General features: G+C 42.6%; 1 protein-coding gene across 2 annotated transcripts; it reads right to left on the reverse strand.

Moving 5' to 3' along the window:
- Positions 1-19,414: 19,414 nt before the first annotated feature.
- GATA6 (GATA binding protein 6) lies at positions 19,415-51,240 on the reverse strand. 2 transcript variants are annotated; one of them, XM_006139059.5, is made up of 7 exons: positions 50,857-51,240; positions 48,817-49,724; positions 43,083-43,249; positions 39,355-39,480; positions 38,011-38,098; positions 37,816-37,922; positions 19,415-20,964 (listed from the first exon to the last, which is right to left on the reverse strand). In XM_006139059.5, exons 2-7 carry the CDS (start codon positions 49,703-49,705, stop codon positions 20,797-20,799), a joined length of 1,545 nt encoding a protein of 514 aa, XP_006139121.1. In that variant the 5' UTR covers positions 49,706-49,724; positions 50,857-51,240; the 3' UTR covers positions 19,415-20,796. The 2 variants fall into 2 exon arrangements, with proteins under 2 accessions (XP_006139121.1, XP_006139122.1); XM_006139060.5 differs by lacking the exon at positions 50,857-51,240 and adding an exon at positions 50,012-50,826.
- Positions 51,241-144,179: the final 92,939 nt, after the last annotated feature.

Consider the following 144,179-nt stretch of genomic DNA (forward strand, 5'->3'; position numbering starts at 1 on the left):
TTCCTTTTTGTGGTTATTTCCATCTCGAATGTGATATTCATTACATCTGGAATGAAAGAGACTAGACTTCATTAAAATACAAAACATTGGCCCTACCCAGCCATAATCACCCATACAAGGTTCTTCTGTGGGCATACAAGATTTAAAGCCACAGGAAATCCTGTCTCTCTGCTGCACTGAGCGGGAGGCTGAAGGAGACCGAGGAGAGTCTATATAGAGAAGATTTTCACACGCTCCAATGAGCCATCAGGAGTTGCTCTATGAGGGTTCACTATTTTGGAGCACAAAGAAATGCTGCAGGAAGATCAGGAAAAGGGTCAGCGGATCTACCCAGCATAGATCCACTGGTGAATGCTTCAAAAGTTGTATCTTCAAATCAAGAGGGAGGATTCTGTCACTCCTTCACCTACTTCATTTCCTCATGCAAAGTCCCTGCTATCCAGACCACATATAGGAGACCAAGCATAGCGAGGTTGACACAAGTACTTAGCAACACAGACACAAGTTTTCCCATCTTACTGTACTATGAAAAGCAATACAAGGCATTGTTTTATCCCCCAGGCTCAACATTCAGAACAAGCCTGCTGCTGTAATCTTTAGCAAATATGGGTTGTTGGTTTTTTTTGCTTGCACAACAATTCAGAAATCACACATTTCCCTTCAAACACACACATTAAGGAGTCACAGGTCAGGCTTCGCTCTCATTTGTGCTGACGCTTGCACAGACCAAGCACAATATGCATTCATGCAGAACTCCCAGATTTTAATATCAGATCTGTCTTATTAATCCACATTTTATGCAAGTTCCTTTTCATTTCTCCACTGACTACATGAGAACCATGCCATAATCTCACCCTTGCAGAGGTGGTTCATGGGAGTGTCATGGGACGCTCACAACAGACTCCCGGTTAGCTGAAGCAGCACCAGGTTGTTAATCCAAAACCAGAACCCCTAGCACAAGAAGAGGCAGGCACCCATTGCACTGAGCAGACCCTAACTGACACTTCCTGCATTCTTATGTTGCTAGTATGGGTGGTGGGCAATGACCAATGGGAGTTACGAATTCAGTTACAAGCCCTACACAAACTGCATGAATTCCTTACAAATGAGCTCAATTATCAGTACTCAATGCAGACAGCATGAGTTCCTTCTAAAGAAGGTTTATTATAAGCCAGGGACAGGTTGCATGAGTTCCTTACAGCCCGGGTTAAAGCACTAGAATAGGGGTCTGGGAAGCCAGCATTCAGTTCTCTGCTCCACCAGAGACTTTCTATGTGATCTTGGGCAAGTCACTTAGCCTATCTGCACTGCAGTCCCCCATCTGTAAAACAAGCCAATTGCACTTCCTTACCACACCTTAAATACAGTGAGGTGCTTAGATACTACAATGATGGATGCATGTAAGTACTATTGTCCACTGTCTTAACTGACTTGATCTTTTTTTTTAGTACAAAGTGAGAATTTGATTTCATTGGTCTACCTGCATAAATACTGGCTTTAGATCCAAAATAGAATAATAGACAAATAAAGCTTTAAATTATGAAGACAAAAGCAAGTAAACTATATTGGAAGTGGCCCTATTATAAAAATACAGGAAAATTCTATACAATTTGTGCCTGATTCTGGGCTGAAGTACAGTACTTTGCACGATCAGGCACTTTGTTCCTATTTACACAAATCTTTCTGTCTCCCCTTGCAATTCTTATTAATGAAGCGATGACCAGCCATTCTATTTTTATGTTCTATTTATTATTCTTATCTTAAATTATACCACTACCTGGATTCCAATAAAAAGAAGCTGCCATTTCCTTGTGACAGATGGAAGGGCAGAATGTCAGGAAATGGCTTTCCTCAGTGCTGTGGATTTACAAATTTACGTGACCCTTTAACCTTCAAGAAATTCATGAAAGAAAGTATCCCACACTTGGGGAGAAAAACAAAACAAAACAAAACAAAACAAAACAAAACAAAACAAAGAAAGAAAGAAAGAAAGAAAGAAAGAAAGAAAGAAAGAAAGAAAGATTTAACTTCTGCAACAAATGCCCTTCCGTTTTCTCAGATGCATATCTTTCTCAGTACAGTTTTGAAGGCTTCATCTTGTGATGTGCTCAGTATCTTCAATACCCTCTGGCTATGTCTACACTGGTGTGATCTTGTGCCAGAAATATGCAAATGAGGCTAAGCATGGAATATCGCCAAGCCTCATTTGCATATCTAATGAGCCGCCATTTTTACAGGAGAGGCTCTTGCGCAAGAAGGAGCGTCTACACTGCCCCAATTGCACAAGAAAAACCCTCTTGTGCAATGCCGTTAAGCTGATTATTTTCAGGAATAACGGCATTGCGCAAGAAAGTTTTTTTCTTGCGCAAGAAGGGGCAGTATAGATGCTCCTTCTTGTGCAAGAGCCTTTTCCGCAAAATGGCGGCTCATTACATATGCAAATGAGGCTCGGCGATATTCCACTCTTAGCCTCATTTGCATATTTCTGGCGCAAGATCGCGCCAGTGTAGACATAGCCTCTGAGTTTAGTACTAGTTAAAGGACCTCAACATGTTGCAGGATGAATATGCCTATGTGCCCCTCAACCAATATTAAAAAAAAATAACTACCACTAATCCATTGTAGCTGCCGCTTCCCACATACATACATCTTGAGATTCCCTACCTCTACTTATTAGAATCCTCTGGTTTCAAAGGATCCAGTGGAAAGTGAGAGGGAAGCATGTCAGTGGCCACCCATTCACAGCCAGATTTTTAAAAATACTCAGAACCTACAACCAGGACAGATTTTCAGTTAGGCTATTTGGGTGCAGGTTTCCTATAGAGCATCCTCTGTGTTAGGCATCTGATTGAAAGCCCCACACTTAATAACTTTGCTTTCAGTAATTGTGATTATGGTCCTCTACTTTATAATCATGCAAATGACATTCACACTGCATAAGACCCATGAACGTGGGAAACAATAAATATTATGGACCAGATCCTCAGCTGCTATAAGTTGACAAAGCTACACTTTGAAATCAATGGATCTGTACATCAAAATATCTAGCTTTCCACATGGAAGAGTTAACAGGAAAGACTGTTAAAAATAATATTCCATTACATCAGCGATTTTTGATATGCCCTTTAGTTACCCCTACCAGTATCAGTGTGTGCACTTTAGTACAACAAAATAGTGCACACATCAAAGCAAATAATGCTTTCATTAATTAGCCAATAAATGTGCTATCAGAGAACTCAAGCAGCCTTTTTTCTTACAGAATAGTAATAGAAATGTAGCCGTGTTAGTCTGGTGTAGCTGAAGCAAAATGCAGGACTATGTAGCACTTTAAAGACTAACGAGATGGTTTATTAGATGATGAGCTTTCGTGGGCCAGACCCACATCCTCAGATCAAATCGTGGAAGAAAATAGTCACAACCATATATACCAAAGGATACAATTAAAAAAAATGAACACATATGAAAAGGACAAATCACATTTCAGAACAGAAGGGGAATGCGGGGGGAGGGTAGGGGGAGGAAGGTAAGTGTCTGTGAGTTAATGATATTAGAGGTGGGGAAAGGTAGATGTCTGTGAACTAATGGCATTAGAGGTGATAATTGGGGAAGCTACCTTTGTAATGGGTAAGGTAGTTGGGGTCTTTGTTCAATCCCCCCTGGAGAGTGTCGAATTTTAGCATGAATGACAGTTCAGAGGATTCCCTTTCAAGTGCAGATGTAAAAGGTCTTTGTAGCAGAATGCAGGTAGTTAAGTCGTTGAGACAATGTCCTTTCTAGTTGAAATGGCAAGAAATTGTTTTTTCTTTGTGATCCTGTCTGATATCTGTTTTGTGGGCATTAATCCTTTGGCGAAGTGTCTGAGACGTTTGTCCAATGTACATAGCAGACGGACACTTTCGGCACATGATAGTATAAATTATATTTCTGGATGCGCAGGAATATGTGTTCTTGATCTTATAACTCACTTGGTTAGGTCCAATAATGGTATCAGCAGAATGAATATGTGGACAAAGCTGGCAACGGGGTTTGTTGTAAGGGAAGGTACCAGGGTTGGTATTAGTGTGTATTTTTTCTTACAGTTTTCTTACAGTTCATCATACATAACAAAATATGGTGTGCTGTCTTAGTGAATTTTTGGAACAATACATGTTCTTCCATGTGCATTCTTTTAATCATTTGTTAACTATTTATTAAGAGAAACATATTGTCCTGGCCCTCAGCCATTGTATTAATGAAGAGAATCAGACTATTTAGTGAATCTAAATCCAAACATATCATATCAAAAGTGGGAACCCCTCCCCACTTTCGTTTCATATGGAGAACTGAGAGAGGACTTCTCTACTTTTTTCTTAAGAAACTCCAAGACGACTGAGAAGCAATTGAGACATTCATCCAACAGTTGCTATTCAGGAGAAGGAGGAGGGTGCTGAGGAAGAAAAAAGATTTTGAGAGACGCCAGCCCAGATCCTCACCTACAGTGGAGTTCCATGGTGTCAAGCTGCTGGATGATGCTGGACTTACATTTGGTATAGTTGGCCACAGAAGGATGATCTCAATGTAATAACCAAACAAATGAATAAAATCCCCAGCTCCTAAGTTGTACTTTTCAACAGAAAATAGGACGATCCTCTGACACTGAGGCAGAAAGCTATTCCTACCAGGGCCGGCTTTAGGAAGTGCGGGGCCCAATTCGAACAATTTCGATGGGGCCCCATTTGAAAAAGCACACAAAAGTTTCAACGTGGCACCCCAGGAATTTTTTTTGAGAAAAAAAAAAAGAGACACAAAAAATCCCCCGCCAACACACACACACACACACACCCTTCTGCGGCACAGGAAAAGCCTACGCTAAACTCACACCTCCTGTGCCACAGGCAGCTGATGCACTCCTGCTCCAGGGCTGGCAGGGGCGGCAGATTTGTATAATTTTTGGTGGTGCCCCATTAGCTACACCCCCTGACCCCTATTAACTACGCCCCAACCCCCATTAACCACACCTCCTGACCCCCTGTTAACCAGGCCTCTGGAGGTAACACACTCGGGTCAAGATGGACACATGGCCAGAAGTAAAAGATGTCATGTGACCCCTCTCGAAGGACTTTTCCCACCATCCTCCTACCAACAGGGATTAGTTTGGCCCCCACCAAACCCCCCTCATGCAACTATCTTGCAATTGCATTAATCCAACGTGTGTGACATTAACTCGGGGGCAGAGAGACTGGGGGAAGTGTTCCCTCTAAGGGCACATCTAGACTACATGGCTCCATCGAAGGTACCATGTAGATTTGTTTACTCGGCAAAGGGAAATGAAGTGGCTATTTAAATAATCACAGCTTAATTTAAATTAAAATGGCTGCTGTGCTGTGCTGATCAGCTGTTTGGCGGCACAGCGCTGTAGTCTGGATGCTCCGCAGTCGACATCAAAGGTATTTGTCGACCTCCCTGGTAAACCTCATCCCACGAGGCATAACGGGGAGGTTGACAAATGCCTTTGATGTCAACCACGGAGCGTCCAGACTACAGCGCTGTGCCGCCAAACAGCTAATTGGCACAGAGTGGCAGCCATTTTAATTTAAATTAAGCGGCGATTATTTAAATCACCACTTCATTTCCCTTTGCCTACAACTCTAATCTACATGGCTCCGTCGACAGAGCCATGTAGTCTAGACGTGCCCTAGGGCTATGTCTACACTCGCGGCTTCTTGCGCAAGAATCCATAGAGCAGCCACACTGCCCGCCTGCTCTTGCACAAGGAAATTTACAGTACGGCGTGGTAAGAGAGGGTGTCTTACGCAAGAGCTGCGCTCTTTTCTAACAGATGTAAGCTCTCTTGCGCAAGAGGGCAGTGTAGATGCTCGGCAGCGATTTCTTGCGCAAGAAACCCCGATGGTTAAAATGGCCATTGGAGCTTTCTTGCGCAAGAAAGTGTCCACACTGCCATGGATGCTCTTGCGCAAAAGCACAGCTCGCACATGGCAGTGTGGTCATTTTCTTGCGCAAGACTTCTTGCACAAGAACCCTTGCGCAATATGTTCTTGCGCAACAAGCTGCTAGTGTAGACATAGCCTAAGAGTTTCCTCCCATGAGCAGAATGGATTTTGTGTTGTGCACCAGTACTGAGTTCATGTGGCTTGTTTGGATGTGCCACTGTGGCACCCAAGTTATTAATAAATATTTTATAAAGCTTTACCTTTTCTCTCTGCTGCCATGTCTCCTCCCCTTGCTCCATCAGCTCCCCTGGTGCCTGCTGCCCCCCAACCCATTACCTTCCTTTGCTGCCCTGACTCCTGCCCTGAGCCCTCCTGCGACCTGCCCCCCTCCACCAGCCCTTCTCTGCCCCCTGTGCCCACTCCTCCAGTAGCCCCACTCTGATCAAGTGAGCTACCCCTCCTCATCCCCTCTCCTAACACCTCCCTCTACACACCTGCCCTGCCTCTCTCCTCTGGTGCTGGCCCCTCCCATGCAGGTGTCTGCCCTTCTGCTTCACCGCAGAATCCCCTGGCACCTGCACCTTCCCTTAGCCCTGCACCCTGTTGGTGCCCCCCCCCTTCCCTTACTTCCTCTGCTCCCTTTGGCCTCTTTTTCCCTGATGCCCACCCCCTCACCACTATCTGCCCCGTTCCCCTCCTGCCCCTCTTTGCCCTCACACATGCCTTGCTCCATCCCCACCTTTCTCATGCCCAACCCTTCTTTCAAGCCTTCTCCCAGCACCTCCCCCTCCCCTCTATCTTCTAATGCCCTTCCCCTCTCCTCTCCCAGCATCACCCTGTCCCCCCTCCCACTGACACCTCCCCTCCTGCCCTTTTCCTCATTGTCTGCACTTGGCCCCCTGCCATTTGTCTCTCCTCCACCCTATCTCTTGGAGCCTTCCTCTCCCTTCCCCCTCCGCACGAGCCCCTTCCTCTCCGACCCCTCCCCCTCCGCACAAGCCCCTTCCTCTCCCACCCCTCCCCCTCCACACAAGCCCCTTCCTCTCCCACCCCTCCCCCTCTTCACAAGCCCCTTCCTCTCCCATCCCTCCCCCTCCACACAAGCCCCTTCCTCTCCCACCCCCTCCTCCTTGTTTTCCCCCTCCCGTACCTTCTGCCTTCCACTGTGCGGGGCCAGCATCTGCGCTCCGGCCCCGGACTCCGAACCTGGAGCTAGGCCGCATGACACAACGTGGCACCGAGGAGTTTTAAAGTCCCAGACTGTGACGTCATGTCATGCCCGGGCGTCCTTCCCCACTCACCTGCAAATGCCGCATATGGCAGCAGAGCGCACAGGTGAGGGGGAGCCGCACTGAAAGCCGCGCATGGTAGGGACGGTCTGGGGCCGGGGTGGGAGGATGCGTGGGGGGGCTGGTAGGTGGTGTCCACGGACTGCTCCAGGCAGGGCCAGGGGAGAGACTCAGCTCCAAATATTGCTGGAGCAAGGCCCCTGGCTCTGCATATTAACTTGCCGCCCATGGCACCTGGCAAACTTCCCGGTTCAGGGTGCAGGGCACCTTTAGGCGTGGGGCCCCATTTGGGGGAATTGGGCAAATCGGACTAAGGCCAGCCCTGGTTCCTACACACCTAGGGTACGTCTAAACTACATGGCTCCATTGACGGAACCATATAGATTAGTTTACTCAACAAAGGGAAATGAAGAGGCGATTTAAATAATTGCCTCTTCATTTAAATCAAAATGGCCACTGCGCTGTGCCGATCAGCTGTTTGTCGGCACAGCACAGAAGTCTACACGGGGATCTGCCAACCCCAGAACCCTTTGTCGGCAGATCCTGTAAGCTTCATTTCACGAGGCATAAAGGACCTGCCAACAAAGGGTTCTGGGGTTGGCAGATCCCTGTCTAGACTGCTGCACTGTGCTGACAAACAGCTGATGGCGCGGCAGCCATTTTGATTTAAATGAAGAGGCGATTATTTAAATCGCCGCTTCATTTCCCTTTGTCGTCCTGCCTCATCTACATGTCTCCATCGATGGAGCCATGTAGTCTAGACACACTCCTACTCACTTAAGAAGCATGTGGCTGGAGGAAAAGTGGCATGTTCAGGGATCCCTCTGGCAATCCCTGGCTCCATATTAGCCCCTTGGGGCTGTTGAAAGGCAGCACAAGTTAAAGCAGACCTCAGGCTGCCCTAACTTATGCCGGGGACATGATGTTGCACAGCGTCAGCTCAGGAGTGAGGAATCACAGTGGTGTATTTAAAGGACTTTTCTTTCTTCTCAGCTATAGCTGAGAACCTGGGCCATGAGGGCTGCAATTATTTCATACTTTTGAACCAATTCTATCAGTTATATCACAGGAATCTCCATTGAATTCAGCAGAGTTATACTTCTATGGGCCCAGCACAATAAGATTGGAATTAGGCCCATTCGACCTTTCTTGGATTGTTAAAAAAGTTCCAAGATTGCTCTTCCTAAAATCTGGCAAGATCTGCAGTTTGTTGTTCTCATTGTTCACCCTGAGCTAAATTGCACTGTTAGGCACAGCCCAATACTGGGGACAGGGTACTCAGTAGTATTGCCAACCCCAAGAATTCAAATATAATACTGTAAGTTAGCCCCCATCCTCTAGCTAGGGTTACCAAATGGTTTCAACAAAAATACCAGACACACTTGACATTACATCACAACCTACATTACATCTTATTTAGAAAATACCGGACATTTATATTTTCTCTATTTGTTTCCCAAACAGAAAGCTTAAATACCGGACCGTCCGGTTCAAAACTGGACACCTGGCAAGCCTATACCTTACCAAATCATAAGAGCAATTTAAAACATGTTTTAAATAATAAATGTTGGTGTCTGTTTATTTGTCCTCAAGTTTCTGAGCTTTTGAGTCACACTCAGGTTGCCTTTCCAAAGTTTTCCTCCTTAACTATGAGCATTAAAAACATTTTGGTTTTGTTTACAGCCTTCACTCCTGCCATGTCTGAAAGATCCTCTTCCCAGACCTACCTTAAAATGAAGCTACGCTAACCTGCTGCAGCAATGTGACACAGCTGCTCTGAAGTTGTTATCCACCTGCCTGTAATCTATCCCAGGCAGCAAGGTATAGACTAGGCAGGAGGGAGAACAATAAGGGGACAGAGGAGAAGACTTTTGTCTAAAACAAACTTTTTCAGCCCTAGATAATGTTAGAGAGCAATAAGATAAAGAAGGCCCTCTTACAGCTACATCAAAAACGGAGGAGAGAACAAAAGCCCAAAGCCCAAAGCCCAAAAGAGGCTGTAAAGACAGCTTGCCTGGTTATCTAGTGACTTCCATCACACAGGGAAATCCCAGAGTAGTACAGAGTTGGCATAGCCTGTCCACCACCACCTGTCAATTAGAATCTCAGTATAGGGGTCAGGGTAAAGGGGGTGTGGCCAGAATGCTGCTGCACTCCAGAGAGCCATGCTACCAGGAAAAGCAAGATTCAACTTAAAGCAGTGTTGTTAGAGGGAGGGGGTATAAGAACCTAAGAACAGCCATACTGGGTCAGACCAAAGGTCCATTTAGCCCAGTTTCCTGTCTGCCGACAGTAGCCAATACCAGATGCCCCAGAGGGAGAGAACACAACAGGTAATCCTCACATGATCCCTCCTCTGTCACCCATTTCCAGGGCACACAAAGTATAGCTCAGCCTGGCCTTCAAATCTGCCCCAAATGTCCTAGTACTTTTCCCTTGCCAGTTTTTTACCTTGCTTTTCTGAATTCCATAAGGTGTTCAGCTAACAGACAGAGAGAATGAGAGAGAGAGGTAAGAGAGAGAGATGTGCTATTTTAAAATATAATAGAAGACAACCAGATGCTAGCAAGGAGCCACATTTATGCATGTGTCTGAAGTTAGGCATATGCTTAGGAACTTTGCTGAATTGGAGTCTAATAGAGGTACATAGTACAGTGGGTTAAATACACACAAGGACCTCAGTTTTATCTCTAATCCAAAAGGCAGAATTTCTGCCACTTCCCAAAGATTCAGTGGTAACTCAGATAAAAGAGTGCCACCTACTGAATCACCGTAACTATTTCCTGAATCATCCAACTGCTGACAAGGCTAAAAGATGCTTAAGTCATGAGATCTGATGAACTCATAAGCCACGGTAGTATTGCTACATTCCACATATTCCTTTGCCTTATCTTCTCATAGAATGAAAATCCTTCAGCTGTACATAGCTAATGTGCTTGAGAGCTACATTTTGAGTAATTAACAATTATTTGCACTTCTGTACCATCTTTCATCTGTGACTTTCAAAGCAATTCACAAATAAGGCACAATCTATGTTGAGGGCAACCTGGAGCCATAATTCTCACAGGGGGCAGTCAAGTATGGATTGTCCCTTAAATTGTAGGGGGCTGTAGACAGAATGTTTGGTAAGTGCCACAACAATAAAGTGATGGGGAAAGTGTATTTTCCACAGTGGCAAACACTGTATCTTTTCTTTACAGCTGGTCAATTTTTTATGTCAGGTATGTATTTGATGAAAATATTCATCTCTGAAAATGAACATTTTTCTTTCTTTCCAAAATGGCTTTGTTCAGGAAAAACAAAAACTGAAAAGTAGAAAATTTCCACAATTTATTCATTTATTTTGTCATTTTTGATCAGACAAAAGCTGCTTGTCTGGCATTTTCTGACCTACATTTTTGACGCTTTACTAAAGCTGCTTTAGGTCTTCACAATATAGATATACCCACTGTTTGCACTCTGTTGATCCAATAATGTATTCTGTTGTCCAATATCCATCCTCTCTGGTTCTTCCTTCAATCTAGGAAGAAGCAAAATTAGAAGCCTCCAGAAGGTGCAGAGTATATAGGGTACACTTCCTTTTCCAGTAGAATTTGTGTTGGTTCTCCTAAATTGGCCATTTTTGTGACTGTCCAAAAATCCTGAGCATTTCATGAGGCTTAACCCAATGGAAACGTCTACACTGGCATGATTTTCCGGAAATGCTTTTAATGGAAAAGTTTTTCGTTAAAAGCATTTTCGGAAAAGCGCGTCTAGATTGGCAGGACACTTTTCCGGAAAAGCATTTTTTGCGGAAAAGCGTCTGTGGCCAATCTAGACGCGCTTTTCCGCAAAAAAGCCCCGATCGCCATTTTCGCGATCGGGGATTTTTTGCAGAAAACACTACTATGCTGTCTACACTGGCCCTTTTGCGCAAAAGTCTTTCGGAAAAAGACTTTTGCCCGAACGGGAGCAGCATAGTATTTCCGGAAAAGCACTGATAATTTTACAGTAGATCGTCAGTGCTTTTCCGGAAATTCAAGCGGCCAGTGTAGACAGCTGGCAAGTTTTTCCGGAAAAGCAGCTGATTTTCCGGGAAAACTTGCCAGTCTAGACACAGCCAATGAGTATGGTATGATCTAGGCAGCTACTTGAGGTGATCTCATTAATTCCAAAGATGTCAAATGCAATCTTTAAATGCAGTCCTATTTCTTCTGGTGAGTTAGGGTGTGTCTAGACTACATGCCTCCTTCGACGGAGGCATGTAGATTAGCCAGATCGGAAGAGGGAAATGAAGCCGCGATTAAAATAATCGCGGCTTCATTTCAATTTAAATGGCTGCCCCGATCTGCCGATCAGCTGTTTGTCGGCAGATCGGGGGAGTCTGGACGCGATGCCCCGACAAAGAAGCCTTTCTTCATCGACACAGGTAAGCCTGGTTTCACGAGGCTTACCTGTGTCGATGAAGAAAGGCTTCTTTGTCGGGGCATCGCGTCCAGACTCCCCCGATCTGCCGACAAACAGCTGATCGGCAGATCGGGGCAGCCATTTAAATTTAAATGAAGCCGCGATTATTTTAATCGCGGCTTCATTTCCCTCTTCCGATCTGGCTAATCTACATGCCTCCGTCGAAGGAGGCATGTAGTCTAGACACACCCTTAGTGACCACTACCCTAGCCTTCCATAATTTAGGGCTAGAGTTCATCTCCTTAAAAGTCTCTATATAAATCAGTTTATCTCTTTGGATAAATCAGTGGGAGTTTTGCTCTTGGCTGCAGTGGGAGCAGCAGCAGTTCCAATGACATTTGGATAATGAAAGACCCTGTTGTAAATTTATATAAATGGAAAAGACAAGGCAAAATTCCTCTCAATTTCCTAAACTTTGTGGGATTAAAATATCAGACTTAACATTGTGCCAACATAGTTCTGCCTGATAACAACAAGTAAATGATTTGTACATAGTGCTCTGTCTCTCATGTTAGTTGCTTTGAATAGGAAAAGCACTTTATAATTAAAAGTTCTCCTGTATTGTCTTGCACACAATGGGGCAAAATACAAATATCTTTCAGCTTCATTTTTTGAAATGTTTACATTGGTTTGTTCCAGAAATGCTAATCTTTTGTTAATACAAATGTGTGGCTTCTTAATATGATGTTTTGGACCCTGTCATGCAGCCTTCAGCTTGCAGTCTTGCTCTCAAGTGTATTTCCATTGAAATGAATGCAACTATGTGCATGAATAAGAACCATTTACCTGAGCAGGAACTGGAGGATCGAGACCAATTTATATTACCAGAACGGAGATATCAGCTACAGTAGAGCAGATGCATGCATCCGTGGACTTCCTTATTGCCTTATTCAACTACTCAGAAATAATAAAATAGTGGTGTCTTGTTTATAGTTTTGAGTTGGGTGGGAGTTGTGCTCAGAATTTCTTCTCTTTTGGCGAAAACTGATCACTAAGGGCTTAGAAAGACAAGCTGTTTTTCCTGAATTTCCTGCTTATACAAAGCTTTCATTTAGTCTTGTGAATTTATTGTGATGATTAATTTGAAACCATTAGTGCTTATCATTCTGAGGAGAGCACAGGGTTGAGTAATAGGGCTGAAGCTATAACTTGAAAGACACCCTTGGCCTGATTCCATCTAACACTTGGTTATGCTTAACTTTCCTTTACACGAAGCCACATTTTAAAGTTTCTTGGTCAGTTACCAAAAGTACAAGTTGTCCAAACCATTCTGTCTGTAGGTGGAGTGCGATCTGAAAACTTAAGGGACTCAGTGGATAATCAACCTGTAGAAAGTGACACTTTAAAGTTTCTAGGAGACAAAAGCAGAAACTTTATTTCCAGAACTCCATGACTGAGGTCCTCAACTTGTCCGCAAGCCCCACAACTTCAGCAAATCAAAGTGTATGGAAATTATAGGATGTAATTTCATTTCAAAGATGTAAAATGGCTCTCTAAGGGGCCGCATATCAGGTTACATGAAATGTTTCCTCGTTCTGTTAAAATAAAAAAATAAATTTGGTAAGAAAAACGGAGCGTAACTGTTTTCGTCCACAGTGTATAGAAGACACCAAGTCAGCACTATATAACTTTCTGACCTTGCAAACTATTCCTACATGAAGAATCCTTACTCAAGTGAGTAGCTTCAGTAATTTCATTAGTATTACTTGCATGTAAAGGGCTATAGAACTAGATCCTTGCTTTGTAATTCTACTACAATATTTACTTTACACAAACCCTTATTTTATGTAAAGTCAGATTTACAAGGTGGGTGCTACATTTACCATCTTAACCATGGTCATTAAAAATCTACAACTTAAAGTCCAAATTATGAAGCTTCCCCTCAAATGTTATCTCCATCATAATATATTTGTATGAAAACTGGAAATCTACCAGAGGTGCAGACGTGCTAAATTGAAATCTACCAAAGGTGCAGACATGAAACCAAAAGCCTGCGAACAGCACTAGGTATTAAATTGAATGTTTATATAACACATGCTCAGCTTTGTCAGAGAGTTCAGCAATTGCCTATCTCTAAACTTTTACAGAAAAGAAGCTGAAAATATCTGGGATGTGTGTTAGGAATGAAGCCAGAGCAGGCATGCCCATTAAGTAGTTAGAGGAACATGCAAAAGAGGTGGATCAAAATATTCAAGCTATCGGACTCGACTCAAACAACACAGGAGAATGTGCAAAAGGTTGCCAAGGACAGATAGGGATGGTGGAGTCTTGTGTGTACCCTAAGCAATGTTCAGTGGAGCTAAAAAGATCCAGATTCAGAAACCTTTATTTAAGGGATGAATCGTGCTCCCCATTAAGCAAAATGAAACGCTTACACACTGTGAAAATGGGGCAGAAAAGAGGGAAAGTGGAAAAGTTTAATTCAGTGATACTGGGATCTGAGTGGTTCAGGAGCCAAATGAAGAGTCAACATTACCCAGCACAGCCACAGTAGTGTGAATTCATTGTTTCATTTGGGCTATGTCTAGATTGCAGAGCTTTTCCGGGATCCCTCTGGGATCTAAGGAACATGTCCGCTTTTTGGGGACAATTTCCAAAAAAGTGGATGCGTTCTTTTGCCATTCTTGTAATGCTCATTGTATGAGGAAAGGAATGTGCCAAAAGAGGTGGTTTTTCCAAAATTTGGCCCCATATAGACCAAATTGTGGTTCACAATTTGCATATCTTTTTCCAACTTTTCTTTGCAGCCTAGACACAGCCTTACTCTCTGCCCAGCAGCACGGGGGAGGGCGGTAGGGTGAGGCAGAGCAAAGCAGGCTGCTGGGCCACTCTGGCTCTGGCAACCATGATGAGTGCGAGTGGAGGGCGACCCTTCTGCTGCCCCACACCAGACCCCTGATAATCCCCCAGCATACATTGAGTGGGAGGGGGCCAAGAGAGCTGAGCAATGAGTGGTGGGGGCTGTAGCAGCGGGGTGGGGGGTGCCCCAAGCCCCACACTTGGGGGTTGCTGGGGACAGGCTCTCCCTCCTAACATTGTGGAGCCAGGGAACAGAGAGAGCCACTTTTAGCTCCTCAACAACCCAGCCCCAATTCAAGAGGACACTGCACAGAAGCAACTTTTACACACACCAATAGCAGCATATGGTCAGGGAGACTGAGGTGTAGCAGAGTCTCTACTGCCAAGTCCCTTCCCTCCCTGCCCCCGGAACACTCCTAAGTCACCTCTTACCTCCCCTAACGCCAGAGCTGGTGCAGAAACCTTTATTTAAGGGATGAATCTAGTGCAGGGCACTAGAGGTAGTGCTAGAGAAGGCAGAGCCTCTGCTGTCAGATTGTGCCAATGGCCAGGTGCCCTCCACAGTGGGAATTCTCTTTGGCTGGTATAAAGTTGTTTTGTATGGCTAATGGACCAGAGAATAGGACAGTGTTTCTCAATCTCTTTTGATAAAGTACCCCTTTTAAAAAAAATTATAAGTGCCCCAGTACCTACAGTTTTCAGACACACACAAAATTTTTTCTACCATTGCAACTCATTTGTTTAAACAACTTAATCGTAGCCAGGCAGGCAATGAATTTTTTGGGTGTAAAAAGTACAAAAATAATAAAGTGCTGTAAAACTTAAAACAAAAATTCAGTTTTCTCCAAATTTCAGTTGTGTTGACGTACCCCCCCAGATGTCTCTTGAGTACCCGTAAGGGTACTTGTACCACTGGTTGAGAAACACTGGAATAGGACACCCTCTCCCATTGACATTAATGATACAAGGTTGAGCCCTGAGTGAGTAGGAAAGCAGTGGGTCAAATTTTGCAGGCTTTTGTGGAGCGTACCATTGACTATAAAAAGATTACACCTCTGCCACTGAGTTCTCACACCCTAGTACAGCCTACCAATTCTGAAGTTTTCTGCTTTCAGAATTCCCAGAGATCCCAGTTGCTCCATCTCTCTCTGGTCATTCTTCCCAGCTTCCACTTTTCATCCAGTAACGTCCACATGCCTAACAGGCATCAATTAACCCTCACAGCACTGCGCTGGGGCAGGAGAGAGATGCAGGTGTATTTGTGCACCCACTAGCATAATACATGCAACACAGGAGGTATTTAACAGCTTGCAACAACAGTTCACACCTGTGTTTGAGAGAAAGTGGGACATACTAGGTATCAAAATGTGAAGATGAGCTGTTGTTCATCCAGGGCACTAGGCTAACTAGTATTTTTAATAATCACAAGAGTTCAAGACTTCAGTCTTAGGTCCCATCTGAGACATTCATAAAAGTTTACAGCCACAAGCAACCCCTAGATCTAGTTAGACCCCCCTGGCTGTGTCTACACTGGCATGAATTTCCGGAAATGCTTTAAACGGAATACTATTCCGTTTTCAGTTTTTACGGAAAAAGAGCGTCTACATTGGCAGGCTGCTTTTCCGGAAAAGCCCTTTTTCCGGAAAAGCGTCTGTGGCCAATGTAGACGCGCTTTTCCAGAAAAGAGCCCCAATCGCCATTTTCGCGATCGGGGCTTTTTTCCGGAAAAGACTACTGGGCTGTCTACACTGGCCCTTTTCCAGAACAGTGTTCCAGAATAAGGACTTATGCCCGAGCAGGAGCAGAATAGTTTTTCCGGAATAGCGGCTGATTTTGTACAGTAGAGCATCGTTGCTTTTCCGGAAATTCAAGGGCCAATGTAGACAGCTCGCAGCTTATTCCGGAAAAGCGGCTGATTTTCTGGAATAAGTGGCCCAGTGTAGACACAGCCCCTGTGTATCACAGGCATTAAATGTCACCCAGTTACCACTGTATTGAGCCTAACAACTGGTGTCTGACCAAAGTATGATTTGTGTTTGACTAAAGTAAGTCTTAGAATCATAGAATCATAGAACTGGAAGAGACCTCAGAAGGTCATCAAGTCCAGCCCCCTGCTCTAGGCAGGACCAATTCCAACTAAATAAAAAATCTTCCAGAAAGGCATCTAGATTTGATATGAAGACATCAAAAGAGGAAGAATCCATGACTTCCCTTGGTAGTTTGTCCCAATGATTAATCACTCTCATTAATTTGTGCTTTATTTCTAATTTGAATGTGTCTGGCTTCAGCTTCCAACCATTTGTTCTTATTAAGCCTTTCCCTACCAGATGAAACAGGCCTTTAGTACCCAGTATTTTCTCTTATGCATTGTAATCAAGTCATCCTGAGTTTTCTTTCTGATAAACTAGGGAGACTGAGCTCTCTCTCACTGTAAGGCATTTTCCAGTCCTATACCCTCTCCAATTTTTAGCTGCCTTTTTCAAATCCATAACTGGATTCCAGGATTTGTCTGACCTATGTTGCACACGGAGATAAACCTACCTCCTTACTCCAACCACGTTTATACTGCCAAGAATTAATTAGCCCTTTTTGCCCTAACATCACACTTGCAGTTCATGCTTACTTGCTGGTCCATTATGATCACTACATCTTTTTCAGAGTTACTGATTCCCAGAATACAGGCCTCCATTCTGCATATCATCAGGGGCTTTCTAGGCTGCAGCCCAGGATCCTGGGCTATGGTGGGCCCCACAAAAATAAATGCAGCTGCTAAATGTCAGTGCTATAGCAGGGCTCAGAAAGGCTGCCGGCCGGCCGTGGCCCCACACCACTTCTAGAAGTGGCTGGCTGCTGGCACATCATGAGGCAGCAGGGCTGACAATGAATACACCTAGGGATCAGCTTCAGTGGGTAAGAAAGTGCCATTTTGCACAGGCACTTCTCTGAACAAAAGCATACTACAGTTAACACAAAATCTGATTTGTAGTTTCTCACCCTCAAGACATATCCTTTGGTATATATGGTCATGCCAATTTTCTTCCACTATTTGATCTGAGGAAGTGGGTCTGGCCCACGAAAGCTCATCACCTAATAAACCATCTTGTTAGTTTTTAAAGTACTACATACCGTATTTTCCGGCGTATAGGGCGACTGGGTGTATAAGACGACCCCCTATCTTTTTAATTAAAAGATAGGGTTTCATCTTATACCCCAGCGCCCCTCCGCCTCCTTTGCTCCCGGTGTCCCTGGTCTGCTGGAGATGGTCCCCAGCAGACCAGAGGCACCAGGAGCAAAGCCGCCAGGAGCGCCTGGGCTGCCCCCCCCCCCCCCCGCCGGAGCCCCTCCGTGGCTTTGAAAGCCTGGGGGAAGCCGGCGGGGGGGCATCCCAGGCGCGCATGGGCTGCCCCCCCACCGGAGCCCCTCCGCGCCGCTGCGGAGGGGCTCCGGAGGGGGGGCAGCCCATGCGCGCCTGGGATGCCCCGCCGCCGGCTTCCCCCGAGGCTTTCAAAGCCGTGGAGGGGCTCCGGCGGGGGGGCAGCCCATGCGCGCCTGGGATGCCCCCCCGCCGGCTTCCCCCGAGGCTTTCAAAGCCGCGGAGGGCTCCGGCGGGGGGGCAGCCCATGCGCGCCTGGGATGCCCCCCCGCCGGCTTCCCCCGAGGCTTTCAAAGCCGCGGAGGGGCTCTGGCGGGGGGGCAGCCCATGCGCGCCTGGGATGCCCCCCCGCCGGCTTCCCCCGAAGCTTTCAAAGCCGCGGAGGGGCTCCGGCGGCGGGGCATCCGGCGTACAAGACGACCCCCGATTTTTGGGGGATGTTTTTTAACTTCAGAGGTCGTCTTGTACGCCGGAATATACGGTAGTCCTGTTTTTTCTTTCAGCTACACCAGACTAACACGGCTCCATTTCTATCAGTATTCAGTAAAGCACATGGTACTCTGTTCTACTTAACGCAGCAGGAGAAAGGGATGAATCAATGCAGCTCTGGCTCCAGAGAATCCAAGTGTTTCATAAATGATCCTTTTTTTCACTAAGGAATAAAGGGAAACATCCTCCCATGCTGTAGCCCATTTCTGATGCTGTGACTGCGTTTCAACTAAGAGAAAGTATAGGTTAAAAATCCTCCACTCATAAGCAATTCCCTTTGCTTTCTCAAGCCTGGATCCTACTAGACTGCCTTTTCTGCTTACTCACAACGTGGATAGTGCTTTCATTATCAAGTCACTGTACCAACATTAATGAAGTCACTCATCCACCTTCAGAGCATCCCTCAGAGCTAGGAAGAGAAACTTTTATTTACCCCATTTCACATGGCATGGATAAACAGAGGCACAGATATTCAGCTGGTTCAAACTGGCAAGGCTTCATTAGAGTTATGCCCATTCATGTCTGAGCTAGAGGAGATCGAAGATCATACAGTATATTGATAACAGAGCTACGACTGGCATTCAGGAGCTCCTGCTTCCCCGTCCCACAATACCGCCAATAATCATATGAAATATTAGCTCCTCCTTTCACCAGCAATTTTTGGGCCCAGTCCTGTACTCCTCATCCCCCTGAAATTCCAGGTGACAGCAATTGCATTTTGAGGTGTCCAGGTGAAGGGAGAATCAAGATTACTTACAAAAAGAATGTCATCGCTAGGCTGAGATGCAATGTAAACAGGCGGGCAATATTAAAAATATTGGGGGGGGGAGTCATGGGTTCAATCTTACACATTTTTCACCAGGTATATCTCCCTATTTTATATGCCAGTAGATAATATGGGTATAGGAGCTAAACTCTATTGATTATTTACAAAAGACACATAGAATGATTAGACAGATAGGTTAGATAGCTAATATGAAGACATCCTTGTGTTATTCAAACACTGAAGCTGCATCATACATATTTCTATAGCTTTAAAACAGCTAAACATTCTATAATATACCAGAGTGAAAAAAGGAGAAGTCTCATTGTACAGAAAAAAACAATACCCTTTTATTTGTAAAGCTCTGATGAAAGAACAACTTTCCAAATGGCATCCCATTTAAAAAAAAAACAATGTAAACCAACCTAGCTATAGGTCAGTCATACTATACAGATTGCATCCTAAATCTTAAAGATGCCTCAATATCTTATGGAGTATTTACATATGTTTCAGTTAGGTAGTAACGTTTCATTGCAATTTGTATCTTTCCAGCACATACTTCTTCAATGGCAAAAATGGAGATGCGTTTGCTTTTCTGCACAAAACTTCTGAGCAAATGGATAGGGTGTTTTTCCTGAGAGAAGGTTTGTTCTTGAAAATTGTGTTTTAACAACCAGAAATACAGAAAATGGGATGTTTCTGCTGCAATTAAAAAAAAGCATAAGGATACCTAGTTAACTTTTTTTCTTTTAAATTATTTACGTACCATTAAGTTAAAATGTTTACATTCATTCATTCATATAAAAACTGTTGTTAAATCTTATGCAAATGATTTAACACTGATTGCTGCAACGCAAATTGCACTTCTTTTTTTAAAAAAATTATTTTATATATGGAAGAAAAATATCTGATTGCTACCCTGTTTACAAATTCTGACTGACTATATAGAGTCCAGTCACAAAAAATGAACTTTCATAAACCTCAGTCACAGTGTACATTAAAAGTTATAATGCAGTCTTGCAAAGTGAGTAAATATTTTAAAACAAAAGATCTCATTAACTAACTCAACCTTGAGAGACTTGTACCAAACATTGTGATTTCCTCCAGGGGTGTACTTGAACTCTGATGCAGGAAAATGACAGAGCAATGCAGGCATACTGGATACAGACAGTGCTAACAAGAGAAATGACCTGTGAGAGGGCATCAAAGGCTTAGTTCAAGATGTGTGCATTGGCACAAGCAACACGCACATTAACATTTCCTTACATATCTCACTATCCCTTATCAAACGCTTTCCCTATCTCCTCCCCAAAAAATGACGAGAGCAATCATAGTCTTTGGAGAGGTGAGGGTGTGAAAAACAAACATACAATCAAAAAGGCAGCATTGCTGGATTTCTTGCAGATGTATTTCTGGAACCTAACAAAAGCTCTAGGATGCTCTTTTTGGCTGTATTAGTTTTACCCTGATAGAGATTCATTTTCCCTTGTTTTTCTTGCATAGATGAGGAGCTGGATGCTATGGCAGAACCTCTTTGGAAAAAAACACCTCTATCATTAAGGCACAAAAACAACGTCAGAGGAATGTTCTAGCCAGCACTCTCACTGCTGCTCAGACTGCCTGATAAAACAAAACAAACAAACAAAAACAAGTGTGGATGTCGAAAGGCTGCAGCCCAGTGCAGGTATCCAACTTCATCTTCTCTGATCATGCTAAAGCTAGGGCACACCAGGAATCCTGTCTCACCGATGCTGTAACTTCAGTCGTGGAGGTCAGGCTGACTCCTGTATACAGCCCTTCTTGACCTGAATACTTGAGTGTGCTGCCTTGAGGGCTGGTGCTCTCTCCTTGGCCAGACATCACTGAAGAACCCGCCTAGAGAACAGGAAGGAAAATATAAATGTGCTTTTACTCAATCCTATTAATTAAACAAATCAGGAGTCTGGAGATCTGAAAAGAATTTGTCTTTGTGAAAAATGGAGCCAGCGTTCCATGAAATCAACTAGCAGTTAAGTGTTCTAGGAGCACTGCTTCTCTCTGCCTTCACAAAGCCAAAAGTTCTACAGAAAAATTATTGCCCACTGGGTGCATCACACTCCAAGCATCTGGATTTTGTATGGAGGATCAGGATTAGATCCCGTTCAACCACTACTGTACCTCAGAACCTCTGACTGAAAAAAGAAAACCATCAGAGTAGCCAGTTTCCCCTGTATATAATGGTCCCTTTTGTTGGCATCATCCCACCTTGAGAGCTATCAGTATTTGGAAAATATTACATGATTACTTTTCAAAAGATGGAAATCATCTACCAGAAAAAGGGAGAGCTGGACAAGCCAAAAGAAATGGAAATTAGTATGATTCAATTGTATTGGGCTAGAGCAGTGGTTCCCAACCTTTTTGATACCAGAGCCCGGCAAACCCATTCACTAACTTTTGGTGGACTGGTGACATTTGCATGTTTATCATTTGAATAATGAATATGCAAATTCAAATAAAAATGTTAGCAGTCCACCAAAAGCCATGGCCCTCCAGTCCCCCAGTGCCACCCTAACCACAAGAGCCCCCCCAACCCTCCAGTACCCCCCAGCACCAGCCACTGATCGCAGATTTCTCTGCACCAACCCCCCCCAGTACCAGCATTCTACCCTCAGAGCTCTCTAGTGCCAGTGCCCCGCCCTTAAGAGCCCCCTACCACCAGATCCCCTAGTGCCAGCCTCCTGTTTCCAGAGCCTCACTGCACCCAACCTCCTCAGAGCCTCCCTTCCAGTACCAGCTCCCAGTCCCCAATATTAGCCCCATCCACAAAGCTCCCCAGTGCCAACCCTTCCCGCATAGTCCCCCCAGTACTAGCCCCACCCCCAGGTCCCCCCTGCCACTTAAGAGCCCCCCACCCCCACCAGAGCCCCTCAGCACTAGGCCCACCCCCTCACCTAGCCCTGTGCTACCTCCCAGCCACCAGCTGAGCGCTTCTGCCCGGGTCATGGCTGCTCTAAGGCTGCCACACAGCAAACTGCTCTTCCCTGGCCAGGAAGAGACCACGCCCCTGGCCTGCCAGGCCTGGCAACAGTCAAGCCCCCCCAACACACACACAGGATCGGCGGTGTCGGCAGCACAGGTGACAGGGGTGGGCACATGCTTCTGGTGGTTTGAGAGTTCCTCCCCAGACCATTAACAGTTGGGGCATAGAGGCGCAGGGTCACTCAGCCCGTGCACTTCTCAGGCTTTTGGTGCCCACCTGACAGCCGAGCATTATTAGCCCCCCTGACACCTGCTGGTTTGAATCCAGGAGCCCGGCTTCTTTCCCCCTCCGCCCCGCACAATTCTGACAGACACGTGGTGCAAGCCGGACTTGGCAGGGAAGGCCACAGGGGGGAAGTTGGGTGGAAATCACGGACACCCAGCGCGGCTCCCCGGGCTTCTACCCTGATCCTCCTTGGGACGCTCCTGGCCATGAAGGCTCCATTTCCTGGTCCTGAACACGCTGCCCACAACAGAAAAGACATGGAGCAGCCAACCACCATGCAGTCCCATCAGCCAGACTGCGTGGCTGCTACCAGAGCTGGAACTGGGGCCGTGGCGAGGCTGCCTCAGTAGGGACAGCCTCACTGTGGGCCGACTCCAGCCATGGCACATGGGTAGCTCACAGCATCACTCACCATGGAAGAATTTTTAGTGCACGCGCAGGCACACACCTTATAGTGAATGGAACTCCCCAGCAAGCAGGGCTCATTCGCAGCTGGGGGTGTGGCCTGGCAAAGTGCCGTGGGCTAGCAGGCAGGGGTTCCCAGCCCACCACTGGTCCACGGTTTGGTGGTTGAGAACCGCTGGGCTAGTGAATGTGTGTGAGCAGCGGCGGATATAGGGCAGGGTGAGCGGGGCAGCTGCCCCGGGCCCCGCGCTTCAATAGGCCCCACTTTGAATGTCCTTGAGCGCTTTGATGCGGCTTTTGTTCCTCTGGACGTGGACCCCAGTTGAGGCCTGCTCCTCCTTGATGACCGCCAAGGAGAAGCCCTTGCAGTTCTTGGAGAAGTCCACGCTCCACTGTCTTCTGGGCGGCTTCTTTTTTCTCTTTTTCTTTTGGCTGCCTGGAGTTGCAGGAGCAGCAGCGCCCGGTTGCGCTGCATTCATCGCAGCGCAGAGGGGGCAGTTTCTCCAGCAGCCAGCACCACCCCGCCCTTCTTTAGAAGCCAGTTGGCTCTCCACTGCCAGGCGCTTTGATCGGAGCCGCTCTCGCCCCTTCACGCCACCACTGGAAGCCAGAGCTGCTGCAGGCTGCTAATATAGCCTGGACCCGGATGCAAATGAATCAACTTCCCAGCCCTCATGTCTCGGCCTCTCTGGCTCTTCTCGAAAAGTGTGTATCTGAAACCCCGAAATCCCAAGAGCCACTCGAGGCTTCCCGTTATTCCACACCAGCCAGGCATCTTGATCGGAGCCGGAGGGTGTTTCTTTCTCTAGCCTTGCTCCTAAGGAATGACCCATCACTTGCTTGGTATCAAGGTGAAGGGGAAAGAAGTGGGGGAGCGGTGGACAACACCACCAAAGCTTTGCACACACACACAGTTCTGCACTCAGACCGGACCAGTATTTGATTTTTTTCTCTCTCGACGAATGTTAAATTTCCCCGCCTTGTCTCTAAACTGAAAGAGGAACAAGAATGAATGAACAAATGAATCGACTTATGAAGGAATTTAACGTATGATTTGGTGCAGGTGGGGAGGAATGGTTTTTAAACGAAGCGGGTGAATTTATCAGACAAGATTATCAAGGATCCAACCCCATGCTCTAGAGGTCCCTAAACTCTGAATGCCAGATGCTGGGACTAGAGGACAAGCGATAGATCACCGAGCAAGTGCCCTGTTCTGTTCATGCCTTCGGAAAGATCGGGCACCGGCCACTTCAGCTGTTAGTGTTGACAGTTGAGGTGCACAGAGCAAAGGAAAGAAAAGAGGCTCTCTCATTGGTTTATTTAGGATCCTCATTCTCATTGGGTCAGCGGAGCTGTACTCCTATTAGCCAGTCAGGATGGAGGAATTGCTCAGCTCTCGGGTTATAGTAAAAACGCTTAAATATTCTATTTTGTTGAGACAAAAAAGAGATATTGAAGGTAGTTTATGGGTGCTGAGGAGGAAAGGAAATTGCATAGGTAAAGTCTTGTTCATTTTGGGTGGAGTGGAGCTATAGGTGTTCTGTGGTTAGGCTGTATAAGCTACTCCCTGAGGGGTTGCAGAAACTTTGCCTGTCGATAATTTGGTTTGTAGTAATATCTGAAAACTAAGAATGTTTTATGGGGAGAGGAGTCCTAGGAAGCCTACGAAGAGCCAAACTGTGTTGTGCCGTCTATAGCTCTAGAAAGACTGAAGACCTGAGCAAGCTATTGAGAGGTTTTCCTCTTATGAGGTCTTGCACTAAGTACTAAGGCAGTGTTTTATGTGAGAAAGCACCACCTAGCAACAGTAATTACTAATGCCAAATATAATATCAGAGGCTACTATTGGTAGAAGGAAGTAGGAACTCAGGTTGTGTCTGGTTTTGCCTTTACATCACTTTTAAAGGAACAGCTAAAGAAAAGTCTCCCAAACATAAATAGGAAGAAACTTCAGATAAAACATTATCCCCACTCTTCACTGTAGCCAGCTTAATAGCTAGGGGGCAGGGGTTCCCTTTACGTTTTACAGACTATTTCTTTCATTGAGCTACAGGTCTTCGTGACAGAAATCACTCCAGGATTTTCCAGGATATTACATTGCATATAATTATATTGTGTGTGCATATAACACATTAAAATGTTGTCTCACTTTGTAGCCAGCTAAGAAATAATATGTAGATAGCCAGCAGGGCTGAATCTGGGATATGTTCATTTGCATGTTTCTGAAAATGTGTTCCTTAAATGATAAATTGTTACATAGATATAGATGGGAGATTTTTCTCAAAAGTGTATCTGATAAAGTTGGACTTCCAGCTCTGAATTTTCATTAGAATTTTGCTATTTCAGTTGGGCCTAATTGCTATTTGTGATTTTGAAAACCTTTCTTTAACGGTCTAAAAGGATGCAGAATAATAGAGGAGTATTGCGAGTACAATCATGCAGGATTTCACTGCTGTAGGGGTTTAAAAATCATGTTGGCAGGTGAATGTACTGCTTCATGTGTGTAGTCCTCAGTCACACATATTTGTCATGTAGTTGCTGTTGCATTTGTTTGTGAAGAAGGATTTTTAAACTTTTTTGAAAATGATCTGTGTAAAGAAATGGGCTTTAATGACATAATTGAAGAATGTGCTGCCAAAAGAGCAAGACAGCTATAATAGACTTAAATAAAAATGAAATGTTGTAATTATTAATGCAGAATTTTGTTTATGAATGAATTACAATATAATTAAAATAAAAATTATCCAACTAAATAAAGTTTCTATCAAATTTACCCACTTCACATTTCATATGAAAACAGCCTTCAATTTGCGCATTTGATGCCTTCTTTTCTATTTTTTCTCCAAAGGGAAGCCCTGCAAAATTGTGCTGCCCTGGGCCCCGCAAAACTCTCATCCGCCCCTGTGTGTGAGTGTGCGTGTACCAGTGCCCCCTACTGGATGGCATCGGAGGTCAAGATTTTCAAAGCTGGCTAATGATTTTGGGTGCCTACATTTTTGAGTGCCCAACTTGAGACCACTGAAGTGGTGTGACTTTCACAAAGTGAGTTTTCAGAACTTCCTGAAACTCAGACTCATTTTAAATGCCTCAAAAGGTGAATACCCCAAAATAGCAGCATCCAAAATAATTAGTCACTTCTCAGGTCTTGTCTAAACCACTCAAATGTGTAACATCATCTCCATTCTGCTGACAACTAAGAAAGACTCACTTTTATCTCAAGTGGCAAGAGACCTATGCTTTCAAACCAAGAGGGATTTAGCGCTCCATCCCTGTTGTCACTATAAAGTTTGGATTGATTATGGTGAGACTGAACCATGAAGTTCTCAGTGGTTATGGATTTGTTACAACCCTCCCATTTGCTGCAGCCTGCAAAGATCTAAATCAGAAAGACAGGCCACAGGGAAGGTTTGGCAGACATGGCTCTGATAATGGCTATCTAATAATAATCACTCCATTTAATTTAACAGAGAACCATAGAGTTGCAAAGATAAAAACAATCCACTTTTTCCATACGGACTAAGAGATCTGCTGAAAAGAAAAACTTCAGTGCCAGACAGAGAAAGAGGCAACATTTCACCTAATAAAGAAAATATTTAAGATCTGACTTCATGAGAAATTAACTCTTGGGTAACTTTAAAATCTTAATTTACTGTAAATGGATATTCTTTAGACTAAATTCCTATAAAAGGGAATATCTGACAATGTGACTGCAGAAACAGCTTGCCTGTTACTTAAGTAGAAAGTACACATATTTAATCCAATCATTTCACACAAAAGGAAAACCTCCCTTGGGCCCATCTCTCAGTTCTTCATCTGGAGCTGTGCCAAACTAACCCTTCTCATATATAAAAAAGCAGAGAAATGTTTAGGAGAATTTGCACATTTGTTCAAGGGCCACTTCCCATCGGCTGTGTCTGCACTACACCCCTTTTCTGGAAAAGGGATGCAGATGAGACAAGTCAGAATTGCAAATGAAGCGGGGGATTTAAATATCCCCCGCTTCATTTGTATAAACATGGCTGCCGCTTTTTTCCGGCTCGGGGCTTTGCCGGAGAAAAGCGCCAGTCTAGACGGGATCTTTTGGAAAATAAAGCCTTTTCCGAAAGGTCCCTTATTCCTCTTAAAATCAGGAATAAGGGACCTTTCGGAAAAGGCTTTATTTTCCAAAAGATCCCGTCTAGACTGGCGCTTTTCTCCGGCAAAGCCCCGTGCCGGAAAAAAGCGGCAGCCATGTTTATACAAATGAAGCGGGGGAGATTTAAATCCCCCGCTTCATTTGCAATTCCGACTCGTCTCATCTGCATCCCTTTTCCGGAAAAGGGGTGCAGTGTAGACACAGCCATAACGTTTTGTGAGTCTTCATAGTGAAAGGTGGCAAGATCCACCACTAGACTCAAATTTGTCCCATGTTAAATTTCTTTTTCCACTGAAAGAGGTATTTGTGGTGAGCTGATATTTTCTACCTGTGGTAAAGTGAGGTCCAGTTTCCCCTCAGCTGAGCTCCTGAAAAAGTTAGTGAGGTTCCATCAGTGTAACTTGAGAAGGAATTGTCTCTGATAGTACGCTAACAAATGAATGAAAATGTTTTTAAAATACTTCGGAAAGTATCCATCTATGTTATGTTAATAAAAAATACAGGTTGAACTTTTCTAGTCCGGCACTCTCTGGTCTAGCAACATCCATGTTCTGACATGATTTTAATTAGCCATATGTCCACTTATGGATGTGACAAAGTTTCCTGCCATCCCATAAAGTTTGTTTACAGCCACCAATCCTGGCGCACCGTGTTCTGTGCTGTTATTTAGCTCTGATTTTCCCCTAAATGTCTTCTAAAGAGACCAGTAGCAGTGGAAGTACTGGTAATGCTGCTACACAATATTGACCTCCCGTGATCTGGCAAATTCTCTGGTTTGGCACCAGTCAGGTCCCGAGGGTGCTGGACTACAGAGGTTCAACCTGTAATTCAGAAAACGTGACTCTGGCCACCAAACAGCTGGATAGGTAACACAAAAAAGTACACTTTTTTCTCCTGCCATCTTTGTTTTATTTATTAGATATTATATTGCTATTCAGTAAAACAAAATTGTAATATTGTTATAAATATTTATAGGGCAATATAAATGTTATCTGATCAAAAACTGTGCACTTTATGGTACACATTTATTTCTGCTCCTGAAATTGACTCCAGTCTTAAAAGTCCATTTACCTTGGAATCATTCATATGTTTCACACTATTTTATTTACATTGGAATCCCATGCCCCTCTGAAATGATATTTTACAGATAATTTGCAGAGCTGATCAGAAACCAGAAATTCAGTTCAATGAAAATTCTTACATTTCAAAATCACAACAACCAAAAGCCCCAAATTTGAACTTTCTTGTGAACTGGGTTTTTTTTAAAGTTATTTCGAGCCAATCAAAGCATTTCATTTTGATTAAATCAAAATGTTTCATTTTTTAAAAAATGTAATACCAAATAAGATAATTTTTGGAGCAAAACATAATTTCAAAACAATAAAGCCAAACATTCCAGTTCAGATGTCAAAATAAAATGTTTGGTCATTTCCAACATGCTTCCTTTCAAATTTTTTTTAACTAGACTGACACTAAAATTGACACATTCCCAGGAAAAGTTTCAACTTCAGAGAAAGAGCATTTCCAGATGAAAAAAAAAAGTTCAGTCATTAAATGTTCTGTCAGCTCTAATAACTTGTTTGAATAATGCACAGCTTTTTCACATAATAATAATTACACCGCATTACACATTGCACTGATTTCAACAGGCATTTTGGGTATGCAAGGAATGAATGACAGCAACCATGATTGCTGCTATCCTTACTTCAGTTATTATGCAGTGTTGGGGTAGCCATGTTGCTCCCAAAATAGAGAGAGACAAGGTGGCTGAGGGAATCTCTTTGATTGGATCAATTTCTGTTGGTGAAAGAAACAAGCTTTTGAGCTTACACAGCCACTTACCTGAAGAAGAGGTCTATGTAATCTTGTCTCTCTCACCAATAAAAGTTCTTCTAATAAAAGATATTACTTCACTCACTTATCATTGGTACTCCAATCTCTTCTGGTAGCAGATAGCTTATGTTATGGGTAATATTACTAATTTGACTGCACCCCCTCAAAATGAAACATGGAATGGCACTGACATTACAATAGGTCATCTCCCCTTCAGGTATTCACACCTTCTCATCGCTGTTGGAGGTGAGCCACATCCACTCTGATTTAATTAGCACTGATGTCACACTCCCACCTCTGTATTCCTTCCTTTTTTTCTTTTCCTTTCTCTTCAAGCATCTGAAGAAGTGAGTTGAACCTCACAAAAGCTTATGCCCTAATAAATGTGTTAAATCTTTAAAGTGCCACCAGAATCCTGGGGTTATTTTTTACAGAAACAGACTAACATGGCTGAACATTGTAATCTTTGGGAGTTTTGCTTAAGTAAAAAACTGGGTATATCTGGCAATACATGGATCACAGAGCCTTTTATCTGTAGGTTGGTGATTCAAATCCAGCTCTCATTAGTGATCAAAGTCTATTATCTGATGCCTGTTCAGTGGCCCATGTGGAAAGAATTTTGTGCTCGCATTCCAGTTTGAAGTGAAAAAGCATCCACATCTCAAAAAGTGATCAGTCTAACTACTTGCTTTATTGATAATCTCAACAGAATATTAAATGGTATGGAAATGTAGTTAGCACAGGATGGACACTGCCCTGATAAATAAAAGAAAAATAAATTCAATGTATAAAATTGGAAAAAAAATTTATTTTACTTTTGTTGGTACACTGTAAGATCCACGGGCATCTCCTCTCCTTCCCTAAGACTTTCCATTTATTTGTCCTGCTTCAATTGTCTTGGAGCAGCCATTTTGGGAAGAGGCTTTTAAATCTCCAATAAATAACATAGGTTCCCCCTTTAGCTAGAAAGACATTTTTAAAAATACATTGAATCTCCCTAGGAGCAAACAGTTTAAACTACAGGAAAACAGTATTTTCAAATTTCAACAAATACTATGGTACGGCAGAAATCAGTGTGAAAGGTTCCCATTCACCCACTTTCTTGCCAGAGCTCTCCAGTACCTGCTTTTTTCTTGTCTGGAAAGAGTAATTCACGCTTTCCTTGATTTAACTCTACAAGGGTGGAGCAGAGGGATCTGTTTTGTGTTCCCGTTTGTGGCTTATCTGCTAACTCTCCCAGATACCCGAGAATGTGGAGGCACTTCCGGTTCGAAGGCTGTCTGACTCAGACTGCCAGTCCTTCTCCTAAAATAAGCCAATATGAAGTGGGGGAGGAGAAAAGGAGTGGGATGGAGGGGTGGGCAGGGCAGCTCAGTTGGGAAACCACTGTGAGTTAGTAGAATGACACATTCAATTTGGGGAGTTCCCAAAGTGTCACATAGAAAATAATCTTTAACCTTTGAAATGGACATGGCTGAATCATTAGGTTACGCAGGTCTGTTCAAGATTAAACATCTCTGCTCTTAGTCCCCTAACTTCTGCAGACAAAGGAATTCATTACTGTGAATTAGCTGAACTCATTTCTCTGCTGGTATAAATGGGCATAGCAGTGCATTTGAAATCAGTGACAGGTTATTCCAATTCACACCAGCCAAGGAGCTGGCCCCTATTAATAAAACGTTAACAGCTTGAATGTGTATTGTAGAAATCTGAGGATAGTATTGATAATCTGCTGAACTGCAACTTGTGGAAGAAAACTGGATGAGGTTGGTAAGGAAGAACTGGGCAGCTTCTGAAAGCATGATTCCCTCTCTTGCAAATAGAAAATGACAACCAGATTGGCATCTCCAAGGCCCAATCCTATTTCCCTTCACATTGACAAGAGTTTGCCACTGAATTCAGGGCATCAGGATCAAACCACAAAACAGATTTTCTGCACCCAGGCCTGATTTTCAGAGAGAAGCCACAGGTATAGTTCATCAGGGGACTTAGGCATCGAACTAAATTCAAAGATTTAGACTCTCAAAATCTGTGCTCAGCTCCCACCTAATCCTATAGGTGCCTAAATTCCCCAGCTGCCTACACTTCCAATGGCAGAGTTCCCTAGAGCGGGGGAGCTGACAGCCTGTGTGAGCTCTTGGGCAAGGTGGGGGAGGTGGCAACTTCACGCTCCCAAAAGGGTAAGGGCCTCAGGCAGAAGGGGTGGGGCCAGTAGCTAGGGTTGCCAGGTGTCTGGTTTTGAACCGGACAGTCCAGTATTTGAGCTTCCTGTTTGGGAAACAAATTGAGAAATTATAAATGAGAAAATATAAATGTCCGGTATTTTCTAAATAAGATGTAATGTCAAGTGTGTCCAGTATTTTTATTGAAACCATCTGGCAACCCTACCAATAGCAGCCAGTCCCCACGCCACATGAAGTTCAGCACCCCCACCCCACCTCTCAGAGCACGTGGCACCGCGCTGTGTTGGGTGTTTTGAAGGGCCCGGAGCTCCAGCCGCTGGCAATGCCGCAGTAGCAGCAGTGGTGTCCGGGAGCCTCAGGCCCCTTTTAATCGCTGGGCTCCTGGGACAACTGCCCCCTTTGCTTCCCATTGGCAGGGCCTGCCATAGGGCCTACATTCCTGCAGAGGGGCATGCACACAGCCACCTCATTCCTGACCACACCAAGTAGCTCCATGCCTAACTCACGCCTGTGCTCCAGCAGCTGTCTGATTATCTCACTTCAGGGCTTGGTCGACATGCTCAGAGGCCATCTTAGAGCTCTTCTCTCAGATTGGGCCCCACACACCACAACCCCGCAGGTGCCACCAGGCTTATCCCCGAGGGTCCGGTGTCAGAGGCCTCATCCACAATGTGAGAGGCCTGGGTTCACATGCCCACACTGCCTGATGTAGACCAGAGACTTGAAACCATGTCTCCCATTTCCTAGATGAATGCCGTAAACACTGGGCTACTCCATTGAAACTGTTCCCTTGTGTATAAAATGCCTAAATGTTCTGTGGGGCAGCATGAAAGAGATTGCCTCTATAAATCGCAGGTCTTACAAAAACTTGCCCAGGTCAAGCACTGAGTTTATCTGCGGGACCAGAGTGCATTAGGGTGGGTGGCTGGAGAAAGGCGGGTCCCCAGGATTGTAGCCTCTTCCTGTGGGTTGGGCTGCAGGCAGCATCCCCCTCTCCCATGGCATCCTGAGTAGTCCCAGTTCTGACGCTGTGCACAGCCGAGCTCTGAGCGTGGAGGGAGGGGGGGGGGGGACTGGCAAGAGTTCTGCTGGGGAAGCAGGGGTCAGGGCTTGATGGATATGGGGTCTCTGCAGAGGGGTAACAGGCCAGCCAGGAGGAGCTGCTCTAGGGGTAGGGAGGTGGCAGTACTGCTAGGTGGAGATGGGAGGCTGGGAAGTCCTGCTGCTGGCAGTGGGGCCCACGCTCTGCCAGGAAGATGTGGGTTAGGCAGGGGGTTGGATCTGCTGCCCATTGAAGGGCCAGGCACTAGACCCTCCACATAAAGTCACCCACACCCTATGAGGCTGAAAAGATAGACTAAGAAGCCCTTGCCCAGAACTGACTCCTTGGGCTCTACCCTCCCCTTGGCCCTAGCAGTTGATCCCCCTCTGTAAGAGATGCCCCGAAGCTCACTAGTCATATAAAGATTTCCCCCTATCTCCCACCATCGGGGTGTCTCAGCACCATCCACAGCCCCACCTTTGGGCCTTTCCCTGGTACGGAGGCAGATGCTCATGGGGCATGAATCTCCAAAGGGCAGTTCAGCAAGGAAGTCTGGGAACCTTTGCCATAGACCAAGGAGGGGGGAGGCCAGGGGTCAAAACCTCGCTTCACATCAGAAAGGGATCTGAAAACCAGGTCTTCTGCATCTTGACTGTGCTCTAACCACTGGCTATTGGAAACAGGACTGACCTAGCTTGACTCCAGGAAAGGATCCACAGTGTGACTCCTAAGTGGCTCCTCACTTGCTCGGAGGGGTGGTGTCTAAGAAAACCTCTTGACTTGGCATATCCTACTAGCTAGCTTTGACAGCTCCCTGCCCAGAAAGCTGGCTTTTAGTAATCCTTTTAGGCACCTAAATCTCCCCATGTCCCATTTACGAAGCCCAGTCACCTAATTCAGGGTGAAGAATTCCACTAGGCAGCAGAGCATCTAAATGTTGGGCACTGCAATGCTCAGCCTAAATTACTCATGTGAATTCCTCCCCATGTGTCTGTCTTTGAGGACAAATCCAGGGCAGTCATGGTGCTGTGAGAGTTCAAGAGGCAGAAACTGAAGGAAGTCAGGCTGGAAGAGATGAAGGAGGAAGATAGAGGAATTTGAAGTGGCAGAGTGGGATCCCAAAGTTGTAGTGAACCCTCTGCCTAACAAACAGATTTATTGGAGCATAAGCTTTCGTGGGCAAAGACCCACTTCGTGACATGCACGTGACAAAGTGGGTCTTTGCCCACGAAAGTTTATGCTCCAATAAATCTGTTAGTCTATAAGGTGCCAAAGGAGATTCAGACTAACTAAATCTGTTAGTCTATAAGGTGCTTTTGCAGATTCAGACTAACACGGCTACCCCTCTGATACTCTGCCTAACTGGCATTGCGCTAATAGTTCTCCCCTATGATATAAGACGCAGACAAACAGAACTACACTTGGTGGCTGTGTCTAGACTGGCAAGTTTTTCCGCAAAATCATCTGCTTTTGCGGAAAAACTTGCCAGCTGTCTACACTGGCCGCTTGAATTTCCGCAAAAGCACTGACAATCTCATGTAAGATTGTTAGTACTTTTGCGGAAATACTATGCTACTCCCGTTCGGGCAAAAGTCTTTTTCCGAAAAACTTTTGCGCAAAAGGGCCAGTGTTTTCCGCAAAAAAGCCCCGATCACGAAAATGGCGATCGGGGCTTTTTTGTGGAAAAGCGCATCTAGATTGGCCACGGACGCTTTTCCGCAAAAAGTGCTTTAGCGGAAAAGCGTCCTGCCAATCTAGACGCGCTTTTCCGAAAATGCTTTTAACAGAAAACTTTTCCGTTAAAAGCATTTCCGGAAAATCGTGCCAGTGTAGACGTAGCCATTTTGTACAAAAAAGCCTAAGATCTGCTGCCAATTTTATCTAGTGAGAGAGTCAGCCTTGCCTAGGAAATATTAGACATGGAGCCTATTCTCTCCCACCATGATGGCAGTGGAGATGTAAAGAGGCTATGCAGGATATTTAGGGAAGGGAAGTAGGGATTAATGAAGAGTCATGAGCTGCTGCCCTGAGTTACTAATTTTACAGTGCTTTAAAGATCTAAAGTGCTATCCTGTTTGTTACCGTGGCTTTGCTCAGCTGCCGGGATAATCTTTATTTATTCAAAGCACACTTAGAAATGTTCTTTGTTACATAAAACCTATTTTGGTAAAGATGGGAGGGTTCCCTTAATTTTCCAATGTCCGTACCCCTCCTATGACCCCGCCTCCATTTTCCCAACCCCCAACCACACCACTTTCTCTGAACATTATTCTTCTAAATACTGTTGTTTTCTTTCCTGCTGTAATCTGCTTTTAATAATGATTGACTTTAAAGTAAGTATGAATAGAGCAAAAACAGAATTCTGTTGATTCCGTGACCATACACTATGTAAAAGTATATTTTAGTACTGTTGTAATTAATCCATTTGCCTATAATAAAAATGTATAAATTTAAATTTACTTTGATCTCTCCTTCATATTATGCCAACATAATGGCTAATATGTCATTAATTTCCAAGAGACAGACAACATTCCAGCATGGTAAGACTGCTGTTCATGCTATTGCTTCTCTAAGGACCCAACCCTAAAGTCCTTCTAAAAGCAAAATTCCAAGTGAAACCAATGGGAGTTTTTCCTTCATGAGGACTGCAGGATCAGGCCCTACATTAGAATATCACAATATTTATTTTTATGGCCCTTCTGAGAAAACTTTGTATTCTTTTCCACTCATTAAAAAACAAAACCAACCAAAAAAACAAAAATGTCACTAAGATTCTAAATTACAACACACTGACTCCAGTTTTTCCCTGAACAGACTCATAAAATTGCATTGGTATGCATTAATGGCCACATTTATCTGTATACACATTCATAAAACACACTCATTCAGTTACCATATCAACAGGAATGAAACAGTTCCAATACATTGATTGGGATGTATGGGGATAAGTGAGGGCAGTAACTGGCCTGTGATGCTTAAAATATATCATAACTAGGACAACAATAGACAAAAGGCCTGGTCAGTCCCATCATGCAGGGTGAAATTTGAAAGAGTGGAAGTGCTGTCCAGGAGCATAAGCTACAAAAATGTAGAGCACCATGATGGTTCCCCTAGAAGTAAGCCCAGGTGCTCCTCATGGACACCGGACACACAAAGTACTGGCATGTTGCACGGTGATAATGTCTGTTCCACAAGGGAGCATAATTAGGCAGAAGAGGCTACTCTGCATGGTGTCTCCTGGAAACAAGTGAAAAAACTTGCATGCTCGGGACATGCGGCTGCCCTGTGGTTCTTAAAGGAGCTGTGACCAAATTTTGCTCAAAAAAAGTTTTCCTTTTTTTTTTTTTTTTTCTGCTCAACAAGTTTGGCCCAGAGTACTGGCACCTTTTTTCTTACAAAAAAAGCACGGATAATGGGGCATCCCAAAATCTCAGATGGAAATGCTTCCAAATATTGGGATGATCTAAGTCTGGATCTGGATCCAAATATTATAATTCATGCCCATTTCTGTTCCTCTAGCTTATATTTTAATTTTTTTAAACTTCTTCAACTAGGCAGGGCATAGAATCAACATTTAAGCCAGTATCTTTTCTTCAGGCTAACATCGGGTAAAATTCCCTGCATGAAATGTACAGTTTCAAAGCTGCTAAATTGAGTAACTAACTGTCTTTTAGATTATAAATACCTTCTTTTCTCCTCCCCCGCCTTCTTCCATTATTTTACTTTTAAAGGAAATGGAAAAGGTAGGGCTTGAAAATGAATGTTACTGACACAAATTCTGCTGAATTTTATTTCCATTAGATTTCCACATTACTAGGAACTCTTTTGGCAGCCTCCTGCAAAAGCATAACAAATTACTTTTGTACCAGCAAAGGAATTTGTTTTTTTCTAAATGATTCATTTAGCAATAACATTTCTGTGAATTGTAGGCAATAGTTTCTAAAACATCATATATTTTCCCCCTAATGTATTTTTTTTTATCAATTTGGCATTTTCCTATTTCTCAAAGAATAAGAATTAAGGCACTCAAAAAGTGCAGTGAACTACCTGGAATGAGACTGCGGGACTAGCCTTGATGTGCAAAGTTAACACTATCTCTTATGGCTTGAAGAAAGATATGAACTGGATGGGCTGTTGTATTCAACACCCAAATGACATCAAAATCTAAGTATGGGACACTTACAGCCCACTCAATTAGCCTCATTAGCAATGGCTCTACAATTGACACGATTTTTTTCCCTTTCTCCCCCTCTCCCTTCTTTTTCTGTTATAAATTTGGGGGTATTTTTTGTTCAAAATGGAAAAATGGAAGATCATTTGCCATTTTTACTCATTTGCCCACTAAAGTTAGTGGAGAATATAGAACTAAATGTTTTCTCTTATTGACTGCTTAGGAGACGGGAGGGCAAAAGGGAAGCCTGAACCCCAATCATTTTCCATTCTAGACCAAAGTTGCCATTTCAAATTTCCCTTCTTTTAATGAATTTTATTTATTTTTTAACTCTGAATTTTTTTCGTGTCAAATACAACCTTTTAATAATCTTGATTGATGGCATCAGAACCAAAAGTCCAGCATCTCTGTGCAGTTTTGTTGTAAACAAGGCCACAAACTACAAAATTTGCTGAAAGGTTATGTTGACAGTGAAACTGCATATTTCAAGAAGAAATCAAGGAAAGGAATTTGGATCAGGTGCCAGACTTACTGAAAAATAATTATGATAAACGAGCTTCTTTTTACTCATAAAGGAACCATTAAAGCCATACTAAAGGTATATTTTAAAGTAAATTATATAGTAGATGAAAATACAGAAGATTGCAAGGGTGCACGGGGAGTGGGAATGTAAACAAATAAAAGATGTTTATATGAAACTACTTTGCAATTTGAATTATAGTATATTTTATCCCAAGTGCCGATCTGAGGATGGCAAGAAGATGTGGCATATATGAGACTTCTAGAACATAGATGAAAATAGAAAGTTATGGTTAAATAAATAAGCTTTGGTGCAGTGAACCTCACAGGCTCAATCCTGTCAAGTGCTGAATAGCATCCACTTCCATCTTTCCACTGATTTCCATGACTTTGGATCAGGCCCTAAGCGCACATCTCAATTCATCTTGCCTGCAGACAGTCCTCAAGCAGGCCCCCCAATGGGAGAAAGGAGGGAGAGGGGCAAAGGGAACAGTTGTCCGGGGCCCCTTTAAATTGTCACCGGAGCACGGCTGAACAGCTCTGAGGGCTGGGGGAGGGGTGTCCAGAGCTGCAGTTCAGGTGGTGCTGAGGTCTAGCTGCCCTGCTCCTGCCTGTTCTGCCCGAGGCCCCCCTCCCACCTTGCCTGGGATCCTGCAGAAGCTGTCAGCCCCCCAGACAGCAGGATTGAGTTTTAAGCTTTTACTGGAAGTTTAAATTTTGTGTGTGAGGGGTGCTATGCATGCTTATCCATGTGCACATTTTAAATAACTTTTGGAAAGGATGAGTTGGGTAGTGTCTGGAATTGTACATGCATGTTGGCCAGCATTCAAGGAATTTGTGTTATGTGCACTAATGTTACTGATACTGTCACTATGCCGTGCATTGCTGTTATGTCTAAAAAAAATGTTAAGATAAAACAATCTAGACTCTTCAAAACAAAATGTTTTTGTTTACACTTTGGTTGATTTAATCATAAAAATTATATAGATCTTAATTAAGAGGTTTGTAAATTACTTCAGCTTGTCCTTTTGTTTACATTTGCATGTAATTTCCTCAGAAAATCTTGCTCCAGTATCTGCTAACACAACTGAAGTTTGTTTAGATTATTGTACCGCTAGATAAGATAAAAGTGGAGATAACATACTGTACAGTGATCAGCTTGCTTACAAATAAAGATACTAGTTTATCACTTACCCCTGAGGCTGTAGATTGTGTGCTAGGGGAAGCATTTTTGCTACAATCATCTGAGTTAGTAGAAGACGTGGATGTTGGAGTCATAGGAACTGCATTATTATTGTTACCTGCAACAGCAGTAACTGTGATTAGTAACAAATATTATCAAGCATGACAAAATCCTTACATACAAATAGCCTTTCTTACTATATTTACCAGAACACGTCTTTGATTTATTTATGTTCTTTGGTTTTCGCTTTCTCGTTTGAATTCCTTCTTTTTTCATGGCAAGAGGCCGAGGAACCTAGAAGAGGAAAAAAGCAACACAGATCATTAAAATTTTGTATGTACAGCACTCAGCAGAAACCAAATTTTAACATAGGATCAAATGGTGCTACCAACCAAATCAATATAGAGTATTTTTATGGATTATATAGACTCCATTCTATAAAAAAATGACTATTCTTTCTTTGTTCTATAGCAGTGATTCCAAAAAGCCTAAAGTTTTTGCTTAGCCAAAACTCTGATTTACTTCAGCTGGAGATTTTCATAAGAACAACAGGACTGGATTCTTATGATTTAGAAGCTGATCCTGCAAAACAGATAAACACAAAGGGTAGGATCTTATTCCTACTGACTCCAACTGGGAACAAGCCTCAACCTAAGTGCTTCTAGGACAGGTCTTTAAAACATAATATATGTTCTTTTTAAGTATCTATCCATGTGAACTAATGCACTATATTCAAATTTATCTTTATACAAAGAAAATACACAAATAGCTACTTTGGAGTCTGGGTCATTAAAGTCTCAGGGGGTAGCTGTGTTAGTCTGTAACTTAAAAAAAACCAAGTAGCCCTGTAGCACCTTAGAGACTAGATAGATAGATAGATAGATAGATAGATAGATAGATAGATAGATAGATAGATAGATAGATAGATAGATAGATAGATAGATAGATAGATAGATAGATAGATAGATAGATAGATAGTCAGTATCATGAGCTTTCATGGGCACAAACCAGTGCAATTACAACACCTTTTAAACAAAACATATGTATTCAAAATGAATATCAGTTGCCTCATTTTAAAAAGTTTTGGAAAATATAATCAATTATTATAATGTTTATAACCATCTTTAAGTTCTTTTTTTTTTAAAAAAAAGGCTGGACAACATATTCCTAAATTCAAATACTCGTGTCCTTCAAACTCTTATACATGTGTATAACTTTACTCACAAGGTTTCCAAAATCTAGTGCTAAATGTATTCCATTTATATTTCACAGTACGGTTATTTTCATACATTATTTTTCTACATTTGCTGAAAAAGTATAACCAACCACTTACTAGCAAATGACATTCTGAATCATTTTTCTTAATCTTTACTTTAACTTGCATTTACAGAATTTTTAAGATAGCTTTATTTAGACTCTGATCCTGCCGCATAAAAGTCAAAGGGCACTTTGCTACTACTCACGTTAATGGATATTTCATAAGAGGTGTGCATGCAGGATCAGGCCCTTACTAAACAAGAATCAAACTTGGGATTGAAATAGCAGCTTACCCCATGAAGTTTCATGTAAAGGCCACAGGCATTGCATACTGGCTCGCCTTCTGCATTCCTACGCCACAAGGTTGTGGTTGTGGTGTGACAGTTGGCACAAGACAAACCAAGCCGTCTTGATGAAGGCTAGGGGGCAAGCACAAGTAAAGGAAAAAAATAACAAATATAAACATATGTACTTTGCCACTTAACAACTGGAGAGTGGAACAGATTGGTAAATGATGTATCAAAACTATGTTTAATACAAAGTAAGGGTAACAACATTTTACTCCTGTATGCTGCGTCACAACCTGATCGGATTAAGACCTGACTCCCTAACCCCAAAATGTGTGTGTCATTATCCTCATTTTTTCCATCAGGGAAACTTATGCAAAGAGATAATGAGGTTTTCCCAATTCTAGGGAGGCAAAATTAGAACTAAAGAGTTGCTGATCACCAGTTGTGTGTTCAGACAATGGGATCTCTTCACTTCCTTTGATAGCTTGGATATGAAAGGCAGCTGCAAAGTTTTTCACCAGATTTCCATCACAATGAAAACTGGGCAGTGAACATGTCTCTGCCATGTAGCTTTCAAAGCACGCTCTCTCTTTTCATAATGTACTACTATAAAGTAATGGTTTTCAAGGCACTTTTTTGTGTTGCCTTAAATTGCCTACTTTTAAGTATATTGCCTTAAATTGGTCTGAGAAGAAACTGAATCTTTTAATGACCCAGCCCAACAGTTGTGAAAAATGAACATTCCCGAATGGCAGGGACTCTGTTTAAAGCAAAAAGACAGCATGGTTCTCACAAACTAACTTCACCTGAAGGGCTGACAGCTGAAAACTTTTGTTTTGACATGGAAAAGGAACATGGAACAGATATCAAAAGGATTTAATATGTACAACAAACAGCGTAATTTTTGTAAACATGTATTTATCACAAAGTGAAAAACAACATGGAACATAGCTTGGAGAAGAGTGCTCTCTCACTCTCTCTGTGTGTGAATGTTCTACGAAGTCAATAAATTGGTGTATGACAGCAAGGTCCATATTATAAACAAGCCATTTATGACACTCTTCAGTGGAGTTTGGAGCCAAGATGAAGCAACCTTATATCAGAAATAACCATATAACAAAGAGCTTTATGACTGCAGACTATATATCATAAGTGAAGCCAGTCCTCATAAACATGTGAAATGAAGGTGAATGGGCTATAAAAGTTCCTGTAACAAGCGCTCTCTTTCACATTCATCACAAGCAAGGAATTTAAGCTACATAATAAATCTATTATTTTACAAAGTATTGCAATGTCAAAAAATCAGAGACTAGCCATGTTTGCAGGCTGTAACAATTTGCATAGAACAGACAGTTTCAGTGCATTGCATTCATCCCATCACAGCCATAAATAAAGAGTCCACAATAAGAGCTAATTTCTTAGGCACACGCCCTTTCCATTTGTGTCATTTACTGCTAGTTTGTGCAACATATCTGTTGACCTTTGGTACCACACCTGCCATACAGAAAACAAAAAATTGTTTTCAGAATGGTAAGTATTTTTCAGAGCTATAGTCAAGAATCTTGAATTTTATCTATTCATATCACTAAGTATTCAGCTATAATTTTACACTACACTTACAAAGAGAGAATAATAAAATCAATATAATTGCTTTGACTGGGTACTTTGGATCTAATTTGGATCTGGTTGAATACTGAAGGTAATATAATCGCCACGCTGTAGTACAGGCTGAAACACAGGCATTATATTATATACCAATTTAAGGCAATACTAAAAGTATTGTAGCAAACAATTAATACTGAAATAGAATTTGTCATATTAATAAAAGAAAAAGATACACGCTGCTTTCAAATTTTCCTTTCTTTCCTAAAGCAAAATTACTGTTGAAAGCAATAGCGCTGCATGTGTACAATGTAAATAGGATTTGGCCCCAATGTATATGCTGCGTTTTCCAATATGTACATAGTTGGATCTTATTACAATTTTTTCTTTTCTTTTTGTTTCCATGAAAATTGGTGTAAGTCTCAATATATTTTATAGTCTCTGTGTTCTATAATTGTCTGCATCATGGTTGTAAATAACATCTAATTTATCTAAAAAACTATTTAACTTTCAAAAAGTTTTGGCACTAAAATGAAATAAAAAATCTTGGCTTTCCTGTTGCAGGAGTTTTACCACTGACTTCAGTAACAGTAGGATAAGGGCCAAAATATGCTTATCATCTTAAAACCATTTTTATTATATACTTCCAGATGTATGAATATACAATCATACATAATATATAATTTGGGCATACTTATTTAGAATAGATTACTATATGTTTCATAGAAAACTGTAAAGCATTTATTTCATTGAGGTGTCAGATTGAAATTGCTGCAATTTATTATGTTCTATGCAAAAAAAAAAAAAAAAAAAATTAAACCAGAAATGCCATGGACCAGGCCCTTTAGCTCGGGTGTATCTGTTCCATGCCTTAAAAGTTAGGAATGCTATAATCATTTACAACAGCTGAGGATATGGCCTCATGTGTGCTGCATTTGTTTCTGTTAATTAGATTACACCATACTTAATAAAATTTGCTAAATAACCAGTTAAGAAATTATCCAAAAGTGATTAACTTTTGACTTAAGGAATTCTTTGGTTTAAGGGCACTCTGCAAGATGACTGTTGACATGATAAAGAAAATGTGGCTTTTAAAAGCTTGTTTAGTATGGTTTTCTTCCAGGTATTGGAGCTGATGATAAAATTTCTTTTTATACAGTAGAAATATGAAGGAACTTCAGCCGCTGATGTGACTGAAAGTGTTTTAAAGCGTGATCAATTTTGTTACACTGTCTTTTTTTTCACACTGGGGTCCAAACACCAGTTTGGATTATGTCAATGTTATTGATTATAACTTGCCCACTAATGGCAATTATCAAAAAGAGAATTCTCTTTCTTTTCTATCCTCAACTCTGATTTATTAGAGATGGTTCCTTCTTGTTCCATTTTCTCCTTCCCTCTTTAGTGCCAGTGCTGAATGGGGTTCTGGTTTGTAGTGTTTGTTCCTCCCTGGTTTTTAATGTGCATTTTTTTGACAAATTATGGTTCATTTTAGGAGCAAAACAAAACAAAAGCTTTTATCTGATTTAAACAATTGGTTTTCCTTGAATTTTATAAACAAAAATATTGGCAAAAAAATGAGCTCTTTGCAAATAAGGTAGCCCCCTGGACAAACAAGTTTCATCATTGCAAAAAAACTGGTATTTTCAGTGTATGTTGTTAGAAGTCTGTTTTGCTTCTTTGAAGGGGGGTTTATTCATTTAAAAAAAACATCCTCTCCCACATTAGCTTGCATCTTCACTCATGTTAAAGCAGCATTTCTGCAGGGTTAAACAAATTAATTTCTGCCCCTCAGGGCAGGATGGCCCTAAACCTGAGCCTTTAAGGTGCTGGTTCCACTGGAAGCTGTGGGCATTGAAGGCCAGAGATTGCTTAGTTGGGTCAATAGGATTTTTGCTCTTGAGTTCAGCGGGAGCAGGACTGAACCCTACCTACACTGCTGGCTGAATCCGGCAATGTGTGAGAGGGCAGAAGGAACTAAAAGGCACTTTGTGAGAACTAAAACGGCAGGGTCAATCCCTAGGGGGACATTTCAAGGCCTGTAATGTTGGCAGCGCTACTGTTCACACTGAAAAAGGTGTGACTCCAGTTTCTGAGGCTGGAATGAGGACAGGCGCTGGCTCACTCACCACTCGCTTCTGGGGTTTGATGAGGGGCCTGCTTAGGCCGTTCATTTTGGTGTACAGCCCGCAGGCGTTGCACAGATAGTTGCCGGTGCCGTCCCTTCTCCACAGGGGGGTCTGAATGGAGCCGCAGTTCACACATTCTCGGCTCTCGGACAGATCTTCCAGCAGGTCTGATGGGGGGGACACAGACAAAGGCAGGCGCGTTAGCAGCGAAAGCGCGGGAGGAGGGGGCAGAGGAGCAGAGCTGGCTTGCCCATGCCCCTTTGACTCATCCTCATGAGAGCCCTTTGCAAAGCCCCGCGCGTGGGAAAAAGTCCTGCGAATCCGGAGTGAACCGAGAGACCCCGCCGCGCACCCCCACCCCAACCTGCGTCCCTCTGTGCGCTCTGCTCCCGGCTCTCCGGGCGCAGCAAAACAGGCGAAAGAAAGCGGCCCATTTGCCATCTTTGTCCCGCAGGGGCTTTCCCGCGATCATTACAGCCCCAGGTTACGGCCCCTTAGCGCCAGTCACAACACCGCGCTGCGGAGAATTCGGATCTCTCGCCAGTTAGCTCAGCTGTTCGACACAGCGCCGGTGAGGAGTTTTTGAACCCAAATGGCCTTGATACCCGCGCTCCTCACGTGAGAACGCGGGACAAACCTTCTACCGACAGAGAGACACCGAAGAGGAGCATTTTAATTCTTAGCAAATATAAATAAACGGCCACCCAAAGAGGAAGGATTTTTCCCTCCTACGGGCCAGATCCTTCTCAGGCTGAACGAGAATTTTGCCGCAGTGAAAACGGCAGAGTCGGCTGCTCTGCTAGGTCAGTTAAAATGCAATCGCGTAAAAAGTGAGACTGAAAATCACACGGTGAGATACCAAGTTTCGTTTTAGTCGGACCGAATGTATGTGGATTTCATAGAACATTATTTTGCGTGCCTCCACTGAATAGAATAGTATTTGCAACCAGAACTCGTCCCCATGTTCTTTACATTGTGTATTGATTGTATTATATAGAATGAAGCGATACATTAAAAGGCATTTACACAGGACATAGGTATCGTTACTCAGAATCAATATGGGGGGATTTCAAAAACTGTTAAATGCGTGGCAAAAATGCCCACGTTTCAAAGTCTACTTGGAAATCGAGCTGTAATAATTGCAGATTGGAAGTGACATTATTTTTTGACAAATAATTCTCATTTATGACTAAGCAAAAGTGTTTGATCCTTTCAGATTCTTACTGAAAAAATACTTTACAACTTATTCAAAATTCAATACAAAGAAAGTGCGTGCTAACTGGATTTTACTAAGTCTGTGTAGTTCAGACAATAATTTGACTTGGTGAAGGGGGAAGAAACTTTAACACTTATACAAAGTGGGAAAATACTTAACATTTTATCACAGGGCCCTAATAGCTACTAAACAGTTAATAAAGATATACCAGTTAGGCAAAGAATAAATAAATTTCAACTATAACAAGCAAACACTTTGGCCTGGAAATACCTTTATATTCTTTTATCTGAATCATCTCTCCATACTCAAAAATAAAGATCAATTAAATATTTATATTCTCACATATATTGTACAGAGATCATTTCAAATATTTTACTTCTATATCACTTTTTTCCTGTAAGAGAAGATGAAGCCATTGGTACAAAGGGTAGCTTCATAATTGATTCTTGGCCCCTTCTAATGCCCTGTTCTACCTGCTTTTGTTAGTGGTGAGATTACTTTTTTATGTTTCATTTATTAGCTTTATGTTCCAAAGTGAAAGAGATCTTGTAAATGTCAAATAAGCATTTGATATAACTGTTTGAGGATGGTAAATGAACTTTGGCTAGAAAGAAATTGTATTCCCTTTCCTTCCCATTTTTTCCTCCTCCCCTCATTTACAAAAATTGCAAGTTAAAATGAAATCAGAATATTGCAGAGTCCAGAGACCACAGTTCAAATTACAGTCAGCTTGTAACTCTTAACACATCACTAAGATTTATTAATCTTTGCACTAAAACCCGCCTTTGAATACTGTAATCAGTAAAATGCTTAAGGCTTCAAGGACACTGGAGTTAAACAGTTATTTTTCCCAACTGTGTGTTTTAAACTGTTACCTTCATGCCTATGGAAAGAAATTCTACAGAGGTAGTATTTCTCCAGCCCATAGAATAGTTTGTCCTTCATTCATGGTAGATATATATTTATAACTATAATAAAAGACTATAGCTTTAATTATTCAGTAAAAAGTAGGAACTCTCTTACAAGATATGAGAATTCTGTCATTCTGTTGAGACTTCTGATTCCATTAAGTTATAAGAATTCTGTAATATTTATGCCTTACATTTAAAAAAGAGCTTGATTGCAGACATTCTATTTATGTGGCGAGAGTTGATATTATTTGAAAAAATATGTACACTGGGATTTGTTTTAAATATAGGAGTCTAACTGGCAGAAACAAAAAACTACATTTATCATTAGTCAGAAGTAATGTGTTAGAAACAGTAGAAAGATTTGTTTGTTTTATTTTTAAACTTTGTGTAAATCTCCCTAAACCCATTATTTTCCTCTCCAACAAACTAATTTCCCTCCTTTGAGTTTTCAACAAGAACAAAGGAGCATGTCTGGAATAATATTAGGAGACCAACAGAAATCTGTAGTAGACATTATAAGTTGTATTAGTGATACCCGTTTATAATGATTGTACTACAGTAAATTGACTGTCATAATTATTATAGTATATTTTATTATATGTCAATGGGGATATTAAAGCTGCAAACTGGAACTTTTAGGTATGCTTTATAGAGAACTCTTAAATAAACGAGCATTTGTACTAAAGGGATATTGTAGAGAACTTCAATTTAGGGAGGGCTCTACCTGGCATATTCGCCTCTACTTTAATGTTACATCAAGAATATACTAGATTTTTTTTAAAAAACCAGCAGTCCTGTGGAACCTTAGAGACTAACAAATATATGAGCTTTCCTGGGTAAACCCACTTAATCTGCCCATTTTCATCTGATGAAGTGGGTTTTACCCACGAAAGCTCATGATGTCTCATACATTTGTTAGTCCCTAAGGTGCCACAGAACTGCTCTTTGTTTTTATTAAATTTCCAACTAACAGGGCTATCCGTCTGAGACTTTATCCTAGAGCTTGACATCCTCTTAAAGTAATGGAAAGGGGGACACCATACAGAAGTTGTGCTGAGATAGTATTGTGCAATGTAGTTGTACCCGGTGGTCCCAGGATCTTAGCGAGACAAGGTCGGTGAGGTGATATATTTCATTGGCCCAACTGCTATTGGTTGAGAGAGACAAGCGTTGGAGCTATAAAGTCATCCTTAACTCAGATCCGAGGAAGAGCTCTGTCTCTCTCACCACAGAAGTGGTCCAGTGAAAATGATAGTCCCTCCTCACCCACAAACATTATAGATAGGTTGCATTCTACCCCGAATTTAGTCTAAGCCTGGTTAGTGGTGGGGGGGGGGGGGGAGAGATTTTGAAGTGTGGCGATTGACAGGACACCTGTGGTTTGTGGTTGGGATATACACGCTTTGCTTGGTCCTAAGCTGAATCGTTCCTGGGGCTCTTATTTCTTTCACAGTAAGACCTTAACCCAGCTTTGAAGTCTCTTTATCTTCAGCAGCCAATAACTCCCCCCACCACCTTGCGCATCCCCACACCTTTTCGGTCACATGGTCACCAACTCATCTCCAGAAAAGTGTGTGGCCAGGGGCACAGAGTTAGCAACATTCAATTGTACACCGTAAAAGACTTTCCCGGCACATGTCACGCTTAATATATTATCACGTTTCCCCAGAGACCGGGCTGAGAGATCGGGGCGGGATATACCACCAATTTACTCGTCTGAACACTGTGCAAAAGAAACAAAAAAATGCGTTCCTGGCGGAATACATGAGGAGAGTGTATCGGATATTTGCGAAGGAGAAGCAGTGATCCAGCAACAGATCCAAGCTCAGAAATGTGCCCGCTCGCCCTTCCTCGCAGCGCTAACCCTCCTTCCTTAATTTCTTGCTGTGTAGACTAGGGCTTCCCATTCCTTCCTTCCTCTTCAAATCTATTCATGAGCCTTTTCCCTTTCCGCCCCTTGCTAGTCTATGAGACTTTCGATTCCCATATCCCTCTTCTTAAGCAAATGAATGGCTCCTTCCTTGCAGATTTGATCCAGGACGGTTGTCTTTAACTTTGAAAGCTTTGCCATTCAGCGTCCGTGTTGCAAGCGAGAAGAGTTTTCTGCTTTGCTCTTTCGCTGCGACCTCTAAAAAATAACCATCTTCACTCTCTGTCTCATGTTCGTATACAAGAGAGTGGGACTTCAAATGCCTACATTACATATAAAAAAACCAATAGACTAGTAACACCTTAAAGACTTAACAAAACATAAGGTGCTACTAGTCTATTGTTGTTTTTAAAGTTTTCCCTGTTACAAACTAACTCGGCTACCCCTCTGAAGCTTTTGTACATTAAATATGTTGTATCGGAGTCCCGGAGAAGGACTGTTTATGGAACAATCAAAAGATTTTCAAATCGAACTCCTGTTTTTTAAAAATCTAAAGAACAGGAGATAGACCCAAGGGAAATCCTACTGAATCCACGTTCATGAAGTATTTATTATTAGTTTGATAGGCAAAAGCAAACGCAAAATTATATTCGGTCTGAAGAGAATGCCCTAACCAAAAAATCAGCCCTACGGTTAATTTCATAAAGTTTCTTTCTCTAAAAAGACGCTGACATCAGTCAATTTCTCTACCGGGGCCTGCTTGTGTCAGCGTTTTTTTAATACAAATGTCCATTGATTTTAATATAAAACTTGCGAACACTGCGTGTGTCTTTTGGAAACCACAAAAATCCATTGAACAAGTCTCTGTTAATTTGCCAGAATCGTTGGTTTCGAAGAGAAGACGCAATTTACACTGCATTTTTCACTCTCTCTTAATCGAATTATGTTAATATGGGGGAAGCACGGGTATAGACACACATTTGGAAGTGACATACATTAACCGATTCTTTTCTTTAAAAAATTAAATTAAATTTAAAAGACCAGGCTTACAAAATTGATTAAAATTCTTCTCACGAAGGCCATATTTTTTTAATTACAGAAAACAAGGCAGTGCTGTTTATTGCGTTTGCATTACCGGCCCCCTGCCAACCACATCACCAAAGCCACGCCATTCAAAATCACCCAAAGAATGGGGGTCTCACAATACTTCCAGTGGTACTTCAAAACCCCTGTTCCTGCTCACAACTCAGGAGAAAGAAACTTAAGAAACACCTGAAGATCAGAGATCTGGTAGGATCCCTATTTACCAAACTGCAGGCATATTCAGCCAAAGAATAGGTTTGTGCTAATAAAAAAAGGCTGCACACACGTCAGTATCTCTCACTCACTCACACACACACACACGCCAGGATCTTAACATTTACTCCACCGTCCTGCTCGAAGCCTCCCCCTCAACGGAGACAACACAACAACCAAGGCCTAATAATTAGACTGAAGTTGCCATCTGCTTCCCTCTCACTTCCTCCCCTGTCCACCCATCTCCACAACCACAGCGCCAGCATTGCAGCAGAAAAAACACAGGTCGGCCCCACATACAAATGCCGCCTCCTCTTGCAGGGAAATCTCCCCCCCCCCCCTCCGGTCTCCCCAGCCCGCGGTATCTGTCGGGAGCTTTGCCTGCCCCTCCGCCAGCCCAAGCCGGTGGCGAGGCCTGGCACCGGGGCGCTGCGCTCTTACCTGCGCTGGGAGCCCGCACGGGGATGGGGGTGGCCCGGCTCTGCAGACAGTGGAGCATGGAGTTCTCAAAGGGTCCCGTGGGCCAGGCCGGGGCGAGCTGGGGCCCCACGTAGGAGGGGTAGTGGCCGGGGTAAGATCCGTTCAGAGGCCGGCCCAGCGGGTTGTACTGGTCCCTGGCGTTGAGGCTGCTGCTGTAGCCCCCGGGCTCTCGGGAGGCCCCGTTGGCCATGGGCGGGCTGGGGGAGTAGGGGAAGCGGCCCGAGGGGTGCGAGCCGCTGCCGTTGCTGTACGAGGGGCTCTCCGAGGCCGGCTGGGGCCAGCCCGAGTGGCTGCTGCCCGGGTGGCTGGGCTGGGCGGCCCCGCTGCCTTGGAGGTAGGGGAGGCTGGGCAGCATGGAGCCCACGCGCGTGGTGGGCACGTAGACCGGGGAGCTGGTCGTGGAGTGCATGAAGCTGCCGGCGGAGCCATCGTAGGGGGCGGGCGGGCCTTGGCTGGCCGAGATGGCCAGGGTCTGGTACATCTCCTCGGGCTGCTCGGCGCCGTAGGGGCTCAGCTTGGAGCCGCGGCTGGACCAGAGCAGCTTGTTGGTCTGGTCTAAATCCGCGAAGAGCAGGATGTCCTCCCAGCTGGGCAGGCTGGAGGCGTGGGGGGCTCCGAAGTGCACGTAGGGGCCGAGCAGGGACCTGCCCTCGGCGGGAGGCGGCGGCCGGGTCGCTTCGGGCTCCTGCTGCGGCGTCTTGGAGGAGCCGCGCTCGGCCGGGGAGCAGCAGGAGGACGACGGCGAAGGAGGAGAGGGGCCCGGCTCCCTGGCGGGGAAGGGGCAGGGGGAGTCGCCAGCGTCCGCGCCGCACCGCTTCACCACGCACCAGCCGCCCTCAGTCAGGGCCATCCAGGTCCCCGGCTATGCTCTGGGGGGGGGGGGGCACAAAGGAGAAGAGACAAAACACAGCAAGTTAACAACCAGGCCCCAGCGCGTCCCTCTGGGCTGCGCCCCGCTGGGGGGCTGGGGGCCGCTCTAAGCGCTGTCGCCTGGACGGCTCCCGGCGGGAGGCGGCTCAGACAGCAAAGGTCATTAACACCCCGCAACCCTCCCCCCCCCGCCGCCCCGCCCGGCAGCCTCCGAGCAGGGCGCGCTAGCAGGGGGCCAACCCCCAGCAGCGGGTAGGGACCCTGGCTCCAGGCTGGACTTTCCCACCTTATCTCGGGCCGCAGATGGCAAATGAAGAGCCGCAGGGGGGAGCGAGGCGTTTCTTGTGGGCTACCCACGCGCCCCTTCCTCCTGTGCCGCTGCGTGAGTCACCGGAATTCCTTCCACGGGGAACACAATTAGCAATGGCCCGGGCACGGCTCGTTCTAGCCCGGGGGAAACACACACGCGGCGCGGCATCAAGACGCGCCTTCCCCTGCGCTTCAGACAAAAGGTCACCCAAGAGGAGGAGGGAGCCCAAGCCCACCCAGGAGGGGCGATCTCAGCAGGGCACCGGGAAGCTGGTGCCAGCCCGCGCCGGTTACTCGGGGCCTCTGGAGTTGCAAGTCCAAGCCCAGCAGGAGCGCACCTTGGGAAGGGCACCGATCCACAGGCAGCGAACGCCCACTGAGCTCTGGGGACCAGGCAGAGATCACACTGCGGTCGGGAGCCCCCCACACCCCTTCCTCCCCCTCCCCCAGCCCGGTGCCAAGTCCTTGGAGTAGAAGGAGAGAAAGCGAAAGAGTCTGGAGAAGGGGGAAGTGTCAGCCGCTCCAGCAATAACAGTGGGGCGCGCAAGTCTCCTTCTCCGAGCGTCCCAAACCTCCTCGGGGCTCTTAAGATAACCACAATGACCAGCAATCCCAGCACACAAACCCCCTTGCAGATAGGCGCAAAATGCGTCTCTCTCTTTGCAAGATAACTGGGAGATAAGGGGCGGACAGATAAGGCTTCCAGGAAAGGGAGCAGAAGTTTGTCCAGAGCGACTCCTCCTGCCCCGCCAGAGCCCTCCGCGAGCCCGGGTGGTGCCTTAAATCAAGAGGTACGAGAGGGAGCAAAATCAGTCAGCAAACCTCTGGCGATCGCTTGGCATTGGCTTCCTCACTCGGGGCTCAGCGGGCTGTAATCCAGTGAGCGGAGAGCGGCAAACTCGAGTCCTGCGGCTCCTGCGAGCGGCTCATGTTATAAAAAGGAGAGAGGAGGCGCCTCTCGCAGCCCTGCCGGAAAACTGCAGCCAGCACGTCCTGATTGGATTCAGTGAGCCCTAAACAAACAGTGCGCTCCGGAGGGGTGCCAGTCCCTGCGCGAGTCCCAGGGCAGACGCGCCGCTCCTGCCAGCGCTGGCGTGAGAGGCAGACGAGGCGAAAGGGGCTGCGCGCTGCATGCGGGGGGAGACAGAGGTCAGGAAGCGATCTCCCGAGACAGCAGTGCTAGGCAGTGCTCAGCCAGGGGGGTCAGTGACTAATCCCGAAGTGGCACGCTCGCAACAACGCACTGCCAGCACACCCCTTTGCCCTTTGTCCGAGGCGTTTTCTACCTAAGCAGCCAGCGCGCTCTGCTCCCCGGCCAGAAACAGACAATGCAGGTGGAGTTTTTTCACTAAAAGCCTATTTCATCGGTGATTTTCATTTCCCACAGTCCCCCTCCCCCTGCGAGACCCCAGATTGTAGGGAATCCCCTTTAAAGTGTGAAGGGCGCTGCAGTTGTTTCTTTTTTACAGACTGAGGCTTCATCTAGGTCATGGGCCTGCCGTGTGGCTTTTTGTGTGTGTGAGCCACGCGCCGTTTGCCTCACGCTCACATTAAGAAAGCAGGTGAACAGCCCCCAAAAGGTCCCCCCAAAGGCTTTTCCCCGGGGACTTCAACGCTCTCCTTGAAGCGTTGTAGGACTCAGGTAAAATCAAAGGCAGGCTCTGAGCAGCCACTCCGTCCACTCCTGCCGGTAGGGCTCCGTTTTTCGTCCCTTTCCTTCTGACTCTTTCTCTTATCTCAGCCGTGTACAAACTGATATGGTCCTTAGCGGGAAAGTGACTGGAAATTAAAATAACTTCGTTCCCCAGAGGTTATCCGCTGGATATCTGTCATCATCAGTTTGTACAGACAGGGAGTCATCTGGGGGAAGGGGAGGGGGGCTGGATGAAGCCTGTCTCCCAGCTTAGAGCATCAGAAACTATTTGTTCCGACAGACACCATTCAAAAACCTGCTGATAGAGAGTGTTTATCTTGGGTAGGGGTTTTTTCCCGGGCAGGGTGAGTGGGAAGCGAACAGTTTATACACGGCTGGGGATAAAGTATTGGCTGTAAGGTTTGCTTGGGAGCGCGCGTGGCCGGCTTTGAGTTTCACTGCGGTGCTTTGGGAGTGGGTATGGAAGGAGACTTTCTTGAGGAGAAAAATAACCCCTTTTCGGGGGGAAACCTTCCAATTTCTCAGCTGAATTGCGAGAGATCCAGCTCACGTTTGCCTGGCTAATACTGCTCCTCCCGTCAAAGTGTTAGATCCCTCTTCCCCTTATTTCGTGATGCGAGTTAAACAATGTAACAGTAGGCACAGAGATCTGGAAACTGGTTCATTCTCTTGAATGTAGGGCTCCCAATTTACTTAACTTCCGTGACCCACAAATGTTTATATTTGCTAAAGGAAGAGAGCCCAAGCGGACGATCAGTAGGTATAATGGTCTACATACAACGATCCTTTCGTTACGGGATGGTTGTTAGGGTTAGAGCGGGTGGAAGCAATCGCCTTTAAACAGCATTTTTCGTTCACATTCTCTAGCGGTTCCTTGACCAGGCAAACCAGAAAGTAGAACGGCGGGACATAAAGTGGCATCCAGGTTGAGATCATGTGGGACTGAGGTTTCACTTAGCGGAAATTTCGAATTAGTCGGGGACTTTTTCCTCCCCAAATTTACAATAGTTTCTTGCTTAAATACATGTTGTGCTCGCCAAATAGTGCTGCTCTCTAGCCTCACGTAGCGCATCTGCGATGCCTTTCCACAGGGGTAGACAAGGAAATGCCTAAACGGGCATGTAAGAGTCACTTACGTGTCTCCTACTCCGACCCGAGAAAAAACGGGAGGCGTGGGCAGGAGGTGACACACATTAGCAGAGATCTGGCTCTAATGGCTCGAAGGTGACCTGCATTTTACACTCCAGTCCAGACTCCAAAACTTTTTCATCACTGATTAGCTGTCTGTTTACTTTATAGCCGGGCTACAAATTTCATTCTATTTTCTCCAATGGGCTTCGATAAGAAATCCCGGTGTACAGTACTGTATTCTAGGCAATGATTTCCCCCTTTTCGTTTCAGTTGTGTTCCCAAAACCACTAACCACGCGTTGGTTTAAATGGTTGGGTTTTAAATTGCCACCTTCCCGGCCCGATCCCATTTCTGACTCCGCGAAATCGGCTTTGATTCGTTCCTAGCGGCGTTAAACTCTGGTCCTCGCCTGCATGTTTTACTTGCCACTGACGGAAAGAAAAAACTGGGATGGAAACGGGGAAGGGGGGGAAGTGGGCAGTGCTAACCGTGTTGGGATGGCAGAAGGGGGAAGAGTTGCTGAAATATATAGTAGCCATTCCGATATATCGGCAATTACATTGTTCCGGTTCATTTCGATCACTCCGATTAAAATCCCCCGGAAAGGCTTTGTGGCCGATTAAACTTGGGTGAAGAAAAGAGTCCTTGTGGATTTCTTTAACTTAACACGAACGGGGGCGACTGGCTTTTCCCTCCTGTAGCGCTCTCCGTGGAATCGGGAGGTTTATTTTGGCCGAGCTACAGCCATCTCCCATTTTCATTCAGTCATTCAATAAAGTTAATTGAGGGAGAGGAGGCGAGACGGCTTTCTGGGGTTGTTATAATTCGCTTCACTCTGCAGTGAACCATCATATGTAAGTGCAACCCTCTCGTTTGACAGAGGCATTGCCTTTAAAACAGAGAGCGAAGGAACGAAAAAGACAGCTTTGAAGACCATAACAATTCGTGTGCTATGTCTGTCTACCGCTCAGTTATGCATCTCTCTTTCGCACAGGTTCAGGAGCTCACTTCCTTTCACATCCAGCTGTTAGCGTGTATTGCGAGCTTTCCGCTTGTTTCTCACAAACACTGGATTTAGTGTCATACAAGTCGGATCTTCTGTCCAGCGAAGATCATGTGTAACCCTTTGTAAATTTGCCTTGATATTAAATATCCCCAGTTCCCTGAAAATTGTTCTGCCTGAACTTTTCAGGCTAAGCAGAGGCAGGCGATTGCCATATGTTTTATTAAATAAGCAGACATAGCCCATTTACTCTACTGACCATTAACACAAAGCCCACGTTTGCGGCCAGCGAAGTACAGCGTCTCCCCACCTTGTTGAGTGTCAGAATGCGCATTAATTAAATCGGGCTTTAGTAAAGGTCATTTTGGTCGCTATCAAAGGCTGACATGTCTTCTTTTCCACGTTGTGTTTATGTAACTTAAAGTGCTTTATAACTTGCTGGTAAATATAGGCCAGATTGATAAACCGAGGAATTATTAAAGGCTACGTGCTGTGCAATTCCCCCCTATGTCTCTTATCCAAGCGCCTTTAAAATACGTTATCAAGGCCAGCCAATGATAGGAAGTATTTCCCCTCTCAAACTACAGTGACATTACACCAGACTGATTGATTAGGGCGACAGAAACGGTGAACGTTCAGGCTGTTGCGTAGATCTTCCCTCCCTCCCCCAGTCCTCCTTCCCTTTAAAAATCCATCCAGTCCAGATGTAAAAGTGAAAACCTAAATCTAATCTAAGCTCGAACATTTAACCTAAGCAGACACGCCACAGACAGGACAAGAGAAAGTACAAATCCTCCCGTTTAACGATCGATGTTCTTCTCCACACTGTGCAACATTTAACTCGGTGACAGGCAGGAGGAGCGAATCAGCGGCTAGGAACCAAGGTTTGCTTGGCTGGACTTGGCAGAGGCAAGTAGGATTGGACCCCGATCGCCTTCCCTTCTTAAGATTTTTGCCTTCCCCGATGAGTAGCTAGAAAGACAAACGTCTCTCAGTCTATAGCCCAAGGGCTGACCCCGCTGGATTCCAGCACTAGGAGTGGGCGTCCTCCCTCCCTCCCCCCATGTAATTTTTCAATGTGTTTTAAAAAAAAAAAAAACCGTGCAGCGAGAGGTGGCTGGCGAGGCATCTGCGGCAGGACGCGAGGGCTTTGGGATATTTGGTGCAGAGGGGGAGGGAGCATCCCATGTCGTGTCCCGTGTCCCCCCCCCCCCCCTCTCCCGGGGCAGCTTGGAACGGAGCGAGGTTTTGGCTGCAGGCTGGCTCCGGTCTCTTGCTGCTCCGGGTTCTTTGCGGGCGCTTGGGCTCCGGTCACACCATCCAGCTCCAGCGCTGATCTGGAGCGAGCTGCTCCGCGGGGTCCCGTTGTGCGTGGGTGCCCCCCCCCCCCAACAGTCGCGGCGACTGGGGCTTTTGGGTGATTTCCACAGAGACGCTTCAGCCCGGGCTCCGCAAACAACGCACCCGCTTACAGAACCGAAACAGGCTGTGTTAGGAGAGGGAGTTTTTTTCTCTCCGTGGAAACTCCTCTCTTACTTTTCTTTCGGAGGTGGGAGAGGTTTCTCTGGGAAGAGAATTGGGGAGCCTTTTAGATCACCGACCTTTTATAGTACACAGATAAGTTATTGTTTTCTTTGCCCTCTGGTTTCCAAACCTCTCCCGGGCCGGCTGGACACTTTTCAAGCTTTTCTCCCTGAGAAATAAGACACAAGGAAAGCAAAACTTTATTTTTTTGAAGTTGATTGTCATGTCATCAGTTGGCTCCAGGAGTTGGGACTTAACAAAACTATTACAATGGTGAGAGTTCACTTCCAGCAGCCTTTGCACACCCAGAGATCACATTGAAATCAAGGACTTTTGCTAAATCAGGAGTGTGTTAAAAATGCTGAATGGAGCCCATGGCATGCAAGGTCAGGCTGGTGATTGCAGCACAGACACACAGTTTTAAACACCTTGTCTAAGGGTATGTACACACAGCAACATGATTTTGAAATAACTTAGTCCACGTCTACACAGCAGGCAGTTATTTTGAAATAATGTCGAAATACTGTCAAGCTGGAGGACTTCTTCAACTCCTGTAATCCTGATTGTACGAGGAGTAAGGGACATTGGAAGAAAAGTGCTCTGTTTCAGAATAAGTGCTATGTAGCGCTTCCTGTTTTGAAATAAACTGCACAATTGATGTACCTCAATTTGTGTAGCTTATTTCAAGTTAAGCCCTCCTGTGTAGATGCATTCTCAGTGTGCTAATTTTTCTATTCTGGGCACAACTTTTAAAAAGTGATTATTATGTTAGCATTGCTACCTAACTATTGTCCAGTTTCAAAATCTCTTGTCAAATGGAGTGGCCGTTTCCAAAGGAGGGGGATTTTTTTGTTTTATAACACAGATTTTTTTTAACACAATCTAGGAAGCAACTATAACCCCGTCTTGGTGTTTTTTCAAATCAGTTGTATGAAAGGTTGGTTACAGCTTTGTCTTTGTGGATGATAAATCCGCAACAAAAGCCTAAACTCTTCACATTTTGGAAAATGTAAGGGACTAGTCAGGGGCGGCCCGTGACGGCCATCGCCTAGGGTGCCACCTTCAATGGTGCCCGATGATGACGTCATGGGTGTCCGGGGTGCCTGAGGATGATGTCATTGCATTGATGGCCATGCAGGCAGGGGCGCCGATCGTGCATTCCGCCTGGGGTACCAGCTGCCGCAGCCTGCCTTAGGCCGCTCCTGGGACTAGTCCTTCCTTCGTGAAAGTCAATGAAAATAAAGGTTTTATGTTCAATTTGCCATCAGCTTTCATTCCTTCAGCACTTTGAGACCACACTCCAGAGGCTATCATATTGGTTTTCAATAAAACTGTAACGGTTAAATCTCAAATCTGACATGAGACCCTGCCTTTGCCTAAGCTTCCCCTTAATGTCGGTTATTCACTGGCTCCCATTTCTGTTCGGTCACTGCAAGGTCACTTAGGACTCCAGATAAATCCCAAAATCCACCACTTCTGCAATTCAGCTCGAAGACCAATGTAAACCTAAAACCAAATCTTCCATCCAGAGTCTTGCACTGGATACAGCCTTTCCTCTTAAGAGCTACTCTTTATACCTTGTCTTCAGCCCTTCCCTCTGCTCTAATCTTTCTCCTCTTCCTTTTGTATACTTCCTCATGGGGTGGCAGGAAAGAAGGAACATATCCACCCACTACTATGGGCTCCCAGCCTAGGAAACCCTAACTTTCCACAGCCTTTTCCAATAAACTCCCAGTCTGGTCTCTTCACTGGCTTTCTCTTAGCTGCACCCTCTGCTCACAACAGACCACTCACAGATCTTTTTTCCGTGGTGTCTCCCTCAGAGTTGTCAGTCCATGTGATCATAAATTTCTCGTATATTGCAGCAAGCTAATTTTGTAAAAAAAGATAAATAAATTAAAATAAACAAATAAATAAATGGTGAATTTCTTTGTGGTATAATTCTCAATATCTGCCTAATACACATGATTCCAACTACATGGCCCTTGCACACTTTTTCTCCACTGGGGAAGCCCATACCACACACATGATGCAGCAACAAAAACAGCCTCCCTATATAGAGCATCACTTTGGGGATGAGTATAGGCCCAGATTCAGCAAAGCACTGAAGCATGTGCAGATGAACAGACCCACTGAAGCAACCCTAGACAGCTGTTTAAAGATTAAGATGTACTTCAAGTATTTTTCTGAATCAGGGCCACAATGTACAGGAAATTCCCCATGATGACCCCTAACATACAACTCTAACTTCCAGGGAAGTGTAGATAAATCTTCCCAAGTCGCTGGTGGGAGTATCTGCCTCATGGCCACAGGTGCCTTGCTGCTCAGCAGAGTGATATACACCTACAAGTAGTTTTTCAGCCCTCAGAAGCCAGCTGGGATTAGCAAGGTTCAATATGAAGGTCCTGTACTTTGCAGTGAGTCAGAAACACTCAATAAGCCTCTCCCTCAATGCCCAGGCTCAGCCATGGCTTCTCCATCCTTGAGTCATTCTGAAACCTGAGCAATTTTTCTTCCCTTAGTGTTCTGAAAACAAAATGGGAATCTTTTGATCACTGCTGTATTGTTGGGAAAGAAAAAGCCTTTTTCCAATGGCCATTCAGTTAAAAATGCAAATTAGGTAAGGCTGGTCCTTATGCAAAATGCTAATGCCTGATCCTACTAGCTCTGAATTAATTAGTATTTTGCCAGTGACATAAATATAGTTAAATAACTGGCTTTAATGGAGGGAGATTAATGTCCTTCCTGATCTTTATGATTCTGCAGAGATATGGCTTATTGTAACATTAACTCCGAGAGAAATATCTCCTGTGCTTGGGGCAGGGGGATTAAGGCTACACAACCCTTGGAGACCTGCACAAATACTGTACATCTCCGTCTCACACTCCTGCCTTTTCTGGTTTTCATCCCATTCCCTTATGGTACAGTTGTGTCAGCAGTGACTTCAGCGACTTTGTATAATTACGAATACTGATGATGTGATATATCCCTTTTTTTTGTTCACTTTTTTTTTAATTGTATCCTTTAGTATATATGGTTATGACTATTTTCTTCCACTATTTGATCTGAGGAAGTGGGTCTGGCCCACGAAAGCTCACCATCTAATAAACCATCTTGTTAGTCTTTAAAGTGCTACATAGTCCTGTATTTTATATATCCCTTGGTTATCTGTGGAACTAGAAGCAGAAGCAGCTGCTCTTGAGAAGCAGAGCACTATAACTGGTAAGAATGGAATGAACATTACAGCACAAATCTACATGTTTGAAAAGATCCTGACATTAACTTTTCATTCTTCAGTTATTTTAATTTAACCTCATTTCCTTTTTGCTTTTTTTCTTGCTGTTCAAATGAACAAGTTAAATAGTTTACCTGCTGCGTGGGACTGTGAGGTTTTTTTTTTTTTACTGAGTCTAATATCAGCATGCAAGGTATATGCCTTAAAACGAGAAAGTCTATTGTCCTGTGATCTCTATAAAGAATTTGTGGTAGATGATTATTACTTCTGGTTTTGTGTCAGTGAATAGCTGACACACACTATTTTCTTTGTATTTCAGGTGTGGGGAACTTTGTTTTTTTTACATTTCATTCATATTTTGTTCTTTGTGTTTATGGACTTTCTACTGGTATCTCTCTGCTCCACTCCACTAATTTTATATATAAAAGGGGAAAATGCAGTTGCTGGGTTCTTGTTGGGGTAAAAATATGCTTAGCTCCTTTGAAGCCTAATTCTGATTTTCTCCTAGGCGCCAACTTGTTAATTAGTGTCTGGGTACCTCATATTCTTTAAAGTATTTATTCTCACAATACCCCTAATAGATAGAACTTCACTAGTATCCTCATTTTTAACATGGGAAACTGAAACACAGAGACTAAGCCTGGGTCTGCTCTAGGCTGTTACTTTGAAATAACGCCCCCTTATGTCGAATTTATAAGCGGAGCATCCACACTACCAAGCCTGTTATTTCAAAATAACCGGCTGCTTATTTTGAAATCTGTTCCTGTCCTCAGGAAATAGTGGTAATTTGAAAATGGTTATTTTGAAATAGCAGAAGTGGGGATGTTCTAGTGCCACTATTTTGAAATAACTACTCCCCAAAATAATTTGAACTAATTACTCCCCAGCCTTTCCTGGGACATTAATGGAGCCTGCCTTGGACTAATTTTGAGGCTTCCCTGTAGTGGGGACATGCTATTTCGATTTTGTAAAATTGAGAGTTATTAAGTCAAATGTAGTTATTTCAAAATAATTTCCTAGTGTAGACATGCTCATAGTGCTTTGCCCAAGTTTACATGGGAAGTCTGTGACAGACAGAGCAGGGAATTGAATATTGGCCTCCCCAGACCAAGGCTATTACTCAACTCACAAGACAATCCTTTCTTTCATCTTTCCTTGAGCATCCAAAACTCCCATTGATCCCTGGCCATTTGAATACTAGCCAGTAGTTAACTTTGGTACAGTCTTGTTGTGTGTTTCTCTTTGTAAAACAGAGGAACCATCGGAAAGGGCCCAATCCTGCATCCACAGAAGTCAATGGCAAAACTTCTATTGACACCAATGCTGCAGGATCAGACCCATAGTGACATAACTATAATGAAACTCCATTAAAGTAGAATGAACAATAAAGTAGAATGAACATTCAAAACTGGTTCACTGCAATGCTATGCGCAAACAGCTAATCTAGTTACAACAAACTTCACATTAGAGAAAAAGGTCTTCTATGAAATAAATTACTTCACAATTAGACAGTTCCATAGTCCTATTGTTTTTAATTAAAATAGAAAATGATAACATTCTCCAATCATCTAATTTATCCCCCACAGATTTCATTCCTTTTAATTCCCCATTCAGTTTATGAATTAAAATATTCTCCACTAATAATTAAGTCTCAGTCATTTTACTGGATTAAAGCCCAATAGTAATATCAAGACACACAAAATACTAAAGCTATTAAAGCCAGCTGCAATCCTCATACAAATGATCAATTTATGGAAGGTGTTACATTCAGTACAGTGAGATTATATGTTTCCCCCTCTCAGAAGCCATTTTCTAGAATAAGATCTTTACACCGCAAATTATTATTCATGTAATAGAAGTAGATACCAAAACACAGTAAATGCCAATCACACCTTAATTATACTTATTGACAAGCTAATAGTTTTATCCAAACTAAAAGGTCATGTAGGCATCATTCTCTCTCTCTCAACACCTCTAATAAGAAATAGCTTCAAAACAAGTGAAAACAACTTTCTGTAATTATTACACATCACAAAAACAACAACATCGTTTCTTTGTAGAAACTGCTAAAGAATAATTACAGGAGCTTTTATTTCTATTTCTCTTATCAGGAAAAGTACTAAATTAATATGGCAGGTTGAACATTTTCCAGTGTAATGTTTTCCCCACCATTGGAAAATGCCAATTTGTCAAAATCTAGAGATCTATCAGAGACATAGCCCATTTCCACAACATTATGCATTTGGTGAAGAGGAGAAGCCCAAAATGAAGCATTCTGAAGCTGAAACATTGTTTCAACATTTTGAGAATAAAAATACTTCAGTGTTTCATTTCAAAACAAATTATCAGTTAGAAATGTATTTTGTATTTAAAATATATAATACTATAACATTAAAAAGTAAAAATAAAAAAAAATAAATGTTTAGATTTCATTAAAACAAACTTTTGAAACAAAAGATTTTTGCAAATTTTGTTTTACAGAAAATTGGAAAATTGTGCATTCTTGTTCTAGTTCAGCATGACAGGACATTTTAAAATAGTACAATTTTTTACACAATGGAAATTCTGAGTTTTGAGCAGGTCTGTAAGTGAAAGATATTTTGAGTCTGGAATGGAAAATTAAAACAATCACATCATATATAAGAGACTCCAGGTTTAAAAGTTCAGAATACATTTTATAGATTTCTAAATAATGCTTACCTCTCTTTGCCATGAAAGAGTAACTAAATCTCTTACATATAAAAAAATCCAGATATTTTGGACACGCAATCATGGCTGAGAACCTGTTGGTCAGATTAATATCTCACAACAAACCTTTAATTACATGCCTATAATTTCTCTGAATAATGTATTCAATGTATGTGCTTTGATCACTGCTATAACATTTATTAAGAAGATTAAATCAAGTCTTTATGATAGGACTATGGCTTGAGAAAAATTATGGTATCCCTACAAAGGCTGACATTTCCATTATACATAGGCTGGTTTGACTTACCAGACATTAGACTATAGAAAATGTGGCTCATGTCAGCTGATTGACTTCAGTTTAGATGTATCCTTCTTGTATTGGTAGCGAAACTTTTCTCTCTTACCTTCCCTACAATACAAATTAATCTTTGCCCTCATTAATAAAATCCTTCTGTGTTCCTGTAAAGGCCTGGAAAATAGCCCAGGGAATACTGAATGTGCCATTGTGACCCTGTGTTCTGAGCCCCACCTAGGGAAGTCCAGATTTAATTCCAATTATCACTAATGTAAACTGTAATACTGGTCCAGTTAACTTTTTGTACTTGTTAGCAACAAATTTACAAAATCTTCCTCATGTGTAGCAAACAGTCGAATACAAGGACACAGAAATGTTTGTGAATAAAAGTGCGGAGTTCAAATCATTGTGATTTGGACAGTGCAAGCTCTTTATGACACAGACTCTGGCTTCCTCTGTGTTTGTATAGCACCTAGACCAGGGCCTTGATTCCAATGGGTGTGGGTCAGTAGTTATACAATACAAGTAAATAAAAATAAAATCACGTGGACAAAAGTATTTGTTGTTCATAGGTATTTGTACAACTGCTGGGTATTCACCAAAATATTTGCAAATCTTGAAACAGATAATCCCAAATTAACACCAGAAGTGTGTTATTTGTTGTACACGAACCCTGTCTTTAGAATGTTTGTAATCCATTCAGAGAACAAAAACAATACCGCATGATTTCAGTGAGCCACCAAACCACATGAGTTAGTAGGAGGTTTCTAATAACTATGGACTGAAAACAATTCACCCAGACTATTCAATACTTATGAGTAATTAATACATTTGAGGAAAATCATGATTGATTCACTAATGATTCACTACCAAAACAAAGACTCAATTAGTAATGAATTCATAGGAAATAGTTGGATCAGTTCTACTTATTTGCTTGCATACATAATTGAAACATTTTTATTAAAGATGGTACAAAAACTAATATGATTTAGTTTATTCCCCATCAATTTTACATTTTCTAATGTGACCCTTCTATCTTATCTTGATAAAATTCTTATATTGCCACTGTACTTGAATGGAAAAAGGTTAAGACTGTCTGGGAGCAGGACGAAATGCACATAGAAAACTGCCATCATGGATTTTCATTACCTGGGCACCGAAGTGGTTAAAATCTTGGGACCTGTGTCACTGCTCTGTTTTGTTAGACTATAAAGTGCTACCAGACCATTTGCTTGCTGGTTTTTTCTGTTAAATTAGTTATTGTGCTGGCATGATGAATTGACATACAACTGATAGAGTGGATGGCAAATCAAGTCTATACTCTTCTATTTTTTTTACTGATTCCAGAAATACAGGCCATTTAGCAAGATACAGTAATTTGAGTAGTGACAAAAAGGGGAAAGAGAGGCTGCTTTCTAGGAGGCACAAGGAGACTAAGAGAGATTAAAAATAAGTCTCACTCCTTTGCTTTGCAAACTGTGCTTTTGCCCAAGTCTGTTTTGCTCAGGCTTTTGACATAACTGATTTTCTTTGGGTTTGATTTACTGAGTGCTGTCGTTTTTCTGCTCTTTACTTTCACAATCACACATTCAAACCTGATAAAGTTCAAGACCCCAAATGCTTCTGCTCTCATAGATTTACAGGGTCTCAGACTCCCTGTATCCCTAGCAGCAACAACTCTGATTGAATCCTCATGGACTCTGCAAAGAGGAGTTAGCAGAGATAAACTCAAAGCCCTGAGAAAGACTGAAAAGGTAGTTTCCATCCAAGCAATTAACATCCACATCAAGACAGTTATTCACAGATAAGATCTCACAGCTGACTCACCTCTTAAAAAGCAACTGTAAACTTCCTCTTAGTAGTGTTAGTGGTTTCATTTACATAACTTTATATTATAGTTAAGTAGTTCATATATTTGTGTGCATGCAAACATATGTATTATAGGCAGATTCATACATGAATATAGTAATTTCCATTTCATTCAATCAGTACCAATTTTTATCCTTTTAATTTAATCAGGCTGCAAGAACCAAGCCGTTTATAATACAAATAATATCCACCTTTCATATTGTTCTCTTTTGGCAGTTGTTATTATGTTACCCTATCACTAGTAATAATAAATTGCCTTTTTATTAATAAGGAACACCAACATTCTGAATAATAAGGAAAAAAACCTACAGAAAGCTTTATGATAAAAGATGGTTACAATTAACCGTGTTAAAAGTTGTCATATGAAGTTGAATATCTGGGATAATAATTATTTCAATTAAAATTATATAGACTAAACTAATATAGAAGACATTATTATATTTAGATGTATGAGAATATGTTGAATTTTTATCTTTAATCACTTATTCTGGCAAAACTCCCGTTATCCTTAATGGGCATTATGTCCACATTAAAATACCAGGATCTAACCTATAAATGGCAAGGGAGATGGAAATAAATTCAGCACCTATTATTTTCAATACTATGAGTATTAATAGATTTATGCAACACTTTTCTCTGCACTAGGTTTTTAAATAAACAGAAGGGTAAGCCAACTTGACTTCAAGCAGATGTGTTCAAGGACAGTTATTTCCAGAAAAAATTACACAGACAAACCAGCCAATTGTGCATATGTGGGGAATACAAGTAACTAGCAGTCATGATCAAGAAACTTATATGATAGTCTAATTTCAGAAACTTGCCTCTACAGCCCAGGAATATCCAAGGATGACATTTTGTACACATTGTTTCCTCGCAGATTTAATACAGTAAATATTAATTTAACTCCACAAAACTCAGTTTAAAAATACATTTAGTTCAACCTTTCATGTAGCCCCATACATATTAGTTTAACACAGTTTCACTTGCATTGATATATTTAGTTAGACTGGTAGAAAAAAGCTGTATATAGATCAGCCCCGAGTGGAAATAATGAATCTGTGCTAATGTAACTCCATTGGTTTCAGTGGTATCAGTCCTGACTTACACCTTGCTGATATACACGAGAAGAATCTGGCCCACCAACTATAATGGAAAATATAAGAATGATAAATCTTGATGGTGAAGCAGTTGTGACATTTGTAGACAGAAAAAGTCATTCTCTCTCAGAACCAGAGTCAGAAAGGTACCTAGATTCCTACATACCAGATTTAGTTTCCTAAGTCTGAGGTTTAGGTGCCCGAGTCCAAGTTTTCGATTCCAATGTGTTCTATAAAATTCCTGCCTAACCTAAACTTTCTCAGGGTATGTCTACACTACCCTCCTAATTCGAACTAGGAGGGTAATGTAGGCATACCGCACTTGCAAATGAAGCCCGGGATTTGAATTTCCCGGGCTTCATTTGCATGAAGCCGGCCGGCGCCATTTTTAAATGCCGGCAGTTCGAACCCCGTGCCGCGCGGCTACACGCAGCATGGAGTAGCTAGTTCGGATTAGGCTTCCTAATCCGAACTAGCTGTACTCCTCGTGGAATTCCACGAGGAGTACAGCTAGTTCGGATTAGGCTTCCTAATCCGAACTAGCTACTCCATGCTGCGTGTAGCCGCGCGGCACGGGGTTCGAACTGCCGGCATTTAAAAATGGCGCCGGCTGGCTTCATGCAAATGAAGCCCGGGAAATTCAAATCCCGGGCTTCATTTGCAAGTGCGGTATGCCTACATTACCCTCCTAGTTCGAATTAAGAGGGTAATGTAGACATACCCTCAGAGCCTAAGTTTTCAGGGTAGAAGTTCCCTTAAATTTGTGCCTCTGGATGTGTGCACTGCTGCCTCAATCTAGACATCAGGAAACCCATCTTCTGCATAAGCCCCAGGAAGTTCCACACACTGCAGGAGGACAGTTGGGTAAACACCTATTATATGAAGGAGGTGGGAGTGGGACTTGATTTGGTAGGTGTGCTCAGAGGCCACTTCCAGATTAGGTCCTGTTCAAAATTTGGCTGGCAGAGGAACAGGTGGTACTCAGGTCATTGTTTTTAGCCCAGCGATTAGAGCACTCAGATGAGATATGGGAGACTCAGGTTCGAGTCCCCCCTTTGCTAGAGAGGAGGAAATAGATTTCAGCAGGAGACACAGACACCTCTGAGGAAAATGCTCTAATCATAGAGCTATGGGATAGTCTGTTGTGAGGCTCCTCCAGCCACACTGCAGAAGCTTTTCTGCTTTTGATAAGAATTCAAAAAACCACTGGACCATAGGGAGTATAAGCAAAAGGGAATGGCTGTACCGTGGTGATGAGGGCACCCACATTGGAGACTCAGGCCATGTCTACACAGCAGTGTTATTTTGGAATAACTGACATTATTCTGAAAGAACAAAGAGCGTGTCTACACAGAAAGTCTTTATTTTGAAATAATGTCGAGCTGGAGGACGTCTTGCTCCGACTCCTGTAACCCTCATTTCATTAGGAGTAAGGGAAGTCGAAGGAAGAGTGTTCTTCTTTCAACTTCCTGCTGTGTAGACAGTGACGAACGCCAAATTAAGCTTTTTCTACTTCAGCTACGCAATTGACATAGCTGAAGTTGCATGGCTTAATTTGACTTTTGCCCTGCTGTGGAGGTGTGTCCTCAGAGTCCAGTCCCCCTGTCCTAGTGACTCATTATTTATATATCCCAGAACAGCTTCAACAAGCTAGACTGAGGGAGCTACACATCATCTCATAACTCAGTGGTCACAGCTCCCTCCTGAGAAATGTGGGAGGCCTCCTCTTCATAATCTTTTCTCCCCATCAGACAGAGAGGGGATTTAGACCTGGGTCTCCTACATGTAGAATTCTGACCATTAGGTAAAGGTTACAAGGTGGGCTCTGCTTTCTACTCCTTCTGATGTTTTGTGGGGAATTGAAACAAGCACCTTACTCATTCTCATAGGAAACAATGTAGGGACTCCAGCTGCCTGACTGAAGAAGAAGGGTTTCCACTTTTGGAACATAGCCAGAGATAGGAACTTCCCAGCATGCCTAAGCCCTATCTCTGAGAGATGGGTGGGGCTTAGAACTCATCCTTCTCATCATTTCCATTTTACTAGCTTAGGAAACTCCCTGTCTAGCATGCTGACTTTTACGGACTGCATTTTAAGGCACTTCTCTTTCCCCATTCATCTTGTAGGGAACTTAAGTGCCAAACTCAGGCTTTGTGGATTGCAGCATTGCTCCAGTGATTTCCCAGGCCTCTAAAAGTTAAGAAGCTTCAGGGAATAGCCAAGTTAGTCTGCACAGGATAAACTTAAAAAACAACAAATGGTCTGGTAGCACTCTATAGACTAACAAAACATGTAGATGGTATCATGAGCTTTCGTGGGCACAACCCATTTTTCAGAGAAGGGGGCTGTGCCCATGAAAGCTCATGATACCATCTACAAGTTTTGTTAGTCTATAAAGTGCTACCAGACCATTTGTTGTTTTTTAAGTTTATCTAAAAGTTAGGTGTTGCAATGCTCAGTGTCACAGCACCTACATCCTTTGTAAGTCTAGGGCTATGTCTAGACTACATCCCTTTTTTGAAAAATGGATGTAAATTAGATCAAAATTGCAAATGAAGCCAGGATTTGAATTTCCCATGCTTCATATGCATACTGGTGGCCACGCATTCTTTTGAAAAAGGGCTTTTTGAACGTAAAACCGCCATCTAGATGCGGTTCTTTCGGGGGAAAAAAACTTTTTCGAAAGAACTAGTAAACTTCATTTTTTCAGGCATTACAGTTCTTTCGAAAAATGGGTTTTTTTTGGAAAGAACAACATCTAGGGCAGGGGTGTCCAAACTTTTTTCAAAGAGGGCTAGATTTGATGAAGTGAACATGCGTGAGGGCCGACCATTTTGCCTGACATTCTTTGAACCATTAAAATTAAATGCAAATTAACTATTTTATGCAAAGTTTATTGCAAACGGCATACTTTTCATTTCGTCACATGGATGACAAATCTAAACAGGTGTTAAATCACTCTGCCTTTCATCTCTGAAGGCCAGATGGAAAAAAAATCCAGGAAGCTGAAATATATGTCAGGAACATTGTAAAGTACATTACATATTATTGGTAATAACGGTTGTCTGTCAACTTTTAAGTTAAAAAATATGAACAGGAACATAACACCAAGTATACATGTTGTGTCCAAATATATTTATAACTGATTTAGACCAACTGACATTAACTGAGATTTTACAATGTATTCATCTCAATACATATGGATTTGTTAGGGGCCATAAAAGATAGATATTGCCAAATTACCTGGGGGGCCGTATTAAAGCGGAACACGGGCCGCAACTGGCCCGCGGGCCGGACTTTGGACATGCCTGATCTAGGGTGTGTCTAGACTACCTAGTTTTGTCGACAAACGTGGACTTTTGTCGACAAAACTATACCAGCGTCTACACTACCGCTGAGTTCTGTCGACATAACGTCGACAGAACTCAGCAGTTTTGTCGACACTGGTATACCTCATTTTACGAGGCATAACACCTTCTGTCGACAGAACTCTGTCGACAGAAGGTGTTATTGCCTGTAACATTGCATCCAGACTACGGAGTTCTGTCGACAAAGCAGTTTGCTTTGTCGACAGAACTCCATGTGTCTGGACGCTCTTTGTCGACGGAAGTTTTGTCGACAGTATCTGTCGACAAAACTTCCGTCGACAAAACGCGGTAGTCTAGACATACCCCTAGACAGCGGTTTCACTTTCAAAATACCCGTTTTTGAAAGAACGCGCGGCCACCATTATGCAAATGAAGCACGGGAAATTCAAATCTCGGCTTCATTTGCAATTTTGATCTAATTTACATCCCTCTTTCAAAAGGGATGTAGTTTAGACATGCCCTAAGTCTCTGCATTAGGAAAATTCAGTTAAGCTCAGCTTGGATCAGAGGCTGCTCTCAAGAACATCTGAAGCACCAGCAATGATTCAGCAGCTGTATCCAGGGTGCATCCTCAGGGTAATTATGTCAGTCAGAACACTGAGTCCGTCACCTTCTTGACACTGAAGCCAACCAATTTCCCTGACTAGGAATTTTCCTTTCTGAAATACAATGACGCACCAAGGGTGAGACTGAAGAGGGAACAAAATCAGCAAACAGATATATTCTCTCTCTCTCCTGTGTGTCTAAAGAGAGTATATACATGATAGTGCAAGGTGCTACCAAGGTTTTACTGGCAGACATTTTCAATGGTTGTATTTTTACAAGAGGCAAAGGTACAGTAAGTGATACCAATTATCTCAGGAGGTGTAAAGAAAACCTTTATGTAATGTCCCACATCCTACCTGCCCCACACACCTACCTCGAGCATCAAATATTATATTCTTCTTTGCCCTATCTTGTCAATTGATGTTGGCAGCCTTTGTTCTTCATCTCCAAGCAGTCTTGTAAAGTGTGTCTTCCAAGCTGGAGCCAACCTTCTTCATAGCCTCCTTCAACATCTCAGACTGCTCCATCTATTCTTTGGCCACATCATAGTCTACATTTCATCCTTTGACATGACTGACCCATCTCAGTCAATATTCACTCAGCTTTTCCATGAAGGAAGTGATCTGCATCATGACTCATGCCATTTTATTGCACAGCCTGCCAGCTTGTCTCACCCAAAGCCTGCCTGAGATTCTCATTTTGGCAGTTGCTCGCTTTTCCTCCACGGCGAGCATTCTAACTTGTACATCATGGCTGTGTCTCGACTGCTTTTGCGGAAAAACTTGCCAGCTAGCTACACTGGCCACTTGAATTTGCACAAGAACACTGACTTCCTACTGTCTGAAATCAGTGCTTTTTGCGGAAATGCTATGCTGCTCCCATTCGGGCAAAAGCCCTCTTGTGCAAATGCTTTTGCACAAGAGGGCCAGTGTAGACAACGCGGTATTGTTTTGCGCAAAAAAGCCCCGATCGCAAAAATGGCGACTGGGGCTTTCTTGCACAAAACTGCGTCTAGATTGGCACGGATGCTTTTCCGCAAAAAGTGCTTTTGCGGAAAAGCGTCCGTGCCAATCTAGATGCTCTTTTCCACAAATGCTTTTAACGGAAAAACTTTTCTGTTAAAAGCATTTGCGGAAAATCATGCCAGTCTAGACGTAGCCCATGGGTTTATTCACTTTTCTATTTTGTTTCCCTGACATATTCTTATAGCAGAAAATTCCCAAGTGCTTTTCATGCAGCTCCTACCATCCCCATCCTGGCTAAAAGCTGGTATCTGAATTGTTGCACAAACTTCAAGCTTATATCATCTGGTTTTACTGGCTTCTCATTATCCCGCTCTATGAAGCATTATATGTATTCCATTGTTAATAGACAGTTTCGTAAATCGTCTTCTTCTAGTGCAGTCCTCCAGCATTCTAACGCCCTTTCCAGTTTGTATTTATCTGGGCAGCACATGATGATGTCATCAGTGAAAAGCATGCTTCCATGGAGACTCTCCCTTAATACCTTATGTCCAGGTGTCTATCCTTGGTTTTGGTCCAAATTTCACTCACCTAAAACTTCCAATGAATGATTCTCTGTAGCTACCCTCATGCATGTCTGGTAGTCTGAACATAAGTCTCTGCAGATTGCACAACCATAAGTACTATCGTATTATTTCCGTAGGACCTCAGTCAAAAGCCTTCAGTCTACAAACAATAATAAAATTCCTTGCATTTTCTTCCTATACTTCTTTTGAAATATTTAGACTACAAACACTGGATTTTTTCTTGGCCTTCCAGTCAGAAATTGGGACTGGTTATCACTTAGTTTATGCTCCAGTTCCTCAAGTAATTTTATCCAGATAATTTTTTTCAGGTATTACCACCTTGAAATAATATCAGCTACCCTACTTTATCCCATGTTAAATGGGAATATGAATTCAGAAAGGTTGACCTCAAGAGCAGAGAAAAATATAATTGTCATTTTAAAAACCTCTAAATATTTTATAAAATATATTTTCCCTTCTTAATGATGCCATTAAGTCCAGAGTTCTGAGATTTTGCAGGGTTACATGTAAACTAGGGATTGTCTCTGCTAATGGTAAAAAGCTCCTGTTCATAGCCCTGAAAAGTTAAGAGCTATATCATATTTAGCTAGTTCAGGAGTGAATATCAGACCTCAGAACAATGTAGTTTAAGGTGAGTGAAATTTGGGCAAGAAAAGAGAAAACATTTCTCAGGAAGATAGATTTATTTTTAAATAGTGTATGTTTATAGCTCTCAGTTTTGGAATACTGGTAGACAGGATAGAAGTGGATCAGTGGGCAGCATGCAGGTAAAGTGGTCGAGGTGCATGACGACAGTTGCACTATATGCAGAAAACCTGTTCACTTTACTTACCCAAATAGACTCCTTTGATTTCAGTGGGATGAAACACCTAAGTGGGCAGGCTTGGTCCTATGAAAGCTTACTTCAACATTAAATGTATTTATGCTACACCCACTGTCAGTGAATTTTTAGTGTTAATTCATTCAACTAGCTAAAACACAGGTCAAATATAATGGAGTCTTCATAGATGAGTACCCTAGAATTATCTAATTGCAAAAAGGAAATTATTGCGGACAGCAATGTGTACCCATTGAGTCACATAACTTATTATGATTCACAGTATTTTTAAATCTGAATGCTAAAAACTTGCTGCACAATGTACTAAGTTATTTTATAAGTTCTGCACTATTTGAAAAACAAAATACTCCAGTGTGTGGCACATGAAGTTCTAATGACTTGGTATCAAATTTCAATGGGAGTTTTGCTGGCTGCATGATTTGAGCTAATTAATTGAAATGCTGCAATAAGATATCTTCTCCTTTGCTTATAACACTTCGGTGTCAGAATCAGATTCAGGATCACATTATAAGTTGAGCGAATTAGTCATACTATCATTACAGCTTAGTAAAAATATGAAAGATCTGTTTCTGGAAAAGTGTTAATAATTAAAAATACGTTTACCATCTAAATGCACAATATCTACAGTACTTAGAAACAGTAATGGCTTGATTACTTCTGTTGATGTCAGTTATTCGTTTGTGGTTCATCAAGCTGTAAAATAGCATAACTTATTGACTGCAATATAAACTGGATGTATGCCCAAATTATTCAATACAAACAATACTCTGCCAAAACAATACACAGACCAGGTCAATTGCCTGGAGTTCATGAGACAGTTATAGTGTCTATGAAACTGAATCAATATATCTTAGCCGCTGTTCATTAAGAGAGAGAGATCAATTTACTTGCTTGGTGGATTTACAAAGGTACTTAGGCTCTCAAAAGCCAGACTTAGGGTGCATCTACACTGCAACATGATTTCGTGTTAACTAGCGTTATTTTGAAATAACAATGGGAGCATCTTTACAGCCATTCAGTTATTTCAAAATAATTTCAAAATAATGGACAGCTTATTCCGAAATCTGTAAACCTCATCTTATGAGGAATAATGCCTATTCCAAAATAGCTATTTAGAAATAAAATGTATATAGATGCCCCATCGCTGCTATTTTGAAAGAGCCCCTCACTAGGGCATTTAAGTTATTTCTCCCCTGTGTCTCCTGGGGCTCTAAATCAAGATAGCACGTCTACATTAGGGAAGCCTGCCTCAGACTAATTTTGAGGCTTCTCTGCAGTGTAGACGTGCTATTTCAAAATAACTATTTCGGAATAGCTTATTTCAAAATAGCCGTGCAGTGTAGACATATTGTTAGGCTCCAATGTAATTCACAAAACTCCTCTCAAACCCTGTAGGCATCTAAACTCACTCAGTGCCTAAATAGTCAGGCTAAAACTCTCCTAAGGAACCTACATTCCTGCCTCCAGGTATGTAAACTGCTGCTTCATTTAGGTGACCTCTTTCCTGCCTAATCCCAAGAGCAATTAATGTCCTGGGGCAATAGAACACCTGTTTACATGTGGGGCTGTATCTGGTAGGTGCGTTCAGATCGTGTCCCATTGAAAATTGCCATGCTTCTAACTTTCACATCAGTGGTGAAAGCATTCCCCTGAGGTGTGAGAGACTAAGTTTCAATTCCCCCCTCCTTTTTCCAATCATCCAGGACCTCAGGGGAGATTCTGGACAGTTGGAAAAAGGCAAATGTACTGTCCATCTTTAAAAAAGGGAAGAAGGAGAATCTGGGAAAATACAGACTCAGGGCCGGCCCGAGCCCTTTTGGCGCTCTGGGCCCAAGTGTGTGGCACCGTCCCCAGGCGCACGGCACATGCGCAGGCCCACCCCCCCAGGGAGTGCGGGCCCGCCCCAGGGGCACACAGTGCATGCGCACGCCGGCCACGGCCTCTGGTGCAAAGCCTGGGGCCCGCCCCTGGGATGCTCGGCGCATGCACAGGTCGGTCACAGCCACTGGTGCACAGCCCGAGGCCCGCTCCTGGGGCGCACGGTGCATGCACTGCCCAGCCCAGTCTGGCCAGCATTGCTGGCGCACACGCCGGGCTGTACAGGGCCCCACAGCCATGGGGGCAAGGGCACTGCTGTCCAGCACCGCGGGGCTGGCGCTGTGGGAGCTGGGCGCACGGCTCCTGATGGCAGCTGTAAGGGACGCCGTGCACCCCTTACAGCTGCCATCAGGCGCCTCCCCCCCCGTGTCTTGGTGCCCTGGGCAGCTGCCTGGCTTGCCCATGCCTCCGTCCGGCCCTGTACAGACTGGTCAGCTTCACCTCAGTCCCCAGAAAAATCATGGAGGGGATCCTCAAGGAATCCATTTTGAAGCACTTGGAAGAGAGGAAAGTGATCAGAAATAGTCAACATGGATTCGCCAAGGGCAAGTCATGCCTGACCAACCTGATTGCCTTCTCTGACAAGGTAACTGGCTCTGAGGACATGAGGAAGGCAGTGGATGTGATACACCTTGATTTTAGCAAAACTTTTGATATGTTCTCCCACAGTATTCTTGCCAGCAAGTTAAGGAAGCATGGATTGTTTAAATGGACTGTAAAGTGGGTAGAAAGCTAGATAAATTGTCGGGCTCAACAGGTAGCGATCAACAGCTTAATTTCTGGTTGGTGGTCGGTATTAAGCGAGTGCCCCAAGGGTCGGTTCTAGGGCTGGTTTTGTTCAACATCTTTATTAATGACTTGGATGAAGAGATGGATTGCACCCTCAGCAAGTTCACAGTTGACACTAAAATAGGGGTAGAGCTAGATACATTGGACCTTAGGCATAGGGTCCCGAGTGACTTAGACAAATTGGAGGACTGGGCCAAAAGAAATCTGATGAAGTTCAACAAGGACAAGTGCACTTAGGACGGAAGAATTCCAAGCATTGTTACAGGTTGGGAACCAACTAGCTAAGCAGCACTTCCACAGAAAGGGACCTGAGGATTTCAGTGGATGAGAAGGTGGATATGAGTTAACTGTGTCCCTTATAGTCAAGAAGGCTAACAGCATATTGAGGTGCATTGGAAGGAGAATTGCCAGCAGATTTAGGGAAGTGATTATTCTCCTTTACTGGTGAGGCCATATCTGGAATAGTGCTGGGGCTCTTGTACATTTCAAAGAAGGAATACGGAAGTGCCCATCAACTAGTTGAGTAGTCAATGGAAATTCCATTGTGTCCACAATTTAACATTCTTAATCTGGACACATAAATGCCTACTAAAACTTCATGGTGAATTATACTTGTTCTTATATGGTGCCTTTAAAAAAAAAGACACAGCAAGACATCATAGACTGTGCACAAGACTGGGAGTCAGGAACTTTTGACTTATTTACTATATATTTGAAAGAGTCTGTTGGTGGATGAGTAAGCAAGTTTTTCAGCCTGATTGAGAGCAAGGACCACCAAAGCAGGATGCAGTTTCCTCTTATCATAACGTAAACCAAGGTAAGGGTTTGGTTGTGTGGGGATGCACAAAACCATACAGAAAAGAGCCAGAATCACCAGGCAAATGAAAGGGACTAGCTGGGGGGTGCAAATGCCATCCGGGTCTGCCCCAGCCCCAAGCTTTCAACCCCCCCAGGTGCCCTTTAAGGAGGGCAAAGGAAACTGCAGTTCCCCCTCCCTTTTGTATGGAAACATGGCTGGCTGTTTCCCTTCATCAGGGAGCGAGGGGATAGTGCACAGTTTGCTGCATTCCTCACTCTGGTTGGGAGATGCAGCAGCCATGGAGAAATGGTTCTCACCTGTCCCCACGCGGCTGTGTTGAGAGAGGGTTGGGGTTGTCAAACACATCCTCAGCCCCACCCAAGAACAATGATTTGAGGTAAGGACCTGAGCAATGCCAGGTAAATCTTGTAGTCTACTATATATTTGAGAGAGTTTGTCTGTTTGCGTCTGTCTATGTGCCCATCTGTCTGTCTGTCTCTGTTCAAGAACTCCTCCTAAACAGTATGAGCTAGAACTACTATATTCCATATACAGCTTTTTTTTAAGCAAGGTAAGGGGTTGGTTATGCCAAGAAAATGGGATGTGCCTGGAATGGGATTGCTTCTCATAAAACCATACACAAAAGAGACAGAATCACCAGACAGGTGAAGGGGTCTGGCTAGAAGCCCATGCCCCTCTCCAAGACTGCCCAAGCCCTGAGCCTCCCACCCCCAGGTAACACTTAAGGCTGGTTTCCCCTCCCCTATTCATACAGGAACACTGATGGCTGTTTTCCTCCATCAGGGAGTGAGGGAAAAGTTTGCTGCATTCCTCAACCTGCCTGGGGAGCGCAGGGGTCAGATGAACCTGGACCTTTTCCCAGCATTGGGACATGCACCTCTCCCTTGACTATGCTCACTGGAGCTGCCGCGGCTATGGAGAGGCACTTCTTACCTGGCCCTAGGCAGCTGCAGTGAGAGAGGGCTGGAGTAGTCCTCTCTCCCTGGGGCAGCTTGCATACTGAACGTCTCATACTCAGCCTACCCCACAGCAATGATTTAAATGAAGCACATATATTTCCATTTTACTTTCCAATCGAGTTAAGGACCCAGAAATGCCAGGTAAATCTTCTAATTATATAAATATAGAACTTATCATACTGAGTATTTTTATATCAGTGAAAACTCCCCACATAGCTTTTTTACTCTGGTGTAAAAATGTTTCAAAGGGACATAAGTCATTTAAGTACATGTCACTTTTTCCTTAGTCAAGTCACAAATGCCCTATCTATCCTAGGATTTAAACAATGAATTGTTGGCATATATTAACCCATGCATTCTAACTGCAAATACATAGTTCAACAAATGCTAAAATACTTGAGCTAAAGTCTACACTCCTTCCTAGGCTTTAACTTGTCCAGATTAGCACACATTAAAGGCACTGTTGTTTGATTGAGGTAGACTATGCTAGCATTATACCTTTAAATTCTAATCAAGGGCCCAATCCAAATCCATTTAAATCAATGGAGAAATGCCCATTGACTTCAGTGAGGTTTGGAACAGTCCCTTAATCTCACCGGTAGATCATGTTATACATAACCCTTTGACCTTTGAGACTCCATTACGTCCATCAGCCATTACTTTTCCAAGCCACCTTGCTGTAGAATAGTGTCCCAGAATATGTGGATCTCCCTGATGTATATAATCTCTTTCAGCTTTGCCAAGGATAAGACTTTGGTGCCTCACTTGGAACCTTGTGTTTTATCCACCCTGTTGTGTTTCTTTTCTGCTTTGGGGTTCTGCTCTCAGTTGGGGTTTCTGGACTCCACTGCAATGGAAATAAATACAATAAATAAATACATCAAATTATAATCTCCATAATTTTATTTTCCCATATTCTAATGGAGCTTATCTATCCCGGCATCTAAACATCTCTTCATGACACAACCAATATCTAAAAGCTTGGGCAGGGATTTACCCATGGGCAGGAACCTGTATCTTTTATGACTCTGAGGACCTTAACCCCCTTTCAGTTTCTCAGCTCTTCTCTGAGTTTATTTTCCTACTACACTGAGAATGGACAGAAAGTCTCTCATCATTTTTTGATTTAAATAATTAGAGAGTCTTTCTACCTGCTTGTCCTTCAATGAACTTCTGTCAGTAGTCCATCTCATAATTGTATTGGACGTATTTGCCAGAGAAGAAGCATACCACAATGCTCTGGGTGACATATAGAGAGTCCTTACAGGAGGTATCTGAGCCATTTGCTATGATAATTGAAAAGTCATGGAAGTCAGGAGAGAGTCCAGAAGACTGGAAAAGAGCAAACATAGTGCCCATCTATAAAAAGGGAAATAAGAACAACCCAGGAAACTGCAGACCAGTCAGCTTAACTTCTGTGTCAGGAAAGATAATGGAGCCAATAATTAAGGAATTAACCTGCAAACATCTGAAACATAATAAGATGATAGGTAACAGCCAGCATAGATTTGAAAAGAGCAAATCATGTCAAACCAATCAGATAGCTTTATTTGATAGGATAACAAGTCTTGTGAATAAGGGACAAGCAGTAGACATGGTATAACCTAGACTTTAGTAAAGCATTTGATATGGTCTTGCATGACCTTCTTATCAAAAAACTAGAGAAATACAACTTAACTGGGGCTACTATAAGGTAGATGCATATTTCACAGAATAACCATTCTCAGATAATAGTTATTAATGGTTTCCAGTCATGCTAGAAGGGCATAACAAGTGAGGTTCCACAGGGATCAGTTTGGGGACCAATTCTGTTCAATATCTTCATCAGTGAGTTAGATAATGGCATAAAGAGTACACTTATAAAGTTTTCAGATGAAACAAAGCTGGGAGGGGTTGCAATTGCTTTGGAGGATAGGGTCAAAATGCAAAATGATCTGGACAAATTGGAGAAATGGTCTGAGGTAAACAGGATGAAGTTTAATAAGAACTCCACTTAGGAAAGAACAATCAGTTTCACACATACAGAATGGGAAGTGACTGTTTAGGAAGGAGTACGGCAGAAAGGGATCTAGGGGTCATAGAGGACAACAAGTTAAACATGAGTGAACTGTGTGACACTGTTGCAAAAAAACCCCAAACATGATTCTGGGATGCATTAATAGGAATGTTCTGAGCAAGACATGAGAAGTCATTCTTCCACTCTACTCTGTGCTGATTAGGCCTCAGCTGGAGTATTATGTCCAGTTCTGGGCACCACATTTCAAGAAAAATGTGGAGAACTTGGAGAAGGTCCAGAGAAGAGCAACGAGAATGATTAACGGTCTAGAGAACATGAGCTATGAGGGAAGACTGAAAGAACTGGGCTTGTTTAGTTTGGAAAAGAGAATACTGAAAGGGGACATGATAGCAGTTTTCAAGTATCTAAAAGGGTGTTATAAGGAGGAGGGAGAAAAATTGTTCTCCTTGGCCTCTGAGGATAGAACAGGAAGCAATGGGCTTAAATTGCAGCAAGGGACATTTAGGTTGAACATTAGGAAAACCTATGTAAGTATCAGGGTGGTTAAACACTGGAATAAATTGCCTAGGAAGGTTGTGGAATCTCCATCATTGGAGATATTTAAGAACAGGTTAGATAAACATTTATCAGGGATGATCTAGATGGTGCTTGGGCCTCCTGTGAGGGGAGGGGACTGGAACTGATGACCTCTCAAGGTCCCTTCCAGTTCTAGTATTCTATAATTCTATGATACTAGCTGGACTTACTCAGTGTTGCCTGGGAAACCGGAGGAACAAAATTTAGAAAAACAGAAGCTGGTCCTGACAGCCTCCAGCACACCACAGCTGTCAGTGCCTGACATGTGGCCATTATGGCAGACCCTGATGCTTTTCTACTGCTGCATAAAGCAAAATCTCTGACTCAAAAAAGAGGAATTGCAATGTTGAGAATCAGAGCTATTTGACTTGGCAAACTTAGATACAAAAGTCACAACAGAAACTACTGTATGTCTCCGTTTTCTTCCCATGTCATGTGTCTTGGAGCCATTAAAAGCACAGTGGAAGGAAGAGCCCCCAAATCACCATGGCTTGTTTCCCCACTATTGCTGGAAGCATATGGAGGCCCCTCTTCAATAGTGTAATGTTTTGCTTACTATCAGATGGTATTTTTGCTAATTATCCTGGTAGAAGCTAATGTTTTTTTGGTAGGGAAGTAGGGGATAGGTATGCTGGGTCTGCAAATTCTCATCCAAGAGCTGAGTATAAGGATGCCTCAATCAATGGGGCTGGCCCTACTGAATCTGAGAGATTTCAAGATGACACCTCAAACTCTTCTCCCATTTTTTTTGATGAAACTATGAGTCAGCTACCTGAGCCTGCTGGCACCTCTATAGTCCCTCTTCCAGCACCACCCCCTTGACCAGCTCCCCTCCCATGGACTGAATCTCTCACCCCCCCCCCAGGATCATCCAGTATCGAACCCAGGACCAGCGCCCAGATTTGAGGGATCCCCCCCACCCAGCATCATCCAGTGCTGCCCCTTGGGCCAGTGCCCCTCAAAGGAGATACTCCCCCCCCTCCACAGGCTTCATTTCTCACTCACTACCTGCAGGATTGTCCAGTCCCACTTCCTTCATCCCCCTACAATTCTGCCCTCCCCCCACTCATTCCCAATGGTCCAGCTGCCCTGGACCAGCCCACCCCCCAACCATCCAGCCTCCCCAATCCTGCCCTCCCCACACTGGCTCCCAACGATCCAGCCCCCTGGACCAGCTCCCTCCCCATTCATTTCCTCTCCCCCCGCTCTCACCTCCAGGTCCCCAATGTGCCTCCTTCTGGACATTTTGTCAAAAAGTGGCAGCTGAGCAGTAACCGCCCCCTCCGTCTAGAGCAAGCCCCGGCAGCAACCTGCCCGCCCATTAGTCGGCCGCTAGGCCCCAAGCCAATCGCAGAATTGAAGAGGGGCCTCCATATGCTTTCAGCAACGGCGAGGAAGCCGCTTGACCCCGCACTGCCAAGCTCCATGCAGCCCCGGGAAGAGGCGTCAGTCGCTCATCTCTGCCTTCCCACAGTACCTTAAAACCTTCTCCTGGAGGAAAGGTTATCCCATGGAAAGTTTGGTTGCGGTAGCTCTTATAGTGTCCAAGTTATTAGAGCACAAACATACAAACATTCTCCTTTATGTATTAGACTAGCTGGAGTTACCCGGTGTTGCTCGGTCCCACTCCCCACTGGTCGATTCACTTCCCCCTCCCCCCTGCCAGCCCTCCCGATCTCCTGCAGCCAGCTCTGCTCCTGTCAGCCGCCCTCCCACCCCGAACTCCCCTGAGCAGTTCTGCTTCCCGCCAGCCGCCCCCAAACTCCCCCGGCCAGCCCCCTGCCCCTGATCCTCTCCCCCGACCAGCTCTGCTTCCCGCTGGCTGATTTGCTCCCCTCCCGCCCCCCCGCCAGCCCTGCTTCCTGCTGGCTGGTTCTCCTCCTCCCGATCTCCCCCAACCAGCCCCGCTCCCGCCAGCTGCCCCCCACCGATTGCCCCCAACCAGCTCTGCTTCCCACTGGCTGCCCCCCCCCCCCCAGTCTCACCTGGCCAGCCCCACTGCCCCTGACCCCCCTGACCAGCCCTGCTTCCTGGCCCCCACCTTCCTCCTGGCGAACCCCACTCCCCTCCCGGCTAGTTCCTCTCCTCCCCTCCCCCCCGTCACAATCAAGTGTAGCCAGGTTTTTTTTAGACTACCTGGTAACCGTAGCCGCGGGGGGCAGGGTGGATGCCTAAGCCATTGTGCGCATGGGGGTGGTGCGAGTCCCGGATGGCGCTTTGGGGCTGCAGGCAGTGGGCACATGACTTTAGGTGGGCGGGGCTGCCCCTGCAGCATGGCTGGTTATTTTTTTATTTTTACAGGTTGAGATCGGGCCCCATCAGGTCCAAAAGTACCTTAAAACCTTCTCCTGGAGGAAAGGTTATCCCATGGAAAGTTTGGTTGCTGTATGTCTTATATTGTCCAAGTTATTAGAGCACAAACATACAAACATTCTCCTTTATGTATTAAATTTATTTCATTGTTACTTGAAAAATAGTAACTTTGGATCAGATGACAACAACAGGAAAGTGATGACAACACATAGGGGTTCCCAGATAGTTTCAACAAAAATACTGGACACACTTGACATTTACATCACAATCTACATTACATCTTATTTAGAAAATACCGGACATTTACATTTTCTCATTTATATTTTTTCAATTTGTTTCCCAAACAGAAAGCTCAAATACTGGACTGTCCAGTTCAAAGCTGGACACCTGGGAGCCCTAATAACATAATGGAACAGAGTTAAGTTTGCATACAGAAAGAACCATAGCATTCTCATATCTGAATGCCTAATAGTTCCTCAACCTGCTTTTATGAAATTTGCTAGGCTTATATTTTTTTTTAATTAATTAATTAGGCCAGGGCAGCCCTTGCTTCACTGGGAGCATACATGAGACATCTCGCTTATACGGGGCAGGTGGCCTGGAGCAGCCTTACCTGCTGCAGGAGGGGGCTACTCCAGCAGGGCTAGAACTCATGGTTTTGGCCAGGCTGGGCCTGCTGTAGATAGGGGCTACTCTGGCTGGTCTAGAACACCACTGCCCAGGTCCACTGCGGGCAGGGGTTGCTCCAGCCTGGCTATGGCACCCCCTTATGAAATGCTAAGGGAGAGTAGAGAGGCTATCAAAATAAAGAACTCAATAATAGTGGGGGATTTCAACTATCCCCATATTGACTGGGTACATGTCACCTCAGGATGGGATGCAGAGACAAAATTTCATGATACCTTAAATAACTTCTTCTTGGAGCAGCTGGTACAGGAACCCACAAGGGGAGAGGCAATTCTTGATTTAGTCCTGAATGGCGCACAGGATCTGGTCCAAGAGGTAACTATAACAGGACCAGTTGGAAATAGTGACCATAATATAATAACATTTAACATTCCTGTGGTGGGAAGAACACCTCAGCAGCCCAACACTGTGGCATTTAATTTAAAAAAGGAGAACTATGCAAAAAAATGAAGAAGTTAGTTAAACAGAAATTAAAAGGTACAGTGACTAAAGTAAAATCACTGCAAGCTTCATGGACACTTTTCAGAGACACCATAATAGAGGCCCAACTTAAATGTGTACCCCAAATTAAAAAAACATGGTAGAAGAACTGAAAAAGAGCCACTGTGGCTTAACAACCATGTAAAAGATACTTTCAGTATCCCGAAATAGTGCTGCAGTGTAGATATATCCCCAGAGTCCTATGACCCACGTTCACACCACCTCCTAGTGAGCAAGAGCTGTGACTGGCTGCAGGAGCTGGTGCAAAGCCCACAGCATTTGGGGGATGGTGTCCAGGACATACCCAGAAGTCCCCTTCAGAATCTCTACCTTCTGCCTCATCCTCCTCTAATTAAACCTGCCTTTCCTCAAGCAACACATTCAAGATTAAATAAACAACTGTTTCTACTCTTTTTCATTGCAAATATACAGTATTTCAGCTACATTATAGGTTAAATAGGCTTTTGTAGACTAACTAGGGAACCAAACTACCATTTATAATATTGTTTCTATGGGAAAATGCATTCCAAGTTCCATACAGCCAACTTACAAATGAACTTTTGGAATCCACCCTGTTCATAAATTGGGGAGTTCCTATAATCACTGATTAATCACAGTTTTAATTGCACTGTTAAACAATAGAATACCAATTTAAATTTATTAATTTGGGGGTGTTTTTCTAGATTTTGAATCATATGGATTTCAATTATAACACAGAATACAAAATGTACAGTTCTCACTTTATATTATTTTTATTGCAAGTATTTGCAGTGTAAAAATGATAAACAAAATAAGTAGTATTTGTCAATTCACCTCATGAAAGCATTGTGGTGCAATTTCTTTATTGTGAATGTGCAATTTACAAAGGTAGATGTTTTTGTTACATAACTACATTTATAAATGAAACAATATTAAACTTTAGAGCCTAGAAGTCCACTTAGTCCTACTCTCATTCAGCCAGTTGCTAAGACAAAAAAGCTTGTTTACATTCATGGGAGAGAATGCTCCCCATTTCTTATTTATAATGCAACCAGAACATGAGAACAAGTGTTCACATGGGATTTTTGTAGCTAGCATTGCAAGGTATTTGCATGCCAGATATGATAAACATTTGCATACCCGTTCATTTTTTTCCTCAACTATTTGGCGTCCGAGAGGTGGGTGGGTGTTAGCCCACCTACATCTAAAGGACCTCCCCCCAGCCTGCGGGGAGGGTCCACAGATCCTGGAAAAAACAACTAATTACTGGGGACAAATAATGAAAAAACAGGTACGGGTGTGAGGATCAAAGGGTTAAAACGAGGGAACCAGATGGGGATACTGAGCAGAGAACCCCGGACAGTGCTCACTACTCCCCGAAGGTCTCGAGAGAGCCAGAGGACGCTGCCCATTGGAACTCTGCCCGGATACGTGAACGGATACAGCAACAGAAATAGGCCCCACAGTCGCAGGCGCCTCCCCGGCCAACCTCTTCTCCCTGGTTTTGTAGATTGCCCATTTGGCCATAGCCAGGAGGAGGTTGACCAGGACGTCCCGTGACTTTGTGGGGCCACGGATGGGATGTGCATAAATTAACAAGTGGGGGGAAAAGTGCAGCCAGAACCTCAACAGGAGGTTCTAGAGGAGCCGAAAGAGGGGCTGTACCCTGGTGCACTTGATGTAGATGTGCGCCAGGGTCTCCCTCATGCCACAGAAGAGGCACGTTTCGGAGGCGGGGGTGAACCGCGCCAAGTACACGCCCGTGCTCACCGCGCCGTGCAGGATTCTCCAGCAGATGTCCCCGGTGGGCCGTGGAACCAAGGTCGAATAGAGGCTGGCCCACCGGGGCTTCCCACCCTCCATTGGTGGTAGGAGGTCCTGCCACTTGGTGTCTGGGCGGGACATGAGGGTAGGGAAGTGGAGCGTGTGAAGCACGAGCGTGTACAGGTAACTCTTTGGCACGGTTCGGAAAGAGACCGGCTGCATCGCGTGCAGCCGGCTAGGATGACGAGAGGGAGGCTGTCGGGAAGGTACGCGGGGCTTGGGGCCGATGGAGAGATCGGGAGGGCTCGGGGTGGGTGGGGTGTACTCTCTCGCAGGACCTTGTTGAGGTAAACCCGAGCAGTGTGCATACACCATTCCAGAAGCATGTTTCCATGCTGATGACACTAATTAAAAATGAACGTGTTAATTGAATTTGTGACTGAACTCCTTAGGAGAGAATTTGTTTCACTCACATTTTATCAAATATTTCATGCTATAGTAGTCTTAGATGATGATTAATTACATATTGTTCATCACTGCACAAAGAAAAAGTAAAAATACAAAGAAAGTACTAATGGGAGATTTCTAAAGTTAGCTACAGCACTCAACCCAAGGTTTCAAAATCTGAAGTGCCTTCTAAAATCTGAACTGGATGAGGTGTAGGGCATACTCTCAGAAGTCTTAAAAGAGCAATATTGCAATGTGGAAACTGCACAATCATCAAAAATATCAGCCTGCCGTTGGGGGCATCTGATTCAAATGATTATGTGTCAGTCCACACTTCTTTGGATTGTTATCAAGCAGAACCCCTTATCAGCATGGATGCATATCCTCTGGAATGGGGGTTGAAGCATGAAGGGACACATGAATCTTTAGTGCATCTGATATGTAAACATCTTGGAACACTGGCTACAACAGAGCCATGCCACCATCTCTTCTCCCTTTCTGGTGATCTTGTGAACAAGAATCAGGCAACATTATCTCTTGTATATATAAACAAATTTATTGGTCTGAGCGATGGACTGAACAAGAAATAGGACTGAGTGGACTTAGGCGCTAAAGTTTTACAGTGTTTTATTTTTGAATGCAGGTTTTTTTTAACATAATTCTATTTGTATCTTTAACTTTCATGCTGAAGAGATTGCAGTATTTGTATTAAATGAATTTAAAAATACTCTTTTTTATTTTTTATAGTGCAGAGATTTGCAATAAAAATAAATATGAACTGAGCGTTGTAAACTTTTTAATCTGGGTTATAACTGAAATCAGTAGATTTGAAAATATAGAAAACATCAAAATATATTTAACAGTGTGATAAATTTCACGATTAATCACAATTTATTTTTAATCACTTGACAGCCTGAATACTAATATTAAAGTATTGGCAGATACTGGACTCAGTTTCCTGGGGAATATTCTTAATGATGGTAGAAGAATGGAAAGAATCTTCACCAGGCCTTTCATAAATACCCTGCTAGATAGTGGTGTGTACCTGTCCCCACACTGGGAGCCTTCCTATTGAATGTGACTGAGGGAAGAGGATACTCTGGGCAGTGAAGGCAATGGTACAGTCAATGTGTGTGTGCAAATTCCAGACTAGCTGCATCCTCCATTAACAAGAGCCAAATATACTCAAAAGGGAAGCAAGCACTTTTTGCCTCTGCTGTACCCAGACAGATGCCACTTTTTCATGATGGAGTATTTCAGTGGAAATAACTAAGCTATCACGTAAGATGGCATATCCTTCCCACCACCTGTGTCACTCCAATTGACAAATCCTCAGCTATGGTTTAAGGCGTTATCAACTTTCAAGGGAAAGTCAGGGCATTTTTACGTTAACAGCAGCTCCAGGTGATGAATTCACAATGAAGTGCTCTCTGTTCCTGCATCATCTACTGTCCTACTAATAAACAGACAAACTAGGAAATGTTGGCACTGTGAACTATTCGCTCTGCAATTTATGAATAGGACGGCCTATTTGCCATTGTTTTTCCATTATCCATGTGGAAAATAAGGACAGGTTGTAATAATATTATTGAAAGCCTTGAGCTGATGCCTAATTAATGCTTGTGAAAGCAACACCCTTTTTGTTAGATCCCTGGCATCATCACTGAGCAGAGGAATAGATGAAAGGACACAGAACGAAAACCTGCTCTCTTTTAAGTCAATGGGCATTTTGCCAGTATTTGACTTTTAAATCTGGTATTTTGAACTGCATCGAGGAAACTTTCCAATGTAGAGTGTAAAATGATTAGCATCAGAAAGGAATATACAGTTCTGAGCAGGTATTTTTCCCAAGCTGCCCTAAAACACTGGCTACACAATCTCAAAATCTTTTTACTTTCCGTGAGGTTTGGGCTTTGTTAACAAGTCGGCACCTGCCTCAGAACTGCATTCTAGTTTCTCTTACTAGCCATTTCAGTCAGCAAAGCAACTTACCGCTTCCCGGTAAGATGAATACCAACTAACAGGGTAAAGTGTTTCACCAGCTTTGATAAAACATAAACAGTTTTATAAAGATCAGGAGAAAATCATTCCCTTCTGGGTGCTTTGTGTGGCGACATATCTTGTATAGACCTATCAGTCTTATGCCACAAGACCATGTTGCCCAGTAATGAAAAACAACCTAATAATCACAATTAGAAGTAGGCAAGAACTGTAACCAAGCTATTCACAAATGTATGCATAAAGACCACATATTAGCCTTGATGATGTTCATGTCTTCTTTGCACTAGATTATGGTGAGCAATTTTGTTTACTAGGAAATGAACAGAAAGTGAAAGTGTCATGAATGCCCACTGTTTATGCATTCACACCTGAGTACACATGCAATGCAGGCACTTACCAGCAGAAGTATTTGCAGGGAAAGGATTGAGTGGCCATCTTTGAAACTGCAGGTCCGGAAGTCAGCCAGTCAGGAAGCAGAAACACTACCATGTGACTTAGGTGACTATTTACACAATGAAAATAGCAAGCAATCTATAGGCTGACAGCTATTTGCATAAACTGTTCACTGACAACAAACAGATTAGTAATTTGTAAACAAACAAGCATTAAATTAATCAAATTAACTGAAAATGGTTGACCAGCTCGACTAGCAATTCTTTATAATTTTTTTGCTTCAGACAGCTATCAAATTAAAAGGAGATTAAAATGAACTACTAGAGAGTAACAATTCAAACCTAAGAGGGACTATGGGCAATGCTAACCGGAGGTTTTATACTAGAAATAACATCAGCTCTGGAAAATAGCAACTATGTCTTCTCTGTGGACCTAATAAATGAAAACTAATCAAAACACTCCTGGCAACACAGAGGAAATATCTCAACATTGTGATAAGGAAAGTAAGGGTAGCACTTTAGTTTTCCAAATAGTTAACCATGAGCTGATGGCTCAATACTCAGCACAACAATTAATAGTCAGGAGGAATTTAGCAGAAGAAAGTACACTTTCAGTTTTCTTTCCTATAATTAATTAGAAAATCCCATATCTGAAAGGAAACGTTGTGGAAATGGGAGTCATTTGGATATGTATTAGTCCATACACTATCATTCTGCTCTGTGAAGAATGATTTTATTAATGCTAATCTCATCCCAATGCTTTGACAGAAGTTACTGTTTCCTTCCTCTGCAATTCCTAAAACTGAATTCTACTATGGGGTTTGTTTTATGGGGGGACATTATTATTTCACTACATTACCTCATCTTCTGGGAACAAACTTACCTTTGAACTAGGAAACTAAATGGCTTTTTTAATGATGCAAGTCTATTTGGAAATTGTGGGCTGATGAGCGTTGTTTTATCTGCTTCATTCTGCATTTTGTTAAAAATAAACACAAACCGCATGTATTGGAAGGTGGCTGATTTCTGAAATTGTTTAAAACCAGTCTATTCTGACAGCTAGCACTGATTCCAGTGGAAGCAGGTATTCTGAATTGTATTCAGACACCACACGGAAAACCTTTGTTAAATTAAATGGCCTATTTTAGCTGGCCAGGAAAAATTGTATTCACATCTCCCTAGCTAGCTGAAATTCAATACCATTTAGATTAGAAGAGCTGTGAGATGGGGCCTCTTCTGCTCCCATTGTAATCAATTGGGAAACTTCTGTTGACGTACATGGGATTGTGTTTGGGCCCATGGTTTTCCTGGCCATTGTAGACAGTGTCCTGTTAACGTGGTTTTATGGACTGGTTTATGTCATGGGCAAGCTTTGTAAACACTACCTAGAGAAACTCTCCTCTGGAGATGCCTACACAGCAAGGGGCCCTTGTCAGCTGACTCAAACTCACAAGCTATGAAATTGCAGTGTAGGCTCTTCCCCCTCATAGAATCACAGAGCTCAGGGTCCATCCCAAGCCTGAATGTCTTACACAGATGAGCTGATCTTCTCATATAATTTGTGCAAGGATCTCTAAACTTGTCATCCTCCGAACTTCCCCTTGAAAATTCCCCTGCTCAGACCCTTTACACAGATATGGTTTCAAATCTCCTGTTTAGCACTACGAAATCTATTTAAGTAAACTAAACTAACTGTAAAAGTGACTAAATTAAGTTCCTTCCACCTTCTTATTCCCTGCAGGGCTCCCATTCCTACAAATTCTTGGACATCGCTGCCCTGTTCTTATAAGTTTTGTATGTGAATTCTAATAGTCTGATCTATTTTTATCATTTCTAGTCCAATGAGAATGTACCTGGTAGGAAGTCACAGGAAGCAAAATTGTTATTTTCACTAATTCCTAGGAATTGCAAAGGATGTATGAGTTACCATTATGGTTGCCAGTCTTATCATGTTTTGTTTTTCATTGTAGTTACAGTTGACTGAAAAGTTTTTTTATCAAAATATTTTTTTCAATGGAAAATGTTTCTTTGAACAAAACAAAAATGTTCATGGTAATTTTTTTAGTCACAATTTTCTAATTTTTCAACAAGCAGTGGACAGTGAACGTTTTCAGTTTTATTCACCATTTTTGGATTTTTAAAAAAATGATTTGAATTTTGGTTTTAAAACTTTAATTTTATAGAAAAGTGTAAAATTTTCTTCTAAACAGATTTTTAAAATTCCTTCTGCCCCCCATTTTTTTTGTTTTAGTATTTCAATGGAAACAACACATGCTTGTGAAAATTTCACTGAATTTTTTTGAGATGTCCCATGAAGAATCATTACCATTTTTCAACCAGCTCTAATTGTATTAGCCAGTAGAGCAACATGAAGCTCCTAGCACAGGAAAGGGGACTGGTGAATAGGATACCAAGTGGTAAATAATCAAATAATCTGAAGGCAATGAAAAAATAACATGAAAGAAGATCTTTTTCTGCACATGGGAAAAGAGATGAAAAGTGACCTGGACCAAATGTTTCTGAATGAGGAAGATAACAGGTGGAAAATCACTGATGCAGAACTAGTGCAGGCAGAAGAGGGTAACGTAGACAGTTCCAAAAAGAACATTTTAATGAGTAGCTAAGGGCTCAAAAAAAGATAACAGCACAGCTGCCTCAGGAAGCAGCCCCCACACCTGTGCTCTACCACCTGCCCAAAACAACTTTACTCCCCTCCCTTCTGCCTCCCTCTTTTTCCTGGTCTTCTGGAAGCCAAGTTGGCTGAGCTTCACATCCTCTTTTCTCCTTATCCCTTCCTCACTCCTGACAGGAACATATGTCCTTATTTCTTCCCCACCTCCCTGATCCAGCTGTTCAGGCATGCTACAGGCAGTTGGCATGAAGAGGATTTACTTGACGTATGTCCAGTTTGCATGAAGTATAGCTATCTTTTTGATTATATGCCTATTATTTTTCATGGTTTGTTTTCTCATTAATGCTACAACTGTTCTTTTCTCTTAACCATTTTTCTCAATATATTTAATAGTTATTTGATCCATTTGACACTGAATGGTTTTCTGACTTGTTTTTTTAAATTAAAGTTTAAGGTTGAAGAGCCATCTTCTTGTGTGCTTTCCCCAAGATTATAGCACTCTGTATAATCATGACAAATCAAGGGAAATACAATGACATGACAGGTCAAATAATTAGCCAGCTCTGCTGAAGTCAATAAAATGGTGTACAAAGTCCAGGTTGGAAATGTCATTTTGGTCTCATTGTAGGATGATAAAGCAAACAGTTTAGGACAACAACTCTGAATTAAATAAATTCCCTTTTTCACAGGCTGGTAGCCAAAAACATCTTTCTCCCTGTTCACAGTGTTAATCAGGGCTCAACTTTCGGTGTTAAAAGTCAGCTCCAATGTGATAAACACAACCCCACATCCACCCTGCCTATATGAGGAAAGTTTTTCTATCCAGGTCATCTCTCATGAGCTCAGAAGAGTCTCAGATTTCTACCTCAGGAGCCAGACACTACAGCCTTCTGATGTTTGTGTGCAAGTGGTGTAGCAAGGGAAGAGTGGGGGAGGATAGGGGGGGGTGACAATTTAGTCTCCCTCTACTCCCCTGTCATCCCTCGCCTGCTCCTCTGCCTTTCGCCGCCGACTGAAGCATCCTCCCCACCTCTCCACCCCCAGCCCTACTCCACCATCTCCACCGGTGGGTTAGTGGGTACGGGGGCCTGGTCCCAAATTGGGGGGGGGGGCAAGAGAAGACATGATACAAACTCCTCCCCCCCCCCCTTCTCCCAGGGTTGGGCTCAGCCATATGCTAGGTTCAGGGCCCCTCTGTGTGACAGCAGCAGGAGGTGGGGCAACGCAAATTTTGCCTTCGCCTCCGGGCATATAACACCCTCTCTACGCCTCTGTTGTGTGTAAAGGAAGAGAGGAGGAAGTTCTATGTCCTGAAGTTAAAAATCTAGTCAATCTATTTAGACCCCTTAGCTGCTCTTCCCTTCAGCGGCTAAGGAGAGTTATGCACACACACTGACTAGAGAAAAGACATACGCCTCTTTCCCCAAAGGAGCTTATGCTATTTGATGTTAGTTATACAATACAAAACTGAAAGGTGTTGAAACTGCATCATTAACAAAAACAGAACCAGAATGTCGCTTTGAAACCATGGTCAAAGCCAATGGGAGCAGCGAGTGCTCTGAAATTTAGGCACTTTTATTTTCAGAGGCTAAATATGAATTCAGGAGCCTAACTTTAGGAACAGAGGTTTGAAAATGTTGATCTGAATATCTGAATAGTGGTTCTGGTGCCTCAAGTTTAGGTACCCAACTTGAGGCAACTTTAGGTGTTCAATGCTTTCTGCAAAATACATTTTTTTAAATGTCTTACATTGAGCATGGCAAAATTTGAGATACCCAAGATAGTTAGCCAACTTTGAAAATCTTGGGCAAAGAGATCAATCCTTAGCTCATCCATGTGAATTAGAGTTTTGGTGTTAATTTCAGCAGCAGCAGGCTTGGGAATCTGTGTTTTTAGATTTTGTAGACATTCCCAGAGGTGTCAACAATTGCTTGGCAGTGTAGGTTTTCTAACTTCAAGTCTTGCCTGGCTGGGCAAAAAGGCTGTGCTCTTCATTTAAATTTGTGCCACTGAGTTAGCTTAACATGATTGAAGAGCGCCATTAAGATGAAGACTAATGCATTTTGAAGCCACGTTAGCTGGCCATGCTTTTGCTTAGTGGGAAGCTTACAGTGCAACATGGCAAGCTAGCAAGTGCATCAAGAAAAGGCCCAAACTACAGTGAATTAACTGCACCTGCTGATAAACCAGTACTAGTGCTATTGACTAGCCAATAAATGCTGCCACAAATCTTGTCTGTGTTTTTCTTTTGGAAGTAGCCTCTCTAATCTGATGCTGCATGAACACACAAAGAATACTCTGGACTGATGACAGATGTGACGTAATGTAAATAATCTATTTCAGCAGGGCGATCGTCTTCTATGTTTTCCATGACTGACAGTATATGGAAGATATTTATAGGCTCTCAGGAATCTGTTCTCACGACAACAGTGCCTGCCTATATCAGCTGTCATCCTTTATATCGTTTAATTTTTGTAGCAGTTTTCATACATAAATTAGGTAAGATGATATACCTCAGGTAATATAAAATAAGACATATATGAGGGTGGAATGCAGCAATTATGGACAGATTGAATCATAAAAGGGAAGCCATTGCTGTGCTTATTAATTAAGCAAGGCAGATCACAGCCAGTCAAAGATACCTAATTTGTCAGGAAAAGTCACACACACACACACACACACTATGATTCTTCAGTCACCAGATAGAGAAGTTAGAGGATTTTCACTGTGTCAGAATAATGCATTTCTATGAGGAATGTTTAAGACACAGGTGGCAGGTTTCTTAATATGTAAAAATGTGATCAATGTTGGGTGTTGTGATAGGCATTGTACTAATTCCCAATAATAACATCATCCTGAAGATTCTAGTAAGATGGAAACCAATTTGAGGCATGGGGGTCATTTATGATACACATGTACCATGCATCATGATTGTACCTGTACATTCTACAACACTGCTACTACTACTACTACTACTACTACTACTAACAGGCAATCCAGCTCAATCTCATTTCATCTACTAAGTTTAGAACTGTAGCTCTAGAATCTGAAATTGGGGAGTCTGACCAAGAATAAGTCAGTATAAATATATTGTAGACAGTTTATTAAGTCTAAAAGCTGAGTAAAGACCTCCTGGTGTTTTCCCAGATGGCTGAACTATAGCATTTGGGTGCTTAAGACTCTGCTCTCTGTTTCCTGAAAGCTATCAGAAAAGGTAAATTATGTCAGCAGAGTTGCCTGAAGAGCTAATCTGACCTAGGAAGTTTGGGAGATGGAGGACCTTGTATACAGAAAGACTCCAGTTTGACCTTACCTGATGATAGCTCTAAAATTAGGAGTGATCCAGATAAAACTTTTTTTGTCAGGGATGCTTATCACATTTTTAAGCTCTTTTTTCTCCAACAGCCAGTCATAGTGGCGGAATTTGTGACCAAAACAAACCAACCAGCAAACATTTAAACACCTAAACCTGAAAGTTTCTCTTTGGCATGAAAAGTGACACCCAGGAGGATGTCCAAAGGAAATAAGAAAAGCGTTGTCTTCACTATACCCAATTCCCTAGACTAGCACAATAATTATGAAAAAGGTCAGAAGTGGATATAACTCTGAAACAAAGGTTGATTTCAGAGGGATGTTAGGTGTAGAATGCATGTTAGAGACTTGGTGACACAAGCATTTTTGAGGAAAACGCAATGTGAATTTCTTTACCACTGTTATTAAACCAACGGGGTTATTCTTACTATCATTACTACAGTAGTCCCTAGAGAATGCTACCTAAATAATGGTCCCATTGTACTAGGTACTGTACAAATGCATGGGAAGAAAGCTTCAAGAACTTACACCTAAATAACATGCCTAATGCATACAGAGAGCACACATGCAACAGTTACAAAAATATATGATTAATTCCTCACCATTTCATGGATTGGGAAACAGGCCATGTCTCCTCAGTATCCTGTACCATAATGTGCCTAATCTCACCACTCAGTAAATAGCCACTCTGATTAGAAATGGACCTGACCTGGAATTCTTGAACTTTGGGGTTGCAAGGACCCATTGTCTTGGTTTCAGATCCAACCATATTCAACATTTAGAAATGAACCATTTCTGCCCCTTAGATTTGGAAATGGAAGTTGGGTTCTACTCCCAGACTTTGCTCATGTCTCAGCCCACTCGTTCCCTCTGGCTTCCCCGTCTTATCTCCACCCCCATGAAGCATTCCCCAGCTGGTCCTTCAACTGTTCCCTCTTCAGAAATAACCACTGGCTCTTGGGCAATCAGGCTCCTTTCTTCAGAGGCCTCTGCCTGGGCCCAGAGCTCAGCTATGGGAGAAGGAGCAACGGCGGGCCCACCGACCATCTGTATACCAGGTAAGCAGCAGCCACGAAGACTTGAAAATTTAGGCCAAACCCTCCTTTTAATTGAACTAGGGAGCTTTAATTCTCTCATCTACTCCCCTTTCCCAATAAGAAGTTGTGTCCAAATTTCAACTCAGTCTGCTAAACCCTGCAGCTGTGTCTCTAACTGAAGAGAGAAATGTACTCTCAAGTACAGCAAACACTACACGCTACCTTTCTTCATAAAGCAGACATTAAATGGACTCTCCAGAATATTCTGTGGAAAAGATTTTTTTACTGGATTTCACACATCTTTCCAGGGAACGACACCACATTGGTAAATATGTCAGAAACATAAAGCATTTAAGAAGTGGGAAGAAGACATTTGACCAAAAAGCTTTACCCCAGTGAGACAAACAAATTGTGCATTCCTTCCTTAGCTCTCCATCAGCAAAAATGCCTGAGTCTAATCCACAAGAAACCTGCATCATAGGTGGTTAGGGACCGGAGACTGTGTCATCCAAGCCAACTCCAGGGCCAGCAGAGTGGGCATATGCAGCAGGGAGGAAACACTGCACCTTGGCACATCAGAATGGCTCACAATGACTTTTGTTGCTGATTGTGCATGTTTGGCTCTACTTGTTAAATCTTGTTAAACAGGAAACAGGTTTTGAGGCAAGAGGGTCCCTGGGAGTTCAGACTCCTGCTTTCAAATGTTCTTACAAGATGCACAATTGGCACAGACTTACAGGAAATATTTAATTGGAATCGGAAGGCACTGGCTCCACCAACCTTGTATTATATTCTCTGTGTGCGCTTGCTGCAATGATTTTTGCTGGTAGCTTAAATGGGTGATTTGTTTATATCAACCAGTTGCGAGTTTAACAAAACCAAGGGTATGAGCAGACTATGGTGATGCAGTGTGCGAACACTAAGGAATAGTCTTCCAAAGTAGAAGGGCTGCAACTAAACTGAGAGTGACATATTTATGAGTCCAGTATCGGTTGCCTGCACTGATAAGCCCTGGTCATTAAAGGAAGGAAAAGTCACCTTTGTGTATATAAAATATACAAGATTCATAGACTAAAAAGACTGGGCAGGAAAGCATTAGGTAAATAAAGGATATCCCATAAAGCATAATGTGAATATTAAGTTACCTCCTAAGGGAGGAAGGTTGTCTGTAAGAATGAAAAAAAAATTAAATTATTTCATCCCAAGGTTAATTGGCCTTTTGTGGGTCAGCTGGAAGGCTAGCTTTCTTATTGTTTATTGACAAATATAGTCAATGTCCATCCCATTTGAATTGAATCTTTCTGTGTCCCCATAATTGTTCACCATGAGCCCACATGGGAAGGAAGGAATGAGTATCCCACCCATTGTGTTTAGAGTAGATAGAAAAATGGAAACACAATTCCACTGAAATCTGACATTTCAAAGTTGTTTCTATTTCGCAAAGTTCAAAGGGGAACAATTATTTAGTTTTTTTTTAATTCCTGCAAAACTTTCTGAAATTTCATTTTTCTCTCATCTTCCCCTTTTAGCCACAGAGTGCAATAAAATGAATGACATCCCAGGTCTGTGTGGCTATGTCTAGACTGCAAGCTTCTTTCAGAAGAAACTTTTCCAGAAGAGATCTTCCAGAAAAACTTTTTTCAAAAGAAAGCGTCCACACAGCAAAAGCTCATCAAAAAAGTGATCTGCTTTTTCAAAAGATAGCATCCACATTGATTGGATGCTAGATCACATATAAGTTGTGATTAGTATAGACGGAGTGGACACTAGGGCAACTGTGTTATTTCCTGGAGACCTCTTCTTTAGAAAGAACTCCCTCTTCTGCGTCCACACACACCTTTTTCCAAAAAAGCTCTTTCAGAAAAAGGCCTCCTCCTTGTAGAAAGAGGGTTGCTGCTGTCGGAAAAACCCCTCCATTCCTTCATCTTTCTGTTGAAAGAACACAATACCAATGTGGACGCAAGTATAGTTTTCCCAATAAAACAGCTGTTTTTTCCAGAAAAACGCTGCAGTTTAGACATACCCTATGTCTGAAAGAAAGAAAGAAAGAAAGAAAGAAAGAAAGAAAGAAAGAAAGAAAGAAAGAAAGAAAGAAAGAAAGAAAGAAAGAAAGAAAGAAAGAAAGAAAGAAAGAAAGAAAGAAAGAAAGAAAGAAAGAAAGAAAGAAAGAAAGAAAGAAAGAAAGAAAGAAAGAAAGAAAGATTGATTTCTGGGGGAACCTAGACAGCATTCATTTTAATACATTCAGTAGCAAAAAGGACAAAGGAAAAAGGGAAAGAGGAAGAGAAAGAAAAAATATAAGCAATTCAACATTTTGAAAAATGTTGACAGAATCAGCAGTGTCAAAGTCAGATTACAATTGGTCAAAGTTTTTCAGTTGAAGCCATTTTTGCTGCAAAATGCAGATGCAGGTAGACAAGCATTTTGTGAACTTGTGTTGATTTGGGTGAATTTTTTCAGACAAAATTAAAAAAAACATTTTGACTTTAAAAAAGAAAGTTTATTTTTGATAACAGGCTCACAAGGGGACTTAGGTACCATTCACAAACTCAGGTGCTCTCTGCCCTACACCTTATACCCAATAACTCAATAATTAGTGTACTATACTAGGAGATGGGAAAGCCAGGTTCAAATCTCCACTTTTGACTTGAACCCAGGTGTGCCAATTGCCAGGCTCACTGCCGGGGGGAGAGAGAAGGGAGAGCAAAGGGGGTAGTTGCCCCAGGATCTGGCAGTTCAAGGAGGCCTGACAGACGGTGTCCTGGGCTCTTTAAATCACTTCTGGAGTACCATGCCATGAACTCTGAGAAGCACTAAGGGCTTGCAAGGTGCACACGGCACTCCAGCCAATGCTGAGGGTTGGCTATCCTTGGTCCCACCCCTTGCACCCTTGGCCTGGCTCCTTCCAGGAGTGAAGAGCCTTGCCCGCCATCTTGTCCAGCGGCCTATGGAGGCTGTCAGCTCTGCTGCCCATTGCTAGTGAGTGCCCTCACCACAAGGCTAGAGTACTCGCATGGGGGAGGGAGCTGACCTCCACATCTCCTGTTCCATATTATATAAATAGATAAATATTGGTTGGACCAGGGCCTAGAAGCCAGTGGCCCCACTCTCACATGGTGTCCTATCCACAGGACTAGTAAGCGTAAGAGATGAATCTGCCAACCAACACTGCCTCTGTTTTGTGAATTTCCTTTGCTTTTACCAAAAAGATTAAAAATGCTCAAAACATTTAGCTGGACCCCAAACGACATTTTCCCACCTTTTACAATTCATCAAATTTGTGTAAGATAAGTAGTACAGAAGTAGTACGAGTGATGCTTTTCAGTAAGAAACAAGAAGCAAAGCACATTAGACCTTACCCAGGCAATTTTTAACTGAGTGACATGACTGTTACTTGGCTGGATAGCTATTGACATTACTTTTGCATGTTAACATATTACAGTGAACTAGATATCAAAAGAGAGGAAGCTAGTAAATATTTCCCCTGCAAAAATCACTTCATAGACTCTCTGCATTAAACAAATATTTTCTTCTTTCGAGCACATGTATCCAACTAAATACACATGGCTAGTTCCTTAGCTGGTGTAGATCAGCAGAACTCCATTGACTGCAGTGGTGCTATGGCGGTTTACACCCTCTAAGGACTTGGTCACAGGAACCGCCTTTGAATTTATGAAAGGATGCTGTTTACTTTTATCATGCCCATTAAACTTGAAAGCTATCCTTTAGTTCTGTAGTCAGTATCAGAGTCCATGTTTATAGCTAAGAAGCTGTGCGGTTTAAGAAACAATCAAGCAGCGATCTGTCACCTCTGGAAGTGCAGTCGACTCCAACGTTGGACTAACTTTCCCCTTTAACCACAGCCCTCGGGGGGTTCCTTTCTTTTTTGTTGTTTGCTTTTATGCACATGATTCACTCTTAAATGCAATATTGCATGATTAAGAAGAAGAGGGAACCAGAGTTTCATTTGCACATGCCACTTTCTCATCTCAGGAAGTGGGTTTTGCCCACAAAAGCTCATGATACTGTATATATATATTTGTTAGTTTCTAAAGTGCCAGAAGACTACTTTTTCTTTAAAAGTTGTTTTTAAAGTTACAGACTAACACGGTTACCCCTCTGACACTTTCTAGGCAATTCAACCTCACTTCATTTAGATGTTTGACTCCAGCTTTCCCCCTTTGCTAGTGTCTCAGGTCTGTCTCTAATAAATAACTAGTCCGCATCAGTAAAGTACGCCACATAACTCAGAGCAATTTGTTACTGTTGGCAATCTCTGTACAGCAGAGGCCCAGGAATAGGCCAGCATGGAAGCAGCATTACCTCCCACTCTTAAGGAGCATGATTTCTGCCTGATTACGAAAGGGGTCATTGGTAGGACAATGTAGGGAAGGTCATACACATTGACTTACACAGTAACTGCTGGGCTGAATTCTCCCTTCCATCAGCAGTTACTCCAGAGTTACTCTGGAGTATCTGAGAGCAGAATTTGGTGCCGTCTTTTCAGCACTGCAAGTATAATGGCACATTTAAAATCTTTATTATACTTTTTAAATGACTGAACATTTTAAAAATGTCTTAAACAAATACAGTTCCATAGCTAGAGGCTGACTGAAAATACATAAAGCCTTCTAAAAGCAATGACATTACATCAACAGTACTAAGCCTATGGCCTTTCTAAAACACTACACGTCTGTGGTGATAAAACCAGTTCGCTACTATAATTTAAGAGGAAACTGAAAAGGATAACAAATGTTTGCGCTGATTCCTGCTTGGCTTATGTCATCTTAAACTCTGGGGTGGGTCCAGTGAGTATCATGGGAAGGGGCAGTAATGCCTCTGTGGACAAGCCCATAGGTTCTTTTTGTACCTCTCTTTGGGAATTGAGGCTGGAAGAAAACTGAAATTCTCAGGGTTCAGCATAAAATGTTGGTGGCCAGTAGCCGTCCGAATAATAAACAAGTAAAGCTTCAATTGTTTTCTAGCTAAAAGGGGAGAAAAGGGAGCTAAGGGCTTCTGAAGATGCCTTTAGGAAGTTTAAAAAAATAGGGAGAAAGAGTAGAAACTGCTGCCACCTATTCAAAGAAGGGTCGTTTTCTTTGGAGATCATAGAATCATAGAATCATAGAATAATAGGACTGGAAGGGACCCCGAGAGGTCATCGAGTCCAGCCCCCCGCCCTCAAGGCAGGACCTAGCTCCGTCTACACCATCCCTGACAGATGTCTATCTAACCTGTTCTTAAATATCTCCAGAGAGGGAGATTCCACCACCTCCCTTGGCAATTTATTCCAATATTTGACCACCCTGACAGTTAGGAATTTTTTCCTAATGTCCAATCTAAACCTCCCCTGCTGCACTTTAAGCCCATTACTCCTTGTCCTGTCCTCAGAAACCAAGAGGAACAAATTTTCTCCTTCCTCCTTGTGATACCCTTTTAGATATTTGAAAACCGCTATCATGTCCCCCCTTATTTGGGGGGTATTTGGTTGTGCTCAGAGTGATCAGTCTCAGCTTTTCTTCTTTATTTGTGAACACTTGCCAACCTGTTCTTTTAATCTGCTCTTTTCTTTACAGCCATCTTCCTTCTGACATCTTGAATACACAACCCTGGTAAGTATCAGAGGGGTAGCAGTGTTAGTCTGAATCTGCAAAAGCGGCGAGGAGCCCTGTGGTACCTTATAGACTAACTGAAGTGTTGGAGCATAAGCTTTCGTGGGCAAAGACCCACTTCGTCAGATGCATGCAGATGGTAAGGTACAGCACCCTCTTGATAGGAGGAAAGAGGATTTTATCTACTAGCCACATTTTTTAAGGAGTTGGCGAGTAACTGGTCTCATCGTGTGCCAGGATTCTTTGAGCAAGTCTGCAAAATATTGGGTCCCATCGGAATATTAGATGCAGGTGAATCTTGATACTGTAACAAGACAGGAGGCCAGCAGGAGCAGCAATGGGACAGGCAGCCATAGCTCCAAAAGCTGGTTTATTACAGTCAGAGCTCCCATATAGTTTGTGCTCCATAGATGGTCAAAAATTGTATTTGAAACTTTCGTTGTTGACAAAAATTGTTTTTTAAAATGCAAAACTTTAAAAAAAAAAAAAAAAAAAAGCTTTCTTACATTTTTCCATTTTCTCATCCAAACCAAACATTTCAAACTTTGCTATTTTTTAAAGTTTTCAAGTGTTGGTTGTCAGTTTTGTTGGGGGTTTTTATCTTCTTCCCCGCTTTCTGCCATGGAATGAACAATGTCCAGGGTTTGTTTCGTCAGTGCTTGGTGTTGGGGGAGGAAGCTGGTGGGAATTTTGGCAAAACGGAAAAAGTGAAGTGGGGTAGGAAAAGAGGAAAGGAGGAAGAGGGAAATTTTGGAATTTTTCAAAAACTATATTGTAAAAAATGTCAAGAAAACAAAAAAAAACCATATATGATTTAATCTTTTTTTTTTTAACCAAACTCTTGCTGTGTGTCCCAGACAACATGTGACAAGAAAGAACCAATCAGGCACCCACCAGCCTTAAGCATAAAACCAAGATGATTGTGCTTGCTTTGATACTAGGTTGTAGTACAGTGTAATGTTCATTGAACAGAGGGGAATCCCAAGAGCTTTGTATAAGAGCCGCCAGAATTCTCCATGACATTCACTTGGCCCCAGAGAGATGTGAAAAGTCCATCATTCCCAGATAGACTAGTGAGATCTGAAGAGGTGAATACAATGGTCCAAGCAGCGGGTGAGGAATGTATTTTGGCTGCTACACTCTGGATGTACTGGCAGGAATCAAGATGGGGAAAGGCAGCCATTTTGAAGGAGGCTGCTGTAGTAAAGGGGAGATGAACAAGGCTGTAAGAAGAAAGCGACAGATGCTCCCCAGCCTTCTAATGCCAGACTGTCCAGACAGAACAGCAGACTTTACCACTCAGAAAGCCACAGCTTAACTGGAATTCCACAATAACAATAGCATAAAAGGTAACCATGCTGATGACTACATCAGTAATCTAAGGAGAAGTACAATGGAAAGTAAGACTGCTATCTTCAACACCAAGCAGGAAGATAAACTTCATAGCATTAAGGACAAGCAAAAGATAGCCTCTTTTCCCATCTTGAGACTTATCTTGGTAGGTTGATAATTAATATCAATGTGCGGGTGCCCCAAAATATTGTAGAAGCCCCACACGATTCTATTAGCTACTACTAATTGATTACTGTAAGCCAACAACAAACTATTCTTCACTGGGAAACATTAAAATAATTAGCTACATCTTATTGGAAAAGAGAAGAAATACATCTCTTACAGATACAATTTGGAAGGTCACTGCAGTTTGGATGCTTCAGATTTACATATTTGCAGAAGTAAGTGACTGACTCACTAAGGTACTAAAATGTGTTTAACGTGAGCTTTAAATGTGAATCCATGAGTAGTCCCCTTGAAGTCAATGGAGCTACTCATGCACTCCGAGTTAGAGAATGGGTTATGTACCTTGCTGCATCAGAACCTGAATCTCAGATATTTCTAGAATGGGGCGAAAATCTCTCAAGAACTTTCACAACTTCCAGTACTTATGCTTTAGGGCTGTACGGCAAATCTTGCAACAACATTTTCAATACTCTACCATCGTAATTCTAGCCAGAACTAGAAATGCAGAGTTTAATGAAAAATTAAAAATAGCTTAAGTTGTTTCAAATGCTTTCAGAGCGCAAAAAGATTCAGTTTGGTTCACATTTTGGGATATGGCTGAGTTCCAGGTATTTATTTATTTTTACTCTGAATTACATGTTCCTATTGTTAACATCTTTGTCATGATTCCTTCCCCACCTCAGTCTTTTCCAACACAGCCAGAACTGTTAAATCTACACTTCGACCCCACTTATTTAACTGAAGAAATAGACCCTTGTATCCCATTGCAACTAACATCCATCATTATATCAGCACCTGCTTCAACAGCACTGGAGGAGGATGAAAGCACTATTTCCTTCTCTTCATTAGTCTAATAACAACACTAAACCATCCTAAACTTATACAAGTTTCCATTTAAAACATTTAAAATGTACTTTTTCTCCTGCTATTCTATCTTCTCCATTGAGCCCTCAACTCCACTAGGGCTAAGGGTGAACAAATGCCTTTCACACTTGCACAAAGGCCAAAGGAGGGACAGACTTTCCCTTTATGTTATAGCAACACTCATTCATGAGCAACAGCAAATCTGTGCACTCCATTGCACAACTGCATGAACTGTACAGCACACTAAAAACAGGAACTGCCACTCCTAAGATCAGTCACTGCCTAATGCTCTGTGATGGGAAATCTGCTGCTTTGTATGGTCAGATTTGGACAAACTGTAGCATTAGCTAGCCAAAGTAATCCCTCAGACACAAAACACAAACATCCATATGAAACCAAACAGGCATTAATGTTTAATTTTATAAAGATAGCTATATCTATATCTATCTATCTATCTATCTATCTATCTATCTATATCTGTCTACATATGCACTTTATTTATTATTTCTGCTATAGTTGGGCATAAAAACCCCAATCAAGAATCAGGCCCATTGTGTGAAAAACAATAAAGAAAGTTCCTTACTCCAGAGATTTTAAAATGTACGTATCAGTGAGGATACAGCAGTTGGACAAAACAGACAAATGGGGTAGAAGTGTTTGGAAAGGCGAAGATAAACAATTTTAGAAGAGAAGTAGAAGTGTGATGATAACAAATATAACTCTGATATACTATTAAACTCCTTTTTTTAATCTGCATTTCTCAATTTTCATTTTTGCCCACTGTGCATATGTATGCATGTGCATATATTTACATGTATGCACATACACACACACAAACACTTGCTATACTTCCATTAGCTTGCTGCACTTTCTGTTTTCTATGCTGTTTTGTTCTGCATTTTATTTTGCCGTTTGTGATTTGCCATTTTATTGCAAAGATTCAATAATGGATAAGCTGAACATTTGTAGCTAGGTTGAAGTAACATCCAGACGATGAAAAGTTCAAAACCAAAACTCATTGTCAATGCCAAGCAACGTAAGAAAAGTGATAATATACAGTAGTCTGAGAGGCTAGTTCATCTGATGAAGTGGATTTTGCCCACAAAAGCTCATGATACTTTATATCAGTGGTCCCCAACGCAGTGCCCGTGGGTGCCATGGCACCCGCTGGGCCATTTATGTGTGCCCACGGAGCAATCTGGGCTGGCCACGCCCTCGGGCGTGCAACAGGTGCCAGCCCCAGGCGCATGGGTGGCCCCCGCCCCAGGGTCGCGGCACATGCCGGTGCTGGCCCCGGGCGCGTGGCACCTGGGTGGGCCCTGCCCGGAGTCACGGCACATGCCGGTGTTGGCCCCGGGCACGCGGCACAAGCTTGGCCTTGCCCCCAGGCACGTGACCCGTGAGCGGCCCTGCCCCCGGACACGCATGCATGAGTGGTCCCGCCCCCAGGCACCCGGCAGCCCCAAAACGTTTGGGACCACTGCTTAATATATTTGTATTAGTCTCTAAGGTGCCACAGGACTACTCGTTGTTTTTAAAACAAGCAGTCTATTTTCACTCCCACACATTTCTCATTTGATAGACATTCATCAGACACTGCACCCAGCATCTCATCCAAGTAGAAAGCCAAGGCCTTGGCATTTGACTTTTGGGACTCACAACTCTATTCTAAAGCTGTGGTGTCCGACTAGTTCCGAAGCAGTAGCCACTGAAGAGTCTACTGCTATATTGAATTATCCACACTCAACTGGTCAAATAGTCACATTGTTCAAGCCAACTAGCCACACTCAACTGGCCAGATAGCTACATGTGGCTAGTGGCTAGTGTGTTGGAACTATGGTTCTAAAGACATCTACTCACTGACAGCCCTAAGCTCTTGAACACAAAATTAATCCATCTTCATGCTGATAACACACTGCCACAGAGAACAACAGTCTTCTGAACTCTAATGTTATAATCCCCCCCCCCCGCTCTCCAGGGTATGTAAAGGAATTTGCATATTTAATCATTTGAGGTTGGGGGTTGTTGTTATGGTTGTTAGCAGGTATTTAGAACATCCTCCTCAAGGGAACATCCACCATTCTACAATTTCATCTCCAGAAAGTGCTTCTCTGGGGGAATAAGCATGACAGGTGACTTTCACGTGCTGGTGATCATTGGGGAGAAGTTGAAAGTTTACTACCTCAGAAGTTCTTGACTAGTAGAAGGTTAACTCGATGCTCTCAAAGGTGGGTTTAAGAAACCTTTACATCTCTCCCCATCCTGGGGAAGCCAGATCATAGCATTAAGCAAAGCAGACTCAGGACTACTCCCACTTAATAGTGACTTCTCACATCCCCAAGGTTGCACAGAGGTATAAAAGCCATTATAGGGGCTCTGTACCATCAGAGGAATCCTGACCAGGCCAGCTTAACACCTAATTAATTATTTAGTGAATCTAATTTGAGGATAAATAATAATCAAAGCTAAAGGGTGTTTGCACTAAAATCACACAGCTTCTGGACTAACATAAATGACCCAGAAGCTCCTAAATCATTTACAAAAGCATATTCAAAATGCAGTGTTCTGAAGTCAGAAAAAGAAACTGCAAAAACAAATGAAGGCAATAAAATAACGTGCTATATAAAGAATAAAGAAAAGGTTAAAGTCAGCATTTATCTGATAGGCCTTTTTCAGGAAATGCCTGTGAAAACAGCTTTGGAAAGTAATTCATTTTACAGATTCCTCTGCAGATATTCCTTGAAGCAAAAAAGGCACCAAGTTCCAGTGCTTTTTAAAAAAATAATGAAATCAAAATAGCTTTCAGTGGAAGCAGAGAGGCATCTGCCACTGCTTCTAAAAGGCAGGCTGGGTTATTAAAAGTCAAAAATGAGAAGATACCAAAATGTTAGGAGAAACAATCCAGTGTCTGAGATAAGAGCAAAAGAAAACATGTCCACACTGAAAAGAAACAAACAGAATGTGATGGCCAAACACCAAAAGAGACCTGTGGGGTGACATCAAGTAGTTATCTAACCAACCCACTTCTCTCTGAATCTGTGGTTCTGTCATCTTGCCTTTCCTCTTTCTTTGAAATTTTTAATGTTATTTTATTGGCAGATAGTTATACAAGTGCAAACCATGACATTTTCCAATTTGTAGCACATCTTTCCTTTAATCAAAAGAGACATCTTTTTTTCCAGGAGAAGAAATAGACGAGAAAGATGATAGAGGCCAAATTACTATCAAAAATTACAAAATACAACAAGGAGGACACTTTTATTATGACGACAGCATGTTAGTCATAAAAGCATTACAGTTATCACATCTAAAACCAGTGTAGCTCTGCTGACTTCACGGCTGTTACACCTAGTTTACACTGGGGTACATGATGCAGAATATGGCTCATTATCTCACTTGCTTCAAAATCTTTTCATAGAAGCAGAACTTGAACTAACACGCAACAGATCAGCGACAAATCAAATTGTGTCTTGAAGATACCACAGGAAAGCTCCTTCGGCATATGTTTGATCCAGCCAAAGTATTCTTGGAAGAACCATCCGGAAATGCAATAGTTTAACGAATACCACTAGACAGCAGTTGCCTGATGCTATCTCTAGGTTATCTGTGGAGGTATAGCCTTCGGGAGGTAATATTTCTGGGAGCATAACAGAATATGTTGGTCACGTCCAGACTGAGGCATCAATGGACATATGCCTGTATCTTATAGTCTTTTTCAAACGGAGTATCTCCTTCTTTCAGGGTAATGGTCTACATGTAACTGGAGCATGAACAGCTACGTGACTGCCCAGAGCTCCAGCAGTGTTGATAAGATAGAGCTTAGTCTTGTCATGGTGCCATGTGTTCTGGTCTATTTAGCTACTGAGAGGGATGGGACCCAAATGACTTCCTTAGTTCTGGTGTGTAGTTTGTGGAGAGGGACAGAGTTGACACTATGGAACAGGGGAAGGTCAGATGTCTGTTCTACTAATATGCTATAGAACTGAGAGAATCCGAGATCCAATATGACCTGAATGAAAATGGAAAAACAACAGTTCCAACCAATGGCAGCTATATGGATTTCTTCTTAGAAATTGCTTAAGCAAGCTACAGCACAACTCAGGACAGCAGCCTAATCCATTTTTAAAACCCATGATACCCCAGCTACAGCAGACAATAACTACACTTTTACACTAGCTGTAGTCCTTCAGGACAGGAGAGAAAAAAAGCAAGTAGATTCAAGTAAAGCACTGTGCAGACTGAAGATGTTTGAAGCCAAACCACCGGACACATTTGTCAAACTCTTAAAAAAATAGCAATGTGGGATCAAAGCAGAAACACTTGACAAATATCAACATTTGTCACCTACTTTTACTTTTGATGTACTTCATTTTGAAGACTTTAAAAAAAACAGGACAGTCTAATCTTTCAGCACACACAGTTGGCTCCTTCAAAAAGAAATGGAAAGACAATATTGCTGAAACATGGAAGTTTTTAATGAGGACAGATTAAAAGAATCAGTGCATGAAAAACAAGCAATCCATGAAACTGGGTTAAGCAACAATGAAAAGATCGTTTCTTGATGATGTCATCAAGATATATAAGTATTTGGGGGATTCTCCCTAAAACATTAAACACAAAACAATAACACATTGTCTTATTTCAAATTTAATTAAGGAGTCATGGAGCACTTGAGTCAACAAAAATAGAGAACTAGTTTATACCTGGACAGTGGGAAAGAACCATCCTTGATATGTCCATTCATTTCAAGGGAGCTGAGGCAGTGATGAATCCAGATCAACAAATTTACTCTCTGATCCAATATGTGGACAGAAAAGAAAAATAAGTTAGAAACCTTTGTCCTGACCACTTTCACTTCTGTGGTTTTCTCAGCCTTTGAGAACTGTGCAGTCCATATTCTTCAGACAGAGTGTAAGTCAAGTCCTCGGGTCAATAATGCTGACGTTTCTACAGGCCTGGGCGCCAGCTCTGTTTTCCTCACCCCTTCCATCAGATGCTTTTCATGTCTGTGCTGACATGTAGAGCAGCAAAATTCCAGTTAAAATCTGAGGACCTTTAACTTGTTTTATGAGTGACCTTCTCCTTGATGAAAGATTTACAGTTTCATGGCCAAGGTATTTCTCTGCATAACGTGAGATACATAACAACAACAATAGCTCATACTTAATTTAGGAAATTCAGTAATTGTCAAGTGTGGTAAATCATCTTTAAAGCAAACACTCTTAAAGTCTTAGAGATAAAGTTCATTCCCCCATGAAGAGGTGACAGCATGGAATGCCACGAGGTTCTGGGCAGGGTTTCAAAGCAGTTAAGTCACATTAGGTGAGATATAGTTGTCTCTTGCTGCTGGGATTTCTGGGAATGCTGGCACCTGGGTGACATGCCAGATAATCTTTAACAGGGGAAGTCTGTCTGGTGCCTGTCTTTTGTTCCTACTTCACTTTCGTATTTGAGAACCCTTATGATATACTTGCTATTCACAGCAATGCTTTAGCCTGTCGCAAGTGTGGCCCGGGTGATTATAGTTAGGCAAATACAGAGAAAACCCACACATGTTTAAGTCCTTCAGAGTATCTTTTTTGTTCGGTTTCCATTTGTTAATATTTGACCAAGTCTGTGGTTTGAACAAGTACTTCCCAAATATATTTCAGCTTTTTGGAAAAAAAAAATTACACAGCACTAAGAGCAGTTATGGCTGGAACTAGTTTTGCAGGTTGAGCCATCTGTCCCTTCCTTGCACAATGCTACTCTTGTAAAACTCTGTCTGTCATATAACTCATGAACTCACAATGCCCCTATGGCATCACATACATTTCCTGGATGTCTAATCAAGATAATTTCTTAGAGATTGTAAAAGCAGGAGATCTAGGAAGATGTGGCTCAAAAGATTTACCGCTGGCATGGGGGAAGCCAGCATTCAAACACTGAAGGAAGTATTTGAAATTTTGTTTCGCTTTGAAAATGATATCGAAATCAAAACTCCTTAGAAAAGTGTTCATGAGACTGGCTACACTAAAACACTTACCCAAATGAAAATTATGACCAGAGCAAAACAATGATCACTCAGGTTATTAGTTACCTGGGTGTTTGAACAGATGAGCAGTCTATGTATCTGTGTTTACATTGGAACCTCAGAGTTTCAAACACCAGGGTTATGAACTGACCGGTCAACTACATACCTCATTTGGAACCAGAAATATCCAATAGGACAGCAGCAGAGACACCACCATCCCCCCCCCCCCCCAAAAAAAAATCAAATACAGTCCAGTACCATGTTAAATGGAAACTGCTAAATATAATAAAGGGAACATTAGAAAAAGATTTGATGAGGCAAGGAAACTGTTTCTGTGCTTGTTTCATTTAAATGAACATGGTTACCAGTAGTATTTTTCTTCTGCATAGTGAAGTTTCAAAACTGTTGTAAGTCAATGTTCAGCTGTAAACTTTGGAAAGAATTGTAACATTTTGTTCAGCATTATGAACATGTCCAGGTTACAAATTCCTGAGATGTTCGTAACTCTGAACTTCTTCTGTATACCTCATTGTGCTTACAAGGAATTTCAAATATTTGTTCCATCATGTGGGCCACACTCTGACCTGATACTAAGGTTCCAGGTTGAAATGAGGGCAGAAATGTCCCATGAGTCAGAAGATTTCTCCTTCACTTTTTTTTGTAGAGAACACTTAATTTTGTCTTTTATGCTTTTAATATTATTGAGTATGCATATTATGATAGGACATGAGGCCCTATCATTACTGTTTCTTATCTGAGCACTGATAGTATATGATGCTGAAGAGATGGAATCATTGAGGTCCTATCCCTAAAGAGCTAGTAGCTGCTACTCCTAATATTTATTAGAGTGTATATTAGTGAAAATGCTATATAATCACAGTACTGACAGCCTGATTCTCATTTACACTACGGCCCCTTCGCAACACCTCTGGCATGGTCTAAAGCCTCAAATTATATCAAATGTAGGAAAATTATATATTTATATTCACCTTAAATCCCCTAAAAAACAACAAATAGTCTAGTAGCACCTTAAAGACTAACAAAACACATAGAGGCTGTGTCTACATTGGCATCCCTTTCCGGAAAAGGGATGCTAATGAGACACTTTGGAATTGCAAATCCGCGGGGATTTAAATATCCTCCGCGGCATTTGCATTTATATGGCTGCCGCTTTTTTCCGGCGCAGAGTTTTTGCCGGAGAAAAGCGCCAGTCTAGACGCGATTTTCCAGAAAATAAGCCCTTTTCCGGAAGATCCCTTATTCCTACTTTTAAGGAAAAAAGCGGCAGCCATGTAAATGCAAATGCCGCAGGGGATATTTAAATCCCCCGCGGATTTGCAATTCCAAAGTGTCTCATTAGCATCCCTTTTCCGGAAAGGGATGCCAATGTAGACACAGCCAGATGGTATCATGAGCTTTTGTGGGCAAAACCCACTTCTTCAGATGACAGCTGTATGCTACCAAGGTAATACAAAGGAGTGTTACCATAAATGAGAATCAGGCTGAGAATTTTTGTATTATGTGAATTCTGATGTGTATTTTTGCAAGCACCAAAATTATATTTGCACACTATGTAAAGTGGAGAAAGGGGGAGGTTGTAATGCTGAAGGACTCTACTATATTTGAAGAAGAAATATCAATGTTTCAGTTCAGGGCACCATACAGGGACAATATCTTCTTAAAAAAACAGAGGCATTCTCTTAACATTTTTATCAGATTGTATTACATTATCATAATAAGTATACATAATAATGGATGTGCCTCAGAGATTGGCTTAGGACAGTGCTTAACACACTGGGGCTCCATCCTTGGTTAGCTCTTAGTTGCCCCCAAAATAAACATTTTTATTAATAAATAATAAATTTATTATTAATATTTTTTTTCTTTTGTTCTCTGCCAAACTCACCTCCTATTTCCCCACTGGGAGATACCAGATAACCCAAATTTCTTCTACTAACAATCTCTTAGTAGCCCTACTAGGAAAACAATGCTCTTGTTTGCAGAAGTTCAGAGCGCTCTTGAACAACTCCCCTTTAGCTTTGTAAACTAAGCCACTGAATAGTTCATGTTTTCAAAGCATAAATCAGGCTCGTATCTTGGATGCAACTGGTACAGTTACAACAGGGTCTGTTTAAATCAGCTCAGAAAGTGAAAACCAAATAATGAATGAGCACAGAATATTAGGTTGGCCAAACTCCATCACAATGATTTGTTTTAGAAGTTGCAGCTGATTTACAGGTTTGGGGCCTTCGCTGGTGCTCTGTAGGTTTCAGACAAAATAGTTTAATAAAAATTATAGCTAAGCACAATTCTGCTGAGCCAGGAAATATTCTAAGGATGACAGTATATGACAGAGATATGTGAAACAGCATTATATTCTAGCCAGTCCCATTATCGTTTTGAACAATACATTTTACTGGAATTCCTTAAGTTTATTAACATTCTGGAACATATTTCTAGCCCCACTACGGGCCCTTTGCAAAGTTGTAGTGGTACAAAAGGTCCTAAAGCACATTTAGCAAGATTTTGATGGATTCCCTGGTGGAACCCATGAAAGGCAAGCTTTGAGTGGTATAGCATTGGTGTAGAGCTGGAGCTACATCCCCCCAAACCTAGAAAAGAGGCAAGGCCAGGTCATCTCTCCTTCCCACCTATACCTGGGCACTGGAATAAACCTTAGTGACCAGACTTTATGCTGCTTTAAGTTGTGCAGGGTACAAAAATGGTCTCCACTCAACCTCAGCAACAAGAGGACTTTAAAGTGAGATAAAATCATGTTGGTCCCACACCCTTTGACCTTGGATCAGCACAACTCAGGCAGACCAGAAAACCTAAGCCTCTGATTTTAAACTGGTCTTTCTTACCAATGATATCCCTTGGTGCTTTAACTCTTCCACATCAAGGAGACCAAAATATAGAATCTTGAAAAAAATCCACAAATCATAGTGCAGAGAACACCGCCTTTGAAAAGTTGCTTTCTTGAGCCTAGTATAATTTTTTTTTCTTGGGAATGAGAAGATCACAGCTTTTCCTTGCAATGTGATTGTAATGTGTTTTATTTTTGTAGTATCACCTTTGAACGTCAAACAATTAGCCTTCAGAAGCAACTTCCATCTTCACCCCTGGCATGAAGGGCAGGACATTTTCATATGATTAAAGGGACACAATGAAAGTATTTTTTCATCATTACGAAAACCTTTCCCCCTCACTACTGAACCTGATTACAATAAGTGGGAATCTGTTTCTTATCCTTCTCTTAGAGATACTGATGCATTAATAGGTTATACAGAGCAAATTTTCCCATTGTACTTTGCTGTGAGACAATGGAAGTAGAAATTTCAGTGATATTAAGGCAAGAGAATATGCCAGATTCTGAGCTATTGTAAAACAGGTTGTAACTCCAGTTCTGTGCTGAGAAGCAGGGCTGCTTTTAGCCATGCCAACTTTTTATCTTTTAATTAAAATGAACACAACTCAGGGGGATAGAGTTCTGCCCTCAGTTCAGTCTGTGCCACAAAGCTCATGTCAACTGGTCTTTATAGGTATGACTCAGGGCATAATTTGACCTGGAATGAACAAAATGAAATGGACAGAAACCAAAGTGAAGCACTGGCCAAAGATTGTCCTGGAGATTATCCGAAAGTCAAACAGGTCTTATTAGGCCTGGCAAATCAAGAAGGGGCAACCACAGAATATTGTTTCTACGATGACGCAAGAAACACAGAGACAGAAACTATCCAGGATAAAGACTGATTTATTTTTCCCAACTACTGGAAACTAACCACATGAAACAGTAGACTAGACAACAGCATTTCAAAACTATCCCTCTTCCCTGGTGATCTGAAAACTGAAAATAAAATGCTCTCTCCAAATATATTCATTTTAGAAACACTATCAGTGACCAAATCATCCTTCAGTGAAGGGCTAGAGCTCTTGTGCCAGTGGTTTTCTTAGTCAAATTAAGAGAGCAGATACTCATCAGTGGTGAACATATATAGAGTGTTAAAGAAGCAATAGGCTTAATCTGCAGCAAGGGAGACTTAGGTTAGATATTAGGAAAAACTTTCTAACTATTGAGATAGTGAAGCTCTGGAATAGGCTCCCAAGGGAAGCTGGGGAATTGCCATCACAGGAGGTTTTTAAGAGCAGGCTGGATACCTGTCAGGGATGCTCTTACTTTACTAGGCCCTGCAGCAGCATAGGAAGCTGGTTTTGGGGGCCTCTTGAGGTCCCTTCCAGCCCTATACTTCTATGATTCTATGAAATTATAAGCTACCACTGAATACATGGTAAAATATCCCAGTTTGATATGGAAGCATCTTAAGATTTAAGAACATTTTAGTAGATGTTAAAAGAGCTACATAGATGGAGGATTCCAGCTTTTTATTAGTATTGATTGATGTATTTTGGTTTACGTATATAGGATGTTGCCTACTTGGAAAACACCTTTGCTTAAGAACAATGTATATAAAACGTAGTCATTAACAGAACAATAACATTCTGCATGCATGGGGCCCAGGCAGTCAAACAACATCTCCTATGGTGCCCAACTGATTTCAAAGGAGATTCTTTGGGGCCAAGTATCCATCGAGCAGATCCACTTGCAGGATCAGAGAGATTAGAGCACGTCACAGAGAGTTTGATCCTTCAATATATCCCACATCTGGGCCCCTGTACAACAAAGTATTTAAGGAATGAGTTTTCATTAATTCAACAACTTTCTCGAACATTTTTCTTGCAAATTATTTTGAACATTTTCATTTTTGAATTTTTGTTGTTTGGGGTTTTCCTTTTTCCTTCTCCACTCTCTCCCTTGTCTCTTACTATTCCTCTTTTCTATTCTGCCAGTGAACATAGAAGGGAGGAGAAAAATGTTGGAGAGAGAAAAGGAAAAGGAGAAACAATAATTCGGAAGGCTAAGACATCAAACTAGTTTTTTGTTTATATTAAATTTTCTGGGGGGGGGGGTTTAAATTGAGAAGCAAGAGGATTTTTCAAGAAAATATTTTATTTTGAAACTCAGCAAATTTTGACAAAAAACATTTTCATCCAAAAAATATTCACCAGCTCTACTCAAATTCTACAGCTGTAAACTGGTTTTAATAAAAAAAGATACCTACCTCACAATGGGCTTGATAGTAAGTTCATCTGATGTGGAAGCATGTACTTTGAGATCTTCAAACAGAAGGCATTAGGAAATGAAAAGTATTATTGGTTCCTCTTATTCAGACCTAATCATCCAACCAAAAATTTGTCTGACCCAGTTATTTTTTCATAAATACTGCTAGTATATAATAAACGCTAATACAGTTTTATAATATGCCATTCATGTTGCATGGAAATGATGTTGGCAGCTGCAGGATATTTTTCTGCAAGTGTGTCACATTTTTCCAAGAAATATGGGACAAAGTTTTGTGTAATTTTCAAAGTGACCTTAATTGTGCAATTCAGTGTAACTTCAACTTCAGACTACCTCAAAGCCTCCAGCAATGTTATCAGGTATTAAGGATCAAGGGAGAAGAAATATTCAGTGTGTGTGTATGTGTCTTTAAACTACGTGCCTTGCTTCCTCTAGTCAATGATCATATAAGAATGAGTGAATGTAGAGGAAGGAAGAATCCAAAGCTTCCACAGGTTGGGTACTTTTGAGCGATGTATCCTAAGAAGCAGCATGTAGATGAGCTATTGCAAAGAATTGTAGCCTCCATTTATTTTTGTTGGAAAGATAAATACAGAGAGGTTCCAGTTCAACAAAGCACTTTAGTACATGCTGAACTTTAAGCAGAAGCTTAAGTTATATTAACAGCACAGGGTAAAATCCTGGCCTCCATTGAAGTAAATGGCAAATCAGTGCTTTAATATATAAAGCCCAGCAAATCTGCAGATATCTGCTTTATATCTGTGGGTATCTGCATCGACAGCTTATTTTTGCCTCTAGAACCCTGCAAATTTGAGGATATCTGCTTTATATCCATGGGCATATGCATTCGCAGATGTCAATGTGGATATCTGTGCTTCATTTTTGTGGATATAAATGTGGATGCGGATTCAAATTTTGTATCTGCACAGAGCTCTATTAACATACAACTCAACTGCAAAATCTTTTCATTCTTAGAAAGCCTTTCATGTAATTAGTGACTTTACAGCATGTAATGCTTTCATATCTCAACCAACTAGGGTAAAAGCCAGACATGTCTATTCACATGAATAGTCATAGAAATGAAGGGTGGGAAATCTTGCACAGGTAAAATCTTGTAAGGCAAAGGCCCCTCCCCTCTCATCACCTTTGTCAATCATCATAACATTTAATGCCTTTGACCCCTTAGTAAGATCAACAAAAAGACCTAGAAATAACTTTTCACCAAGGGTACGTCTAGACTACAGGCTTTTGTCAACAGAGGCTTTGTTGACAGATACCGTCGACAAAGCTTCTGTTGAAAAAGAGCGTCTAGACTACATCCAGTTCTGTCGACAAAGCAAGCCGCTTTGTTGACATGAGAGTGTAGACACAAAGGACAATGTAGATGCAATAACGCCTTCTGTTGACAAAAGGCATTATTCCTTGTAGAATGATGTTTACCACCGTCGACAAAACTGCCGAGTTCTGTCAACGTTATGTCGACAGAACTCGGCGGTAGTGTAGACACAGGTATAGTTTTGTCGACAAAAGTCCACTTTTGTGGACAAAACCCTATAGTCTAGAGACACCCCAAGTGCTAGTTTACATCAGCATAACTGATGTAGTTTAATAAAATGCCTCTCTTATCCTGTTACCCCTGTATGTAAGCAACTCCCATGGAAGTCAGAGGGATATGTGCACGCCACAGAGCCGGACTAGGATCACTGGTGCCTTTTTTGCACTGAAAAGACTTGAACGAGTTATCAAAAATGACAATGGGATTCATCTTTAGATTGTATCACAATTGGAACATAAAAAGATGCAACTCATCTACCCTTAACATCACAAATTCCCAACAGTGAGTCTCCTTCTCCCCCCCACCCAAAAAAAAAGAGTCTTAAAGAGGCTTCTCCACCAGGCATTACAAACACATTTCACCCATTTCCTTGACACTGCTCTCGTCTGTCTTAAATCCTGCATGCAGGTTTTACCACCCATCTGCTATGCCTTCCAAATCTTCTTGATGTGATGAGGCAAAGAACGCTGAAAGAAAGATTTGCCATTAATCGCTGTTTTCCTAAAGACTGGAAGTGCCATGTGTCTGGCTAGGTTGGACAAGAATTTCCCAGTCGTCGGAGGTCCCTTCCTAAAGCATCTCCAATAAGATCAACTCTGGTCAGTCCAGCCCCAGTTTTCTTTGCTCTAGCTTGTGATATATTTTATGATCTGGGACGCAACAGATTGCTAGCCTGCAATGTTTGGAAATAGTAGATGATTAAACACTCTGGCCAGGTGTAAATGCAACCTTTGTCTTTTGAATGCTGTGTGAGAATTACCTTCCTCCTCAAAGTCCTCAGCTGGCACTGCTAAATGCTCCCTCTTGCAGTTACAGCCCAGATGACCTCCCACGCTCTAGTCTATGAATGAAGCAATGAAATATGTATCACTAGATTTTCCTGAGTGGCAGCAAAAATGCTGAGCAAGCGACAAAATATTTGAAAGAATGTGGCCTGGGAGTTGTATGGGGTTTTTCTTTTCCCCTCCCTTCCCCTGGGGATTTTGTGCCAGGTAAATAATAAAAAATGGTAATGATTTACTAGGCTTTTAAATGTGAACTGAAGGTAAGTTTGCATTGCTGTTCCAGACAAATATTCTCACTGGCTCCTCCCCCCACCCCTCCCGCTTCTCTATGATTGTCACACCCCAGAGCACCCCCAATCCTGACTTATCCTTTATTCTTCAGAGGTTTGAGCAACATTTTGATCTGACCTTTAGCAACATACACAAATTGTTTCACTACCAAATCACAAGCAACAATATTGAATAACGAGACTTCCTCTGGTTGAAAGGAAAAGACTCTTAAGTACAGCACAACAGCGAGCGAGGGAAACAATGCAAATAACGTGTTCTACTTTGCAATTAAATTACTAAACTGAGGGGCAGACAGCCCTGGGTTCACACTAACCAGCATCAGCAGCGTAAGCCCTCCGTCAGAAACCCTTTTATTTACTTTTTAAGGTAGAGTTCTCACCAAGAGTCATATGCTGTAGGAAGATTATTACTGAACAAATACCAGGCAGTCAGAGCACTCTGTGTATTTTCTCAGTACACTGGCTCTGGCTACTGTTCAAGGTGAAATTGAAGGTAGCTAAATCAGTCTCTAAGTATCTTTATTTAACTAAAACCATTTTCCCCTCTATGCTTTTTGTTTATTTGAACTTTGCCTGCCTACACTCCACACTCCACACACATAAAAGCCTACCTCTGGTTCTGGTACTGTTGATATGCCTTGAGCGGCAGGACTATGTCACCTGCTATTGACTCCTCTGAAGTGATCTTTGGAAGTGGAGCAACTATAATCAAGTCACTTTTATTGTCAATCGTGGCCACAGAGGGTGGAACACCACCATGGTTATAATGATGTAATTATACCACTATAGTTCTGCCACCCAGCATCCCAGTGTAGACAAGCCCTTTTGAGTAAGATGCTGAGGATTCAGTATATTTACCACAAATCATTGTAATTTAAAGATTTTGGGTCAGATTCCCAGTCCTGATAAGGCTACTCAGGGTCCTTAAAGCCACGGGTGAAGTGACCATGTGGGGATTCCTGGAATAAGGGAATCATCGGATCACATAGAACTACCTCTAGCTGCCACAACAGATCCTTGGGGCCAGTACAGGTGACTGAAAGTTAGATTGCTAAAGTAAAGTCACCTTACCTTCAAGTTCTGTTCAAGTCCTACTTGGGCAGATGAGAGGATGGGGGCCATTGTCCAACCAGCACCACCGCCTGGAGGCTATGTAAAAGAAATATCCACAGTTCGTCTTGTAAAATATCAACTCTCCTTCATTACAAGGGAATCCCCTGATTTTAGTTTGAAATTCCACTCCTGCCCATTACAAACTCTATATTTTGTAAATGTTCAATTTTGAGACTGTTAAATAAAAGATCGCATTCAGGATGTCACTGAGAGGCTTACCAAGCTGATCAAACCTTCGGATCGCTACCCCTTCCTGCTTCTCCACATGGGAACTAATGATACGGCCAAGAATGATCTTGAGCGTGTTACTGCGGATTATGTAGCGCTAGGAAGAAGGATCCAAGAATTTGGAGCGCAAGTGGTATTCTCCTCCATCCTCGCTGTTGAAGGGAAAGGACTGGGCAGGGATCGTCGAATTGAGGAAGTAAATGCGTGGTTGCGCAGATGGTGTCGCAGAGAGGGCTTTGGTTTCTTCGACCATGGGACTCTGTTCCGGGCGCAAGGATTGTTAGGAAGAGATGGGATCCACCTAACGAAGAGAGGAAGGAGCATCTTCGCGGGCAGGCTTGCAAACCTAGTGAGGAGGGCTTTAAACTAGATTCGTCGGGGGACGCTGACCAAAACCCTGGGGGAGTGGGAAAGTCAGATACCAGGAAGAAATGCAGAGAGGAAGGGGCAAGAAAGGAGGACCCATGTTTCGAATGGAGAAGATAAAACGATCAACTGGTTACCTGAAGTGTTGTACACTAATGCGAGAAGCCTGGGCAACAAACAGGAAGAACTGGAGGCCCTGGCCCAGACCAAGAAATATGATTTAATTGGGATAACAGAGACTTGGTGGGATGACTCGCATGACTGGAGCGCTGTCATGGAAGGGTATAGACTGTTCAGGAACAACAGGCAGGGGAGAAAAGGAGGAGGAGTTGCACTATATGTAAGAGAGCACTACGATTGCTCTGAACTCCAGTATAAAAAGAGGGAGAAAAACCTGTTGAGAGTCTATGGGTTAAGTTTAAAGGAGCAAACAACAGCATTGATGTTGTGGTCGGTGTTTGCTACAGGCCACCGAATCAGGTGGATGAGGTAGATGAGGCTTTCTTCAGACAACTGAGCGAAGCTTCCAGATCGCAGGCCCTGGTTCTCGTGGGGGACTTTAATCACCCTGACATCTGCTGGGAAACTTATACGGCAGTACACAGGCAATCCAGGAAGTTTTTGGAGAATGTTGGGGATAACTTCTTGACACAGGTGCTGAAGGATCCAACCAGGGGCTGTGCGCAGCTTGACCTTCTGCTCACAAACAGGGAGGAACTAATAGGGGAAGTGGAGGTGGGTGACAACCTGGGAAGCAGTGATCATGAGATGGTAGATTTCAGGATCCTGACCAAAGGAAGAAAAGAGAGTAGTAAAATACACATCTTGGACTTCAAAAAAGCAGATTTTGACTCCCTCTGAGATCTGATGGGCAGAATCCCCCTGGGATGTTAACATGAAGGGGAAAGGAGTCCAGGACAGCTGGCAGTATTTTAAAGAAGCCTTATTGAAGGCACAGAAAGAAACCATCCCGACGCGTAGCAAGAGAGGCAAACATGGTAGGAGACCGGACTGGCTTACAGGGGAAATCCTTGGTGAACTTAAGCACAAAAAGGAAACTTGGACAAATGACCAGGGAGGAGTTTAAAGGTATAGCTCGAGAATGCCGGGGGGTTATCAGGAAGGCGAAAGCGCAAATGGAATTGCGACTGGCTAAGGATGTGTAGGATAACAAGAAAGGTTTCTACAGGCATGTTAACAAGAAGGTGATCAGAGAGGGTGTGCGGCCCCTAATGGATGAAGGAGGTAACCTAGTGACAGATGATGTGGGGAAAGCTGAAGTACTCAATGCTTTCTTTGCCTCTGTATTCACGGACAAGGTCGGCTCCTGGACTTCTGCGCCAAGTGACACAAGATGGGATGAAGATGGAAAGCCCGTGGTGGGTAAAGAACAGGTTAGGAACTATTTAGAAAAGCTAAACGTACATAAATCCATGGGTCCGGACTTAGTGCATCCGAGGGTACTGAGGGAGTTGGCAAATGTCATTGTGGAGCCTTTGGCTATTATCTTTGAAAAGTCGTGGAGATCGGGAGAAATCCCGGATGACTGGAAAAAGGCAAATGTAGTGCCCTTCTTCAAAAAAGGGAAGAAGGATGATCCAGGGAACTACAGGCCGTCAGTCTTACCTCGGTTCCTGGAAAAATCATGGAAGGGATCCTTAAGGAATCCATACTGAGGCACTTGGATGAGAGGAAAGTGATTAGGAATAGTCAGCATGGATTCACAAAGGGCAAGTCGTGCCTGACCAATCTGATTAGCTTCTATGATGAGGTAACTGGCTTGGTGGACATGGGGAAGTCAGTGGATGTGATATACCTTGACTTTAGCAAGGCTTTTGATACGGTCTCCCACAATATTCTTGCCAGCAAGTTAAGGGATTGTGGATTGGATAAATGGACAGTAAGATGGATAGAAAGATGGCTAGAAGGCCGGGCCCAGCGGGTAGTGATCAATGTCTCGATGTCAGGATGGAGGTCGGTTTCTAGCGGAGTGCCCCAAGGTTCGGTTCTAGGACCGGTTTTGTTCAATATCTTTATTAATGATCTGGATGAGGGGATGGATTGTACCCTCAGCAAGTTTGCAGATGACACTAAGCTGGGGGGAGAGGTAGATACGCTTAAGGGAAGAGATAGCGTCCAGAGTGACTTAGACAAATTGGAGGATTGGGCCAAAAGAAATCTGATGAGGTTCAACAAGGACAAGTGTAGAGTCCTGCACTTGGGATGGAAGAATCCCAAGCATAGTTACAAGCTGGGGACCAACCAGTTAAGTAGTAGTTCTGCAGAAAAGGACCTGGGGGTTACAGTGGATGAGAAGCTAGATATGAGTCAACAGTGTGCCCTTGTAGCCAAGAAGGCTAATGGCATATTAGGTTGCATTAAGAGGAGCATTGCCAGCAGATCGAGAGATGTTATTATTCCCCTTTATTCAGCTTTGGTGAGGCCGCATCTGGAGTAGTGTGTCCAGTTCTGGGCCCCCCACTACAAAAAGGATGTAGACGCATTGGAGAGGGTCCAGCGGAGGGCAACCAAAATGATTAGGGGGCTGGAGCATATGACTTATGAGGAGAGGCTGAGGGACTTGGATCTGTTTAGTCTGCAGAAACGAAGAGTGAGGGGGGATTTGATAGCAGCCTTCAACTTCCTGAAGGGAGGTTCCAAAGAGGATGGAGAGAGGCTGTTCTCAGTAGTGCAGATGGCAGAACAAGGAGCAATGGTCTCAAGTTGTGGTGGGAGAGGTCCAGGTTGGATATTAGGAAAAACTATTTCACTAGGAGGGTGGTGAAGCACTGGAATGGGTTACCTAGGGAAGTAGTGGAGTCTCCATCCCTAGAGGTGTTTAAGTCTCGGCTTGACAAAGCCCTGGCCAGGTTGACTTAGTTGGAATTGGTCCTGCCTAGAGCAGGGGGCTGGACTTGATGACCTTCTGAGGTCTCTTCCAGTTCTATGATTCTATGATCCACACAGACAAAGGAAACAAAATAGCAGAAACATCCTGGTTTGGTTTCTGACATGGAGTACAACTAGTTACATTTGGAATGTAGGGTCTACAGAAACACATTTGCAGATAAATAATATGCAACTGCATGTCTTTCTGCCCATTTGTACAGGCAACGGACCACTTCATGTATACGAATACTCACCAGCACATAAAAATATGCTGAATTGCAGGTGTAACAATTGTGTGCACACTTTGGCAGATCTGTCAGTGTTTTTCTGGGAAATGTGGTCAAATACATTGTTCTTATTAAAAATGCAACTGAGTTTGAAAAACATTTCAAGGTCAAACTCATGGGAATTGTATTTGGTGAGAAGGACACTATTAATAAACATGTATATGGTAGATGCGGGGCCTGATTTTCACACAGTGTAAACATGCCACAGTGAGCACACTAATAAATCGAATTTGTTTGTGATTGGGCCTACAAAGCAGGTAATTGCAAGCACAATGCATTTAACTACCCATTTGTTCCGACAATTCACAATTACACAAAGTCGTGGTTACAAATTACAATAATTTGCCCACTTAAATTAATTTAATTTTTAATTGAAAAAAGGCCTATAATCTAATTTGAACATAAGGATTAATTGTAGCAATGATTAAAATACCAAAACTTACCATTGGGAATAAGAAAGCAAAGTTTCATTTCTAGCAGATTCCATAAATTTCCACTACAGGGCTTTCATGGATTCATAGAAATAAATGGGACACAAGGGTCTGTTAGTCTAACTACTGGCCAACATGCAGGACATGTTGTGCTGAAACCACCCAAGAGAGATGGCTATCCCGGCCTATATTTGAAAGCCTCCCATAAAAGTTATTCCACAACAAAAGCCCTGCAAATCTGCAGCTATTCGCTTTATATCTGCAGGTATCTGCATCTATGGATGCAGATATCTTCAGCTCATTTTTGCAGATGTGGATACAAATTTTTGTGGATGTGGATACAAATTTTGTATCCATGCAGGGCTCTATCCACAACCTCTCTAGGTAGTTTGTTCCATCGTCCTAATGTTCTGACAGTTAGGAAGTTTCTGCAGTTTCCTAGAAAGCATTTGTACTGCTTGTGGTTGGAGATGGGTTACTGGGCTACATGGACCTCTGATCCAATGTGGCACCAGCTTCTAAATTTTGATCGCTCTACTGAACTGGAACAATTCCTATTCTGATCTGAATGCTCATCTGAACAATGGACTTTAAACCACAGAGTCTTAGTGCACAGGAGATGATGAAGCCAGACAATGACAGTAGCAGGGGTCCTCCCAGAATCAGTAGGGACTAGAGGAGTGTGATAACATTCTAATCACTGGCAAACAGTCATCCCAAAGTGAATCTTTTTCACTATTTGTGAAAAATAATAACGTTGTGACTTTTTGAGGGAGAGGGTGCACTTACAGGAAGCAAAAGCAATTTTCACAAGTAAAAATGTTTTTCTGCTGAAGATCTCCAACCTTACACAGTGGAAAAAGATGGTTGGGGCTGCAGGCAGAACTGATGAGCGATGGGAGCTCTGGTGCGTTTGGATTAATAGCACTAGCAAATGGTCAGGGTTCCTCCTGCCCAGAGTCCTGTTTCACTGACCTTCACTGACCTCATGGCAAGACACAGCTAAACAGGATTCCCTTCAGCACTGAACCTCACTTCTCTGGCCATCTCTTCCATCCCACAGAGCCGGAGAAAACTACAAAGACTTTAAACATGGGCTCCCATATGGCAGCACAGAGACCAGATTACTAAATTTCTACGAGGCCCCTGAGGTAGCCTGAATATAAGTAATCATTTCACATTGTTTCTTTCTTGCATCTGCTTCTTAGCTAATAAAAATGTATGGTCGGTTGTAGCCTCCCGGGGTTTTTTGAAAGAGCAAGATAAACATCTTCTGTCTGTGGAAATAGCAGCTCAGTTCTCTTTCAAGTAGATCATAAATGCAACCCTGTACCACCAAGACAATTAGTCCAGGGGCCTAAGGGGAACATTTTCCCACATCTATGCCAGACTTGGGTTTGCCATGCCCAGTGTTGAGATGTCTTCCACAAAAAGCCTGTGTATGTGAAGTGGCATTGCCACTCCTTTCTAGCTTGCTCATCACAGCATCATCTAAGCGTCAGCCCGGTATAAGGAAAATGGCAAGGATATTTCTCTCTTCCTACCAACAAGAATGAGGCTGGAGCTTCAGTTTGGTTTATTAATATTTATACTTTTGTTTTCTGAGCACCCCAGGTGGCCTTCCTGCCTTGTTATGTCAGGAAGAATGGTCAAAGCCCTTTGGGAGGCTTTCATATTGCTGCAGGTGGGGAGCTACGAATGATAAATCTGGCACAGGAGTTCTGAGGCCAGAGATATCAGAAATGATTCTAAGTAGCAGAGGGTTGAGAAGTAGGAGCTGTAAGGAAGGAGATTTGTCATGCCTGGATATGAAAGGAAGATGATCCTATATGGAATGAAGTAGTAGCAATTGGGGATAGATGACTTGTTCCAGGTGCATTCTCACACGTATAAATGAATCACCACGGGGAATTGCCTCCTGATTATTCTCCTATATATGATGGAAATCCTGATTACTATGGCTCAGCCTCATAAGCTGTTTCACCCACCTGCTAGTACCTCCTGATGTCTTCCCCAGGTCTTTAGAAGTTACTGCCAGGTTATGTCTTCTTGGAGCAATGTTCATTTCTTTTCCAGGCTTAAAATTAAAATTCTTCCTAGATCACCACCTCCTCCCCCCTCCCACCCACCTCCACACACATGTACACACACACAGACACACTTTTTAGAACATGTTTACTCATGAGGGGGCAGGAGTTTATAAAAGGTAAATGGATAAGGGGATGTAACCTGGAATGGCTTAGCAACACAAACAGAGCCAGAGGGAAATGAACCTGTGCCTGTTCTTTCCCAGCCCAGAATTGTTCTAAAATGACACCCTTCATAATTAATAGTACTGCACATGATTAGTCTCTATTGACAGACCTATAGCCAATTCACTTTTTTATCTGACTGGGGAGAAAATATAAAGTGTCTGCAGCCATGCATACAATATGCTTTTTCATGCTTATAGCAGATAGCTGAGTAATCAGAATCAGTTGTACCAGCTCATATGTTAAGAGGCAGGAGTAGGAGGAATACTATCTTAACTTTTGCCTTTAATTGGAAAATGAAGAAGGTAGCAACACATTCAATAAAGCCTGTTTGCTATTTGTTGCTGCCAACTGGAAGTCCATTGGTCAACAAACTGAATGGCTCAGAGAAAAAAAATGCAGTTGATGAAGGTTCTCTAGACAGTGGATGATGGGGTCAAATACACAAGCGAAAACAGGCCCCATGAAGGGGCCGAGGGGACAAAAAAAACCCAACAAAACGAATTGCAGAAAAACACATCTGGTTCATTTTCAGGAGACCAAAGTTGACATAGATTTGCTTATAGCACCTTTTACATTCCAGGAGTGCTTTGCAAAGCAAATGAGGATGCTGGTTGCGCAGTGACTGGACCAGCTGGTCTCCACATAGAGAGAGTAGAATAGGGACAGATTCCTTCTCTCCCCGCAAGATCCTTCATCTTGAACCCCTAAGCAGCCTGGCTTCTCTGCAGACAGGAAGACTTCTTAGGCCTCACCTGCACACGAAATTAGAGGAATTTAACAGCACCATTTTGGAACTTCTGTGTAGTTAAACTGGGGCAACACATGTGTGTGGCTGCTCCCATTTTAGTTTAAATTAGAACACTTTATAGTCACTTAGCTAATATCAAGACATAAGTTGCTGAAGTTTCATTTCAATTGATTTAAAAACAACGTTAAAAAAACAAATTAAACCCCCTCTCTGGGTACCCTTGAGCTTGTTTAAATCAGGCTCATAATAGCTTGGCTTACACTTGAATTTACAAAGCCAGGTTTAAACCAATACAAAAATGTTCTTGCACCAATTTTCATAGGTTTAGGTGTTTGTTTGTTTGTTAATCACATCTTTAGCTAAGCCACTGCAACTTGTATGTAGGCCAAGCCTTAGGAACGGATCTAAGCTAAATTAATGTAAAACGCTCTTAAACCAAAATAAATGCCTCTATGCAAAAGGTTTACACTGTTTTATCTTCATCAGGTTAGAAGATGATTAAGTTGAATTAGTATATTTTTCTCAGTGTAGTTAAGACGTTATCTTAATAGGAGCAATGTGGAGAAAAAGAAGAATCACAGTCCTGCATTCACATTATGGCTGTGTCTAGACTACATGGCTCCATCAACGGAGCCATGTAGATGAGGGTTGTAGGCAAAGGGAAATGAAGCGGCGATTTAAATAATCGCCGCTTCATTTAAATATACATGGCTGCCACGCTGAGCCGACATACAGCTGATTAGCTGTTTGTCGGCTCAGCGCGCTAGTCTGGACGCTCCCCTGCCGACATCAAAGCCCTTTGTCAGCATCCCCGTTATTCCTCATGGGATGAGGTTTAGCGGGGCTGCCGACAAAGGGCTTTGATGTCGGCAGGGGAGCGTCCAGACTAGTGTGCTGAGCCAACAAACAGCTGATCATCTGTTTGTCAGCTCAGCGCGGCAGCCATGTAAATTTAAATGAAGCGGCGATTATTTAAATCGCCGCTTCATTTCCCTTTGCCCAATAAACAAATCTACATGGCTCCGTCGACGGAGCCATGTAGTGTAGACGTACCCTATGAGTCCAGTTCTCTTTTCCCTTTAACAGCTGCAGCTTCCCATTGAAGTCACTGGGACTTATACCTGCCTCTTCTGAAAGTGGAACTTAGGTTGTCATGTGCAGCAGTTGCTTACACACAGCCTTGGGTATTTGGCTCTGTTTTACTGAGGGAAGGAATGTTGCCGGGACCTTTGAAGAAATTAAGTGAAGCCTCTCCCACAGTTCAACCCAAAATGTGGTTTTATAATCTCAAACTTATTCATTTTCATGATTACATTACACAGCACTCAAAAGCATGCTGGGTGCCTTATACCACAGAGAGAAGCAAGTCCTACTTGAAGAGCTTACTATCTAAAGCCTAGTTATTTCAAGAACCCTGGTATGGGAGTAACTTTTTACATGTGAGTAGCACCACTGAATTCACATCTCTGAGTACTGCCTAAACAGTGAGTTAATGTACCGCCAACTGAGGTATAAATCAACAGCACTCTACTGTGCCACATATTCACTATCTGCGTGGCCATCGTTGTTGAACACTAACAGTTCCCTAGTCAGGGCTGGCCTTACCATGAGGAGAACTGAGGCGGCCACCTCAGGTGCCAGACTGTGTGTGGGGGGTGGTGCCACTAAGACCCAGAGTGTAGAAAATTGTGTCTGCTGCTGGTGCATATGTATTCTCTCTGCTCCAGTTGCACAGAGATGGTGGAGTGCCACGAGAGGAGTAGAACAGGAAGAAGGCAGAATTAAGACCTTTCAAAGTTTTGGCCCAAGTGAGGGGACATGAGGGCATTATTTGAGCTCCCCGCCTCAGGTGCCAAAATGTGGTGGCCGGCCCTGTCCCTAATGCACTTTGACCAAGTACGCAAAGAGCACTAAGGAACTGTAATTGTAATGTAAGTGTACAGCAGCAGAGACCATAAGGAACTGTTAAGTGGTAACAAGCTGGAGTGTAAACTTACCGCTCTTTTTTTTGGTCTATAAGGTGCCACATGACTTCTCGTTGTTTATGCAGATTCAGACTAACACAGCTACCCCTCTGATACTTGTCACTCTTCTAGAGTTTACTAAAGAACACTGTCCAGTCAAGTCTTCCTTTTGGGTAGCAGGCCTCAGCACTACTGAGTATTGTCTCTGCTTTTCATGAATGGTGTATACCTTTGGCAGCAAAACAGCCCCCTAGTATTCCTAAACAAATATGCTGGGTGGATGCTAACTTCTGATGGCAGAATAGAATCTCCTCCAATGTTGAATTCTACTCAGACTACACTCAAAAAGAAAGGTAGAGGGACTGTGTAGGGTTATTTTTGTGACTGATTGCTCTCTCTCACTATCTCCTGTATAATGAGAGTACCTTCGTAGTACATTATCTTTGAAAAGTTGTGGAGGTCGGGAGAAATCCCGGATGACTGGAAAAAGGCAAATGTAGTGCCCATCTTTTAAAAAGGGAAGAAGGACAATCCAGGGAACTATAGGCCGTCAGTCTTACCTCACTTTCTGGAAAAATCATGGAAGGGATCCTTAAGGAATCCATTTTGAGGCACTTGGAAGAGAGGAAAGTGATTAGGAATAGTCAGCATGGATTCACAAAGGGAAAGTTGTGCCTGATTAGCTTCTAAGATGATGTAACTGGCTGTGTGCATGTGGGAAAGTCAGTGGATGTGATATACCTTGACTTTAGCAAGGCTTTTGATATAGTCTTCCACAATATTCTTGCCAGAAAGTTAAGGGAATGTGGACTGGATAAATGGATGGTAAGATGGATAGAAAGATGGCTAGAAGGCCGGGCCCAGCGGGTAGTGATCAACGGCTCAATGTCAGGATGGCGGTCGGTTTCTAGCGGAGTGCCCCAAGGTTCGGTTCTAGGACCGGTTTTGTTCAATATCTTTATTAATGACCTGGATGAGGAGATGGATTGCACCCTTAGCAAGTTTGCAGATGACACTAAGCTAGGGGGAGAGGTAGATATGCTTGAGGGCAGAGATAGCGTCCAGAGTGACTTAGACAAATTGGAGGATTGGGCCACAAGAAATCTGATGAGGTTCAACAAGGACAAGTGTAGAGTCCTGCACTTGGGATGGAAGAATCCCAAGCATTGTTACAGGCTGGGAACCAACCAGTTAAGTAGTAGTTCTGCAGAAAAGGACCTGGGGGTTACAGTGGATGAGAAGCTAGATATGAGTCAACAGTGTGCCCTTGTAGCCAAGAAGGCTAATGGCATATTAGGTTGTATTAAGAGGAGCATTTCCAGCAGATCCAGAGATGTCATTATTCCCCTTTATTCGGCTTTGGTGAGGCCACATCTGGAGTATTGTGTCCAGTTCTGGGCCCCCCACTACAAAAAGGATGTGGGTCCAGCAGAGGGCAACCAAAATGATTAGGGGGTTGGAGCATATGACCTATGAGGAGAGGCTGTGGGAGTTGGGTCTGTTTAGTCTGCAGAAGCCAAGAGTGAGGGGGGATTTGATAGCAGCCTTCAGCTTCCTGAAGGGAGGTTCCAAAGAGGATGGAGAAAGGCAGTTCTCTGTAGTGACAGATGGCAGAACAAGGAGCAATGGTCTCAAGTTGCAGTGGGGAAGGTCTAGGTTGGATATTAGGAAAAACTATTTCACTAGGAGAGTGGTGAAGCACTGGAATGAGTTACCTAGGGAGGTAGTGGAGTCTCTATCCCTAGAGGTGTTTAAGTCTTGGCTTGAGAAAGCCCTGGCTGGGTTGATTTAGTTGGGATTGGTCCTGCCTAGAACAGGGGGCTGGACTTGATGACCTTCTGAGGTTTCTTCCAGCTTTATGGTTCTATGATTCTATGATACATTACCTAGCAATTTTCCTTCTCTTCACAGAAATGAAACCTAACACTCAAATTATTTTCCGGGCTGCAGCCAAACATTTTTTCCTCCTCCCTCACCTTGTTTTAAGTGGCTTTTCTGACAGACTCAAACAGCTGCTTCTCTTTTACAAGACCTGTCTTCATTCAGCTGTGCTAACGAGCCTTTCCAGGATTCTGCCCAGTCTCAGAGGTTTTCTTTTGGCTCTCCATCTGGCCTGTGTCGGTCCCAGCACACAAAGCAAGCAAGCTCTCAAGGAACTTCTTGATAGCCGCCCTCACTGTATTTCATTCAACTTTGGGCTTATGCATTGCTAGAGTAATTGCAAGAATCTCTTAGGAAGGATCCAGTTTCTTCAGTGTCCTGCTGACCTCCCCTCACTGCTGAACCTTGTTCTCACAAGATTCCTGATGCTCCACGCTCCCAATGAGGCTTCTTGTTCTTCTCACCTCTTCCACCGCCTTTCTAACAGACAGCAAAAAGGGCACTTTCTGACAGCAGTTCCCATCCCCTGCACTTTGATTGCTGACGTGGCAAGGGAGAAGTACATGATGCAGAGCTAGGGCATCAGCTTGTGAACCAGGCAGCCTGGGTTCTGTTTCTAGCTCTGATGCTACCTCACTTTGAGTGCCACTTTCCCCTTCCTTGAATACCAATAATGATGTTTGCTACCTCAGAGACACATGACACAGATGAAAAGGGTTGAGTATTATTCCTAAGGGGAGGCCAACTGCAGCCCTGTTGTTTGCCCATCCCCAGGACTGGCTCCCATTTTACTAGAACAAAGAATTTGCAATACTGGGCAAATTAGTTGAAACTGTAGTAAAGAATAAAATTGTCAGACACATAGACACAAACATAATGTGTTAGGTAAAAATCAATACGGTTTCTGTAAAGGGAAATCATGCCTTACTAGAGTTCTTTGAGGGGATCAACAAACATGTGGACAAGGGGGGTCCAGTAGATATAGTGTACTTAGATTTCCAGAAGGCCTTTGACAAGGTACCTCACCAAAGGCTCTTAAGTAAAGTAAGTTGTCATGGGATAAGAGGGAAGGTCCTCTCATGGATTGACAACTGGATAAAAGACAGGAAACAAAGGGTAGGAATAAATGGTACATTTTCAGAATGGAGAGAGGTAACTAGTGGTGTTCCCCAAGGGTCCAAACGGGGACCAATCCTAGTCAGCCTATTTATAAATGATCTTGAGAAAATGGTAAACAGTGTGGTGGCTAATTTTGCAGATGATACTAAACTGCTCAAGATAGTTAAGACCAAAGCAGACTGTGAAGAGCTTTAAAACGATTTCACCAAATTAAGTAATTGGGCAACTAAATGGCAAATGAAATTTAATGTTGATCAATGTAAAGTAATGCATGTTGGAAAAAATAATCCCAACTATATATACAATATGATGGGGACTAATTTAGCTACAACTACTCAAGAGAGAGATCTTGGAGTCATTGTGGATAGTTCTCTGAAAACATCCATTCATTGTGTGCAGCAGCAGTCAAAAAAGCAAACGGGATGTTAGGAATCATTTAAAAAGGGATAGAGAATAAGACAGAGAACATATTATTGCCTCTATTTAAAACCATGGTACACCCACATCTTGAATACTACATACAGATGTGGTTGCCTCATCTCAAAAAAGATACATTGGCATTGGAAAAGGATCAGAAAAGGGCAATAACAATGATTAGGGGTTTGGAATGGATGCCATATGAAGAGAGATTTAAAAGACTGGGACTTTTCATCTTAGAAAAGAGGAGACTAAGGGGGGAATATGATAAAGCTCTATAAAATCATGAATGGTGTGGAAAAAGTGAATAAGGAAAAGTTACTTACTTGTTCCCATAACATAAGAAGTAGGGGTCACCAAATGAAATTAATAGGTAGCAGGTTTAAAATGAACAAAAGGAAGTTTTTCTTCACACAGCCACCATCAACCTGTGGAACTCCTTGCCAGAGAAGGTTGTAAAGACCAGGACTTTAATAGAGTTCAAGAAAGAACTAGATAAATTCATGGAGGTTAGGTCGATCAATGGCTATTAGCCAGGATGGATAGGAGTGCTGTCCATAGCCTCTGTCAGAGGCTAGGAATGGGTGATGAGAGAGGAATTACTTGATGAGTCCCTTTCTGTTCACTCCCTCTGGGGCATCTGGCATTGGCCACTGTTGGAAGACAGATTACTAGGCTAGATGGACCTTTGGTCTGACCCAATATAGCCATTCTTATGTTTTTATATTTGACTATCAGACACAAAAATGTGACCAAGAATCATAGCATGCAGGTAATTAGACATGGAAAGACCTAGTAGCTGTGAAACCATCTTGTCCATTCCCCTACAGGATTCTACTGATCTTCACCCCCAATTATATTTAACAAGAATAAGGAGGAGGAATAAATAACTTCTTGGAAAGCACATTCAGCACTTGCTGCGTATCTTTTAAAGTTATCTATGATTTCCCCACAGCTCAGTCCTATGCTCTCACAGTATAGAGCAAACCTTGTTCTCAGTGTCCTGTTCAAGTGACTAAGTTGTGCACAAAGAAGTTTCATATGAGCTGGTGGGGACAGAATCTAATCTTCTCCCTCCAACTGGGAAGCAGCAGAAATCTCTGAGCTGTAGTAAACTCAACAGCAACTACAACCCCTTCCAAAGGGGGAATAGCCAATGAGCTACATAATCAACAGTATATCCCAGCATACAAACACTTTTAGGAGTTTACACACTACACAAATAATTTGCAGATTATATCATGGATATCATATCTAGAAAAGACCCATGGGGACAGATTTCTAGCTGTTTGCTTTTCTAACTGGAGGACATGTGGGTAATGGGTTTCCAATGGAGGTTGTGAGATTAGTAGAGTGAGAAAGGAAGAGAGACCAAAAGATGTGGGAGGGGGGATAATGGAGAAAAGCAGAGACGATTTGCCTGGAATGGGACTGTTTTTCATAAAACCAAACAGAAAAGAGTCAAAATCAACAAATCAAGTATAGTAATCAACAGGGCTCGCCAAATGGCGGCGAGCCACACGGAAGCGCACACTGCTCTGCCCCGCCAGGCTAAAATCTACTCGCCATGGGTGAGTAGATTGACAAATTTGTCGAATCCTGGTAATCAAAACTGAAATAACTCAGTGAATGTTGAAAGAGATTGAACCAAGATGAGTCAGAAAAATAGGATGATCCTGGAATAGAATTGCTTCTCAATAAACCTTACAGAAAAGAGATCAAATGGAGAAATTTGGATTGGGGCTGTCTTTTGGAACAGCTAAATCAATGGTTAGGGTTTGAAAACTATAAGAAAATGTTATTGGGAACCAAATTGACTATAGCCCTTTTTTTGTTAAAACATAGCAAATGATAACCATTTACAAGGACGAAGAAAAAATATACTTGATGGCATGCCCATTTAAAAAAAATTACAAAATTTAAATGCGAAATTTTTAACAATCCTTTTAAAAAAATACAAAATAAAAATTAAATTAATAAAAAGAAAACTGTATTTTTGAAAAATAAAATTATTTAAATAAAGTATGTACTTTTTCCTTTTATTTAAAAAAATAAGGACTCAAGCAATACTGGATAAATCTGTAAATATAAATAAACTTTACACTGTAAATATAATATAAAGGCTTAAATGAAATTAATCAAAATGATAAAGCTGACATTATGAAAATGAGACAAGATAGTTGAAGCAATTTCTTATGACCTTTTTTCCTTGACAATTTCATAAAAATCAACATGGTCCCATGAAAAATTTTGATTTCAGAAAAACTGCAATTACCAATTGAAAACAGTTTGAAATAAAAACAATTTTTAACCAGCTACAATAAGCAACAATGACATTGTTATATGCTGCTAGGTTGCATATTTCTTAATCTGTCTGCCTACTGTCTGCCTACATGTGAGAGTCAGAAATGTCACATGGAAAGGGATTTCAAAGGTTCAGTAATTTGGGGGAAATATATATAATGGGAGGTTCACCCGACAAAAACAATTTTTTTCCATAAAGGGCCTCTGAGCTAATGTTGCAAATACAGCTTTCCCAAGCAATAATTCAGATTCTTAATGACCTTTCAGTTCAACCAAGTTTGTACTTATTAGTCACTATTCATGGGTGTTTAGGGCACAGGCATTCTTCATGTGAATAGCCATATTTTCATATAACCAAGAGTGTTTACTATTCATTATTTGCAGTTCCTTATCCTCCTGTTTAAAAGTTTTATTTATTAAATAAAGGCATAAAGAAAATACCATGTATTTAAGGCAACCTATAACATATCAGTAATAGCATGATTTATTATGAAAGTTTCACAAAATACCTAATATGCTGTACATTACTTGTTACAAATACCTGGTATATATTTCAGAAGACTTCACACAGACATCAGGCTTGGTTCACAAACAGAAAACACAATTTATTTCTATTGTATAATTTCACCAGCTTTAGATCAGCCATTAGTTCTTCAGTTTTAGCATTCTGCTTCCTCCAGTAGTGAGCAATAGCTGTTGTTTAAAAGAAAGATTTTTTAAAAAAACATACTGCACCTAAGTAGTTGTACTATTTTTCCACAATGTACAAAATATATACTTGCCTGCCCCCCTTTAGTTACAGATCAACTGTGTGGTTGCATAAAACAAGGAGTGGTGAGTAGGAAAGTGATTTTTATCTCTCCATACAATATTTCTGGTACTAATACTCGTGTCCCCTGAACAGTTAAAAAAATGATGTTTAAAATTGGAGCACACCTGGCCAAAGAGCCACAACAATGATTTCAAAAGAAGAAAATTCTTTGCAGTGTTTAACTTATGAAAAAGATGTTTGAGGGGTGAGTCAATTATGGTACCAGCATCTTCATGAGGAGACGATATTGGGTACTAACAGGCTCTTTAAAACAGTGGAGAACAGCATAATGAGAACCAATGGCCAGATGTTAAAGCCTGCCAAATTAAAATTAGGCGGAAGGTCCAATTTTATAACAGTGGAAGCAATTACCCATTGGAATAAATTACCAGGGAAACTAGTGGGTTCTCCATCCCTTGATGTCTTTATAACAAAACGGAATGCCTTTCTGGAAGAGTTAGCTTTCGTCAAAGATGAGTTACTGGGATCCAGCAGGTAACTAGGGGAAATTCTGCAGCCTGTGCTATGTGGGAGGTCAGACTAGCTGATCAAATACTCCTTTCTGGCCTTAAAAATATATGACCCTATGAATAATGTTAGCAATCAAAGGATGCTTGCCTTTATCAAAAGGAACATTTAGTAAGGCTCCATAGGACTCCCTCTTATTTACTAGCTGCTACCAATAGTTGTCAGTTAAAACTCTTTCTTTTCTTTTCAAATAAGTAAAATTCCCGATTGTAGGAAAAATTTGTGAAATTATTAAATGGATTTACCCATTTGTAATACACTCATTTTCATGTAATTTGTCACCACCTGGCCCATGGCCAAATATTTGTTATCACACCAACCTTGCCAGCTGTTACACTCCTACACGCAAAAAACTAGTCAGTTAGCAGATAGGAATTTATATCCACCAGAAAGAAATCATATCTCTAAATTATTTCATAACCTTACTAAATATTTTCATGACAAATCTGGTGACAAATCAGGTATATTTTTCAGAAATTCAGTATCAGCTGTTTAGGATGTCACTATATGCCAGCATATTGTGATCCTCAGATCTTAGGGCTTGTTTCTACATTTCATTTTCTACTGGCACCAACCACAAGTAGATCCATGGTTCCCCACTTCTGACCAATGCAAGTATCTTTGTAAATGGCAGCTATTGCATCTTTTGCATGCCTGCAGAAGTTTTGTGGAGAGGAATAGAATTGCATCTCCCCCTACCTACATCAGTACCATAAATCTGTGCTCCTCTTAGGAAATTAATCTTTATTAATGCTTTGCAGTTTGTTAGTTCAAGGCACACTGACAACATCCTGTTGCATTTACACGCAGCACTTCATTTCTTCTTCCCTCCACTCAGTCTAGTTGGAGAATATCTTCCCTATCAAGAAGACCTCTATTATGACTAAGGCAGAAGGCCACAGATTTAGTACATTTGTATCATTTGCAATGATTCAACTGTTTTAATGAATAGAAAGGCCTTGACGCCTCTGATGTCACAGATAAGAAAGTGTGGAAAGCAGCAGATGTGCGACCTTGCCTCTCTTATTACTGCTTTTGCCTTTGTACAGTACTGTTGCTTCTTCAAGGTTTTCAGACCAGAAAAGGAGGCACAGGAAAGAGACAATTATTAGCATAATTAAAAAGTCCAAACCATGAAATATGCTTCTTTGGTACAAGCCATTAGTGTTAACAAAACTTAAAACTACATCTAGAAAAAATAAAATGCCCAGGCAGTCAGAAATTCCTATCTTTAGAGATTTGGTTTTGGGATGAAAAAGTCTCAATATTGAAACAGAAAAATCAACAGACAGAATAGTCCAGAAAAATTTCAGTTCACAAATACTGAGCTGTTTTGTTTTGACAGTTTCAATCCAACTGCATTTAGACATTCCTAATTCAGAATGTTGTTTTAACTTCTTTGTCATAGACTGTGCTCCCCTATGCTGCCTTACTGGAGTTGGCTCCCCTGCTGCATCATAGCCAAGAGCTCCCATGATGCATCAGTAAGCCCAGCCCACTGAAGAAACTGTGGACAGGAGAGGCTCAAACTTATCTGCTATGGGACAAGGTGGCAGATGAGGCAAACACGGCTTTCTGTAGAACGGACCCAAACTGTAATGTTTCAATTCATTTTGACAAACTGAAATGATTTGATTTAAGTTGTCCTGACCTGAAATGAATATTTTTAGTCATTTCCCAGTGTAAAATCAATGAAATTTTCCACAAAAATTAACATAGTAGACACTGTATTAGACACTGAAAGTATTTTATTGACCAGCTCTACTTAAAAGTGAGCTTCACTTTTATGCCTGAGGAAAAAACAGGAAAAACAAAGGTCAGGCACTGGAAATGTAAGATACAAGATGGCCACATAATTACTTTATGCAGAAATATTAACTTGCTTCTATCTGAATGTACTCACCCACGTGACATAAATGAGTTAGACTCCAGTAAAGCCTGTGGATTATTGGGCCTTAAATGGCCCCGGCACACTGGTCCACAGATCCTTCTCATCAAGGCTTATGCAAGCGCTGGAGGATTCGCCTCTCCTATAGATTAGAGGTGACAAAATTATAACACATTTAAATTACATTATTCTGTGAAATGATACCTGTATCACCTCCCAAATCCTCTCCACCCACATCATGTCCCAGGTCACTGTTCCTCCCAAGCCATGCACCCCCTGCTATACCCTTCCCCCAGGTCAAAATTCACTCCTGCACCCCAATCCCCTGTTCCAGGTCACAACCCACTACACCCAAACTCCCTCTCAGACCCCACAACTTTTCCTGCACTCCCATCCCCTACCCCAAGCTCCCTTCTGCACCCAACCTCCATCCAGACTTTGCACTTCCTCCATAAAAAAGTGTGGTACTTGACCACTTACCAAAATCTTGGAGAGGGCTCCCCCCACACCAGTCAAACATTTTGCCCAATACAGTGCTAGACTGACAGCTGAAGAAGTGTGCTGTGCCCATGTGTGACAGGGCTGGCCTGCCCCACGCTGAACAGGGGGGAGGAGTGCCCGTCTATTGGGTAGAACATGCCCCTCCCCCACAGCCCTGCTGGGCATGCTTGCAGTGCAGCCTCAGTATAAAAGGCTACCGGGCTGCTCAGTTGGGGCTGACCTCCAGGGAGGAAGGAGCTCCGGCCCAAACCCCAGAGCCACAGCCGGACCTGCTGCTGGAATCAGAGCCGTAGGGACCGCCGCCGTTGCTGCTACCGTCCCCGGGTCGAGCATGCCCGCAACACCGACTCCAGGGGGCCGTCCGTCCTGCCGCAGTGGACAACCCCTTCGCTGCTGCCCCAGACACGGGACTTGCCGACATTGCCGCCACTGGCGGCCCGGCTTCGCCAGGTGGGGTCTCCGTCGGCCACAGGGCGGGGGTAGGAAGCAACCCAGGGCAAGGGGCAGGGAACCCCTCAGTGGGCTCAGCGCGTTTTGGGGAGAAGTCCCCTCTGAGCCGGTGGTGGGAACCACCCACCACTAATAGGGCCCTGGGTTGGGGTCCGGTGGAGAGGGAGGGCCCAAACCCCCCTACCCCATCCCCTCAGGGCATGGAGTAGGCCTCAAGGCCTGCGAATTGTGCGGGACTAGGCCTCAGGGCCAGTGAATTATACTGAACTCGACCTCAGGGCCTGCTTTAATCTTGTGGAGGAGAGGGCGGGGCTGGGGACCCCGCCACACCATGAAAGCTCATGATACCATCTACATGTTTTGTTAGTAGACACTCTTCTCAAACCCTTCGTAACCAATACCCCCAGCTATCTCCGAGACACTACTGACTTCCTAAGGAAACTACAAAACATCGATAACCTCCCCAATAATACCATCCTTGCCACCATGGATGTAGAAGCTCTATATACCAACATCCCACATGAAGACGGATTACAAGCAATTAGAAACACTATCCCAGAGGACACTACTGCCAACCTGATAGCAGACCTATGTAACTTTGTTCTCACCCACAATTATTTCCAGTTTGAGAACAACTTATACCTCCAGATCAGCGGCACAGCCATGGGTACACGCATGGCCCCACAGTATGCTAACATCTTTATGGCTGACCTAGAACAACGTTTCCTCAACTCCCATCCCCTTTCACCCCTCCTCTACCTACGGTACATCGATGACATCTTTATGATCTGGACACATGGCCAAGAAACACTGGAGATATTCCACAGAGATTTCAACAACCTACACCCCACCATCAACCTCAGCCTGGACCATTCTACACGAGAGATCCACTTCCTGGACACCACCGTACAAATCAACAATGGAAAATTAGACACCACTCTCTACAGAAAACCCACCGACTCATACAGTTACCTACATGCATCCAGCTCCCATCCAGAACACACCACACGATCCATCGTCTATAGCCAAGCCCTTCGATACAACCGCATCTGCTCTAACCCCACTGACAGAGACCAGAAGCTTCAGGATCTCTACCAAGCATTTATAAATCTCAACTACCCACCCAGAGAAATAAAAAAGCAAATTGAAAGAGCCAGACGAATACCTACAAACCATCTACTTCAAGACAGACCCAAGAAAACCAACAATAGAACACCACTTGTCATCACCTACAACCCCCAACTTAAACCTGTCCAACACATTATCAATAAACTACAGCCTATATTGGAACAGGATACCATACTCAAAGAGGCTCTGGGAGACAGACCCATAGTCTCCTATAGACAACCACCTAACCTCAAGATGATTCTTACCAACCACCACAGGACATACCACACTAATACCAACCCTGGTACCTTCCCTTGCAACAAACCCCGGTACCTTCCCTTGCAACAAACCCCGTTGCCAGCTTTGTCCACATATTCATTCTGCTGATACCATTATTGGACCTAACCAAGTGAGTTATAAGATCAAGAACACATATTCCTGCGCATCCAGAAATATAATCTATGCTATCATGTGCCGAAAGTGTCCGTCTGCTATGTACATTGGACAAACATCTCAGACACTTCGCCAAAGGATTAATGCCCACAAAACAGATATCAGACAAGATCACAAAGAGAAAACAGTTTCTTGCCACTTTAACCAGAAAGGACACTCTCTAAATGACTTAGCCACCTGCATTCTGCTACAAAGACCTTTTACATCTGCACTTGAAAGGGAATCCTCTGAACTGTCATTCATGTTAAAATTCGACACTTGTCAACAAGGACTTAACAAGACTTTGAACTTTCTCACCCATTACCAAGACAGTTTCCCCAATTATCACCTGTAATACCATTAACTCACAAACATCCCACTCTCCCTACCTTTAATATCAGCAATTCACAGACACTTACCTTCCTTCCTCCCCCTTCCCACCCCCCCGCATCCCCCTTCTGTTCTGCAATGTGATTTGTCCTTTTCATATTTGTTCATTTTTTTAAATTGTATCCTTTGGTATATATGGTTGTGACTACTTTCTTCCACTATTTGATCTGAGGAAGTGGGTCTGGCCCACGAAAGCTCATCATCTAATAAACCATCTTGTTAGTCTTTAAAGTGCTACATTGTCCTGCATTTTGCTTCTACTAGACTATTTGTTGTTTTTTAAGTTTTTCCTTTTACAGAGTAACTCAGTTACCCCTCTGAAGCTCTGAAGACTGACATTCTTCATCTATTCACAGCACAGGTACCACACAGGCAGTAGCTGCATGAGCGTCCCAGTCACAGAAAGAAAAACATTGTAATTCTTATCGGGGTGCTGCACATTTTTTGTTCGCGGTGGCTAAATGCCCAGTGGCCGCTCTGCTGCCAAGATTTTGACTAAAATTAAAAATACTAAAGGACAGTTCTAAACCTAGATCCATTTTGAGGGAGGGGGAAGTTGATAGTGCCAGTCACAATAATAACAATAAAGCGATCCAGGGACAGGGAACAAGCGAGAGAAGAGAATGAGACTGAGCAAAGGGAAATGTCTAGAGAGCTGAAAGAGGCAAATACCATGTCCTGGTTAGCCTGGCGCAGGCTGAATGCCTGTCTCAACTCCCTGTCCTGCCTCCAATGACTATGATCCAAGGACACAGTGAACTGAAGAGAATGTTCAGGCATTTGGGTATATGGCCAGTACACGGATTGTAACACAGCCCTGCAGTCAACACTATCATGTTTGAATCCTCCTGTTAGCTTGGCTCACATGTCAGCATTGGGTGCTTTCCTTAGCTGCAATCTGCCTGGCGCAGCTTTGTCAGCAGAGAAAGGAAGAAATCAATGCCATACAGTTCAGAGGAATAAGGTGGCGTCCCTTGATTACACTGTCATTTTCTATCCTCTCCCCGATTCTGAAAGATGTTTGTTTTTATAGCCCCTTAGGTGTTGCCTGCACAAAATGCTCTTACCCTCACCAATCATTTTAGAAATGCAAAGGCAACTCTGCAACCCGCTCTCCTCAGAAATGTCGTCTTCTGCCAGCAGGACTCTTGGAATGGAAAACGGACAGATACTTGGACTGAGAAAGAGAAAGGGAAAACTAGGTGCAGGCAAGAGAGATAGCAAGCTAGATCAAAGGGAGTCTGGAAAGGGTCAGAAGTAAAGAGGCCTGGCAAGGAAACAAATGAGGCTTGAAAAAGGAGGTCAAGACAGGGACAGAAGCACATGCCTAAAGATGGGTGTAAAGCACAGTCAGAAAAGCTGGATGCAAAAGGAGGGCTATTTTAGCAAGACAGGAGATAGAGCATGAAAGAAAATTAAATGAGAGACAGGTGCTAATCCAACAAAACAGAAAATAGAGGAAAAAAGGTGGAAAAGAAAAAGAAACAGAACAAAGCAAATCACCACAGGTAATTTGTATTTTTATGTGGAAATGATTATATGCAGTGGTGTTGTACCTATATTGGTTCCAGGATATTAAAGATCCAAGGTAAATGACTTGAAGAAGAGCTCTGTGTAAACTTAAGCTTGACTCTTGCCCACTGATCCAATAATAGATATTCTTTCTCCGATTTGGTCCTTCATGAAAATTGGAGCAATGTCCTCTTGAACCAGTATAAGTAAGGTTGTATCCCAAAAAGAGAAGAATCCAATTTGGAGAGACCTATAGCTCAGAATATATTTTGCAATCAAGCAGGATGCCAGCATGAAATTTGAATTCCTTGGCTTTTGTCAGTCAGGACACGTCTACACAGCAGGGCTACCACCGAAATAAGCTACGCAACTTGGGCTACATCAATTGTATCACTTAAGTGGAAATAGCTTATTTTGGCTTTTGGCACTCTCTACACATCAGGAAGTCCGAGAGAGCACGCTTCCTCTGACTTCCCAAATTCCTTGTACAAATGAGGGTTATATGAGTTGAAGTAAGAAGTCCTTCAGCTCGACATTATTTCAACATTATGTAGAAATAACTGCTTGTAGACATGGACTATGTTGTTTTAGAATAATGTCAGTTATTCCGAATAGTGCTGCTGTGTAGATATAGCTTCAATGCCTCAAGGTTAACATTAATTAGATGTAGCCTGCTTTGTGTTAGTAAGAAACTGAACTTCAGGAGCAGTCTTTAGGGCTTAAAAGGGGTTTTAGGCTGGGGCTCGTCCATGTTTCAGAACTGACTAGACCATGTGTTTGGTTTTTTCCCCACATTCTGGCTCTGTAGTAAGTACTAATGAGAACTTTGGAACCTTCACTGATACAAGCTGTACTACTTTTTGACCTTGCAGATAACCATGAGCCCAATTGTGCAGTTTTTAATTGTTGTCTCTGATGTGCATTATCACTTGGTGCTACTTTTAATGAGACAGAAAATAAGGCAGAAAACCTTTTCCAAAAGTTTCTTTACATACTACAGATAGCACGATTTCAGGTGCAGCATGGGTCTTGGTTTCCCTTGAACCAAAGGCAGTGAATGGGCAGAAGACATCAGGGGCTATAAAATTGTATTTTATTGTACAGAGGTATTCCAGCTTGGGGTTCAGTTTGCACCCACATGAGTGCACACACATGCACACACAAGCATACATGTATGCAAACCGAAATGCAGCATGTCCTTCATATTTCATAGTATATATTATCTACTGCTAATGTGCTGAATTTAAGGTACAGACTTACCAGTAGCTATTTGTGCAGGCTGGAAATCATGAAGTTTGTTCAAATTCTCTGCCTTATGTTCAGGCTTGTTCTAAAATCTATTGCCATGATGCTTCTAGTGGAACCTCTCCTTACTATAATAATTCTAGCAGCGTTGTTTACACTCACAACTAAATGATCCCAAAGGAGCCCAAAATGCTCCACAAGCAACATCTACATGCCAGAGTAGTTTTAACCTGCTGCTAAAATGAAACCAGGAGGTGGCTCACAACAGCTGTTTAACCACGCACAGGAGGATCAGAACAGGAGGCAGAGAAGAGTATCATCACCCAGTGAAACAGCAGACAATTTACGGTGTCCCTTTTATGGCTGACCCAAGAGATGTCAAATTGACTCAATGCCAGTACCACACTGAATAGCTGCTGCAGCATGAACCTTGCCAGAGGAATGTGACAGAAAATAAAAGCTGGAATAAGTTAAGTTTAGACATTTATTTAACAAATAAAGGCAGCCAGAGCAAACGTAGAGATGCAGCTTGGTGAAGTAGATGAGGCAACTGCTCTGGGAATCAGAAGAGACCTGGAGTCTATTCCCAGCTTTGTCCTTCATCTATCTTACCTATTTTGATTGTGAGCTCCTCCAGTAGTGCTGATTTTTGTGTAGTGGGGGGTGGGTTGAAAGCCACTGAACCAGTGTGTAAACCCTGAATAGATAGGTCACCATTTCATGCCAGTGGATGCAGTAGCACCCTCTGGACCCGTAGTTCCTTTGGGGGTAGGGACTCAGGTGGGGAAGTGGGGAGTGGGTTCCTAGCACAATGTGGCCCCATCTTGGTTTCATCTCTCGCTACTACCACAATACAAACAAGAACCAAACAAATTGCACCTTTCTTAACACCTGGCTCTTCTTCAGCATTTTTCCCTGATAGATCTCAATGTGCTTTGCCAAGGAAACCAGTGTCATGACTGAAAGGCAAAGTAAGTGTTGAAAAGTAAGATTTCTAGCTGTGTGGGGGAGAGAGGTGCTGATGCTGCATTAAAAAACAGGCTGTTGTGTCTTCCTGAATTGCGTTTTGTTGTTTGGCTTCGTAAAAAGTAGAAATAGATGACTACAAGGACAGAACACATGCCTACATCTCCTTTACGTATTTCAAAAAACAAAGAGATCCATCTCTTAACCGAGGAGGAAGACTGTGTGTATGCAGTATTAAAGTGAACATATTATACTAACGCAGCTCAACTGTGATAAGGAAGAGCAGAGAAAAAAATAACAGCACAGAGAGGTGATACAAAAAAACACTGTTGATAATTCAACAGAAAACAACAACATGCACTGAGACCTAGATAAGCCTGAGTTGGAAAATATATTTTCCTCATAGCAGCCAGATCTTTAAAAAGTCAAAATGCACCAGTCAGATATTAGGAAGGAGGAGGGGAAATGGGGATTTCTAAAGTTATTTTTCATGAAGTGTTTTCCAAAGTGTGTGGGGAGAGCCCCTCAGGGAAGTGTGAAGACGAGTGGAAGGCAGGGTCATGGAAGATGAAATTCTTGTGGGATGGCCTTTAATACCATACAGTGGAATTTCCTTTTCCTGAAGAAGGGCACATCTTTTAAAAGTTTAGAAAATGTTGACTTAAGATATTAATAAACATCAAAATGTCTCAAAATATTTTTTAAATGAATTGCTTGTGTTTAGAATAAATGAATAACATTTTCTCAAATGTTTTGTGGTGAAAGATTATCCCATTTGCTACAAAACTGCTGTATGAGTGTGCCTAATATGTTATTAATCCCTAATAAGTGCAGTAACCTTTCAAGTCAGAGGGCTTGTCTACACAATGCAAGAAAGCACATCTCAGGGGAGTGATTTGTAAAGCAATCTGTGTTGTTGCACTGTAACATCTCCCCCCCACCCCACCCCATGCTGATATGACCTTCAAGGTACTAAGTTTTCGGCATTAACAGAGTACATTAAATACATGAACTAGGTTCTTTTAGACTGCTCTAGCAGGATCTACATGGGGCAATTAGAGCACAACACTTTGGAGCACTTCACAAATCACACTCTACTGGGGCACTTTCCAGGTGCTGGCGCTGAAAGCGGGGCTTGTCCAGGATTTCAACTGGGATATCTCTGAAGCTTGGGACGTGCTGCTTTGGCTGGGGGGAGCGTGTAGCCCTAGGTGTGTAGTTCACTGTCCCATGTAGTGGCACATAGGCCACTTATAGGGAGAAAGAACAAGTTTCCTCTCCTTAGCTTTTAGCTCAAGCGGTAGCTGTTCATGCCCTAAACTCCAGAGGTCCTGGGTTTGGTTTCATTTGTTGGCATTACAGAAGCACTCTAGGCATGTCTACACTACATGGAAGATCGACTGTGGTAGTGTCTTCACATGCCACAGTCGATCTTCCGGGGTTCGATTTAGTGTAAACCTACTAGATCGAATACAAAGTGTGCCCCCATTGGCACCGGTACTCTGGTTCCTCACAAGGGAAGCCAACGTGATGTAAGATACGTCAACACCAACTACGTAATTTGCATACCTGGAGTTGAATATCTGACTACAACCTTCCCATGCATTGTTGATCAGGCCAAAGTGAGCTGTACTCTGAATCAAACCTGTCAGCTCTTTAAAGCAGGACCGCTCTTTTAATTATGTGTTTGTACAGCACCCAACCCAGTGGAGCCCTGATTGCTGTTTGGGGCTCTGACATGCTACTACAAAATAATCAATAATAATAATAATTAATAATAATAATATTTTAGTAAATAATATTGCACTGAGCATCAAAGTGGATGGGTCTTTTCTACCTCTAATTTCTACGTTTCCGTAACATGATGTTTATAATCAGTGCTGTATCTCTAGGAATTTGTATCCCTATTGGTTTAAGTTAGTTACAATGTCTGCTGGAATTCTGGTTGCTATTCCTGTCTCCCCAGGGTGTCTGTGCTGAAAAGTAGCTACAGACAGGGTATGACTAAATCAAAGGCTTTTAGTCCAGAAAATACAAATAAAGTACCCACATCAGTTGATCTCTTACTTAGTTTTGTCTGTGCCAATTCCTTCCCCTCCAGCTCTCAGCCTTAAATTAACAGCAACTAAAATTAAAATAATAATAAATCAACTGCAAACAACCTTGATTCATACCAGGAATCAGTTGGTTAATCACAATCTTTACATTTTCCTAACTGTGCTGTTCCTTGGGGCTTGAGTTAACAATTCAACAAGCGTGTCCACATCTTAGCTTTGAGTGACTGCATTGAAAGTAGCACAAACTCAAACAGACGCCTATAAAAAGCAAAGACTTATCATGTTTGGTGGTGGCAGAGAAAGAGAAAGAGAGGGAAGGAAATAATACATATCTGAGTGGAATGAGTGTTTATCTGCTTGCCATCAGAACAGGCTAGTCATGTTGTTTTTCTTTCTGTTCAACATGTGAGCAGGTTACGGTGTACAGTACCAGGCTGTGCAAAAGCTGGTGGTTGTGTCCTTCTGTTTGTACGGTCTGTTGACATAAGGTGGAGTTCAGGTTATTGTGATGTAGGCAGTTTCCTGCCCCTGTTTTTGATATCCATAAATCAGAACAGCATTGCAAGTTTCTTTGTCTAGAGGTCCTGAGTTTGTTCTATGTGTATTTTGTTAAAAATGGAAATATATGTCCAACTTGGACAACAGCACTTTCATGCATGTTTTCTGATATGTTTTATTACATAGTAAACATCTCCTTACTAAGGCCTAGATCCTGGAGACCCTTCCTTACACGAGTAACACTTACACGCTGTCCCATTTAATTCCTTACACTCACGAACAAGGGTTTGCAAGATCTGACACTTAAACGTTACCTATGGGGAACAGCTGTTGACAAGAGATGAGCCTTCTATGAGAGAGAAGACAGAACGGGACCAGGCAGAAAACAGTAGAGCTCAAGTGACCTCAACAGTGCTACGCTCATTTCCTCCAGCTGAAGATCTGGGCCTCAGAATGAAAATAGTAATAAATCACACACCACACACCAATCTTCTCCTCGAGTCTGTGCTCTCAGGGAGGAAGACTTCAGACTGAGCCAAGTCTAGGTCTCCGTGTTCACAGCTACAAGGTTTTCACAAAGCAGAATGGGCTCAGCACAGGACATGACTTCATAAGGCTGCTCTGTGAGCATGCTAGGAGCAGGCTGTCAGGAGCCAGATGAAGTGGGGTAACAAACAGCAGGAATGCATAATTGACCAACAGCTCCATGCATTCAGGCCACACAGAGGTGCTTCGGAAAGGACTAAAGCAAAGTGAAGTGGGACAGGCTGTTTCAGAGAGCTGGCACAGCAGCAAAGGGATAACCCAGGTCAGACAGAGGCCTGAGAAAGGAAGCTGAAGCCAAGAGCCCCTACATGAAAGAGGGATACATGAATGGGCCTTGCTGATTCTAGGCCAAAAAGGTGAGCTCTAGTCTCATTAGCTTATGTCCACATGCACATGTTTTCAGCAGCAACAAGAAGCAAGATCAATGCTGACTGTTGAGCCATGTTTCGTAGTGGTGAGCGTGTACTGGCCATGAACAGGACAGGAGTCTCGATACTGGATGAGACCAGACTACATCTCTCTAGCATGCTTTCTCCATAGTGTGGATAGAAAAGT

Source organism: Pelodiscus sinensis, chromosome 2, assembly GCF_052426305.1.
Source record: "Pelodiscus sinensis isolate ZL-2025 chromosome 2, ASM5242630v1, whole genome shotgun sequence".
In the NCBI taxonomy this organism is placed as follows: domain Eukaryota; kingdom Metazoa; phylum Chordata; order Testudines; family Trionychidae; genus Pelodiscus; species Pelodiscus sinensis.

Bases quoted from the DNA above. Each gene is read 5' to 3' on its own strand.
- GATA6 (XM_006139059.5), bottom strand. From the start codon at position 49,705: ATGGCCCTGACTGAGGGCGGCTGGTGCGTGGTGAAGCGGTGCGGCGCG. The intron at 43,250-48,816 runs GTAAGAGCGCAG...CCCCCCCATCAG, and splicing joins CGTGCGGGCTCCCAGCGCAG to ACCTGCTGGAAGATCTGTCC. The intron at 37,923-38,010 runs GTAAATATAGTA...CTGCTGTTGCAG, and splicing joins TAAATCAAAGACGTGTTCTG to GTAACAATAATAATGCAGTT.